Source organism: Malus sylvestris, chromosome 9 (genome assembly GCF_916048215.2).
Source record: "Malus sylvestris chromosome 9, drMalSylv7.2, whole genome shotgun sequence".
NCBI lineage: Eukaryota > Viridiplantae > Streptophyta > Magnoliopsida > Rosales > Rosaceae > Malus > Malus sylvestris.
Window position 1 is genome coordinate 11,807,298 of NC_062268.1, and position 143,361 is coordinate 11,950,658.

General features: G+C 38.6%; 9 protein-coding genes and 5 long non-coding RNA genes across 19 annotated transcripts; 7 read left to right on the forward strand and 7 right to left on the reverse strand.

Moving 5' to 3' along the window:
* Positions 1-4,175: 4,175 nt before the first annotated feature.
* On the reverse strand, positions 4,176-6,750 carry LOC126582459 (glycerol-3-phosphate acyltransferase 1-like). Its single transcript, XM_050246616.1, has 2 exons — positions 5,919-6,750; positions 4,176-5,294 (listed from the first exon to the last, which is right to left on the reverse strand). The coding sequence occupies exons 1-2, from the start codon at positions 6,651-6,653 to the stop codon at positions 4,404-4,406; spliced, it is 1,626 nt and encodes a 541-aa protein (XP_050102573.1). The 5' UTR covers positions 6,654-6,750; the 3' UTR covers positions 4,176-4,403.
* Positions 6,751-16,294: 9,544 nt separating this feature from the next.
* Positions 16,295-17,412, reverse strand: LOC126582475 (uncharacterized). Its single transcript, XR_007609540.1, has 2 exons — positions 16,919-17,412; positions 16,295-16,812 (listed from the first exon to the last, which is right to left on the reverse strand). It is a non-coding gene; the product is annotated as an uncharacterized LOC126582475 (long non-coding RNA).
* Positions 17,413-25,468: 8,056 nt separating this feature from the next.
* On the reverse strand, positions 25,469-26,342 carry LOC126582474 (uncharacterized). The gene is made up of 2 exons (XR_007609539.1): positions 26,066-26,342; positions 25,469-25,959 (listed from the first exon to the last, which is right to left on the reverse strand). It is a non-coding gene; the product is annotated as an uncharacterized LOC126582474 (long non-coding RNA).
* A 13,199-nt stretch (positions 26,343-39,541) lies between these two features.
* On the forward strand, positions 39,542-42,269 carry LOC126582465 (ribose-phosphate pyrophosphokinase 4). Its single transcript, XM_050246624.1, has 7 exons — positions 39,542-39,733; positions 40,259-40,574; positions 40,857-40,952; positions 41,094-41,162; positions 41,253-41,381; positions 41,722-41,818; positions 41,909-42,269. The coding sequence occupies exons 1-7, from the start codon at positions 39,618-39,620 to the stop codon at positions 42,040-42,042; spliced, it is 957 nt and encodes a 318-aa protein (XP_050102581.1). The 5' UTR covers positions 39,542-39,617; the 3' UTR covers positions 42,043-42,269.
* A 358-nt stretch (positions 42,270-42,627) lies between these two features.
* On the reverse strand, positions 42,628-49,676 carry LOC126582456 (protein MEI2-like 2). Of its 2 annotated transcripts, none has more exons than XM_050246610.1 (13): positions 49,218-49,676; positions 47,950-48,003; positions 47,721-47,813; positions 47,162-47,631; positions 46,427-46,585; positions 46,215-46,331; positions 45,940-46,091; positions 45,258-45,349; positions 44,189-45,131; positions 43,988-44,072; positions 43,830-43,898; positions 43,481-43,660; positions 42,628-43,339 (listed from the first exon to the last, which is right to left on the reverse strand). In XM_050246610.1, the coding sequence occupies exons 2-13, from the start codon at positions 47,990-47,992 to the stop codon at positions 43,223-43,225; spliced, it is 2,520 nt and encodes an 839-aa protein (XP_050102567.1). In that variant the 5' UTR covers positions 47,993-48,003; positions 49,218-49,676; the 3' UTR covers positions 42,628-43,222. The 2 variants fall into 2 exon arrangements, with proteins under 2 accessions (XP_050102567.1, XP_050102568.1); XM_050246611.1 differs by having other exon boundaries at positions 49,159-49,676.
* Positions 49,677-52,450: 2,774 nt separating this feature from the next.
* LOC126582473 (uncharacterized) lies at positions 52,451-54,327 on the reverse strand. Its single transcript, XR_007609538.1, has 3 exons — positions 53,994-54,327; positions 53,831-53,881; positions 52,451-53,432 (listed from the first exon to the last, which is right to left on the reverse strand). It is a non-coding gene; the product is annotated as an uncharacterized LOC126582473 (long non-coding RNA).
* Positions 54,328-62,769: 8,442 nt separating this feature from the next.
* Positions 62,770-68,847, forward strand: LOC126582458 (mitogen-activated protein kinase 10). Of its 2 annotated transcripts, XM_050246614.1 has the most exons (10): positions 62,787-63,457; positions 64,570-64,978; positions 65,248-65,375; positions 65,501-65,560; positions 65,882-66,031; positions 66,717-66,872; positions 67,050-67,261; positions 67,366-67,467; positions 67,844-68,010; positions 68,102-68,847. In XM_050246614.1, the coding sequence occupies exons 1-10, from the start codon at positions 63,434-63,436 to the stop codon at positions 68,548-68,550; spliced, it is 1,857 nt and encodes a 618-aa protein (XP_050102571.1). In that variant the 5' UTR covers positions 62,787-63,433; the 3' UTR covers positions 68,551-68,847. The 2 variants fall into 2 exon arrangements, with proteins under 2 accessions (XP_050102572.1, XP_050102571.1); XM_050246615.1 differs by lacking the exon at positions 68,102-68,847 and having other exon boundaries at positions 62,770-63,457; positions 67,558-67,890.
* A 7,098-nt stretch (positions 68,848-75,945) lies between these two features.
* On the forward strand, positions 75,946-76,866 carry LOC126582471 (transcription factor PAR2-like). Its single transcript, XM_050246635.1, has one exon. The coding sequence runs from the start codon at positions 76,146-76,148 to the stop codon at positions 76,578-76,580; it is 435 nt and encodes a 144-aa protein (XP_050102592.1). The 5' UTR covers positions 75,946-76,145; the 3' UTR covers positions 76,581-76,866.
* Positions 76,867-81,268: 4,402 nt separating this feature from the next.
* LOC126582467 (peroxisomal and mitochondrial division factor 2-like) lies at positions 81,269-82,943 on the forward strand. The gene is made up of 2 exons (XM_050246625.1): positions 81,269-81,433; positions 81,635-82,943. The coding sequence occupies exon 2, from the start codon at positions 81,643-81,645 to the stop codon at positions 82,597-82,599; it is 957 nt and encodes a 318-aa protein (XP_050102582.1). The 5' UTR covers positions 81,269-81,433; positions 81,635-81,642; the 3' UTR covers positions 82,600-82,943.
* A 246-nt stretch (positions 82,944-83,189) lies between these two features.
* LOC126582472 (uncharacterized) lies at positions 83,190-85,440 on the forward strand. The gene is made up of 2 exons (XR_007609536.1): positions 83,190-84,660; positions 85,064-85,440. It is a non-coding gene; the product is annotated as an uncharacterized LOC126582472 (long non-coding RNA).
* A 35-nt stretch (positions 85,441-85,475) lies between these two features.
* LOC126582464 (uncharacterized) lies at positions 85,476-88,292 on the reverse strand. Of its 4 annotated transcripts, none has more exons than XM_050246623.1 (4): positions 88,172-88,292; positions 86,863-87,785; positions 86,670-86,774; positions 85,476-85,818 (listed from the first exon to the last, which is right to left on the reverse strand). In XM_050246623.1, the coding sequence occupies exons 1-3, from the start codon at positions 88,275-88,277 to the stop codon at positions 86,676-86,678; spliced, it is 1,128 nt and encodes a 375-aa protein (XP_050102580.1). In that variant the 5' UTR covers positions 88,278-88,292; the 3' UTR covers positions 85,476-85,818; positions 86,670-86,675. The 4 variants fall into 4 exon arrangements, with proteins under 4 accessions (XP_050102580.1, XP_050102578.1, XP_050102577.1 ...); XM_050246621.1 differs by lacking the exon at positions 88,172-88,292 and adding an exon at positions 87,959-87,995 and having other exon boundaries at positions 86,670-86,771; positions 86,863-87,779; XM_050246620.1 differs by lacking the exon at positions 88,172-88,292 and adding an exon at positions 87,959-87,995 and having other exon boundaries at positions 86,863-87,779.
* Positions 88,293-91,839: 3,547 nt separating this feature from the next.
* LOC126583429 (uncharacterized) lies at positions 91,840-93,822 on the forward strand. The gene is made up of 2 exons (XM_050247775.1): positions 91,840-93,176; positions 93,327-93,822. The coding sequence occupies exons 1-2, from the start codon at positions 91,960-91,962 to the stop codon at positions 93,535-93,537; spliced, it is 1,428 nt and encodes a 475-aa protein (XP_050103732.1). The 5' UTR covers positions 91,840-91,959; the 3' UTR covers positions 93,538-93,822.
* A 1,142-nt stretch (positions 93,823-94,964) lies between these two features.
* LOC126634291 (uncharacterized) lies at positions 94,965-97,454 on the forward strand. The gene is made up of 2 exons (XR_007627270.1): positions 94,965-95,299; positions 97,146-97,454. It is a non-coding gene; the product is annotated as an uncharacterized LOC126634291 (long non-coding RNA).
* Positions 97,455-139,664: 42,210 nt separating this feature from the next.
* On the reverse strand, positions 139,665-141,655 carry LOC126583855 (xyloglucan endotransglucosylase protein 1-like). The gene is made up of 3 exons (XM_050248389.1): positions 140,959-141,655; positions 140,642-140,835; positions 139,665-140,360 (listed from the first exon to the last, which is right to left on the reverse strand). Exons 1-3 carry the CDS (start codon positions 141,235-141,237, stop codon positions 139,946-139,948), a joined length of 888 nt encoding a protein of 295 aa, XP_050104346.1. The 5' UTR covers positions 141,238-141,655; the 3' UTR covers positions 139,665-139,945.
* Between the last annotated feature and the right edge of the window lie 1,706 nt (positions 141,656-143,361).

Consider the following 143,361-nt stretch of genomic DNA (forward strand, 5'->3'; position numbering starts at 1 on the left):
TCTGTGCAGGCTTGCAGCAACAGATCAGATTATGGGTTGGAGTACAGGCGGTGGGACGACACAAGACAAGCAGATGATGAGGCAGGATCAGACCAAGCAGATCCCGAAGGATTGAATCTACTCTGATACAAGTTGAATATCAGAGTGCGCAACAAACAAGACTAACAAAATAATAAGAATATTATTAAACTAACTGAGAATGGCGGAACGGCTACAAAACCTTAAAAGATTACATTGTGAATAACTTATATTCTACGAGCTACAAAACACCATATATATAGAGGACTAACATAACCCTAATAAGTAAGAAAACGAAACCCTAATACTAATGCGCTAAGCCCAAATTCAAATAATAAAATAAAGGAAAAATTAGTATCCGGTCCCTAGTTTTTACTGTTCATTGACTAACACCTTATTAGTTCTCAAATTTTGATTCAAGTCCCTAGCATTAATGTGATAATGAATTTACATGTTTATTATATAATTTTTTTAATATAAAAATTAGTAATTAATTTAGGGTTTAATACTCACACCTCTATTAAACTTCTAATTAATTTTCAATTCAAACATTTCCAAAATAATAAAAAATTAAATTAAATTAAGTTTGTACCTATTAGTTTTTTTTTATATATAAAAAGATTCTCAATTTTTTAATCTTAAATGTACCCATTCATATAATTTTTCAATTTTTTTAATCTTAAATGTACCCATTCTCAAATATATCAATTTGTTATATGTAAAATGTACCATTTTTTAATATAAAATCCATTCAAATTTTTTAATCCATGTTTAAACTTATATGGGTACATTCTTTTTCGTTGATTTGAGAATGTATCCATGTTTTGGTACAATAACTTTTTTTGTTAATTTTGGTTAATGTACCCATACATATATGTACACACACACACAATATATAGAGAGAATAATTTATATTTTATTATTTTTAATCCCATAATTATGGGTTTTATTTAAAATCTCATTAATATAAACAATTACAAATTTCAATTTTTAATTTTTAATTAAAAAAATATAGTAACTTACATTATTACATTAATATCAGGGACCTCAATCAAAAACTAAAAACTAACAAGGTTTCAATCAAAGGATATTGATAGCTAGGGACCGCATCCAAAGTGTCCCTAAAATAAATAACTATTTTCCAACAGTATCCTCATTCGTTTTCTCTCGTTGGACCACTCGCAGTCTATACAAACCACGAAGCATCCAAAGGGTTTGACATAAGCAACGTAAACGATGCCGAAGACTCTGTCGCTTGCCGACGCTTCGACCTCCTCTACATCTCCAACGACAAAGCCTCATTATCCTCGACGCTAGCAATTTCGTCGAACACCTTTTTTACTCTAACGATGATCATCATGATCATCATCCCATGAAGCACGTAAACTAAGTCGTTTTGAGGATTTCTAGCATGAGCTCGCCTTTCTCTAACATTGGTGAATAACTTATATAGCACATGTACACCGATATTAGAGTGATTGTCCACTTCTTGCCCAACAAAGAAGTTGGCCATTTTTTCCTTCAATAAGGCCTTCAATCATGGAACATGCCGAACATGCATTGGACTTGGCCATCCTACGTGGCATGACGCGTGTCTGGATATGGGACGGCGAGGCCCGCGCTCCACCGGATCTTATAGACGGCATGGTGGAGTACGCAAGGATGGTGGCTGAACGCTCATTTGGTCACATGAAAAGTTACGGCACAGTCACTGGCACCAAACAGCCAGAGTGTGACAAATTCTGGTGGAAGGGCAAGGACCCTGAAGTGGTGGCGCAATTTTATCCAACGGCTGAACGGGGCTGTGAAGGACAAGTGGCACGATCGGATGGTGGCTGATGCATTAGGCATGCATTGCAATATTTTTGTGGATCATATAAATTTTCTAATTACAGCTTTTGAGAGTCGGTGGATTTAAATTTCAGTGGGTGTTTTGTTTTCTGTTCTTCTTGGTGTTATATATAGTGGAATCCGGATACCCGGCAGTTGCAAGGATCCTAGAAATACGTAAATTATATCTGTTTATCGTACATTGTACGATAAAAAATTATTTTAAAAATTTTTATTTAAAATTAAATACAAGCAGTACTTGACAAAAACTAATCACACGATATACGATAAATATATACGATTTATGAATCCCTAGGATTCTCACCAAAATAATCCGAAGAAGATCCTGTTGAATATATAATGTAGCATGATTTATAGTTGAGCTGTCACATTATTATTGATCCATGCATGATGCAAACAGATAAAACATTAGTGGATTGAAACACGTGGACACCTTTGTTTCCATCTCTCCCATTGTGTGGTCAATTGCTTGTCCATAATTTGGTTTGGCCAGTTGCCAGTTGGGACCTAATTGGATAAACAATTTTTCTCTCTTTGTATATAAGGATTAAGTTTTGTAATTAGAATAGCTAGTTATATATTTAGGGGAATTTTCTTATTGAAATGACTTCCCATACTATTTTTTCCTTGTATACCTCCTTATTTTTTAGGGAATTTTAACGAAAAGCACCTAGTACTGTTCACTTTAACGAAAAACCACATTTTTACACTAAAAAGTCAATCCTGATACTATTCACTTTACCATTTATTTTGTTCTTATCATTAAAACTCAAAATTTTCAAGCCATTTTCATTAATTTTCCTTATTTTTTACTTAGAGGGGCGACCAACCTACTTTGGTTTGTTTGGGTCCATTGGTTTTTGGGTTCATCTTTTGTATCTTCCCTGGACATTTGACCCGATTTATTGCCTTGACGTTCTTTGACCAGTCCAACTACGACTTTCGTATCACTATTTACTATTTCGCTCGTCATTTTATAATTGACTATCATTTATTAAATTCATTTGGTGCCCTTCCCATATTCTAGAGTTTAACATGATTTTTTCTAAAGTATCGAATTGATACGAAATTCTTGATTAATAATAAGATAAGAAATTTTTGGAGGAACTTTATAGAATCGATTTATTGCATCGGTTATTAAAATAGTTTTCTTCAAAATGTAATATAATCAAGAGAATTGTTATTAGCATTCTAAAAATGTAATTCTATACTCTTCACAAATGTATTTTTTTTTCTAATTATAGAAAATTTAGAATGCAAAATGAAATGTTTGGTGTGACAATAACAATTTCAATTCGATACTTTTTTTTTTTTTTTTTTTTTAAACTTTTTATTTTGTTATCTCATCTCCTTCATTTCTTGTTTAAGTTGTAATGCAATCAAAGAATAGAAGGATAATATGGTTAGCAGATAGAGTAGCTCAAGTTGTTCAATTGTTCGTCAACTACGAAAACATAAATAGCAGCTCGAACACCATCTCAAATTGTCAAACGTTTCCAGTCTAACCTAATTCAACTGCAAAAAGAAAACGTGTGAGAACCTTGTGTCGACCAATGTGCATGCGTACCATCTGTTTTCTTTAGATCTTCGTCCCCAAGATTAATGATTACTATGATAAGCCCTCTGCAATTTTATGACTGTTGCGTTTATAATCTCATTCATTGCAAGCACAGAACATTCCTCAATACCAATGCAGACAGGAAAACTTAAATCTTAAGAAAAAGTCAAATAAATCCGCCCTTGTATTTTATTTAGAGTAATGCTATTCATACCATATTTTTATACTACATTTTTATACCATTTTAGGTGGTATCTGATGTAGAAAACCATATCATTTGAAAAATTTGCAAAACCCAAGAAAATGAAGGAGAAAGACTCCTCATATACCATAATCATCATTTAATCAACTAGTTTTTCTTAATTATTAGTTTATTAAATAATGAACTAAATTTAAAAATCTGATTAATTCAAATGATATGGATGTCCACATCAAATGTCACCTAAGTTGGTATGAAAATATGATATAAAAACATGGTATGAATAACGTACATTAATCAAGTGCATGGCCATGTAAAACAAAATGAATTGTGGTACTCTGCATGAATTGTATTAATTTGCGTCTTTTTTAAGAAATATATCTCTACGTGATAATAGAGATAGAATCAACCAATACAGGTAGATCTCATTTTTATTAGAGATGAGATTTACAAAATGTAAACTCTCTGACATTTCTCTTTACCATTACTTCGATACATGATTATATTAGTTAATTTCACATAATCCTTACTCGAGAAAAGGACGTGAAAGATAGGAATATGTATATCATTAGGTTAAAACAACAGTAATAAGAAAAGAAGAAATTGAATTCAAATAAAGAAATAACAATCTGCCAGTACTAGTGGTATCTAGCAAAAAATTACCATATACAACATCAAAGAAAATGGTTTCCTAACCACCTTAACAAAGAAGAAACTAAATAAATATAATCAAATCCGTCCATTAATTTTTACAAAAAAAATTTAATTATATGAAAATTAAGGCTTCTTTCTCTTATTAACAGGGACAATTCCTTCATTCCCAGCCAGCATTAAATACTTATCCCTCCTTGTAAGAGAGGTGCACTCAAAACCCAAAGCATCAGCCAATTTCCTCTGGATGTAATTAGCCACTTCATTGCTAGACTTCCCCCCAGCACAAGTAAGCTCTTTTGGGAGCTTCCCAAGAACCTCAACGTAATATGCAGGCCTAGGGTTCATCAGGAAGAAAATTGGGTCCAAGCATTTTAATCCACTGGCTGTTGTGCCATAAAACATGCTCACATTTGTGTTGATAGCCACTGGCACAATCTCATCAGCCAGTTCTGCAAAGAGTGAGCTGAATCTAAGCAAATATGGCTCTCGACACGTTGTTCCTTCAGGGCAAACGACCAAATCTCCTTCACTAAGTAGCCTCTCCATGGTTTCACCGTCTTGTTTTCGGTCTCTGGTTAACCGGACAGTCTTGATCGGCGCTAAGATTTCGGACATTTTGCTCAGGCTGTATGTGACAGCAGTTAAAGGCTTGCGTAAGGCTGTACTGAGGAAAACTGGGTCCAGTAGGGTTCTGTGCGTGCAAACATAGAGGACTCCCGTTTTTTGTGGATTTGAAGAAGTGGAGTTTATGCAGCCTTTGACTGAGAGATTGACACCTGTCCAGCAGGCCAAAAATAGGGCAATTTCGTAGGGGAGGATGATGCCAACTGAGATCCTGAATATGGCTAGGATTATTCCAATAGGGAGCCACAAAAGCATGGCTAGGGTTGCAGATGGAGTAGGCAAGAATGCTAGCCTTCCATCATGAAATATTACTGGCTTTGGGAGCTTGTGCCTAGCCATTGCTGATTTTGCACCACTCTTGCTGTCTTCCTTGTTCACTACATAGGCTTCCTGTTGCAATTATGTGGGTTAATAACACCAAATGGCCGTGTGATCATGCCTTCACATTTTAAAATTTCTCATAATGTTCTAATTAACTTTTCATAAATGTACATAGTAGACTCAAATACAAATGCATGGTAATACATACATGTACCGTATCTAGGCCAAAATAATATTATGCTTGCAAACAAGGAAATTAAATTAATTTGTGCAACATCTCCCATTAATTAAAGGAATGAAGGGGGGATGCTTCTTGGGTTATTTTAGATAAAAATTACATGATGGAAATTGGAAAGTGGGAAAAGGATGTAATTTGTGAAAATGATTTTCTAATGCATCAATGTGACTTATTAGTAGTAGTGATCCCAAAACCTTCTGAAGTACCCTAAACCAGAAATTTGATACATAGGATCATAATACCTAACTAGTTATGGGTTAGGTGTAAGATTATGCCTAAAAATACTGAGGTATATATTAAGCATTAGTGGGAAAAAATACATGACAATTTTTATTAGATATAATTTCTTTTATACAAGCAATATTAGGATCAAACTGAAACTTCAGGTGCAAGGAGAAATCAAACTTGAGAGTGCATGGATAAATAGGAAACAATTTGAAAGTAGTATTACATACCTTGCAGAGGGATGTAAAGAGTTGATCTTGGAGGCTTGAAGAACCAATTCCAATATCTGGTTTTTTGTCTCCAAAATGTTTCTTGAGAGCTTTGTGCTTCACAAGAAAACCAGACTTGGATAACAAACCAGTGAAGTAATGCCCGATGGTGTGCAACTCAGTCCCCAAAACATCACCAACTTCCAAATAATCCTTGAGAAAATGTTCAACCATGACTCTAGGGACACTTGTGAGGACAACCCTAGATCCCGCTGAGGCCAAAACCTCATACACCTGAAGGTTGAGATTTTCCAGATAAAACTTGGGCAAAACAGCCCTTCCAACACTCTCCATATCTTTTTTTCTGAGACCACAAAAAGTTATGAAAATCATGACCCTTAATCTGTGCTCGTTGTTGAAAACCAGCAAGATCGGGTACGATAGAAGCAAGAGAAGGGCTCTCAAAATGCTGCCACCTTCAAAGGCAACAAGCATGAAGTAAGGGAAGACAGATGGGGATTTCAAAAGGGATCCAAAAATGTCACATGCAATTTTGTCATACTCTCTGCCCTCTAAATTACACTTTGTGACACTGGGAAATGAAAAGGGTTGTTTTTGCGGTGATGTGAGAGGAGGAGAATTGCCTACGAGGGAACCATAGTTTCTCACTTTTCTTGCAGCTCTTTGGCATGAGTTTGCTAGCAGCTGGTACAAAACCCAGTCTGTGAGTTTGAGAAGAACCATTAGGAGGACCATGGTTTCTTGATAAACCCTAGAACTATTTCAGAGATGGTAAGAGAAGTTTTGATAGATATGACAAAGAAAGATAGAAGAACGAGAGAAGAGAGATACAGAAACAGAGGAGGTTGTGGAGAAGAGGAAGGGTTTGCTGTGTATTTATAGGAACACGATTAAGGCCCCGTTTGGGATTGAGGTGATTTTAAAAAAAGTCACTGTGAAAAAAAGCTGAGGGTCATTTTTGTGTTTGGTAAACTGAAAAAAAAGGGCTTATTTTGGAAGCTGCTGTGAGAATAAGCTGAAAATCAAAGGAAAAGCTGAAGCTGCTATTTGTTGCTTTGAAAAAAAGCCAGTTTTTTCAAAGCACACGGAGCTACAGTGCTCCTTTAATGAAAAGACACACTATCATCCTACTTTTTTTTCCAAAAGCACTTTCACAAAAAAGTTTACCAAACACTCTACTGGCTTTATTTCAGCCGCTTATTCTCACAGCACAGCCGCTTATTCTCACAGCAGCTTTTTTTCAAAGCACAGCAATACCAAACCAGCCCTAAAGAGTGAGAAGGATGGTTGACCAAAAGCATTTGGTTAGCCACACCGTTGGCATTAATTCAAACCTCAAAATTTTGTGTTTCTCCTATTATTTTCAATTTTTTTTCCTTCTTGTCATCTTTACAAGGGCATTAAGAAGGGAACATTTTAGGTGGAGTGTCATATACTCGTCATCTATAATATATTTCTTAATAATAAAAGATGAAACTGTTAGTATTTTAATTTAAATAACTGTAATCGCTTAAATTACACTCTGGCGATATTTTAATTAAAACTTCCTTAAACGTTTATGCAAATTGAGCTTGTCAACATGCTATGCCAGGCCGCCCCTTTTTTCTGCTTTCTGGATGGCAACAAACAGTAGGTTGGATTGTTGGTGACCGCCTTAATTTGCAATCGCTCACTCTAGACTATATACTATTGCAAGGGCATTGGAATGCGTGTACAGTATTAAGTATCCAAATTGGTGGACTCTTCTATTCGGAACAAGGAACGATATGTTTTATGTTATTATATAATTGAAGAGATATTTAGAAAAAAATTATTTTCAATTGTATGATGATATGATATATTGCACCGTGCTTCGGACTCATTGTAAAGTTTTTTGTCTCCACGGCATGGAGAGAAAAATAGGGAGATGGCTTCAGCTATGAAATTACATTCAAACCTATTTTAGTCCAGATGGACCAATCCATGAGTTAGATCACCCATATACCATCCGATTTATTGACTCTTTTTTTTGTCATATAGATGTTTGCAGATAGTCAGGTAATATCATCAGTAATTTGCACTATTGTCCTTTGACTTTCTATAGTAAATAACAGCTTCTAATTTTTGGTTTTCCCAAAACACCAACAGTACCATGCATTGGAACTTTGGAATCCCTCAAAGCATCGTATCATTTGATCAACTTTATGATAAAGTAGTCGAAATATAGTATTTATGGTGAAGTTTGTTACAAATTAAGCTTAAAATTAAAAATTTCATCAACTCTTAATTTATAACTTGAATGTGAGCTTTACAAAATAATAAAAGATTAAAAATCAACATGCATCGTTAATGTACAAAATAATTTTCATTTAAATAAATCGACATGGGAAGCTGGCCGCCATGCATATTGAAGCTAGCTAGCCATACAAAATAATTTCCAAAAGAAAAACAGATTTATATGAAATACTAGTCAGAGATTCAATATGCATGATTCGGGCACAAAATCTATGAAACTCTCAAATGATTTTATTTTTATTTTGGTTTGTTTTTGCACGGCAGTTAAGATCATGCAGTTCTGATTAGCAAGGTTGGTGAACACTTAATCATTTGATATGGATGTTTGATAACCATGCATATTGTTTGCGTGGAAGATGGAACAATAGAAGATTCAAAAGCATCTAAACGTGAGTTTACTGTTTTTTCTTCTTTATTTATTTTTATATATTTTTGCTGACTAATGAAATATGAATCACTCAGTATGGGTGTTGGTAGCTAGCTAGCACATGACAATGACGACAAGCTTTTCAAGTAGTTAGATTTCTGTTTTCTATTCTTATTAAGCTACACCTAATAAGATGGAGATGTGAATTGGCTCAAAGCAATGACAGGTGACCCACCTTAAATATGATGAATATTGACCTACAAAAATTAGCTTTTGTGGAACAAGGTGATTTCGACACCTAGTTCTTTTGCCAAAGAAAAAAGAAATCCTATAAAAGTGACGAAATTTCCCAATCTTGAATCTAACAATTTTTAATTTTTAAAAGTAAATGAAGTTCAAATTAAAAAAAAAAAAAAAAGCAATCTCACAAAAATATCATGAATTATGAAATGTTTTAGTATTGTAGTTCAACGTTTGATATAAATACTAATTATTTTTTTTAGTCATAAATCTCCTTTGATCAAACCAGTCTTTGAGTACACGTGATGGATTGCCTTGATAAATATAATCCATATTGAAGTTGAATCACCATTTAGTAGTGCTACAAAGCTTGGTTCTTCTCTCTTGGGTGAGGCATCAAGCACATATATCTTTACCAATTATTCAATTCCTATACGTTGCGTATTTTCTAAAGAGATTTCGCTTCCTCGTGCATTCATCTTTAGTCAGAGTCTTTTGGCTCAATTTTATCCTAATTTTGGTGAAGGTGCCAAGCCCATTTTTCACCTTGAATTTTCAAAATATACAAAATCTCTTATGTTTCATGGAGGATTATATCCCGTAAGTCAGACATCTATGGTTGATCGATTTTGCACATTATCATTTAGCTATTGCAATTCTTTTCTTGATAGGTTTAAACCTTGCTTCATTTCCCCTTAGTCTACAGCAGCAATATTATTTGTACTCTCTCACAATCTTTAAGTAATTTTATATCGATTAATTAAGTTTAAACAATTATTTGATATCACGATCGAGCATTACTCTTTTGTCCAAGTACTATTCATTGTTCTAATAAACTTTTCTTTCTAGTTTGAACAAATTGGGAATGGCGTGTTAGTTTAACCTATCTTCAATACCTGCCAATTAATGAGATGTTACATAAAATCTCTCCCCTTAAAAACGAAGCACTACCAAATTTTGAAGATGGATTAAGAGTGCAGTATATATCTTATCTAATTATGTCTGTATATAGGTAATGGTGAGATGCATGCAGACTTTCAATTCTTATTAGAGGTAAGAAAGATGCAGCCTAAACTTAGCTTTGTGATTGTGTTTTTCTTTCTTGACCATCATCGTATCTAATTATATCTGAGCAATAATTACGGTTTGCTATCCACCTATTAGAGGGGAGAGTGTGCCCTACTAACCCGAGGGTTCGGGCGTGCTTTAATGTGACCTCAACATTAAGCTGATAATGAAATTTTCACTTCCTTGACTTAATTATCTATACAATTCCCCGCTAAGTTATAAGCCCACACTACAAGACTCCACATCATATATATAAACGGTCAAAAGAGCTTCTTGAAATAAAAAAAAATAGAGGTCAAAAGAGCTTCTATCCATCTTTTTATTCACTTCACCCATAACACGATAAAATATGAAATCATACGACATGCAACACTCCTGATTTAATAAAATACCCTCAAACTCTAACCCTACTTTGATCTGTTAGATTGCACACTACGTTTGAATAATTCTTGAAATAAGGTAATCACAATACGATACGTCTCATATAATTAAAGTGAGGCGGAGATCCGTTCATGATTGCATCCCCATCTCACTTTACGTGAGCGAAGGTGACATTCTAAACTGATTACGAATGAGTGCTTCTTCCACACTCTAAAGAATTCTCTCCTACACAATGCGGTCACCACTCACAGATGCGTGTGGGGAATGCTGTGAGTGATCGCGGCACTATGTCAGCTGTATGGATCAAGAATTTTGGTAAGCTTGATTGAACGCTGTCATTGCCGCACAACACTGGTTTGGTGAGTCTTAAACCTAACCTTTTCCACATACTTGGTTGTCACCCAAATGTTGATATATGTAGAACCTTTATCCAAAGAGGCCGGGTCTCTCTATTTTTCAGTAAAAATGGGAACTAGTTGTGGAACTCACTATACATCGAACTTCAACAATCCAAATCGTTTATTTTTCAAGTCTTAATTCATAGATTATTCTTGCAAAAAATCAATTCATTCCGAAAACATTTACTTATTTGATTGTCATGATGAAATTTCAATGTTTTTTAGAACATGGTGTTCATCGATTTCTTTGAACTTAATTAGATGTCTCAAACATTTCTGATTTGGCTAATATTTTGTAAGAATAATCTATAAAATGCAAGTTAAAAAATAAACGGTTCAAGTCATTGAAATTCGATGTGAAATTAGCCCGATAACTAGTCTCTATTTTTACTAATAATGGAGATCCCTTTCCAAAATCCTCTATTATAATAAGGGAACTATTATTAGCACTTCAAAAATCTCATTTTATATTCCTCACAAATGTATTTTTCTTTCTAATTATAGAAAATTTGACGTACCAAATAAGATTTTTGGAGTGTTAAGAACAATTTCCTATAATAATTATACATACATCAATGAGGTGCACTTTATACTAAAGCCATCAAGAAGGTGGGGATGTCAACCAAAGTTTGACTATACATCAATGAGGTGCACTTTATACTAAAGCCATCAAGAAGGTGGGGATGTGAACCAAAGTTTGGCAATATGTATGTATATATGCTATTATTCCAGGCACCTTTTTACATAAATTGGGGGACTAAGGATGGGTAGGAATAAATTCTCTGTGCATGGACACCACATACATTCTGACCATCTGCATCTGAGCAACGTCTGTAAATGGACTTATGTCAACGTACAGAGATGATTTTATACGCGGCATGCACTGATGCACACTGGAATTAGATAGTCAACACCATTTACTCTCTGTTGATGTTGGGAATTTGAGAGTTTTTGACACACCCATCCATCACAAGAACATTGAATAAGTATTGACTCATTTACATGCAATAAACTACTGCAGATAAATCAGAATTTCACATGTTTAAATAAATAAATAAATTTTGTTTTAATGATATATGTCCATATGTGTCAAATTGTATTTAAATGTAAGTAAAAGTAGCATTCATTAGAAGACAAAAGTTTATCTACCACGATGGATGTTCGTGGTAGATTGAAATCCACCACGAATGCTTTGTCCGTTAAAAATACATACAGGATCAAAAAGGATGATGCCAATATCAATTACACGTGAAATTCTGATAATGGTCGAGAGGCAAAAAATCACTCACTAACAGGGGCGGATCCATTACAAGACATGGGTGGTCCCAGGACCCTCCGGAAGATCAGAGAAGCATCTGTGAAGATTGTTAAGGACCACCCGACTGTCTGGCCCTGTGCTGGTTTTGGAACTCCATGAATTTGCAGTGCAGCACCCAACAAAATTTAGCGAAGAAGAAGGTTTAATATTGTTTTTAATGACCTGGCCTAGACGATCCCGTTTTGAGCCAGGCCATTCAAGAAATTAAAACTCTTTTTCGTCTAAAAACATGAGGCCCAACTACTTCTCATGCAATTCCCTCTTTTAATTAGCACAAAGCTCCAAATCCACCCATCCAATACAAATCTTACCCCGGAACGCCACCACAATTATTCCACCTCTATCTTTCCATCATCACCTCATTACAATATTGAATATCAAATAAATTTTATGATTTTGGTCTTATGTGTATTAGATGAAAATATTCATATGATTATTGTGATGTAGTTTATGATTTTTTTTATAACAATTTGATCATTGTTGTTAATTTATAGAGAATTTTTATCTATACTTTAAAAATCACATTTTGCACTATTCGTAAGTGTAGATTTCTTTCTCATTTTAGAAAGTTTGAAATACAAGTGATATTTTTAGAGTCCAAATAAAAATTTCTTATATGTATATATATTATGTCTTTGTTAGTCCATATGATTTTTTATTTTGATTAGATCAAGCAATCTAATCTTGGAATGTTTCTCTCTAACATCAAATTGTAATTTATTGTAAAAAATTTCAATGTTATTTTCGTTTATGTTTTTTTGAAACTTTTACAATTAGGACCACCCAATATTGAAATCTTGGATCCGCCACTGCTCACTAATGGCGTGTTTGGAAAGTGCTTTTGAAAAACCGAAAGCATTTTTAAAGAAAATATTTTTAAATTTCCAAATTAAATTGACTCCTGCAACAAGTACCAGTTGTGTGCTTCTTATAAGAAGCACTTCAAGTGCTTTCATAGGATTAACTTGCATTTTATTAAATATTAGTTCCAAACACATTTTCTCTAAAAATGCCTTTAATCATTTAAAAGAACTTTTCAAATGAACCTTAAATTGTTTTTAATATACATTTTTATGTGTGTCAAATTGCTATTTGCAGTTAAAGAAGAAATACCTCTTGGTATGCAAGAGCGAAGTAGTGTTCCACAAGAATACAAGATCGAATAGGATAAATGCCAATATCATATTACTATGTTTGGTTTGTCCTCTGCATAAGTTCTGATGGTGAAATTTTGCTATACATATTATATATATATATATATATATATATATATATTGGAAGAAACAATGGCATTTATAAAAAAAAAATTAATAAATTTCCAAAAACAGTACAAAATACAAATTTTAAAATAATTATAAAAACAATTTTAAAAGATAAACTAACAACTAAAAAAATCTATAACACCAAAATCAAGCATAACCCACATCCGAGCCCACATAAACCAAAATAACTAAAACCGTAAATGAATTAATAACCCTAAATCATATAACTATCACCACGAATAGAATTATAGAAGTCGCACTGCGGCACTGCGGCACTGCGATAGAACCCAACCTATCTAGCCATGAAGAACTAGTAGAACAAAGAAAATATATGAGGAAGAGTCAATCTCCAATGATCCAAATGCACATAATACCAGAAAGGAGTGACAAATAGTGACTAGGAGTCATCATAAAACAAATTTGGCCAAAATAAATGGGTAAATCACACAAAAATCCAAATCAGCAGTAGAAATAAATTTAGAGAAAACATAAAAGGGAATTTAGAAAATGCATTGGGGAAGGATTGGAATGATGGATGAGCAAAATAGAGGTGATTGGGTACTGAAAGCGGAACATAGCTCAGTTTTATGCCACCCCAATGGACTTATTATTTGCTACTACAAAAACTAAGGGTGTAACTAGGGCGGGTTGGATGATTAGCACAACCCTAAACTAACTTTCACAAATCGGATTTGGGTTAGGTTCAAGTTTTAATTGGGTTCAGGCTTGTTCGGATTGGGTTCAGGTTTGACAAACTCTGTCAAATGCAATCTTGTAACATCTTATTTTGCAAGATTTTTAAAATTTGTAACAAATAACATCAATACTAGTTAAAATTTCATTTTACACATGGCCTCCACACAAAAGTTAAACCAAATAGCAAGGAGACTTTAAACCATGCAAAGTTGAAATTAAAATATTAAACAATATCATTCATTATCCACATGAAAATCATTAACAAACTCAAGTATAGTCATCACAAAACTTATATATAGCTTATATAATATGCAGTGAGATTAGTACTATATGCATTAGTGAATACGAACTAGAATCATGTTGAGTTTGGGTTGACATGGGCAGACAAGGTATTGCCTGAACACAACCCAATAAAAGATCAAATTAGGTTTGGGTGGGTTCTTAGTTCATCTAACTCACCTGGTTGGGTTTAAAGTCGGTTGGGAATGGGCGGATTCAAGTTGGCCAGTTCATTCTAACTCAGCCTATTAGGTTTGAAATCGGTTAGACATGGAGAGATTCAAGTTGGCCCAACCGAAGTTGTACCTTTAACAAAAATTATAAATGATGAGAGGGATAAGGGGGAGATTGAGGCTTTGGTTTTTTCTCTTGAGGCTAGGTAGGTTTTTGTTGTACACATTATATAGGTTTGTTTTAATACAAAAAAAAAAGGCAAATTACATTCCACCCTCTCAGGTTTCGGTGCAATTGCAACCTTATCCAGCATCTTTAAAACATTTCAATTTCATACATTTACTATTATTTTATTTCAATTTCATACAACCATTACAAAGTCTGTTAAATTAACCATTAAGTGATAATATGGCAAATATGAGGTCCTCATTTGTGTTGACGTGACTGCCACAATTGTGCCACATGGCTAAACACTTAATAAAAATGTTAAAATATTACAATAATTAATTAAAGAAAAAAAAAACAAAAATCCCTTTCGTCTTCCCCACCCGAGCCCACCGCAATCTCCCATCCCCCATCCCCATTAATTATGCACCTCCATCTAACCCAAAATTCCAAATTCCTCACTAGGGTTCTCGTGGACGCCTTTGTCGACAAGAACCAGGACCTCGACGAGACTCGGACGAATGAATGTGCACTGGTCAAACGAACCGGAACCCTGACAAAAGCGTTGCTATGCACAAAACTCTTGGCTACCTTCAAGAATTTGATGGAGGTGGAGCGCAAAAGTCTCGCACCGACATCACGGTAGAACCTCGATGTTGCCATTGCCTGATTTAGACCCACTAGCCCGACTCACAACTCAAATAACTCAAATTTGAACCCAGTTCCACCTAGATCTAAACCCGCTGCTAACCCATGCATGACTTGAAGAAAGTCTTCATTGTGTGAGTAATTTGTTGCAAATTTTGGGTTTGAGGAGTTCATAATTAATGGGGGGATGGGGTGGGTATGGGGTTTTGGGTTTGAGGAGTTCATAATTAATGGGGGGGGGGGGAGAATGGGGTGGGCTCGGGTAGGGAAGACGAAGGGGAATTTGGAATTTTGGGATGGAGGTGTAGAATTAATGGGGGAACGGGTTGGTGAGAGAAGGGGGTGGGCTTGGGTGGGGAAGACGAAGGGGATTTTTGATTTTTTTTTAATTACTTTTCTTTAATTAATTATTTTAATATTCTAAATTTTTTATTAAGTGTTTAGCCACGTGATACAAATGTGGCAGCCAATCAGCACAAATGAGGATCCTATATTTGTCATGTCATCACTTAACGGTTAATTTAACAGACTTTGTAATGGTTGTATGAAATTGAAATAAAATAATAGTAAATGTATGAAATTGAAATGTTTTAAAGATATTGTATGAGGTTGCAATTGTACCGAAACCTTAGGGGGTAAAATATAATTTACCTAAAAAATCATAAAGATTTCATTTCAATTGGAATTTGGTTATTCACCATGTACGAGGATCCCCGCTAAGCATCCATGGCTGAATAGTTAAAACGCCCAACTCATAATTGGTGAATACGTAACCTACATTCCACGAAATTGTGCACCACAAATAGGAGCTAATAAAAAGACATGTGATCCCATAGAAAGACATCAATCACTATACCTTGTGGAAAAAAAATTAAAAAAAAAAAACTATATGTGGAATTGTAAGACAAAATGTGGAATATTTTTCTATAAAAAATGTGATCTTATTAGCACTTCAAGAAAGTTATTATGCACTCTAATAAGTGTATTTTTTTAATTAAAATATTTAAAGTGCAAAATTACTTTTTTAAAGTGCTAATAAAAATTATTAAATTTCTTTTTTAAAAAGCTATTAAATATGTTTTTAATTATTGTTGTAGACATCGAAATTTCGGTAAATAAATGTTGACCGATAAATCAAAGTGTCAACGCTCATGTATTACATAAATTTTACACGTAGCGTGTGACTCAACGAAAATTGAAATGAGTTGGAAAAGTCATCAAATAGGACACGTGTCAACACCTGGCAGAAACGACTTATTTCATCTGGAATATTATATTCAAAATTAGGCCTTGGAAATTTCTATAAATACAAGCCCATTTCATTCATTTGGGGAACCAATTCATAATACACCTTGAAGCCCTGAAGCTCTGAAACTCCGAAGCTCTCAAGCATCCAGGTTCCCGAAGAATCAAGAAAGCGTTCTTCGTTCATCGTTCATCCTAAGATCAAGCCCCAACGGCCCTTTGGATCAACAATCATCCACCAATTCAAGATCAAGCCCCAACGGCCCTTGAAGAACTTCCACCAATTCAAGATCAAGCCCCGACGGCCCTTGAAGAAAGCACCATCGTTCATCATCCGTTCATCCAAGATCAAGCCCCAACGGCCCTTTGGATCAACAATCTTCCACCAATTCAAGATCAAGCCCCGACGGCCCTTGAAGAAAGCACCATCGTTCATCATCTGTTCATCCAAGATCAAGCCCCAACGGCCCTTTGGATCAACAAACATCGACAAATCCACACACATCCAACCGTTCTTCAAGATTAAGCCCAAAAGCCCTTGAAGATCCGTTCATCACTGTTCTTCAAGATCAAGCCCAAAACCCCTTGAAGATCCGTTCATCACTGTTCTTCAAGATCAAGCCCCAACGGCTCCTTGAAGATCCGCTCAAATCCACCTTCAAAGATCAAGCCCACGGCCCTTTGAAGAAACTTCCAACAGTTCATCCAAGATCAAGCATCAACGGCCCTTGGATCAACGAAACATCCACAAATCAACACCTTACGGAGATCAAATCAGAGGATCAAAATAGAGAGAGATTGTAACCCAAAACCATCAAAAACACAAATATTTGTTTGTGCACGTTGTTCTTGTCTCTTTCGTTTCAGGAATTTTCCGTGTTCACAAATTGGCACGCCCAGTGGGACAATCTCTGCCTCTCATCTCTTTCTCCATTCAAGAAATTCAAGCGCACTTCCAAAATTAATGGCATCAAGGAAGGCTCAAATTGTTCCCGCAACCGGTGCAAAGAACAAAAGCGTCCTCGTCGCAACTGGTGTCACTTTGGGCGTCACGACTCGAAGCATGGCAAGAGCTACTTCTGCCGCCTCTTTCACCTCTGCATCAACTCTGCCAAGGGAACAAAAGCACCCAAGGCACGAGCCTTTGATCACCTTAGCCTCACTAAGGGCACCAAGGGGGGAAAGCCCAAGGAAATACACCGAATCCATGCTCTCCGATGCCGATTCAAGCGACAGTTCAGCCATGCAAGTCATGACTATTGGAGCAACTTCAATCGATGAGCAGCTGGCTCAAATGAATGAAGCAATCGCAAGGCTAACCCGAACTGTGGAAGAAAAAGACTTGCAAATTACAGCACTAGTCAACCGACTGGAGGCGCAGGACGGCGATAAACCCGACCCAGAGGATGATCCACTAAAGGGAGGAGCTGGCGGAGACGAAGAACCCCCGGTGAAGAAAATCGATGGGAAGCCGGAGCCAGACCAAGCAGCGGCACTCATGGGATCTCTTTCTATCCAGCAGCTGCAAGAGATGATCACCAACACCATCAAGGCACAGTACGAAGGGAGCTCACATACCTCCTTGTTCTACTCGAAGCCCTATTCCAAGAAAATTGATGCCCTAAGGATGCCAAGGGGTTATCAACCACCAAAGTTCATGCAGTTTGATGGAAAAGGAAACCCAAAGCAGCACGTTGCACATTTCGTCGAAACTTGCAACAACGCGGGGACGGAGGGAGACTACCTCGCCAAGCAGTTTGTGCGCTCGCTGAAAGGAAATGCCTTTGAGTGGTACACGGACCTAGAGCCTGAGTCCATCAACAGTTAGGAGCAATTAGAGCGGGAATTCCTCAACCGTTTCTACAGCACCCGCCGCACTGTGAGCATGCTAGAGCTAACGAGCACAAAGCAGTGGAAGGACGAGCCAGTCATTGACTACATCAACAGATGGCGCACTCTAAGCCTCGACTGTAAAGACAGGCTCTCGGAAACCTCTTCAATCGAGATGTGCATCCAAGGCATGCAATGGGGTTTGCAATACATCCTTCAAGGCATTAAACCGCGGACCTTCGAGGAATTGGCCACTCGCGCCCATGACATGGAGTTGAGCATCGCCCATCATGGGAAGAAAGAACCGATCGCCGACTACAAGAACGACAAAGTTCTTGGGACAAAGGTGGAAAAGGCTGCTTGGAAACCCACCAAGGAAGCGATGATGATCAACACATCTCCTGTCAAAATATCCACACGAGGCAAGGCGATTCAAACCGAAGCTTTTCGTGATCAAGAGACGCGTAGACGCACTTTGAAGGAGCTTGAGGAAAAGACTTATCCATTCCCCGACTCTGATGTGGTTGCCATGCTAGATGACCTGTTGGACAAGAAGGTGATCAGTTTGCCTGAGTGCAGACGGCCGGAAGAGATGAATCGCACTGACAGTCCAAGGTACTGTAAATTCCACCGCTTCATCAGTCATCCGACAGAAAAATGCTTCGTACTGAAAGATCTAATCCTGAAGCTAGCACAACAAGGGAAAATTGAGCTTGACCTCGAAGACACGGTTGTGGTACACACTACTACTATCGTGTTTGAATCACTCGATCATGTGCCTCTCCGAAGCATGCATGACCATTCCCGTCAATGTTCAAGTCACACAACACTTCCTACACCGGGGGCAAGCAACCAAGATGCATCTACCGGTAATAAGGAACGGTGGACATCGGCGACCTACAAAAAAACAAGGAAGCCAAGACCACAAGCGACAAGGCCAAAAGAGGAGCCTAAACCCGCCCCTCGAACTTTAGTCTTCGACAGGCTGAATCATTCAAAACCTAGAATTTCGGCACTTGATCGCATCAGTGGTCGAGACCGAACTTCAGTCTTCAAAAGGCTTAAGACGCCAACACCGCAAATATCTGTCTTTGAAAGGTTATCAAAACCCAAGAAACAAAGCGGCAAAGCTAGATCTCCCCTACAACAGTCGGCTGCGGACAGACTTGAAGAAACTAAGAAGTCTTCTAGAAACAGGAAGACAACACCAAAGGGAGAAAAACTCGACAGTCTAGCAGGAAAAGACGATGTTCAAAGCTTGATTCCTTCAAGGATGAAGCGCCAAGCAACTTTGGAAGTCGACACAAAAGGACCACTGAAGGTAAGGAGGCGCACCATCATCTACACCGGCCAATCTTCACGCCAACAAATCCAAGAGGATCGCACTGAAGAAAAGGCCCAAGAAGACAAAGAAGACAAAATCCCTGAAGAATACCTCACTTCCGGCTCTGTCAACTCAAAATCTTCACCTCAATCGCTGGGGGGCATGCTCCAAAACCATGCCAGTCAAGCCAAGCGAAGTTGAATGATGGATTCATGTCACTCCGAAGAAACTGCACAAGAAGCATATGTCTTCTCCACAAGTGCACCAATCAGAAAGGAGGCAAAACAGCTTTCATCAACCTCCAGAACAATGTGAAAGTGTTGGAGATAATGAAACTTTGACACAAAGATCATCCATCCCCATCACGATGCGTGACATCTTCCCAGAAGACTTCTTCAACTACTCAGTCAAGGCTCCTTGCTATGAAGATTGCAAGGAACGACTCTCTCAGATCGCTTGAGGAACCAATGCTCCTTGTTCGCACGAGCCTAAAACTGCACGAACCAAAGCTCCTGGTCTGCAAGAGCCTAAACTGCAAGACACAAGGCTCCTCGCCTGCACGAGCCTAAACTGCATGGCACAACGCTCCTGGTCTGCACGAGCATAAAAGGCAACACCAACGCTCCTTGCCTGCACGAGCTAAAACTGCAAGACGGCACCAAATGCTCCTTGTTCGCACGAGCCTAAACTGCACACCAATACTCCTTGTTCGCACGAGCCTAAACTGCATGGCACAACGCTCCTGGTCTGCACGAGCATAAAAGGCAACACCAACTGCTCCTTGCCTGCACGAGCTGAAACTGCAACACGGCACCAAATGCTCCTTGTCTGCACGAGTTGAAACTGCAAACGACACCAAAAGAAAATACCAAAAAAAAAAAATGTATTTGAACTACGTTTTGACTTGATCTCTTTCTTTGGAAGGGTACGTAGGCAGCTCGAGCATTCGATTTCGAGTTCAAAAAAAAAAAAAAAAAAAAAGGATTTGATTAAAGTCTCATTGGTGAAGGTCAATTTTATTACAAAATTACTTGCAGTTTTCTTTGTACAAAATTAAATTACAGTTTCTTCGGAAAAAAAAAATAATAATAAAATAGAATAGAATACATATGTTTTATGTATTTAAAAAGAAAAAAAAAGTTCTTTTACATACATATACATATATATATATATATATGTATGTATGTATATCCATCAGCAGCAAGCCTCTCAAAAGAAGGCCATCCAGGCTCAAGTGGCAGCCTCCAAGCCCAATCCACAGTCAAATCCAATGCCTGAAGTCGCCTGCTCAGACTTCAGTTACAAATCAAGGCCCATCTCCCATTTCTTGCATTGCTCAAAGCAGCCCATCCAAAATGAAGCCCAAGTACTGTTGAATCTGCCCCAACCCGGAGTGCAACACTTCGGTGCTTTGCTGGCCCAGCTGAGTTTTATGTCTTGGGCTATGAACCCATCACCATCAGCAGCTTACATGCTCGTCGACCAGGAGGTTCATACCATAGAGTTGGAAGGAATGCACATTCATTGCTATCAAGCCAGATGGAGTTCAAAGAGGACTGATTGCAGAAATCATATCTCGATTTGAGCGGAAAGGTTTTAAACTTGTAGGCATTAAAGAGGTTGTTCCTACAAAGGATTTTGGCGCAAAAGCATTATCATGATCTGAAGGAGAGGCCATTCTTTAGCGGCCTCTATGACTTCCTTAGTTCCGGCCCTGTTATTGCAATGGTTTGGGAAGGAGAGGATGGATCAGATGGTGCCCACGACCCTGCTTTCTGTGACGCTCAGCAAGCCGGCGAACTCGCCAAAGCCCAACACTGCCAAATTCGCTGCTCTCAAGTCTTCACCACCAGTCCACCTTCATCACTGCAGGATCGTCCCCAAGCAGAAGCTGGCCCCGGTGAGGTCTCGCAAATGACGGCAAGCAGCCCCGAAGAGATTCCGCCACTGCTGAGCTCGGGTCTGGTCGACCTAACGCTCTTCAACATGAGTATCCAAAAGGAGCCTGTCATGCCTCCTCCAATCCTCTGCCGGCGCCATTAATATCCCAAACCATCGTCTCCCTCGGCGTCCGCTCCGACTTTCTTTCCTCTCTCAAGTTACAGCAAGTCAGATCCAAATCAAGACCACCCGCCACAGCGCCTGTCCACCATAAGAACCAGCGATAGCGACGGATCTCTCGGGAAGACCCGGCTCAGCAACGCCGAGTGCAAGGATGCCGTCGTCGCAGGAAACGCGCCCCAAGCAACGTGACGCCAGGATCTCCACCAAGCTCCTCAACGCCACCTTTTCTGCTCTACAGGTAGCGGTCGTGGTCCCTGGACGACGAAGCGTGGAACCACCGCGGGAGAATCAATGGCAGATCGGACCTCATCCTCACCATCACCATCTTCAACTTCAGTTTCAACCTCAGGATCTCCACCGCCGTTCTACCGCCTGCTCACGAGGATGGGTGCAGCGTCATCACCGACGAGGTTGCGGAGCCAAGAAAAACGCACGGCAAGGAGCGAGGATCAAGGCAGGCGTCGGAGATGTCGAGTACATGGACGGAAGAGGGGTCAACACCGGCGTTTTGAAGCTGGTAGTCGAGGATCTTCCCTCTCGGCGCCCGCTCCTCCTTCTTCCTCCTCCTCCGTGCTCCTCCTTCTTCCTCCTCCAAACTCCAAAGCCCTCTATCCCTATATATATATAAAAATAATAAAAAAATAATAATAATAATAAATAAATAAAGAATAAAAAAAAAAGTGGGGGTTAAAGCTAATGGAATGGTGCATGGGCACCAACTAAAGAAACAAAAAATAATACAAAAAATAAAAAAGGGGTATGGTGCATCAGGCACTGAAAAAGAAAAAAAAAAATATATATATATATATAAAAACATAAAGAAAAAATTTGGGGATGGTTGTACAGCGCCAAAAGAAAAAGAAATAATATATATAGATATATATATATATATATATATATATATATATGTGTGTGTGTGTGTGTGTGTGTGTGTGTGTACATAATATATATATAGCAAAAAAAAATAAAAAATTGCATTGAGAGAAATAAAGTCCATTTTATTTATTTTTCTGGAAATTTTGCATAAATTTGCATTATACATACCTTAAGAAAAAAAAAATCAAATCAAATTAAATTTACAAGAGGGGATCTTCAAGGACGATCAAGTGCCGCCTCACCACTCGGCAGAGCTCCAGAAATGAGAGGCGCTGGAGGTTGACTGTTTGAAGCCTCACCACTCGGCGGAACTCCAGGAAGTAGAGGAGCCAAAGGTTGATCATTCGGAGCTTCACTATGCGGTATAGCCCCAGAAGACGAAGGCAAATGTTGTTGGAACAAACCCACAAACCTCCGATGATCAAGTAAAATCTGACCATCAGATTCCTGCATCTGGTCAATTTTCCTCTTCATGTTTGTGGCATAGTTGTGTGCGAGCTTGTGCAACTGTTTATTCTCATGCTTGAGCCCCCTAATCTCCTGTTTGAGACTCATCACTTCAGCCGCCAACGATTCAACTTGACGGGTTCGAGCAAATAGGCGTTGGGCCATGTTGGACACAGAACCCGCACACTGCACACTAAGAGCCAAAGACTCCTTAACAGCCAACTCATCAGACCGCCTGGAAAGTAGTCTATTATCTTTGGGGGTGACGAGGTTCCGGGCCACCACCGCAGCGGTCATATCATTCTTCATCACCGAATCCCCAACGGTAAGAGGACCAGTAGGGGATATGAAGGATGGGCGCCATATGTTGTCTGGAGAAGGCGGGACCGCCTCTTCACCAAGATTCAAGTCAAAACGACGATCGGAGGGTCCTGACATTTTCAAAGTGTTGAAGAAAGAAGAGGTCGGACGAATCAAGATCTTAGAAGTGCAAGAAAGGACTTTTCACAAGTAAAATTCAAGTGTGCTTTGAAACGAACAGCGTGCCTCTATAAAAAATCAGCACTCGACGGGATTTCAGAGATCGAAGAGGCGAGCTCAGAATTCAAAGAGGCCATTCAAAAATCGAAGAGGCAAGCTCAGAAATCGGAGAAGCATCTTGCTTTTCCAGACGCGTCGGCACCCATCACACGCAAACTCAGCTTTGCAAAAATCACGGGCAATTTGTCGAAGCGCCGATCCTAGATATCAAAGAGGCGCCAGTCTTTTTCAGCCACGTCAGCACCCATCACACGCAAACTCAGCTTTGCGGAAATCACGGGTAATTTGTCGAAGCGCCGATCCCAGTTATCGAAGAGGCACCAGTCTTTTTCAGCCGCGTCATCACCTGTCATATGCACACTCAACTTTGCGCAAATCACGGGCAATTTGTCGAAGATTTTCGGTGAAGGAGAAAGCACGTGAAAGTTTACTGTTCAATCACGCGTTAGTTGCCGACACAAGTGAAAGAATAATACCTCTACAGGTATTAAGGGACCTCCTATAACTGTCCACCTTCACCTTCCATAGCAAGGCAGACACACAGAGCCTCTCTTCATCTCAAAAAAAAAATGTTTTCCCAACGAAACCTCTCGAGTCATTCAGTGTTCCTTATTCCTTGGAGTACCTCTGCAAGCCAATGACTCCAAAGCAAAAGTATCTCATATCACCAGGGTAGAAAGCAAGAGTATCTCATATCATGCACTCTCCCTGTCCTTTCCTTTGTCCTTGTTCCTACCTACAAAGACAAGGATAAAGAAAACAATATGCCGGAACTTCCACTCAAACTCGGGTAAGGAACCGACTGCTTGGAACCCTTCCCTGATTGCCTACCTAGCACTGCTCTCGAGTACTCGCCTTCCACTGCTGCTGTACTTTCAAAGAAGCTGTCACATCTGCTTGGGGGACAGATAAGGCAAGTGAAAATGATACCTTGCAGCATGTAGAGACAAGGTACAGAAGGAACAAGCAGAGAAGAATGCGGTCTGCACAGTCAACTCAGCAGAAGAAGTCCGAACTGAGGAACTCAAGAAGCTGCCATATCTGCCTGAAGAAACAAGCAGAGAAGAATGCAGCATGCACAGTCAACTCGGCAGAAAGAGTCTGAGATGAAGAACTCGTTTTGACCTTCAAATTCTTGGGTCGACTTACTAGGCGTTGTGGGCTGCATGTGCCGTTTCACCACCCTTGAATCAAATCCTTAAAGATCAAGTCCCCAACTGGAAGAAGAGTTCATCAATCTTGAAGATCATACCGTTGACCAAACTGCTCAGGTGTGAATTAGAAAGATTGAACAGAGCAACAAGTCGTCACCTTCACCTCGTGCCTGCTTGTCATGTGTTCGAATCAACCTTCAAGAATCAAGCCTCAACGACCCTTGAAGAAGCTTCCAACCAAATTCAAGATCAAGCCTCGACGGCCCTTGATGAAATCACAAGTCCGATTCAAGATTAAGTGTCTACCACCCTTGAATCAAAACCTAGTTCAAGAATAAGCTGTGGAAAATCAACAATTGGAGGAAACCAGAAAATCCTCCAACCCAGTTCAAGATCAAAGCTATGGAAAGTCAACAAGCGCAACAAAATACGTGCCGATTCATCCATTACCAAAGCCAAAGATCATCTACCACATGAAGCTCCTTGTGGCCCAATTTCAACCTTCAAGATCAAGCCTCGACGGCCCTTGAAGAAATTTCAAACAAAAGTTCAAGAACAAGCCTCAACGGCCCTTGAAGAAATCTCAAGCCCAATTCAAGATCAAGCCTCAACGGCCCTTGAAGAAATCTCCAGCCCAATTCAAGATCAAGCCTCGACGGCCCTTGGATCGACATCTACAGTAAGGGACTTCAAAACGCATCTCATACACGCGACAAGCACATGTACACGACGCGACTTGAAGTGGGGGCATTTGTAGACATCGAAATTTCGATAAATAAATGTTGACCGATAAATCAAAGTGTCAACGCTCATGTATTACATAAATTTTACACGTAGCGTGTGACTCAACGAAAATTGAAATGAGTTGGAAAAGTCATCAAATAGGACACGTGTCAACACCTGGCAGAAACGACTTATTTCATCTGGAATATTATATTCAAAATTAGGCCTTGGAAATTTCTATAAATACAAGCCCATTTCATTCATTTGGGGAACCAATTCATATTACACCTTGAAGCCCTGAAGCTCTGAAACTCCGAAGCTCTCAAGCATCCAGGTTCCCGAAGAATCAAGAAAGCGTTCTTCGTTCATCGTTCATCGTTCATCCTAAGATCAAGCCCCAACGGCCCTTTGGATCAACAATCATCCACCAATTCAAGATCAAGCCCCAACAGCCCTTGAAGAACTTCCACCAATTCAAGATCAAGCCCCGACGGCCCTTGAAGAAAGCACCATCGTTCATCATCCGTTCATCCAAGATCAAGCCCCAACGGCCCTTTGGATCAACAATCTTCCACCAATTCAAGATCAAGCCCCGACGGCCCTTGAAGAAAGCACCATCGTTCATCATCCGTTCATCCAAGATCAAGCCCCAACGGCCCTTTGGATCAACAAACATCGACAAATCCACACACATCCAACCGTTCTTCAAGATTAAGCCCAAAAGCCCTTGAAGATCCGTTCATCACTGTTCTTCAAGATCAAGCCCAAAACCCCTTGAAGATCCGTTCATCACTGTTCTTCAAGATCAAGCCCCAACGGCTCCTTGAAGATCCGCTCAAATCCACCTTCAAAGATCAAGCCCACGGCCCTTTGAAGAAACTTCCAACAGTTCATCCAAGATCAAGCATCAACGGCCCTTGGATCAACGAAACATCCACAAATCAACACCTTACGGAGATCGAATCAAAGGATCAAAATAGAGAGAGATTGTAACCCAAAACCATCAAAAACACAAATATTTGTTTGTGCACATTGTTCTTGTCTCTTTCGTTTCAGGAATTTTCCGTGTTCACAATTGTAATTAACTTTTTCTTTGGTGGAAGGAATGTGGGGAAATAGCGGTTTGACTGATCATTAATGGGGATAGGGCATTAACAACTGGCAAAATTGGCTTTTAAAGTTGGACCAAAAATTAAATAAAATTGAAAAAAAAGGGCAATTTCTACTTTTCTACGCTCAAATTTTACCAAAATTGCACTTTACTACACTTAATTGTTTTCTTCTCACTTTCACACTTAAAGTTTGATTTTCTACCAATTTGATACTTCTGTTTCCCTAGTCATTAACTTTCTGTTAACTGATGAAGATGACATGGCAGGACCCCAGCCCACTAATCCTCACTTTACTTCTCTCAAGTATCATGAAATTCGCACTTTGCTACCCTTAGTTATTTTTTTTTATCTCACTTTCATACCTAAAGTTACGTTTTGCTCTTAGATTCATATTTTTGTTAGTATGGTCATGCGGAGCTATATAAAAGTGTGACGTGATGCTTGACTGAACGATATTTGTACAAAAACGTAGCATTGTGGCCCCACATGGACATATGAAACAATTAAAAAATTTGCAAGAATTGGGTTTTTGTCCACGTGGCAGCATATGCAACTCTCAAGTTTTTGAGAAAATTTAATTTGGTAGGAACTTATTTTAAAATCTTCGCTTGAAACATCTTGTATACCTTGCGGAGCTCACAGTACTACGATTTTGTACAATCATCGTCCAGTCAAAGCGAGACGTTGCGCTTGGTCTACAGTGCCACATTTTTGCACAGTCATCGTCTATTCAATCGCCACGTCACGCTTTCCCTTGACGCCCATGCTAACGAAAATATAAATCTGTGAGCAAAACGTAACTTTAAGTATGTTTGTACCATACTTGACCAATCCCGAAACTACCGAGCACCAGTCAACGTTATACCGTCAAGGACACAGAAGAGTTTCCCTCCAACCAGGAGGCTAATCACAACACGACACGTGTCAACATCAGAAGTCAATCGTAACGTGACACGTGTCAACATCGGAAACCAATCACAACTCGACACGTGTCAATGTCAGGACAAAACTAGAAACTCTCTTCTATAAAAGGAGATCATTCTCCCACAATATTTCCTAATGTCATTTGTACTAAATCATTCACTAGCACTCACTAAATGAGAGATTGAACCTTTGTACTTGTGTAAACCCTTCACAATTAATAAGAACTCATCTACTTCGTGGACATAGCCAATATGGGTGAACCATGTACATCTTGTGTTTGCTTCTCTTTCTCTATCCATTTACATACTTATCCACACTAGTGACCGGAGCAATCTAACGATGGTCACAAACTTGACACTTTCTGTTGTACCAAAGTCCTCACTGATTTTGTGCATCAACATTTGGCGCTGTCTGTGGGAACGACACGTATTCCCACTCTCTTCAGCTTTATTAAGCTGGTTTTCACCATTCGTACACTTTCTTTTGACTAGGCATCCCTTTCCAACATGGGGAGCGAAGGAAGCCACAGCACACAGAATGACACCCCTCTTGCACCTGGTGCGAAGCAACGAAAAAGTGAACAAAAGAAGTTTGCTCTTCAGGTTAAAATCGATGAGCTGGAGGCTCAGAACAACAAGATAGCGATGAAGAATGAGATCATCTAAGAGGAGTATGAGAAGGTCTTCGAGATGCTTCACGAGGCTAAATATACTAAAACACACGAGCTCATCACCTCTGTGGAAGTCAACCATCAACTGGGTGCCCCCCAACACGGAGGGTCATTTGCCCTCGACATGGGTATTCCTGTTGAGGAGCGAGCTACTCATTGAAATGGCGACCAACATGAAACTTCTCTCAACTCAGTTGCTTCGACCCGAAACAGAATGAGTAAAGAAATGCACCTCCTTTCAGAAGGAGTGGAAGGATCGAAAACCGTCTTTTGCGATTGTTGAGACTATAAAGCAACGTCGAGACAATCCCATCCATGTAAGCTCGAAGATCAATAACCCAAAGGTCTCTGAAAGACTCGGTCCCCTCCCATGTCCCAGGCCGGCTACCAATTTGGGGAAGGGGCAACAAGTCTTAGAGAAACACGAAGGTATAGAGGACTCAAAGAATTTTCGACAGACATACCTTGGAAGTCAGTATGGCGAGTCTAAGGAAAAATCACATGCTTTTGATCAAACATTCCTACTTCCAAGAGGAGATGGAAATTTACGAAAAAAAGCTCCAGTGGTACATGACTCCACTCAGGACCCTCTTGTTGTCCAGCTCCTTAAGGAAGTAAACAAGTTGAAGGCCGAACGACAAGCTGAGATACCTGATTGGAACCAACCTAGGCCTGGCCCTCTTACAAGAAGGATCATCGACACCCCTCTCCAAGAAAAGACAAAGCAGAAGCTTGGCTTGCAACTCTATACTGGAAATGAGGACTAAATTGTACACATTAACCTTTTTGAGTCCACCATGGCATACCAGATGCACACCGACGAAGAGTGATGTCTTCTATTCCTCTCCATCCTTTCTGGCGGAGCTCTAAACTGGTATTGCCGTCTTCTACCTGAGACGATAGACTCATTTGAGGAATTGAGGAAACTGTTTGTTTCTCAACACATTTTCCAGACCGATCGCTTGCACTCTGCGGATGACTTGTACACTATTCGCCAAAAGCCAGACGAGTCATTACGTATGAATACTGGCCGATTCAGCCATAAGTATTCCCGTTATGCCAAGGCAGATGACAAGACTGCCCTCAAAGCCTACACGGCAGGCCTACGTGACTGTTTCTTTAAGTACATGATCAATGCCAACACGTGGAAGTCTTACCTTGAGGTGATGGCGCAGGCTTATAACCATGTATCTGTCGAGGCAATGACATACCAAAAGAAACCTTCAACAACCATCCCCTATCAGCAAGTGGGAAATAGATGCCAGACCCACCCAAATGAGAATACCTCAACCTTCCAAACGGCAGCGGTGCCTCCCCTTGCCTTACTTAATACTTTGCCAAGTCAACAGACATATCAATCTCAAGGCAAAAGGAAATAGTTCCATCATTACCAGTCTCATTTTAGTAAAAGGACTAAGGGACACTACCGTAATAACCAAGGGTATCGCCGTGATAATCCCCGACCCCAGGCAGTACAGTGGGTCAAGCACGTACCAAGACAAGCCCTACCCCGAAGTATGAGGCATACACACCTTTGAACACCACATGCGTGGCCATTTACCCCAGCATAGCACACCTGATACCGAAGTCAAAGCCAAAGCACTCGAATTACAAGCCCACGAAGAACACGGTCACGTTTTGCTACTACCACAAGCATAACGACCATGACGGTGAGAAGTGTATTACCCTTCATGATCATATTGAAGCTTTGGCACGTGAAGGAAAAATTAATCAATTCCTCTTTCACCCTCCAAGGGGTAACCGTAACCAACGCCAGGTGAATGTGATATATTCCATAAGTGGTGGCACACCCATAACTAAATCTTCCAACAGGGCCATGAAAAATAGTGAACGAGTTTTAAGGTCTGGCTACCAAGTGTTTCACGTGGAAGACATCAATGGAGGCAAGTATTAAAAGCCTAACTAGAATCCAATATGTTTCTACCCTGAGGAAGAAAGAGGTATCATCTACCCTCACAACAACCCACTGATCATGAAAGCTTACATAGCCAACTTTGAAGTACGACGAATCTTAGTAGACACGAGGGCTTCGGTCAATATCATGTTTACTGAAGCTTTCAGGGCACTTAATGTAGCTGAACACTTACTCGATCGCTCGATTTCTCCTCTGATACGCTTCTCCGGTGATATCGTGCAACCTTTGGGGAGCATACACTTACCTTTCACCATTGGTACATGCCCTTACACAGCTACCATTACCATTAACTTCCTGGTGGTTGATTGCCCAACGACATACAATGTCATCTTCGGACGCACATGCATCAATGATCTCAAGGCTATGGTATCCACACATATGTTGTTGATGAAATTTCCAACCCCCTATGGCAATGGTTACATCAGAGGAAATCAACTTAGTGCACGATCATGTTACAACACTTTAGTCAAGCAACAGCACATGCATGTGCCTATGGAAACCCTTTCTATACATGACCAAGTCATAAAGACCAGCCCAGAAGAAGCCGACTCGGATCTTCACAGTGGCAACAGTCAACCCAACGATCCTTGAGATGACTCTTTCACCCAACAAGCACAACCCGCTAAAGAGTTGGAGAATGTCTCTATCTCAAAAGATTATTCGGATCGCATGGTGAATATTGTCACCACCAATTCGGTTGGCATTGATCTCTTTTTTACAAGAGAACACTGAAGTCTTCGCCTGGTCATACGAGGACATGCCAGGCATCTCTCCCGATATCATCTGTCATCACTTAAGTATTGACCCCAAGACCAACCCAGTGAGACAGAAGCGAAGATCTTATGACGCTGAATGGTACGAGGCAATGAAGGCAGAAGTTGAAAAACTCAAAGGCAAAGGCTTCGTCCGCGAAGTCAATTATCCAACGTAGGTAGCAAATGTTGTCCTTGTTAAGAAGAATCCGACCAAGAAAAGTCTCCTGCTCCAAAAGGTCTTATGGAGAATGTGTGTCGATTACACTGACCTAAACAAATGATGCCCGAATGATAGTTTTCCTCTTCCTCTCATAGACAGACTTATAGACTCTACGGCAGGGTGTGAACTCATAAGCTTCATGGATGCTTACTCAGGATACAACCAAATCCTGATGAACCACCCGGACCAAGAAAACACAGCCTTCACTACTGACAGAGGACTATATTGCTATAAAGCCATACTCTTCGGCCTAAAGAATGCAGGAACAACTTATCAGAGACTGGTCAATTCAATGTTCGTCAAACAGATTGGGAAGAGCATGGAAGTTTACGTTGATGATATGCTAGTTAAGAGCAAACATGTTGACCAACATATCACCAACCTATCTGAAACTTTCACCATTCTGAAGAGGTATCGAATGAGGTTAAACCCCAACAAATGTGACTTCAGCATAGGCTCAGGCAAATTCTTAGGCTTCATGATAAGCCAACGAGGCATTGAGGCTAATCCCGAGAAAATCAAAGCAATCCTCGACATAAAGGAACCGGTAACTTCAAAAGACATCCAGAGCCTTACTGGCAAGATGGCAGCCTTAACTAGGTTCATCTCTAAGGCCACAGACAGATGTGTTTATTTCTTCAAAACACTTAAGGGAAGTAAGAAGTACATTACATGGACTGATAAATGTGCCGAGGCATTCAAGAACCTCAAAGACTACATGAGTAAAGCCTATCCGCTCTCCAAGCCTAAGGTTGGTGACACTTTCATTATCTATCTGTCGGTATCGGTTTCAGCAGTAAGTTCCGTTCTCATTCGAAATGATGGTAATGTCGAACGGCCTGTCTACTACACTAGCAAAGCCTTACAAGATGCGGAGACACGATACTCCAACATTGAGAAATTAGCTCTAGCATTAGTCATGTCTGCTCGAAAACTTCGCCCTTACTTCCAAGCACACTCCATCATCGTGCTTACTAATCATCCTCTTCGACAGATACTCCAAAATCCTGACACTTCTGGGTGAATGATCAAATGGGCAATAGCATTGGGTGAGTTTGACATCTCCAACCAACCAAAGCCAGCTGAGAAGGGCCAAGTAGTAGCAGACTTCATCACCGACTTCATATATCATGTTAACATTGTTTCTATGCCTAAAGAAATGGTTTCATTACCCTCGGAAGCTCAGAAAATAGAACCAACAACCCAAGCATGGAGTCTATATGTTGATGGCTCGTCCAACCAACAGCGTTGTGGAGCAAGACTAGTCCTTACGACCTCTGACAAAGTAGCGATGGAGTATGCTCTTCGTTTCAAATTCAAAGTGTCGAATAATGAGGCCGAATATGAAGCCCTCCTAGCAGGCTTACGTTTGGCCAAACACCTTAGGGTTAAACAAATTGATATCTTCAGTGACTCTCAATTAGTGGTTAACCAGGTCACCAACAACTTTGACTCTAAAGATAGCTCCAGGGCAGCATATATGGCACAAACATAATTGTTGCTCAAGCACTTCCACTACCAGATCACCCAAATTCCTCAAGCGGCAAACAGTCATGCAGATGTTTTGGCTCGTCTCGCTTCAATGGTGGAAGACAAGATTGGGAGAAAAATTCAGGTCGAATTGTTGGCAGCACCAAGCACCATGGTTGCGGAAGTGTGCAACTTACAACAGGGGGATAGTTGGATTACCCCGATTTATAGATTCCTTGCTCATGGCACCTTTCCAAATGACAAAGTCCAAGCTAAGCAGATTCGATACAAGGCTACTCGTTACTTGATCATTAATGACCAACTCTACAAGTGGGGTTTTAACCTACTATACCTAAGATGCCTTACGCCCGCAGAGGCAGAAATTATCCTTTGGGAAATACATGAAGGAGTCTGCGGAGAACATGCTGGATCTCGATCCCTAGCAAACAAGGCTTTTCACTAAGGATATTACTGGCCAACACTCCACCAAGATGCCATCAGAATATCCCGCTCATGTGATAAGTGTCAACACTACGCAACTATTTTTCACTCCCCTCCCGAGCCGCTCACTCCTATGATCAGCCCGGGCCCTTCGCCCAATAGGAACTTGATTTTATCGGCTCAATGCCTGTAGAGAAGGGTAAGGTCCGCTATGCAATCGTTGCAGTTAACTACTTCACAAAGTGGGCCAAAGTAGAACCCTTGAAAACCATTACTGAGGCAAAAAAAGAAGACTTCGTATGAAAGAACATCCCTTGCAGATTAGGCATTCCAAATGTAATAGTCACTGACAACGGGCAACAGTTCGACAATAATAAGTTCAGGGTGTTATGCTCTAAGTTCAACATCAACTTATGTTTTGCCTCCCTAGCTTATCCCCAGTCCAATGGACAAGTTTAAGCCATCAACAAAATAATCAAGCGAACTTTGAAAACCAGCTTGGACAAAGCTAAAGGTTTTTAGCCATAATTTGTACCCTAAGTTCTTTGGTCATACCGCACTTCATATCGGACATCAACAGGAGAAACCCTATTCTCACTTGCCTTTGGTACAGATGCAGTTATCCCAATTGAGCTTGAGCAAGCAACGATCCGAGTCCAAAACTACGTGCAAAGCAAAAATGACAAACAACTTACCCTCAACTTAAATCTAGTCGAGGAACACAAAAACCAGGCTCACTTGAGGAATGTCACCTACAAGCAGCGTATCTCCAACTATTATGACTCAAGGGTCAAACCTTGTTCATTCAAAATGGGGTACTGGATATTGAAGAAAAGATTACTCTGCGATAGAGTCCCGAGTGAAAGAACACTTAGTCCAAACTGGGATGGACCGTTTGAAGTTGTTGGCATCAGTCGCCCTGGCTCCTACAAGCTTAGAAGCTCCAATGGCAAGACCCTTGGCCATCCATGGAACGCTGATCACTTGAAGTACTATTACAAGTAAACTTATATTGTACAAGTGTTAAGCTTCAGTCGCTCGACATCCTATATAACAAAGACTATTTGGCATGAATTCAATAAAAAGGTGATTTAGACAACTCGGTCATAATCCTCTTACATTCCTAGCAATGAAACACTTGGGTTCAAAGCTTCAACATGAATGCTTCCAACATGAAACAAAGTCTAAGTATATGTCAACAAGACTATACAAATAAATGAACAGTTTCACAGTATATTTGTTCAATCGTACATTCCAACATATTCATACATAAGCCAACTGTGCTTCGAAAGGGTTCAACATACTTTGTGTCGTTCGACACTTGCTACAATGTGCCTCGACACCTTGCCCTTATTCTCACCAACCAAGTGATGAAATGTGAAGAAGAAACACATCTTCATGCCACCAACCAGGTGATGAAATGTATAACCAGTACTCTCTTTCATACCACCAACCAGGTGATGAAATGTACAACCCGTACTCTTCTTTATGCCACCAACCAAGTGATGAAATGTACAACTTATACTCTAATATCATTTGGTAACTTGCCACTCATGCCACCAACCAGGTGAAAAATGAACTCATCTTCATGCCACCAACCAGGTGATGAAATGTACAACCTATACTCTCCTTCATGCCACCAACCAGATGATGAAATGTACAACTCGTACTCTAATATCATTTGGCAACTTGCCATTCATGCCACCAAGCAGGTGAGGAAGGAACTCATCTTCGTGCCACCAACCAGGTGATGAAATATGATGAAAGGTGATGAAGGAACTCACTTTCGTACCACCAACCAAGTGATGAAAGCAACTCACCATTCATTCCACCTACCAGAATACTGGTAGTACAACTTATACATGTGAACTCCTAGCATTCACAAATAATCAAAAACCCTCAAGCTTGACAACTCAACTAGGGGAGCACTTATGCCCAACAAAAGTTATAATCACCAACAAAGTCTTATTGCAAGCCAACAACAACTTTAGTGCATGGCATACGAAGATCTAGCTATTCAGCCATCTTTCATCTGCTTTAGACATTTCTCCTCTGTAACAAGCAAACACTACAACTCGTAGAAAGCTTCACACACTCTTGATCAAGACAGTGTGAAGCAAAACCAATTTGTGGTGCCAACAAGAGCTTCATCAATGATGGGCAACCACAATTCTCAAAAGCTTCACACACTTTTAATCAAGACAGTGTGAAGCAAAATCAATTTATGGTGCCAACAAGAGCTTCATCAATGGAGGGCAACCACAATTCTCAAAAGCTTCACACACTCTTGATCAAGATAATGTGAAGCAAAACCAATTTATGGTGCCAACAAAAACTTCATCAACGGAGGGCAACCACAATTCTCAAAAGCTTCACACATTCTTGATCAAGATAGTGTGAAGCAAAACCAATTTATGGTGCCAACAAGAGCCTCATCAAAGGAGTTCAACCACAATTCTCAAAAGCTTCACACTATCTTAATCAAGATAGTGTGAAGAAAAATCAATTCATGGTACCCAACAAAACTTCAACCTCAAAGCTTCACCTACAAAACTTCAACACCAAAGCTTAAAAAAAAAAAAAATATATATATATATATATATATATTTCAGAAATTCGAAAAGAAAAAAAAATTGCCTAGGCTTCCTCTTCTTTGGGCCTAACAACTTTCATAACAAATATATATGAAGGAGGAGTTTTGGACTACCACTTAGAAAGGAAATACCTCATTCGTCAACTCCATCGACCGGAGACTTAGGGGACTCCTACCATATGCTACTGCGCCTTGATACTCGGAAGTCTTACGACCACTCAGTGACTTGGATTTTTCAAGTCTCAAACCGAGAAGTTTTCCTCACTCGGGAAATTAAGGGAACACTACCTCAACATACATACTTCACTCACAAAGCTTCAACATACAAGCTTCAACAAAAGAAAAAATTCAAAGAACTTAGTGAAGAAGGTTTTGGTGTATTTAATACAATACGTTGAAATGAAGCAAAACTTATTTATTGATATCTCCGATAAGTTACAAATATGTACATATACATGAATCAAAATAAACAAACAAGAGGGAGCCTTCACAAAAGTTGCTCAGGAGAAGTCTCAGCAGCCGGCAGAGCCCCAGAAAGAGAAGGTACCAGAGGGTGATCATTTGGAGCCTCAGTACTGGACAGAACCCCAGAAGGAGGAGGCATCGGAGGTTGATCATTTGGAGCTTCATTACGCGGTACAACCCTAGAAGACGAAGGCAATAAATGTCTTTGGAACAAACCCACAAACCTCTGATGATCAAGTAAAATCTGACCATCAGATTCCTGCATCTGGTCAAGCTTCCTCTTCATGTTTGTAGCATAGTCATGTGCGAGCCTGTGCAACTGTTTATTCTCATGCTTGAGCCCTCTAATCTCTTGTTTGAGACTTATCACTTCAGCCCCTAATGATTCAATTTGACGGGTTTGAGCAAATAGGCGTTGGGTCATATTAGACACAGAACTTGCTCACTGAACACTGAGAGCTAAAGAATCCTTAACAGCCAACTCATCAGACCTTTTGGAAAGTAGTATGTTATCTTTGGGAGTGAGAAGGTTTCTAGCCACCACCGCATAGGTCATATCATTCTTCATCACAGAGTCCCCAACGGTAAGAGAACCAGCAGGGAATAAGAAGGATGGGCGCCATATGTTGTCTTGAGGAGGCATGGCTGCCTCTTCACCAAAGTTCAAGTCGAAACAACGGTTGGATGAGCCAGACATTTTCAGAAATGATGAAGGAGAAATAAGGTCCAATAAATATCTGAAGTACGAAAATAAGGGGAAATTTCCTACAAGCAATAACTCTCTAAAAGTACTTATTGCACACAATTGGTGCCCCTATAAAAGAAATGGTAGCATGGTCGTTTGTTCAAAAATCGAAGAGGCACCACTCTCCGGATTTCGAGAAGCAGATTTTCCTGAGTAAAATATGTCGACAATCCACACACATAACATCAGCTCCTCGGGTACCACAGATAATTTTACTAAAGATCTCTGACAAAGTTTAGACATATAAATTTTAAAGGTCCAATTACCCTACTATTACCCACAAGGGTAAAGGAACAGCACCACTGCTTGATAACTGAAAAGTCCCTATGTGTGTCAACCTCCGTGCTCCATGGCAAGGCAGACTGGCAAAAATGTCCAACCTTTACTCACATCGAGAAAACACTCCCAACAAGATTACTTTCTCAATAGGATTGCTCAACGATTTCCGAATCTCGAAAGCTAGATCCCCAACAAGATTGGATTGCTTGTTCGAAAACCGAAGAGGCATCACTCTCCGAACTTCGAGAGCCAGATTTCCTTGAATAAAATTTGTCTGCAATCTTCACATGCAACATCAGCTTTCCAGATACCACAGACCACTTTTTCAAAGTGCTCTAACAAAGTTAAAACACGTGAAGCTTGCAGCTCCCACTACATTGCTATGACCAAGAAGGGTAAAGGAATAGCATTACTACTTGTTGTTGGGATAATTCCTATATATGTCGACTTTCATCCTCCACAGCTAGGCAGACCTGCAAATAAAAAAAATGCTTAACTTTTCTTCACATCCGAGAGGGCACTCTCAGCAGAGTCTCTCGAAATACTCAGCTTCTTTTCCCCCTGATAATACCTCTGCAAACAAGCAACACCAGAGCAAGATTATCTCATATCATCAGGGTTAAAAGCAAGAGTATCCCATATCATGTTTTTTCCCTGTCTTTTCCTTTGACCTTGTTCTCACCTGCAAGACAATGAGAAAGAGAGCAATCAGTCAGCACTTGGAATCAAGCTTTCAATCAGGAACTGACTGCCTGGAACTCCTTGCCTTATTACTTACCTGACATTGCTCTCGAGTACTCATTTTCAACATCTTATGCTTCTAGAAAAGATACCACATCTACCTGAGGAACAGATAGGGCAAGTGAGAAAGATACAGGGAAGCATGTGGAGACAAGCACAATAGAACATGTGCCGATTCATCTATTACTTTGTCAACAGCAAAAGTATCCTATATCATCAAGGTCGAACGCACTCTTGATTTGATGAACTTGTTTTAACCCTCAAATTCTTGAGTCGGCCTTATACTCTGGAGGAAACCAGAAAACCCTCTATCCCAGTTCAAGAATAAGCATGTGGAAAGTTACTTCTTCAAAAGCAAAAGTATCTCATATCATCTCTTCTCCTTTTTCTTTTCTTTATCCTTCATGCTGCCTGCAAGATAGGGAGAATGAGAACAATCTGCCGGAACTCGAAATCAAACTTCTGATCTGGGACTGATTGATTGGAGCTCTGATTGCTTACATTGTATGTCACCTCTTTCGGCAGATCTCCTAGCTCGGCGACTTGGGTGACTCCTACTACATGGTTTGTATCGCACTTGACCAAGCCTGAAACTACAAGTAAGCTTCAAGTGAAATTGATACATTACCTTGTGCATCTCCACCGGTTAAAGATACTACTCCTAGATGGAGGAAGAGTACTTCTAGAGAAGATGCCACATCTACCTATGAAACAGATAAGGCAAGTGAAGACGATACCACACTTTAGTACTTAGAAGTTTTGTGATTACTCAGCGGCTTGGATCTTGCAAGTCCCCAACCGAGGAGCTTCCCTCACTCGGGAACTTAGGGGAGCACTGTTTGTACCATACTTGACCAATCCTGAAACTACCGAGCACCGGTCAACGTTATACAGTTAAGGACCCAGAAAAGTTTCCCTCCAACCAAGAGGCTAATCACAGCGCGACACGTGTCGACATCAGAAGCTAATCATAACGCGACATGTGTCAACATCGGAAGTCAATCACAACACGACACGTGTCAATGTCAGAACAAAGCTAGAAACTCTCTTCTATAAAAGGAGATCATTCTCCTACAATATTTCCTAATGTCATTTGTACTAAATCATTCACTAGTACTCACTAAAGGAGAGTTTGAACATATGTACTTGTGTAAACCCTTCACAATTAATGAGAACTCCTCTACTCCGTGGACGTAGCCAATCTGAGTTAACCACGTACATCTTGTGTTTGCTTCCCTATCTCTATCCATTTACATACTTATCCACACTAATGACCGGAGCAATCTAGCGAAAGTCACAAACTTGACACTTTCTGTTGTACCAAAGTCCTCATTAATTTTGTACATCAACAAAGTATAAAAGTGAGACGAAAAATCTAAGGATAGCAAGTATGAATTTACGATACTTAGAGTAGTAACAAATTAGTGGACCAAAGATCCTGTCACGTCATCAATTAATAGAAAAGTTAACAGCTAGGCTAACAGAAGTATAAAAGTGGAAGAAAAATTAAATTTTAAGTATGAAAGATCTAATGATATTCCTCTTCACTTGTAAGTAAAGTCTTATATTCAATTTTCGTCAAAGACGAATTTGAACCATATTATTGTTAGCTCATTGTGAGGCTAAATTCACCTCCTCCTCTTTAATGTAGATAATATCGTTTGTTAAAATATATATATGAAAGTGAGACGAAAAAAAAGCAAGTTTAGTAAAAGTGTGATTTTGGCAAAATCTGGAGATGGTAAAGTGGAAATTACCATTGAGTAGCCAAACAAAGTCTTTGCAACTCTCACAATCTCCCTTAAAACCCTCTGTCTATGTCTCAGTAGAGTTTGTGGGTTCTGTAACTTCTGTTTCTTTTGAAGATAGGCGGCCATGGACAAGTCACAGCAGAAGCAGCTCTACCTCTTCTACTGCGCCGAGTGCGAAGACCTTGCTCGCCAGGTCGCTTCTCAGTCCGACCACATCATCCTCCAGACCATCAAATGGAGGTCCTCTCTCTCTTTCTCTCTAACACGTTTTCTCATGCTATTTTTTTATTCTGCTTGATAGCTTGCTTGACTACCCATGTTATTAAATCTGATTCATTTTGTTTATTAATGATGAATTTGAGATGGGTACTCGTTATTTCAGCTAATTTAATGAAAACAAAAGTTGGATAATTTTCTTCTGCATCTGTTTAGTTTTCTGAAGGTAGTTGTGGTACAATTAATGTTAACAGAATAAAACCAAAAGAACCAAGCTTTTGTTCTTCTGTAACGCTTCTGCATATAAGAGTTTGGGAAAGTGGATAACTTGAATGCTGGGTAAATTGGATGGTGAAGGGTATTGAAAATATAGAATCTTTGAAACCAGAATAAGGGGAATAGAGAAAAAATGTGTATCTGGGATGTCGTTTAGTATTTATCAGAAATTGAATTACCCGATTGAGTTATGCTTGTACAGATGGCATGTGTAATACACAAATAAATTGTGTAAGGTGAGTGGGAATACTGATTGTGATCGTATTTATCCAGGAATTTTGATGATGGATTTCCAAACATTTTTATAAACAATGCACAAGATCTTCGAGGCCAACATGTTGCCTTTCTGGCATCCTTCAGCTCCCAAGGAGTTATATTTGAGCAGCTTTCTGTAATATATGCACTGCCCCGGCTGTTTGTTGCGTCCTTCACATTAGTATTGCCTTTCTTTCCTACTGGTTCCTTTGAAAGAATGGAAGAAGAAGGGGACGTAGCAACTGCGTTTACCATGGCGAGAATGTTGTCAAATATTCCCATATCCAGGGGTGGCCCAACCAGTTTAGTCATCTATGACATCCATGCTTTACAGGTTTGTTTAGTTATGCTGGTTGTTTCTTTTTCCCCTTGTCCTCATGCACGAGCTTTTTAATTTTTAATATAATTAAACTGGTCACTCTTTTAAAAATTTCTGGCATAAATTCTTCTATCAAGTTACTTTGTACATATATATTTAATAACTTGTACATATGGTTCAGTCTAATCTCCTTTTCATTAAGGTGTAATGTAGTGAGGTGGAACTGTAAATTATCGCTTGTCATTAATTTTTCGGCTGAATATTTGTGTTAATTACTTCAGTTTAACTTTTATGCAGGAAAGGTTTTATTTTGGTGATCATGTTTTGCCTTTGTTTGAGACTGGAATTCCACTGTTAAAGCAGCGTCTCCACCAGCTTTCTGACTCCGATAAGGTGAGTGTGCTGCATAATCTTCCATGCGTCTCACAACGGTGTCTTGCAGTAACTTTTTTTGGTTTCCATGCGTTGTCTAGGAATGCTGGCTACCTGGCTGTATTTTTTTTTTTTTCCATTCTAATTGTGGTCCCTTTCCAGATAGTTGTTGCATTTCCCGATGATGGAGCATGGAAGCGATTCCACAAGCAGTTGGATCATTTTCCCATGGTTAGTCTGAGCTTTTCTCTGAAGTGAGATTATTTTCTATAATTTTATTTCAAATGTCACCTTTGTGAATCAGATGATGTTTAATTGCAGGTGGTGTGCAATAAGGTTCGTGAAGGTGACAAGAGGATAGTTCGGATAAAAGAGGGAAATCCTGCTGGTTGTCATGTAGTCATCGTCGATGACTTAGTGCAATCTGGCAGCACCCTAATTGAGTGCCAGGTAATTTTTTTCAAGGGGTGACCCCTACTCATAAACATTTTTCTTCCCTGCAGTTTATGTACTTTTGAATATGTTGCTTCCAAATTTTGACAAGTTTAAGTTCTTTCACATTGCAATTCTCAGTTACCAGAATATGGCAAGCTTTACTTTGTCGAGCTTGAACTAGATTGTGTACCTTGCACATTGCTTTGTTATTTCTAAATTATTTGTGATCACATCTCGTACCTTTGTATCTGTTATTGTCATGTAAACATCAGAAACATTTCAAGCGTTTATGTAATGCTTTCGCAACTTCAAATTTGCCTTAATCATTCCCTTTGCGCCTTCTGCATTCTGGCAGAAAGTTTTGGCAGCTCATGGTGCAGCCAAGGTTAGCTCTTATGTAACCCATGGTGTATTTCCTAAACGCTCGTGGGAGAGGTTCACTCACAAGGATGGTAAGCACCACCTCCATGCTGTTGTATATGCTGTCTTTGTAATTTCCGCAGTCCTCATTTCCTTATTTGCCATTTTGATTTGATTTTCAGATGGCTTGGAGAAGGCATTTGCGTACTTTTGGATCACGGATTCCTGCCCGCTTACTGTCAAAGCCATAGCTAATAAAGCTCCCTTCGAGGTGTTAAGTCTTGCAGGTTCCATTGCTGATGCTCTACAGACTTGAAGAGAGTAAAATGGTTAGATAACTTGAATAATTTATGACAGCATTGTTCTACCGGCCAAGCTCTGCGATATAAGAAGGCGAGTTTACCTTTTATTCTGCTAATGAGTCATGACACATGACCGACATTCAGTGTTTGGTATCTGAGATTTCTGGTATGACATTACAACTTCTCCTGTTGTAATTCAGCTTTAAAATATGTTCACAAACACACCAATTACCTCCCTCTACACGCCCTTGTTTATTTTTGGCCTTCGGATTGAAGCTAGTTAAGTTTGTCTCCCTCGTGTTGGTATGACACAATAAGCATGTCATGTCACACGAATATGATGCATTGTTCGATTTAAATGTATTATTGTGCTCGGGCCACAAAACATGCATTTTCTGCTCCAAATGAATCGTGCTCAGAGTCAGTGCCATGTTTTGTGGCAGTTCAACCTCTTTTACACCTACTTTCACCAGCACTCTCTATGAGAATCACACCCGGCACGGGGTTTCCGGTCAAATGTTTAGTCAAGAATCCAACGATCAAGATCTCGGTGCATAAAATTAACCGAGTATACCAGAATTTTCGAGCAGGCACATAAATTTGTACAAGCAAATGAGAGATATATAAACATCTGTGCAGCCATGAATTTATTTAATCCGATACAAATTTTGTCGAGTACATAACAAGACCAGCACATATGAACAAGATGATTCTGTTTGACCTCCCTCTATACAAAATACACAGCTCCTGAAGCCCTAAACCCAACAAGGCATTTCGCCATATAAACACGTAAATCATATTTGCAAATGGGATTTGAAAGAGTCAGGAGATTACCCCAAAAAAAAAAAAAAGAGGGGAAAAACCGAAGGGAGAGATTCTGCACAAACTGGTTGAGTAACGCATGTGGCTGCAGAGCGACTTCACAATTCAGCGATATGCTTCACCTTATTCGACTCCTTGGTTGAATAACAATTTCCACAGCTACAAACTAACAAAATGCTCTCCGCCGCTTTCGCTTCAATAAGTTCCTCAGTAAATTCAGAGGTATCCAGCACTCGAAAGCGGACACTAGCCATAATTTAGTTATCATACGCCCCATAGCTTGACTTCCGTCTCTACACTGTACACTTAACTATGCACAAGTTAGCAGCCCTACCCCCTGCTGCTCAGGCGAGTAAGAAATAACAATAACTGTTAACTGTTATCTGGCTTCTCATCCAGATCCCCCCTTGGGCTGTCCAATGAGTCGCCTGAGTAAGAGCCATCTGGCTGCCGGATACATATGTTCAAATTTCTGGAAAGGTAATTTTCCTGTAGGATTGACAAACATACAGAAATCATCAGAAAACAATACACGGTATCTGAATGACTTAGCACAGGTCAACGTTAGGGGAGGAAATGGCCAGTAGCATCATAAACGCACGACGGAGACAGATAAATCAAACATATAACCTGGTCGGTAGTCTCTTGGCCCTCTGAGTGGAAGAGAATGGGCCGGCAACGCTTGTCCTCATTCATTAGGCTTGAATTCTGAAAATGAGTCACAAGCGCAGCTTTGCCCTGGATTCGTGCATATGCCAATGAAGCAACTTTTTCACTGTTAAATTTCTCCCACTTCTTCCCATTTAATGCCTGCACCAATTTTAATGATATAAGTACTCATAAATATTAAATGCGTTCCAAACCGTTTTAACTCCAACTGATGAATTTATAAAGCATTCTTGTATTGCCAGTCAAATATTAGGATAAAGTTCTTGGGATTGACCAGCAACAAACAAACGGATTAAAATGACCAAACTACCTCATAGAAGGCTATAATGTGGGTAGGAGACACCATATTGATGAAGGCATAACCCACATTGCACTTATTCTGCAAAAAGGAGAAGCGTGTTCCATTAGCATTATATCAACTTGCGAAAATTATAGAGAACTCACATCAGCATTTGTGCAAAGAATTACCTTAAAGTCAATTGGCAGGTAGAGAAAGTCGTATGTACCACGGTGGTTTTCATCGATAGCAGCCAGCAGCATTTTGGAAGTGTACCTAATATGAGAAAGACAATATAGAGCAGAATGATAAAGGTATTCAAAACCATAACCCAACAAAAAATAAAAGTTGCACATATCCACTTCCTAGGCTGATTACAACTTTTTTCTTACTTATTCGGGATGTTTTTTATCATTAAAGTAGTCCTAGTATCCTCCCCACTGATAATTTTATCTATATCAAGTTGATACTGCTTTTTACTATCCATCTGATTCCCAGGATTCTCTATTCGCCGACTTCTACCATGATCAGCCAACATCTCACTGATGGTTGCTGCCGGTCCAGTATATGAACCATTCCCAAGGTACACAGGACCATGCTTTGGCATTGACATCATTCTGAAATTAGGTGAGCCATTTTCAGTAACGTTTCCTGGAAGACCAACACCAACACTCAAAGTTGCACGACCACCCATGTTCATCATGTAATTCCCACTGTTGCGACTTAAACCCATGCCCCCAAACACTGGATTCATGAAGGATGTTTCTGGTGACTCTGGGAAAAAGCCAAAATGCCTCTCTAGAGGAACACCACCGGTTGGAGCAGATCCCACATGATGGTTGTGTGAACTGAGCAAAGAGCCATGCCGGCTGGTCGATGAAAAGCCTTGCCCCTGTCCACTAGATGAAAATGGATGCCCCGCAGACAAGGTTGGCCAGGCAGAAGAACTAGGGTCAGCATAAGGAGATGGAGATGGACTGCCCCAGAGAAACTGAGGACCTGACAATGTTCCAATCCCTGATGAAGTTGAATTTGACTCGCCCAATGAGATGGGACCTGGACTTGCACTTAATTTCTGCTCTGGATAGGAATGAGAATGCTGATACGCTGCTCCTTGTGTTGATGGAGAGTTGCTATACATCGGATTTATATGGTTTGCCCTTCCTTGGTCCTTACCAATAGGTGCAATCTTAGGAGAGTTAGACAAATGAACTGGGAGAATTGAAGCTAACCCAGGCAAATGGTTGCTGTCTGGACTGAGGCTTCCCAGACCCGGGGATTTACTAAAAGCATACTGGTTATGCTCAATGGGGCTTCCAATATGCGCCCAGGTACCTGTCATGGTAGCCAATGTTTTAGCTCAGAGCAGGATGTTGATTCCCAAAAAGTACCAAACCACCAATACAGGAATCGATGAGCACAAGCACATGCATAATTGAGTTTCAGATCTGAGAGACCTACCTGGAGGAGAGTTGGTCACAGGTGAACCCACTTGATGTCGGAAACTCCAAGTTTCATCTTGTTCAAGCTCTTGAGTAAGTTGTTGCATCAAGCTTCACAAAAAAAGAAAGTGCAATGAATTAATTATTTACCTAGCTTAACAATTTAACGACAACATCAACATTAAATCTGTAGCATGGATTCAGAAAGGTTAAATGTATAACACGAAGGGAGTCAAAACATATCCAAAGACAAGCCGCATCTAGAGAGTCTACATATAGCTCAAGACCTATGTAATAAATAAGCTACATATAGCAAAGGACCTATGTATTGAATAAGTAATCAAAAAGACCTTTGACAGTATATCCCTGGCTATGATTCCCTTAGATGTAAGGAAGTTCTCATAAACACTTCAGATTAAATTTCACCACAAAACTTGTATTCAAAGTGAACCTGATTCCATACAGTAATTGACAGTGCTTGAAGACACGTAAACAGCCATCTACCAAAGAAAACATATATTCCCTTGGATATAATGTTGTCTTTGGAAATAAGAATAGTTAATCACAATTGATCCAAGAAAACCCTTATACCTCACTATTTGCACCTTAGGAAATTACTAAGATGATAAATTCAGGGCAATGCAACTGAGCTCAAATTGTCAAATTGTTGCAGAACCCGCAGTAAGTAAATTCATACTCACTTTCTACGTGCTCCACCAGGGCGGCTGGGTTCGAGCTTTATGCGTTTCCCAGCTATGTCACTCCTATTTAATGCCCTTAAAGCTGCCTCTGCAGCTCTAACATCATAGAACTCTATGAATTTATGGTGTCTCTTGTGTGGGGTTTCCCGGATCTGCATTTTACTCATGGAAATTCAGAATTTATACAACCAATGATGATAGTGAAAAGGTGCACAACTGCACATGCAATTCTAGGACGATAAGAAAAAGTAAACATTTTCACACAAAAGTTTTACCTCTTTGACTTCCCCATAAGCCCCAAATATCTGTCGAAGGTCATCATTTGACACTGATGCATCCAAGTTGAACACCACAAGAGTTCCTTGGTTGATATCCTTTTCTGACGGGTTGTCCTGAATTTCAGCACGGAAAAGGACTGATGCATTATGAATATTATGATTGAATCACTAGTGCCTGAACAAATATAAGAGAAGATATTTATTCAAACCTTGGGAATAGAAAAATGAATGTCGAGTTTTCTCCGTCTCAAGGGCTTGTTCTGTAACGCACGCATTGCAGTGCGAGCGGCTCGGATGTCGTAGTAAGATATCATCACAAAGCCCCTGTGCTTGCATGCAGTGTATAAAGTTCTGATATCCCCAAATTGCTAGGGAAAAAATGAGAGTTCTTTGAATGAGTGAAAAGTTGTATATACATTTACAAGAACTTTTATTTTTAAAGGGCAACAAAAAATCAGAAAAACACTACCAATACCAAATTAGAGACCTTCTGTTTCCCATACACCAAGAGCAAACTCTCCGAAAGAAAAAAGATAAATGATTGCAAGGGCAGGATGACTAGTGTACCAAATTCATAATCTAACAAAAGACTGCAGCGAAGAACTTCCCACCGACAAGAACAATGTTGACACAGGCTTAAAATTATCTCTAATGAATAATGGGAGTACATTACTCCGAATTGTAGCAGAATGAGGTCACTAACATTAACAAGATTGTTGTTAATCACTAAACCCGAAACCTATATTATTCGGTGAGTTTGTCAGTGCAAGTTACAACAATATAGACTTGACAAAGAGAGCCAAAACGAAACTCCAATGCAACCCGTAACTCAACCACCCAAAAGAAAACTAGTCAATGTTGAACCAACACATAGAAAACCAGGATATAAAACAAAATATACCAGGCAAAGATCCCATAGAAAACTGACTACCACAGTAGCATACCTCAAATAGAGTTCTCAATTCAGAGTCCTCGACGTTACTGTTGATATTTCTAACAAACAAGGTTCTAGATGGATGCTCTCCATACGGGTGCTCCCCAGCCACAGCTCCAACACCATTTGGAAGAGCATAATGACCAATCCCATTTGGAACAACCCCATCAGATATGCCTAGTTTTGACATGCCAATACCGAGGCTATCCTGGGATTCAAAATCCAACTCCATACCACCTCCACTTCCAAACAGATCATACTCTTCCATCTCCTCCAGCTGATTAGGCAATCGACTTAGATCAAAATCATCTGTTATGCCTGCTAAGAGATCATCTTCATCATCAGGAAGCATGACCCCGAATGCCTTTGATTCATCTCTTTCAAGTGAATCCTTAGTCTCATTTTCTTGTTCAACATTGTTTAATTTGGGTAAACTATCATCAACAGACTGACCAAAATGCTCCGAAACAGGAAATTTCACTGCATATTCAGAAAATCAAGACTCAACTCTCAACGGCCATTCTACAGATAGGGATAACATTTTCATCACAAAAATAACTTGCACGTACACTTTCCATGTGGAAGGACAGGTAATGAGCTCAAAAACAAGCTAGTATCACTTGATGCATGGTGATTATTAGCAGATGGAATCTTGAAGGCCCCTACACAATTGGTTATAAATGACTATCAAGAGAAACATCAAACATACATAAGGAAATATATGTAATATGTATATAGCATATGTACGTGGCTATGCGCCTGCACAATGCTTCCATCAGTAAAGAAAAGAGAGGGAACCTTCAGAACGACCAAATAGTATATCCCCTAAATGTTTCTCCATTGAATCACTTTCTGCAAAACAAGGAGAGTAAATATATAACGTTCAGTTATCAACAAACTGTCAAAATGTATTTTGCTAGTTCAGAAAACATGCGTGTGTACATGCAGATGCATCACATGCATCCAAAAATATTAACAAACAAATAATACATACAGAAGTCCATATGGTGCAAAAAAATAAAAACAAAGAAACCAGTGAAGTTTATCCTGAGTTCAAGTGCGTGGTTAAAATAGTCGTTTGGGTGACTAAAACAAGGTAAAGGTAGTCCTGAATCCCAATCATGTTGCTCCGTATATTCCATTGACGTTCTCTGTATGTTCATTAGGATTTTAACATAATTTATTGCTAACTTCACAACTCCAAAAGCAAAGACTTCAGCTAAGTTCCACAGCGTTTCTCTATTTGTTGAATCAACAGAGCAATCAACATAATGTGACTCAGCACAACAGAAATTGGAAAGCATCAATAATTAATCTTCATTTTAACCAAGAAAAACCAGAAGAACATCAAAATATAAACACATATATGTCAGAACTATCAAACTTGAAGAGGTAAATAATACATTTGCTCTCTTTAGTACTTACAAATTGATGAATAAAAAATCTACGAAAAAATATACCGACAAATTTAGATACATGCAGAGAAGAATATAATCAAAGGACTAAGTATCCAGCAGCACTAAAATCAAACATCCACCGGAATTACCGACGATCAGATTGACTGATATAACTACAGATTTCTCCACCAATATCAAAAGGGTCTATCAAAAACCATGCAAGTTTTCGAATTGATGGGGTAAAAATATTACCAGCTTGACAGATTACCCCAAAAACAAAATGATAAGTCAAACATGATCAGATTGTTTGCAAATTAAGACGAAGAAACTGCTGAAGTAGCTCAAAAATCCAACTGGGTAACAAGTAAACGAAGTCCCAAACTCAAATCTAGCATGCAAATTCAACAAATGGACTTAAATGTTGAAATTTTTTCTACACCTACCTACTTCAGAACCCCCAAAATTAGCTTCAAATTAACCAACTATCCCTCAATAGCAAAATTAATTTGACAAAAATAGAAAAACCCACATGCAATATCATCAACCAATCACATCAAAGATCCCAAAACTTCAAAAATCGCAAGAAAAAAAAACCCCAAACTTGAATTACCTCAATCAATTCACGAAACGGTGAAGTAGAGAAATAGAAAGAGCCTAGAGAGAGAGTACCTTATACAGAGAGAGAGAGAGAGAGAGAGAGAGAGAGAGAGAGTAGAGACAAAAGCAGCAGTTAGAGAGAGTCCATTGGAGTTGGGTTATCTGGCAATACTGATTTCAGAGCTCTTTGTCATGATCACCATGGAATTCTAGAGAAAGAAAGAGAGTATGTGTGTACGTGCGCGTGAGAGTTTCGTAGAAGCAGAGATATATGTTTCTTCTACTCCTCCACTTCCTCCTCGCTCGCCGAGAAACCAGACAGAAAATGTAAGAAAATTGCCCCTCAGCACAATCGCAAAATTGTAATAACAGGAACTCCAAAATTATAAAAACATTAAAATTGGGGGAAAAAATAGAGTCAAATGATTGGAGGCAAGCACCAGTGCCTTCAGCAGTATTACGAAAAAATATTATTTTTTATTTTTTCAAACACTCACTCACAAACCTTCACAAAACACGGAAACCTCTCTCTCTCTCTCCATCTCCATAAATCATTGATATAGCATGAATATACCGTTATCGTAACATTTCGTGTCTATACAACAACCATATTGTACATTTTTGTTAATATTTCGTTGTTTTATTATCATCCACATAGTAATCTACATGTGACATGTAAGGAGTCTTTAAAATGTCTTCAATACAGTCGATAATAAATAAAAATATTAAAAAAATAAAAAAAATTATAGAAATGGGAGGTGAAACTTCACCGCATATCGAAGAAACTCTTATGTTTAGGCTGAAATCGACATGTATCGTCGATATTTCTGACATATCGGTTAGATATCGAATAAACTCTTAAATTTCGTCTAAATTAATGTTTGACAATCCTTAAAGTTTCGATTTAATTTTTCATTATTTTCATCCAAAGCAACATAAATTGATATCTATATTCGATATATCTGAATATATTCCACAAATTTACACATCGATACTCCCATCAATACCAATATTTTAATAACTACAAGTCAGTTATCCCCCTCTTTCTCTCTCTTGAGCTAGAAATTCGGCTGCATTTGAATCTCATTTGGCGTCCGTTGACACAAAGCATACGTTTAACACACCACAGTCCAAACTCTATACAAATTTCAGATAATTTCGCGGGGGTCTTTGACCCCAGTGCTTGCAAAATTTACGCAACTGCCATGCTTCCTTCGCTTTCGCTGCTACGTGGGAGCTTCTGATTCGATGAAGCAAGGGATTGGACCAATGGGGTGGGGACTGAAGGGAGGTTCCGTTGGGAGTGGGTGCAGGAGATTATTGTATTACTTTATGGTGGTGGGGCAGCTGACGCGTTGTTGCGTCGATGACAGGGTTGGGTTCCACTACTTTTCTACGATATGACATGAGGAATTTACCGACCCAATAAACAGGGGCCACGTGTTTTTGTAGTTGGGCCGACTTTGACCGAGCCTTTTAGGTTTGGGCCCAACGGGTTGCAGTTAGGGGCTGGACCTTTTTCCGGGGTACAAATTGGGGCTGGGCTTTAAGTAGCTTTAGTTCATTTGAGTAATATAAATATATATGCAACAACAAAAAATATGGAAGTGTGTTTATGTTGTTCTTTTTTGTGTTGCATTGCATATATATACTCATTAGACATTTTTCAATTGATTTTTTATATTGGAAGAAATATAAATACTAGACAAACAGATGTACTCGAAGTCTTGATTTCAATTTTCTTTGCTGATATCGCTTGTATAAAAATTTGATAAACTATGACCTTATTTTTCGTAATGATTGAGAAACGGAAGGGTCGAGTGTGCCAAAGTTGTGTCAGCAAAACAAACGATATACAACAAAGTTCGTGTGGGCTAAGATGGTTATGTAGTTATTTGTTTCTTACTATTAAACAAATTAGAGGATCAAAATTTAAAAACTTTTTTTTTTACCCACGTAATAGCCGGAAGGAACAATCTAACTCTGAACCTTAAGTGCAAAGATAAATGATCTTTAAAACTTTAGTAGGGAAGATAAAACACAAGGGGTGTTGGAAACAGGAATGGATACATAGCATATCAGGGTGGGTGATTCAATCCTATCCATCTTCTTTGTCCAGAAGGTGTGGGTATTGGGCAAAGAGTTCAAATAGGAATCAGTTCAAAATTAGCCCACAATAGGTATAAGGAGAAAAGGGGCTTTGCATGAAGGGTAATGCTAGGAATATTAAGTTTGTATATAAAATTTGCAAACTAAATAATGTGTTAACAATAAGAATGAGTATGTTTATCAATGTTTAGGTAATAATCTGATCATCAACTTTCATGTTATTTAGTTTATTAAATTTTGTTTATAAATTTAGTATCCCTAAGATTATTCTGGCACGAAATATCAAATAAGGAAACGTGTTGACAACTAATCCATGTTTTACTTGGAATCTTCTGAAAATATGTAAGAGAAATGCTAAGAAGAGTCTCGTAATGTGTAACTCTTCATGGATTTTCTGTCACCTTACAGTTTAACGTCAATTCTCATACTAATTTTATAAAACATTGTGCAAAAAACATGATATAGCAGAAAGTCATAAAAAATCTCATTTTTCAAATAGTGTCCTTAGTATTTCTTAATATGTAATTCATTCACACATGCAAAACGAGTTATGCAAATATTTATTAATTATCAGCTTTCTGTTCCTACTTGTGTTGACTTCAACAACAGTCCGATACACAGGTGTCTGAATTGGTTCAATAGCAAGGTCAAAGCAGTTTATGATCAAGGTTTGACAATCCTTCCTCCCAAACCAACTCGATCGCACCGAGTAGGTCGGTCGTCTTTTACAATTCTTAGGCTTCTGTTCGTTACATGTTTACTAGGTGGGATTGTCTTGAGGGAGACAACAGTCTCATGTTTAGTGCAAGTAGGAATAATGAAAATAAGACTAGTTCGGACTAGCTTGGAACTCGAGTCAATCACTAGTGAATATCATCATACACGACAACAACTTGCAATCAAGATTCAATTCACCCTATTTTACAATTTTTGACTTTATAGCTAGAATACATGGTTGTCCATCTTTTGTGTGTAACTACGGAAATTTTACAAAGGGATATTCTATGTTGTTATTAGTCGTGTGTTGATACAGTCAATTATGCTTATGGGACATAAATCCATGCACACGTGCAAGATGATGATCTTAAGTGTCATGTCCTGATCCCAATATAAGCCAAAGATCGACACGTGACGGCAAAAATAGCTATAAAAATGCATAGAGTAAGTTAGGAATTATATATAATACATATCATATAACCAGCAGAAATGAAATTACAATATAAGTAACCAACTCTACTCTCAAGTGCACTACACACACTAGCTACACTGTTGGAATATGGCGCACCAGTCAATGCAAAAACCCGGATAAGCAATAAAGCTCATTTGAGTTACAGTAATACGACATATACGATATATATACACACACACGTAAGGCAAATACCTTTTTTTTTTTTAAATGGTCTCTCTTTTTTTTTTTAATGGAGATTAGTCGTGGGGCACACACCACATCGAATTTCAATGACCTGAACCGTCTGTTTTTAAGTTGCACCTCATAGATCATCCTTGCAAAATATTAGCCAAATTAGAAATATTTGAGATATCTAATTGAGTTCAAAGAAATTGATGAATACTTTGTTCTATAAGAAACAATAAAATTTTGTCGTGATAATTAAATAGGCAAATGATTTCGAATTGAATTGAATTTTTTTAAATGATGATCTATGAATCGAGACTTACAAAATAGATGGTTCGGATCGTTGAAGTTCGATATGGAGTTGGCCTCACAGCTAATCCATATTTTTTGTACAATGGAGATCCCTTCCCTTAAAGGGCATGTGTGTGTATATATAATAGATACAATATCTACCTCAAGCATACTCATGGCTGGCAGTAATAATAAAAATAATATTTGTCTCATTTATACTCATGCTTGCAGTAACCAAGGTCTAAAATATCGGTATTATCGGCGATATTTCGCCGATAATATCTTTTTTTTTTAGAGGACGATATTTTCACACTTATCCACTTAATTATCGTCAATATATCAATATTTTTGTCGATATTATCGCGATAATATCAAAAACGATATTTTCAGCATTTTAATGCATTATTTGGGCAATATATCGCGAAATTATCGATAATATCGCAAGATGAAACCCAAAAATACTTGAAAATTGCTTAAAAGTCTCAATCTTGCGCATAGAGGGATTTGAACCCCTCCCTTTGTCAACCACGCACCTGGGGTAGGAAAACTAAAATCAAATAAGTTACTCAATGCATCAACAAATATAGTAAATCTAATTATCCATGAGTTCCAAAAAAACTAAAGCCTATAATAATGTTGAAAACCATACTATCTATTTAATCAGATCACAAACAATCCCATGATATCTCACAATATCATGAGGGCATAAACACATACAATTATCAAGAAGAACACATAACTATTAACCCATTCCTCCACCGCTTAACCCCTTTGATCAGCAAAACCAAACAAAAATTTTCAACCAAAAAGAACTAATTTAACAAAGCAAATACATTATACAAAAACAGATATTCAATTTAGCTTCATTTAGATTACAGGAAGTCCACTCAAACAACCAAAAGGATTTAAATAAAAATATTCAAGAACCAACCTTCTTCAAAGATCACTGGTTCCGGCGTTCAAACACAAAAACTAAAGACAACTCCTGAATTAAATGAAAATGAAATATAATTAATTTACTCTAAACCATGGTTTTTTTCAAGAATAAAAAAAATCTAAAAATATCCCAAAATTTGGAACTTCTTTAAGCCAACGTACCATGAAATTACAGTCGCTTGAGAAATATTCTTCAAATCAGGCCGGATCAGGCATCGTAGACTACGTTTCTTGGAAATCACTAAAAAATTGGAATCAGCGCAAAAGCTCCAGGGATTACGGTGGTGGTTCTCGGTTTTACCGAGAGGGAGAAAGAGAGTTGCAGATGGGGTACAGATGGGAGAGGCAGAGAGTAGTGAGGAATGAGAGAGAGTGACAATGTTGAGAGTTGGGGGAGTCTGAGTGGGGGTAGAGATAAGTGAACAGAGGGTTGAGTGAATTAGTGAGGGTGTACTGGTGGGAAGAGTCAGTTGGATTGGATGTGTGATAGAAACCAAAGGAAAATTCTAAAGATCCAGTTGGAGGGCATGCAAGACCGAAGCAAAAGGAAAGCCGGATAGAGGGTGGGTCAATGTTTGACACGTGGAAATGTTAAGTAAAAACGATGCGGTCGAGGCAGAGAAAGAAACAATGAAAGGCCCGTGTCTGGGAAGAGCAAAATAGACTTTTAACTGTAGAAAACGTAAAACAGTATCTTATCCAAAGAATAAATTGAGGGCATTTCGGTCAAACTGCTGTTAATGAACAATGTTTTTATGTTGGGTTTTAGTATATGTATAATTTCTATATTTAAAAAAACACCAAGAATTGGTGTCATAGGGAAAGACTATACTCGTAGAGAAAGAGGCAAGGGGATTTTGTCAAGTCAAGAAGATGATTCGTTATCTATAACTTCAGACTCTGTTGGAGTGGGAAGTAGTAACTATGGTTATATTCATAACCAACCATTTCCCTACCCTTCATATCTCATTCCTGCTGGGATGGAATCGAGCGACTCATGGAAAGAATCCGAGACTCAATCTTCAAATGATTTTGCTTATGGACAACGTCAACCAATCTCGGATCCATATGGGTGGCATGTTAACAATTATATGCAAAACTATTTTGGGGATTTATCATTTGATGACTACTATTCACAATACACTTACTCTACGATGAAGATAGTGAAAATTTTGAACCTCATATGAACTCTATATGGTACTAAGTTACTCATGTATCTTACCATGCAATGTATAAACTGTAAAATATTGTACTAATTCATTATATATAAATGATTATTGTGTGTTTAAACTTCTTTCATTAATTACTACATATTTTATACACTCACAATGTTTGACAGCTCGCTATATAATCAACTTAAATTAGTTAAATCCATCATGTAATGCATTTCCTTCCAATTTTTTTGTGATAAACTAATAGATAATTAACTGAATAAACATCCTGCAAAGTTTCAATAAAAATTTCCAAGTTTTTCTTACAATTTCCGGGGTTTTTATTCAATTTTTATCGATATCGACAATATCCCGATATTTCCATCGAAATTTCCGTGTTTTTGGACTACCGATATTTCCGATATCATCGATATTTTAGAACTTGGCAGTAATGATAAAAGAATATCTGCCTCATAAATACTCATAATTTAACTCACCCTATTTTGTTGTTCTAATTATACTAATACTGAAAAAGTTAATATTACTTTTACAATAAACAAAGGGAATTGTTATTGACACTCCAAAAATCTCATTTTGTACTCCAAATTTTCTATAATTAAAAAAATAAAAATACACTTGTAAGGAGTATAGAATTAAATTTTTGAAGTGCTAACAATTTCCTAAACAAAATAGTTTCAATTATTCATCGTGTTTTTACTAATTCAACACTTTCTCTTCCGACTAACACCAGTAATCCCTAAAATCAATAGATGAGCATTATTTGATGGCTATTGCTTTTTCTTCTACTATTTAGTGTACACATACAAAAATCTAATTGAGAGATCAGATTATTCAAGCTTGAAAGACTCATAAATTATGAACCACAAGATAAATTCATGCACGCTTGCAAGAAGAGACGATCACTCACACAAATCTCACAATTGTATCAAAAGCATTTTATAATCGGACACCTAAACCCCAACTCCCCCAACAAAGGAGATCAAATCTTCTGCATTGATTTTTTTCGTAGTTTTTGTGTAACATCTATCATTGGTTGACACATATTAATAAACTCAACTCTTCTTAACTTCTTTATCATAACTTATCTTGAATTATTTAACGATAAAGACCACAAAAAGACTACATACAAAATAAGTGCAAAAAATTTGATCTTTCGGCAAAATAATTAGAAAGAGTAATGCATATTGCATGCTGAGCTTGTCTCTCTTTTTCTCAAAAGACAGACAAAACTTAGAAGTGAAAACGGAAGTGGAAGGGTCACAAGTGTGGAACTCCAAGCACCCACATATAAGTGCTTTTGGCTTTTCCGGTGCTGGAGTTGGAAGCACTTTGGCATCAAGCATTTGTCCTTGAGCGTTGATCAACAGTAGTTGAACTTGAGGCCCTCATCAACTGTCGTTGTCTGGCTTGATGAACATGTCAATCATGCGCAGCGCTATGCAATTTGCGGACCGACGGTTGTGGGATCCACTCATCACACCACATGAAGAAGGTTGCGGGGTCCACCTACTTTCTCCCAGACGGTCACAGCTTGCTCAGGGAAAGTTCATGTGGCCAGGTGGGGCACTTGCAGGACAACGACACGACAGGATATACGTGCGATGGAGGTTAAGCATATCCTTTTCATTTTTCTTTTCCTTCTTCCCCAACTACGTATACAAACAATAAAAATTATACAAATACGTATGTGCAGCGATGTATTCTGTACGTATCTGTATGAGTTTTTAATGGTACGTATTTGGTGCACGTCCGTTTTGATTTTTTTTTGGGACTTCGGATACGTACAAACAAGATTGCTCAGATTACTCAGATTAGGGTTTGGTTTGCTGAGTGTGGGTTGACGTGTTGGATTTTTATTGGTGGGCATTTGCTTTGATATTGGACTTGGCTTGCTGGAAAGGGAATCCAATCTTTCTTATCAAACAATCCGGACTTTTGAAATTTGATCCAACAACTAAAAATACGGGTTTACTTTAAAAGTTATAATAATTTTAGCCGTTGGATCAATTTTCAAGGGTCTAGATTATTTGATGAGGAGGATTAGATGTAAGGGATCCAGAGATGATCCCTTTCCTGGTTTGCTTTGCCTGCATTGTATGAGCAATGCTACACATGTATCATTTTTTTAATAAAGGTAGGTCATGTAAACTCATGTGAGTCTCATCTCTATTAAAAATATAATCTAAATAATGATACAAAAGGTGGCAAAAATAGTATATGATAGCCAAATTAAAGAGATGGTCTTAATATTGCATTGCATATGGGTTGGATGCCAAGTCCACTTCGTCCATCAAATGTGGCTCATAATTTAAAATTTAGCTAAAAACACTTAAATATATTTAATATAATTTTCATATTATATGATAGCCAAATTGGTGTGATACAAATTAGAAATGCATGCTATATTCAATAGTAAAAGTAACATGTTATGGAGATATTATCGACATTATTAATACAAATATTGGCATTATCAATACATAAACCTATTGAGTTAGTAAGTAGTTAAGTTGATGATTAACGTTTTCTGCCTACGTTGGCCTTATCTAAGATCAATAATCTCTTCTATACCTTTGATTTTAGTATGACTGAAGACAAACTATTGTCTATATATTGGATATTTTATTTTATTTTATGTTTTCATTGAACAAGTTTAAAATATGTATAAATATGTAAATATATGAGTTAGAATTCAGGAACAAACGTTTTCACACACATTTTGACATATGTTTTTGTAAGGTTCATTATGTAATGTATTTCAACGATTCAACTATTTATCTGTTATGTCTTATCTCAAAGATCATGTCTACTAAAAAACACCAAAATTCGAAAACCATATGAATGTTTTAATGAGTTTGGATTTGTTTAAGTTTTTGCAAGGATGATCTATTAATGATGTAGAAAAATACAGATGGTTAATTGTCACATCCCCGCTCGGGCCCCCACCACATCCTGGGCTCGATTCCGTCGTAGAACAATATTGTCCGCTTTGGGCCCCGACCACGCCCTCACGGTTTTGTTTCTGGGAACTCACACGAGAACTTCTCAGTGGGTCATCCATCATGGGATTGCTCTCGTGCGAACTCACTTAACTTCGGAGTTCCGATGGAAACCGAAGCTAGTGAGCTTCCAAAAGACCTCGTGCTAGGTAGATGTGAGAATATATATACAAGGTTTACAAGATCCACACCCCTGGACAATGTGGGATCTTACAGTTTATATCATTGAACTACATTACAAAATGAACCCCACAAAACATGTCTCAAAAATATGTATTAAAAACGTGTATTTCTAAATTCTAACCCTACATATACAGCTGGGAATGCATCCGACCATGCTGTCCACTAGTCCAGATACGCACAAGTATGACCTATTCTTCGTAAATACATATAAGATTATAAGAGGAAGCTTATCGGCAAATATTGTAATCAACAACCAATTACTAGCTAGCTTTTGTAGGCTTGGACCATAAACAAAATGATTGAATGAAATGGACATTATTTTGGTGAGCAAGATTCGGCCCTCCATCGACTTCCTCGTTTTCATGCGTGGACATTATTTTGGTGAGCAAGATTCGGCCCTCCATCGACTTCCTCTTTTTCATGCGTGATTGTGAAAGCAAAGCAATTAGTAAATCTACTTCCTAATTAATCCTTAATTTAACATTCATGGCAAATCATCTTCATTCTAATCAGTATCCCCTGGAGTTTCAGGGCAAGATATTGGAGAAAGTGATATCTTCTACATATATAATTTTTAGCACAATATCATAATATATGTTTGTCTTTTGCTATGACGCACAGGGTAATATATAATTGAATGTTGATAGGTACAACCAAACACCCGTGAAAAGAAAGGAAAAAAAAAATATAAAGTGTCTTGTTTATTTTTGTTACGCATCTGTGTAATAGAAAAATGTATTCAGTTGTCTTATTTGTATTTATAAATAAAAATTCTCATAAGTAACGTTCTTTTATATCATATTGATTATTTAAATTTTTTACAGAAGATATAATAATTTCTATTCCTTCATCATAAAAAATTTATTTTCTTTAAAGTGGTTAATATTTTTTTCAAGGAATGATTAGACAAAAAACTTTTCTTTTTCTTTTACAAAGATAAAAAAAGTTTAAATTCGATAATTAATATGATTAGTGGATGCTTACATGTCCCGCATCCACACGTTAATAAAAAAGGTATGCAGCTATTGTGCCCCCCAACTTTTGTGGTCGGCCTCCACTTCTCCAAACTTCAAACTTCAAACTTCAAATTTCAAACTGATTCGAAATGATCGAGATCGTTTTGGATCGCGCAGTAGTTCTCCATATATTTTTCTGTGTAAGCTTTTTCTTTGAAAATTTGAGTCTGAGATCACATTTTTGTCCTCTTTTTCTACAATTTTAATCTCTTCTTCTGTGCCTTTTTTTGTACACATGTGGATGATATAACTCTCTCCTCAATTTTAATGCATTTTTATAAAACCGTCATGCAATGTAATGTTATTTTTCCTAACAAACTAAATAAAATACTTATATATGTTATTTTTTATAATATCTTAAAAGTGTGACAAACTATGTCACTCACTTATATTATAACATGTAAAATGCATGATACACTAGGTATTAATGTTTTGTGTACATAAAAAATTTGCTGACTGATTGAATTCTACATAGTTATGTAACAAGCATGTACACTTAAAATCTAGCTAATATGTAAGTAACTTGAAATAATGCAATATCTATACTTAAAACCTAGTGTATATGTACATAGATCTGCCCGTAAAATGTCCTATCAATAGACAAGAGATATACGATCAAATTTGATAATTTGAGAGTTAATTTCTTCCTTGAGATACAAGATAAAGTCAAAGGCTTTAAAGAGATATCTATAGTATATAGGAAATCTTAAGTTCAGTTTTGATAAATGGATTATGTTGTTTAGTTTTTTGGCTTTTTAGCCGAAACAATTTTTGAGATTAACATAACTCTTCCATTTGCTCCCTGACAATGAAAATTCATTGAACCGATCTTAAGTTTGTGCACATGAAAAATCTTATCTCATTAACCATTTTGACTAAAAAGCTTTACTTTTTTTTTTGTTTAAATTCTTTCTTTTCTCTCCTTTTGGTTTTGTTTTTTATAATGCCTTCATAAGTGAAAAACAAATGTGGCTCACCAATAAGAAGAAAAACTCAGGATTCAAGTTTTAGTCAGTTCCAAAATCGTCGTCTCTGGTTTAATTTGTTAGCCTGTATATGGGAACACAATATTTTATAACAAGTCAATATACCGATTTTTATATTCATACATGTAATTGTTTATTTATATAAATAAAAATATACAATATCAACCCAAAAAATAAAAAACAATATACTTGAGATTTGGCACTTTTCTTCCAAAGTCTATTGAGGTTGGATAAAACGTCCATGTTGGAAGGTGTGGTGCATCCTTTCAAGTTTCCAAGTTAACCAGAAAACAAAAACAATTCAGTACCAAACGGATAAAATAATATCTCAAGTTCTTGTCTTCTATACGTGTATAATACAATGATGTATTGGACTGTAAGTCAAATTACTGGTCTTTCGATAAATTTCAACCAAATACTTGCATATACATTGTTTCCAGAGGCGGATGCACATTGGAACCTAGATGGTTTTAGGATCACCCGGAGTTCAAAAAATATAGGAATGAAGATCTTTCGAGGACCATCCAATTGTTTTGTATAGGTTCTTTTGTACCTACTAAGTGTTTGATGTGATTCCTTCTAGATGTATCTCGAAAGGTGCGAGACAACACTCGCTACTCTCGATATCATTCATCAAGTGTTCGACAAAATGACTCAGTGAAAAATGAAATTTTTGTGCACGCTCCGCATCATGTTCCTATCTAAAAAAACTTAGACATTTTAACAATGAGACCACCCAAAATTCGAATTTGGATCCACCAGTGATTGTATCCAAAGAAAAACAAATATACTTACTTAAAAAAGGTATATATTATATATTATCACATTCGCATGCATATTCTTAAAAATAGTTACATGCATATATATATGTGTGTATGTATAACAAATACATGTATGTAAATCTGATGTTGGAATTGAAACAAGTAAACATGATAAATACCACAAGAGCAGTACGAATACCTTATATTTGGTTGCTTATATATATATGCTACGTACGTACGTATGAGCATGATCAACTCTTTTGTTTTTTAAGACTTAAAAAGTCATTAATCATTTAAGACGAAGAAAATCATAGATAAAGAATACAATTCAACGATCACAAACGTAATTGAAGGAAAATATAAAATTCAGCCACATAATCAAAACCGAGAAGATAACGCTCAACTATTTTTTCGTGGTTGCTTCTATCAAAATACATGAAATTTACTGGTTTAGTATATTTTTCTTCACTTGTAAGTGAAAAGTTTTAAATTCAATTATCGCTAAAATGAATTCGAACCAAATTTACTGTCTAGCTTATTGTGAGGTTTAACTCATTCTCTCACTCCTTAGTGTATTTAAAATCATGTATATTAAAAAATAAATTATATAAAACCTTCGACCATTCATGTATTGCCATGTGAAACTATATTTAATGTTAAGTCACTGATTGATACAGACTAATTCATCAATAAGGTAGATACCTAATTAAAGGTTGAAAACTACCCATCTTTAAAGCATTGCGTCTTGATTAACATGTGTGATGCATGATTAAATTTGTCATGAGGTATCATTATTTGATTACTAAACTACATATTATGACATGTTCTGATTTGTTTTGAGGTATGTTTGATTTTCAGTTTCCAATTAGTGATCATAGGTTAGCTTTCACTCAGCCGATGTAGTAACAATGTAATGTGACTTGTAGATTAGCTAATTTTGTTGATGAGAAGCAAATTAGCCAAATGTTTTATATCAAATATTTATTAATTATATTGAGTGGTTTCACGTCTATCTAATTTAACTTGGGCAATTTTAATTCATTACAGTCGCGTTTTACATATTATAACAATCACATTTAAGTTTTGTACCTTGTTTTATTTTATAAAAAATTTAATATTATTTCTAATATTTGTTTGGGGAGACTAATTTAGTAGGAGACGTTCACGTTAATTGAAGACGAAATATACAAAATCTCTGTATTTGGTTTTCCAAACTTCCTTATGTGGTGGCTTGAAAGTTTTGTTTGACTGTAATGTTGCAGGAATCCCAAGGAGATTCAAGCTGTACTTTATTTCGTTTCATAAAAATAATATTTGTCAAATTTTTTTTCATCAAAAAATCAAATATTTATCAAATCATGATTAGTGGCGTCTCATGATAATTATCATAAACCAAACCACCTCCTCATGTGGCACCCTTTTTTGACCTCCCACCAATTTCCACCAACCTCCCTTTAACCCAATTAAAATTCGCCACGTGTCCAGCACCCCTCGCCACCTAACTCTGTGATTGGTGAATCAGCAAGAAAAGCAAGTGCAAATTGGGTAATTAGAATATTAACAGTTTGAAACCATACATGAATCTGTTGATCTGTCACCTCACTAACGAGAGATTTTGTAAGTATGGTCTGTTTACGCGGTGCTCTACGTGTTATATACAAGTGAAAAAACGATATATTTTTTTGCGTCTTTTTATTTATTTTAAGCTGTCGTATGAGTACTCGCTTGAATACCGACAATTTAGAAATTTTCTTATTACTCACCCTCAAAAACCACATTAGCCGAAACAACCTTTACATTTCCTCGCAGTTGCATATACACCGCCTGTCTGTACATCTCCATTTATATATCTTTTATTTCCGTATCCATACGTTCTGCATACGATCACGATAGCATACCACATTACCACCCCATCTACTTGCCCGCCCCGCCCCCCCCCCCCTAGATTTTCTCCTTATATCTTGCTCTGTGAGTCCTCTCACCCCTTTTGTCGGTGTCATCAGATCTTGCAAAATACAAGCTCTGTGGCGCTCCAACTGTTGCTCTTTCTTCATCTTTCTTTCCATTCTCCTTCGAAACCGAGTTAAAATACAAAAGGGTATAATTTATTTTGCGGGTTTTGCATTTGAATTGGAAAATGTTAAAGCTTTATGTGTTTGGTGCTTTATGGTGGTAGTTGGTGGGCTGCCTTGTTGGTATTGTTGTTCAGTGAGTAAGGTTTTGGGAGGATTGCAATCGGAATTGGAGGAGTGCATGAGGGATTTGGTCTTGTGGGTTCTATGCTGGGTGAAGTTGGGATTGAGAATAAGGTGGGATTGTGGGCTTGTGATAAGGAGCAGGGGAAGGTGGGGCAAATGTGGCTGAGTCCTTGTGGGATTTGAGGACCTGGGTTCTTTCTATTTTTGCTTGATCTCAGCTGGATAAGAGCTTTTTGGCTCACTTTTTCGAGTTTTCGAGATTTCGAGTTCAGGGTTTGACACAGAAATGCAGCAGGATCACACCAAGAAGGTGACTTTCAATTGGTTTCTGTTACTTAATCTCTTAATTTCCAATTCTTTGATTTGTTAAAGTAATTGTGCATCCATAATTGCAATTGTGTTTTAATTATTGAAACTTGATTTGATTCATCATGTTTGTGCTATTTGATGCAATCATATTGTATTTTCTTATTGGTTTATCATGAAAGTTGAGATCTTTGTGCAAATTGAGATTTGAAATGGAGTTTTGTTTCAAATGTCTGCTGATTGAGTGGGACATGTGTTAGCTAAAATTGCAACATAATTATTGGTTTAGATCTTACTGATCTATAATTAACAGCTGTTAGATTTTGTTTTTGTTTTTTAACAGTCATATTGGATAACGGCATTAGTTAATGCGAATAATCTTTGATAAATATGTTTCCATTCTTATTCTGGTACTTTACCAATTCAAGTTAATGCTTATGCTTCTCTTTTGAGATCATTATATGCCAATTTCATGGCTCCCTGCCTCTCTTTTTCTGGACTAGATTCCTCTCGAATAAAATTATATTTCTCTCCGCGGGGCATTTTATATATCTCGTCTCGTTTGCCCGCATCAGTTTTTATATCTGTCAATTTTCGTTGCCGCATCCTTTACTTCTAAAACTGCTGGAATAGTTACAGGAGTTTGAGGTATTGGTTGTGCTTCTTTTTGGTTTTTGGCCTTTTTTTTTTAGTTTGATTGGAGTTGACAGTTAGGACTTTTAGATGTTGTCCATAAAAGGTATGTGATTGGAAAATGTTCAGAAACCACAAGGGGGATTAGTAAGTTCTTTCATCATGGTTACTGTAAATTATCATATAATCTGGAAGTTGGAACACATTAGAAATATTGTAGTGATTGCATGGTATGTTATGATCTTTTTATAACTTTATTATTAAGAATGACGATGTATTATGTAGATATATATGTATGTATATCAATATTTCTGTACTGTTCTTGTACCTTTCTGATGTCTTTGTGCTCAGACTTGTTATATAGTCGTACATAAAACACCTATGCTCATTTTCATTTAGATTTGTATGCTCATTTTCATTTAGATTTCTGTACTATTCTTGTACCTTTCTGTATTCTGATCTGAACTGGATTCAATGCAACAGAATCAAACTGAGATGGACTTCTTCTCGGATTATGGTGATGCCAATCGGTACAAAATTCAGGAAGTTATTGGGAAGGGAAGCTATGGTGTTGTTTGCTCAGCAATAGACACACATACAGGTGAAAAAGTGGCAATAAAAAAAATACACGACATTTTTGAGCATATATCTGATGCCGCTCGTATTCTTCGTGAGATAAAGCTTCTCAGACTTCTACGACATCCCGACATTGTTGAAATTAAGCACATTATGCTGCCACCGTCTCGAAGAGACTTTAAAGATATCTATGTTGTTTTTGAGCTCATGGAATCAGATCTTCATCAAGTTATCAAAGCCAATGATGACCTGACACGAGAACACTATCAGTTCTTTCTTTACCAGCTGCTTCGCGCATTGAAGTATATTCACACAGGTACTTCTTGCTCTTTAATCGATTTGTGCGTGTCTGCACATGCTTTCATGTGTTCCATGGTGTTTCTAGTGGTTGATGGTCCTGTTCTGTTTTCAGTTTTGTTTTGATTGCTCTTATGATTGGGATTCTCTTTTATTGTCTTGTTTTCTCTCCCTCCCCTCCTCCTTCATGTCCTTTTCCTTTTGGTTGGGGGAGGAGGGTTGGGGGGGGGGGGTGGTGGAGGATGTTGGGATATTGTGGACATATCTGATACTCTAATTTGACTGCAGCAAATGTCTACCATCGAGATTTAAAACCGAAGAACATATTGGCAAATGCGAATTGTAAGCTTAAAATTTGCGATTTTGGGTTAGCGAGAGTTGCATTCAATGATACACCTACGACAATATTTTGGACAGTACGTAATTTTGTGATATGTAGTTTATCAATGCTAGAGTGATTTTCAGAGCATATGATAATGTTTCCAACATTATGTTTTAAATATAGCACTAATACTTCATATTTATTGGGGGACATCTGCAGGACTATGTTGCAACGAGATGGTATAGAGCTCCAGAGCTTTGCGGATCCTTTTTCTCTAAGGTAGAGCTTCTCATAGGTTTTCATAAACAGTTTAAATTGAGTACAGTTTAATCAGGCGAGTTTACAAATCGGTTGATCTGAGTTTAGTAACTCAGTGCAGCTTCTATACTGTCGTTTGGCTAAGATAGTGCATCTAAATGCAACACACATATCATTCCCCCCTGTGTATTTCAGCCGCATACTTATGATCATTATTTCGAACTTAGAGGAGATGTGGCATGCCTGTCGTTCGTGTAAATTTTTCTCTACTAAGATTCTAGTTCTTGAGCAGGTACTTTTTTAATTTCCTACCTATTAATTTGTGAAAACATGTGAATGCAGTATACCCCTGCGATTGATATATGGAGTATAGGCTGCATCTTTGCTGAGGTATTAACAGGGAAGCCACTTTTTCCTGGAAAGAATGTTGTTCACCAGCTGGATTTGATGACTGATCTTCTTGGGACACCATCATTAGATACCATATCCCGGGTAACCCGTCTTTTCTGATGCAATGCATTCTGTTACTTATTTATTATTATTATTATTATTATTATTATTTATTGAGTAATGTGCCGATTTGGTTCCTAAATTATTACTTGACTGAAAATTAAGTCCATAGACTATTTTTTTCAGAAAAATAAGTCCTTAATAAGACTTGCCAATTCCATTCCTGCTGTAGGATTCAAAGCTATTCTATTGAATCTTCTGTCAATTTAAATCACGCAACTTGCATGTGATACGGTTTGGAGAGTAGATTAGCAGTTTTTAATGAGTTTAACGACATTATTATGAAAAAATAATATATGGAGCTAACTTTGGACGATAAATTGGCAGTTAGATTTGCAACCTATATGCAACGTTAAGGGCTTACGGGTGAGAAAATTATGGGTTCACCTTCTCTAGTTTCATGTGCAAGTCATGTGACTAATCAACAGAAAATTGGATATAAGCTTCGAATCTAATAGTAGGGATGAAATTGGCAATTGCAATGACTTTAACTCCTTTTTTCTTCCAAAAAAAAAAAAAAGTTTATAGACTTGATTTTCACTAGGATAATAATTTAGGGACCAAATCGGCAGTTTACTCTTTATGTATTTAAGCTTGTGCCAATTTCACAATAAGCTTGTGGCTATGCTCGCTTAAAATAATAACCTTGTGTGTTGTTTGAATGCAGGTTCGAAATGAAAAGGCAAGGAGATACTTAACCAGTATGAGGAAAAAACAACCTGTGTGCTTTGCACAAAAATTTCCAAATGCTGATCCTTTAGCACTACGACTTCTGGAAAGATTGCTTGCCTTTGATCCCAAGGACCGGCCAACTGCCGAACAGGTTTGTCATATCATATTAGGCCATCTGCTTTCTTTGTATTCCTCTGTGTGTGTGCCAGTGCATATATCCAGCTTTTTTTCTGCAACTAGAACATCGCATCTGAAAAATTTAGTTAGTGCATATGTCCAGCTACTTTATGGAAAATGTGTTAAACTCGGCCTCTTATGTTTTCACCAGGCACTTGCTGATCCTTATTTTAAGGGACTGTCAAGAATTGAGAGGGAACCTTTGTGCCAACCAATTACAAAGATGGAATTTGAATTTGAAAGGCGAAGAGTCACAAAGGAAGACATACGGGAGCTAATTTTTCGGGAGATATTGGAGTACCATCCTCAGTTGCTAAAAGACTACATAAATGGAACTGAGAGAACTAATTTTCTCTATCCAAGGTTCAAACAGCTATAGTTGCTTTCCGTATTCACATATTGTTGCATAGATTGGTCAAGGTCCTTTATGTTATTAGCCATAATTTTTTGTTTGTATGTGTATGCAGTGCTGTGGATCAATTTAGAAAGCAGTTTGCGCACCTTGAGGAGAATGGCGGTAAAAGTGGTCCAGTTATTCCACTTGAACGAAAGCACACGTCGCTTCCTAGGTAAAATGTAATTTCCTTCTGTTTATTTTTTACAAGCTGCTATAGAAATGATGCATGCCAAGTGCTGATGCACTGTCATCACCTTGATAGGACGAGGTTGGATCTACTGTTAGGCAAGTTGGTCATCTTCTAAGTGCTCTATTATGAAATGTCCTGCTACTTCCTGGCCTATGAAGCGGTCCCTTTTTAGGACATTTCCTTGTTATTAGGGCCATTGATCACTCAGTTGAGCCTATTGTTCTATCCCTTTTTATAGTGCTAGGATACCTTCAGCTTATGACCTGCACTGTTCTTCTATTCCTGGCAAAGCTTCGGGTATGATTTTTATCTGATTGTCCATGGTTATGATAATGGTGAATGTGTTAAATATTTACAGGTCCACAATTGTACATTCAAATACGGTCCCTCCCAAAGAGCAACAAAATTATGCATTTTTGAAAGATCAGAAAAATGCCGAAGAGGCATACAGGAATTCAAGGGATTCGGAAGCAATTCACGTAAATCTATCAAGAACCATGCAAACACCACAAAGAATTTCTTTGGGTACTCTCGATAACTTTGTAGAATTTGTAGCAATTCCATTCATTTCTTATTTTTCCATTTAGTTTTAACTGGCTTTTGGGCACTTATCCAGCCAAACCAGGAAGAGTTGTTGGACCTGTTGCACAATACGATAATAGAAACATGATGAAAGATGCCTATGACCGGAGGACACTAGTTGGAGGTTCGGTACTTCTCCCTCAGGCTGCCCCTCCTGCTTATTGTTTCCGCAAGCCCAGTGCTGGAAATCAGGAAAGATCTGTGGTGGAAGTTGATAGGGACATGTCCTCACAAGCCAAGCAAGCTGCACATTGTGGCATGGCAGCGAAAGTAGCACCAGATGTAGCTATCACCATTGACTCGAACCCATTTTTTATGACTCGGGTTGGCATCCCTAAAGTGGAAAATGATGATCGAATCGCTATCGACACCAACTACCTGCAGACAAAGGCTCCATATGGTGGGATCGGCGCTGCTGCTGCCACTGCGGCAGCCCACCGTAAGGTTGGAACTGTTCAGTTTGGCATGTCAAGGATGTATTAGGTAAGCATAATTACGATACTTGGGTCGTGGAAGTGATGCCGGATGGAGAAAGAAGTTCATACAGAAGAGGAAGACGGAGCAGAGTTCATGCGTGGGAGGAAGGCTCCGTCTTCAAAGGGATCGAATAGAACTCCAAGGGAGGTTGTGATGAAAGCCACTAAGCGAGGCGGGTGCTTTCCTTAAAAGAGCCAGCTTTCTCTGGTTATGTTTAGAGACGAGTACATTTATCTTTCGTTGAAGAAACTATGTCAGCAAAAATTATACAATCAAATTCAAAAACGAAACTTTCTTTGCCCATTTACCTGATGCTGAATGAAACAATTGTACATGTAGTTTTTATTTCACTACTCATGATACATGGGCATGGCTCGTAACGTGCTATGGAGAAACTTACATGCAATTAGGACGTCATGTTAGCAGTATGTCGAGTATGCTGCCGCCATCCCTTAGTGTTGCGCCTAAGTTCTTTCTCCAAGTTTTGGGAGCCCTTGTGGAGTGCGGAGTGCTGGCAGTAAAAGATGGCCAGTTCTCTTGTACTGGTTGCAGAAAAGCTGCAATAGCACAAAAGGAGTTGAGTAATCAAGTTGTGGGAATCTGTTCACGATTCTCATTTCTCATAGAAGCTATAGTGTTTACGACTACGCAAGATTCTTTCATCATACTTGGGCAATATAAATTCTTGTCCAAGGCTTTTTTGGGTTTAGTCTACCGGATTAACTTGGACTGGACTGTTCCAATAGAGTTGGACAAGTCTTGCTCGGTGTTTGGTTGGCCTAAATGCGTTTCGGATTAGGTCACGAATCTTTGACAGAAGCCAAAAACAGGAGAGAGAGAGAGAGAGAGAGAGAGAGAGAGAGAGAGACTAACAAACTTAGACGCGGAGAACGGACATTTCTTGAAATTCAATCCTACCCTAGTCGGCCAGTTTGATACCAAAGCTCACTCTCAAAGTCGTCTGAGACTAAACAAGACTAGTCCCGACCGGTGTTTGAGGGGCCCTAAATGCACTTCGAATTGGAACATGAATCTTAAACCCAACCTTAGAATCTACTCACAACGGACATTTGTCAACATTTCATCGTATCCCAATTGACCAATTCGATACCAAAGCTCAACCTCAATAGCGTCTAACCCAACCCCCCAAATGAGAGATTGGGCCACAAGAGTTAGGCCCCAATTGAAAGAACAGTCAAAAGTGAGTGGGTATGGTTATTAAATAACTACTATTGTTAAAAAGTGGTTGATCAAACTCGTTTGAAAATGTTTTTAAAATGACTGAAAGTGCTTTTAATAAATTGATTTTGGGTTCCAAAAACATTTTAAGAACTTTTTAAAAGAAGCATCAGATATGTACTTTTTGCAAAAAACACTTAAAGTGTTTTTCCATAATCTACTTGAATTTTTACTAATGATTGATTTTAAAAATACTTCAGTTATTTTAAAAGCATTTCCATACGACAGTTGGCAGCCATGGCCATCCAGTAACAAACAAGAAGGCATCAGTCAGTTTCTGACTCAGATAACACAAAACAAATGCACATCTCACATGCATGAAATGATGCATCAAATGCACACCTTCTCTCTCTCCCTACTTTTATGCTGCTGCTGCTGCAGCTGCTGCGCCATATGGATTATGGACCCCCTTTGCACGTATGCCTTGTCCCCATGAGCACCATCACATGGACCCAGCCTTTACCCTTGCACATGCATCCTTCATCCTCCTCCCCTTCTTGCTTACCTACTTATTAGGACTTGTAGGATAAATTGCATACAACTTTAACGAAAAGTTCTCGATATTATTCATTTTAACGAAAAATCATATTTATACTTAAAAATTAATCATGGTACTATTCATTTTACCCTTTATTTTGTCATTTTCATTAAACTCAAAGTTTTCTAACCCTTTTCATTAGTTTTTTCATTAATTGTGATTTCATTTGAATTCAATCTTAATTCCTCGTGTCATTCAGTGGTACCGATTTTCTGTAAGATTTACTCGTTGTAAAGATTCATTAATTGTTGCACAAAAAAAGAACGAGAAACATGAACTAACATGTGGGAGACATTCGAGTTTAGGTAAGTTTTTCTCCGCAGTAGTAACGATTGAGTCACTGACTCTAACAAGATGATTACCAACCTGATCACCTGAGGAAGTACGTACTTGATTTGAGTACGGAATAAAGAAATGGACGATTCGGATTATGTGATTTGATTCTGATTGTGATCCAAGAAATATTATTTATTTGGGTAGAATAATAAAGTATAATATAATCACAAGAGGATGCAGTGTGGGAATGCGACAGCAACAATCGAAGGAAGTGAGGAAGGGCCATATGCCCAACACTACCAAATCTCTATCACAATCCCAATGAACCAAACCACCCGCTGGTTTCCTCCTCGGAAACACCGCCACTCCTTCGGCATAACACCTTACTCACTCACCAATAAAACCGTCCCGTTTAACGGGTTTGGTTTAGGTGATCTTTAGCTTAACAAATCCAGTCAAAATCAATACTCACTCACCAATAAAATTGTACCGTTTAACGAGTTGGGTTTAGATGATTATTAGCTTAACGGGTCTAGTCGAAATCAACTCAAATTAGATAAAATCGATGCTTTTACAGGTTTACATAGCACCTTACTCACTTACGATTTTATAAAAAAATATTAGAAATCTTATATTTTTTCGAAGTATTCTATATTTTTAATTAATAAATTTTGATTTTATATTTTTGGCCAATAGCCAAGTAGCTAAAAAGATACCCATGTATCACCACATAAAATCTCTAAAAGTATTGGATGGTGTTGAAGTACTGTCATGTGATATAATCAACATGTATATATTAATAAATGAAAGTTATTGACATTTCTAAAAAGTTATTCTGCACTTTTTACTAATGTTATTTTTCTCTTAAATTTCTTCATGAGAAGAGTACACGTGGACTAGCGTGGAGTATCAATAACAACACCTATACTCATATTACAACATCAATATATCAACAACTTATAACAAGTAATCGTAGTCCAGTATCATAGAGCAACTACTTCCAGTTCACCACCTCTAGTCTTTGAACTATTTGGCCGCTGCAAATTCAGTAGTAGCTCCTGCTTTACCTAATTATAAGTAAGTAAACACGTGTCTTATTTATGTTTAAAATTAATTTATGTTTAAAATTTTAATTATTTGAATACATGTCCATCTGTGAGTGAATAGAAGTAGAAGTTGTTGCTAAATTTACAGCAGCCAAATAGTGTTATTATACTAAAGGATAATTAGATTAATTGAAGCTTTAAGATAAGGGATTTTTGTGGGGCTCAAGAGTGGGTCCGGAGAGAAATGCCACTTGGCAACCATGCCAAGCTAGTGATGTAGATTACAGGAGGGAAGGAGAGAGGAGGTGTGGGGAGGAGGTACTGAGGCACATGGGTGGTGTTAGGTTCAAGAACATCATGTGATCACATGTGATATCTTTTTCCTTTGGTTTTGTACAGTGGGACCTCCACCCCCCCTCTACTCTGCGCTACTGTGAACCCATCCGCACCTGATTGCGTGGAAGTTTTCATGAACTCTCCTAATCCTCCCTCCGGCGCGTTTGGGTCTCTAGTCTTCTCTATGTAATTTTTTTTTTGATGAACTTGATTGCAAGACCTTTTTTTTTGGTTCAAGAATGAATTTTCTATTGATGATGCTAATAATAGATCCATAATATGTCGAAATGTTTTGTTATTGACATATCATTAACTAATAGCATCGATACCTTATTGATACTATATCAAACTTTCTAAACAATTGACGTTTTGTTTAAGGAAAGAGCAGTAGCATACCAATTTGGTAACTAAAACATTGTTTGATATCTACGATTGAATTTGAATGGATAAGCTTCTAAATTCAAAGTATATTGAAGGTACAATAGAATAATTGTTCATTTCAACAAAATTAGAGGGACATTAGACATTAAAGTACTTCTTCTTTCAAATTTAAGCATTTTTTAGAGGATTAAAATGGATAAACTTTCAGCTAAAAAATATTTAGGGAATTGTTATTGGCGTTCTAAAAATCTCTTGTTGCACTCTAAAGTTTTTATAATTAAAAAAAAATACACTTATGATATTGTAGAATGCAATTTTTTTAGTGCTAGTAATAATTCCTAATATTTATTGTTCATAATTTTCTAGTCATTGAACCTAGCCATTTTATGTATTCCTTTTCTAGCCATTGTACCTAGCCCATTGTATGTTCCTTTGTAGTTTCCAATGAGTCTTTATACGAAGAATATATTGTACTTTTTACACACAAATAAAAGCAAGAAATTTCTTTTCTACATGGTATTAGCTTTCTTAGATCCTAGAGTTTCGGTGTTCTTACCTGTGATTGCGTCATTCTTCTTCTTCTTCTGTCTATCTTCTGTTTGTCATGGTCTCTTCCTCCTTGTCCTCCATTCCGAATCCCAGCATTACAAACTTTGTTAAATTATCTTATTCTAACTATATCATATGACTCCGTCAAATTATCTCTTTTCTTTACGAAGATTAGAAGAAATTAGACATTTAAGTAACTTCTTCTTTCTAATTTTACCATTTTTTGAGAGGATTAAAATGGATAAACATTATGTTAAATTATATTTACTGTTCATAATTTTCTAGTCATTGACCCTAGCCATTTTATATATTTCTTTTCTAACCATTGTATCTAGCCCATTGTATATTCATTTGTAGTTTCCAATGAGTCTTTATCCATACAAAGAATATATTGTACTCTTTACACACAAATGAAATCAAGGAAATTCATTTCTACATGGTATCAGCTTTCTTAGATCCTAGAGTTTCAGTTTTCTTACCTGTGATGTGTCATTCTTCTTCTTCTTCTTTTGTCTATCTTCAGTCTCTTCCTCCTTGTCCTCCATTCCGAATCCCAGTATTACAAACTTCGTTAAATTATCTTATTCTAACTATCCCATATGGCTTCGTCAAATTATCTCTTTTCTTCATGAAGATTAGAAGAAATTAGACATTTAAGTAACTTCTTCTTTCTAATTTTACCATTTTTTTGAGGAATAAAATGGATAAACATTATGTTAAATAATATTTGATGCTCATAATTTTCTAGTCATTGAACCTAGCCATTTTATATATTCCTTTTCTAACCATTGTACTTAGTTGTTGACCCTAAAAACTACCAAGAATATGTGGCACGCAGGCCGAGCAACGAATAAGCTAACTACGTCATTCGGTTGTGTGCGGGGCGTGCCAACTCGTTGACCGAGTTTGGCCGGGGAGTAAAGTATGTTGATGTCACGTTGGGCGCACTACTGACTTCTTGATCTTCCGATTGCGGCCGAGGAAGGAACACGCCTCAACCTTTGAGTTCTAGAGCTTGAAGACAAGACTGCTAGTTTCTTCGAAGTTCACGAATCGTTGGCGCCGGGTTCGGTCTCGGTAATTATATTCGTGAGAGTATAAGTACGTTGAACTGGTACCAAACTGTATGAACACAAATACTTGAAAGAAATAAATGTCTTGATTGTAAATGTGGTTAGGCCATCGGAATGCCGAACTCTAAAATGTACTTGCAAATATCCAATCATAAAATAATACTTGACTTTCAATGTGCCGAGCCTAGTAACCTGTAACACCTCACTTCGCCAAGAAGGCTGATGACATGACCTCTACTAACAAAGAATCGAAAATCCTTGTTGATCGAGACTTGGATATATAACCAGTCGGTCTCGAAGCAGATTAGCAATGTTGTTTATCCAAACTAAAGATGCTCCTTAGTTGGCTGATTTTACTGCTCTAATGCTGTTTATTCAAACTGAAGATGCCGTCGGTTGCCTTCACAATGCTGTTTATCCAAACTAAAGATGTGTTGGCGAGAAGAAAGGGGAAGAGAAAAAAATCTCAAGGTTGTTGAGAAGCTTTGTGCAGAACAATTTGTGTGTTGATTTGAAGGGGCATTGAATGATACACTCCCTTCTCTATTTATAACAGCAAACTTCCTTCATGGTCGAACTAGAAATGTACTCGAATTAGAACTCCTTAACCCAATCTGATCAGGTTTCAACCAATCCTAACCCTTATAGGATTTTGAACCAAGCTCCTTAACAAACCAGATTCATCCCCTAATTCTAAGCATCTTCAGCTTTAAGACTCCTTGTTGCACTAAGGTTCGACTACCTCACATTTATCTAAACCAATCATTCTAGCAACATAATTTGGCCGATTTTGACTAGACAACCCATGACAAGATTCTAGATGAATGTTATTGGGCCGAGAACAACTCTACACTCGGCCCAAAATATTATTTTGGGCCCAAACACTAGCCCATTGTATATTCCTTTGTAGTTTCCAATGAGTCTCTATCCATACGAAGAATATATTGTACTCTTTGCACACAAATGAAATCAAGGGAATTCATTTCTACATGGTATCAGCTTTCTTAGATCCTAGAGTTTCGGTTTTCTTACTTGTGATTGTGTCATTATTCTTCTTCTTCTTTTGCCTATCTTCTGTTTGTCATGGCCTCTTCCTCATTGTCCTCCATTCTGAATCCCAGCATTACAAACTTCGTTAAATTATCTTATTCTAACTATCTCATATGGCTCCGTCAAATTATCTCTTTTCTTCATGAAGATTAGAAGAAATTAGACATTTAAGTAACTTCTTCTTTCTAATTTTACCATTTTTTAGAGGATTAAAATGGATAAACATTATGTTAAATAATATTAAATGTTCATAAGTTTCTAGTCATTGAACCTAGCCATTGTATATATTCCTTTTCTAACCATTCTACCTAGCCTATTGTATATTCCTTTGTAGTTTCCAATGAATCTCTATCCATACAAAGAATATATTGTACTCTTTACACACAAATGACATCAAGGAAATTCATTTGTACATGCTATTAGCTTTTTTAGACTCTAGGGTTTCGGTTTTCTTACCTGTGATCATGTCATTCTTCTTCATATGTCCATCTTCTGTTTGTCATGGCCTCTTTCTCCTCGTCCTCTATTCCAAATCCCACCATCACAAACTTCGTCAAACTATCTCATTCTAACTATCTCAAATGGCTCCGTCAAATTACCTCTTTTCTTCATGGACATGATTTGTGGTCTCATATTGATGGTCCGTCTTCCACACCATCCATCCCCACACCCAATGCTAGCCCCACAACCTTCAAGTAAGTAATTTATTCATTTCTTCCTTCAGCTTATCTTGAAAATAGTAATCCATTTCAATCCAATCCATTGTATCAAACATTGCCTAAAAGTCAATAAAAGAGTTAAAAAATTTGACCCTAGTACCATGAACTTATATAAATTACATAGCATTTGTCTTGATACCTTAATAACCAAGCCAACGCGCTCGTTAGAGTCGTGAAGAGTGAAGCACTAGACTCCAATGTCCAAAACAAGAGCTAGGGCTTGGGAAGCCAAAAACTCTGTGGGCCTAAAGCTTCGTTGGCTTTGACATTTCTAGCAGCTCAACAATAATTTAACGCCAACTCCTCCTTCACAAAGTCATCAGTTAAACACACACCCCCCTCTCTCTCTCTCTCTCTCTCTCTCTCTAAAACTCTTCTCTGTGTTTCTTCATCAATGGAGGAAGCTCAAACTCAAACCCGAACACAAACCCAGCCACCCAAATCCACATTCAAGAGGAAACACAGAAAAAACCAGCTAAAACCCCGCATGGGAAATGCGGTGCATGAATCTTTATCCAGCATAAACTTCCTGCAGAGAGCTGTGGAGTCGACTCACGGAAGAAGCAGAAACCAGAGCATGAAGAGTGATATGGTCAACGATGTAAAGACTGCAAGTCGAGAGGAGGAGGACGGTGAGAAGGAGGAGGTGGAGAGGAAGATTGAGGCATTGCAGAGGATTGTTCCCGGCTGTGAGTCGCGCGGGGTGGACGAGCTTTTTGAAGAGACTGCTGGGTACATAATGGCGTTGCAGGGTCAGCTCAAAGCCATGAAAGAACTTGCCAGCTTTGTTGAAGGTTTGGAGAAGGAAAAGAGGAAGTTTGGTGGTTGATTTGATTAATTAGTTTTTAATTAATTAAATTATGGGATCTCTTTGCTGATTGGGAGTTTGGAAGGTTATTAATTTGGTTCCATGACAGACCAATGAAATCCTTTTTTTTCCTTAAAATTTTCGGTTTTATTTGCTGGGTTACTTGGGTAGCTTTTTTTTTTTCTTCTTGTTCTTTTTAACCTTTTCTTTCTTCTTTATAATGTTAATTTTTTGATATTTTTGTAATGGATAGGAAAAGATCAAGGTTCTCTAGTACTAAAGAAATGATATATAATGCCCTTTTCTACATGAATGTTGGAATTTTATTTTTGCGGAGCGATCAAGCGCTAACCAGTTGGTAATGCAATATGACTCGATCATACTTTGCAGGAATTTCATGAGTGCTGCAACTGCAGAAACGTGAGTGTATTTGGGAGGGCAAGGAGTTTGTGATTAGATAATGATATAATTTTGTATCTGGTATGCTTGCATGTCCCTTGGTGTCTCATATTTGCTTGGTCTCTTTTGTTTTATTTGGTTTGTTTGTTTACTGAGAAAACTAGTGGCAATTAGTGTCCTAAATACAGTAATTAGAAGATGGTTAGCATGTGGTTAGTGAGCTACTCCAAATGACTAAACTTTAAGGCTACATATGGATTTTGGCATCTCCTCCTATACATATGAAACATTAAAAAAATGAGGTCCAAATGGTGTTTTGACTTTAATTAATTTGAACTAATGTTAATCAATTATTGTAACTAGCCTCCTTAAAATATATATCAAGTGCAACGCAAAGGACAATGATTTAAGTTTTGAAATTAAAGTAATCTAGGTCATGATAAGTAATCTCTTCATGTTGTATTACCACATGAGTTATAGTAGAAAGTGAGAAAGTGAATATTTTGCAATAAATACATAACTAATTATGGAATGTCATGTATTTTGCAGCGAAAGAGTCAAATTAGAGAACAACGATCGACAAGAGTGAATTAATAATGAGATTGTACACCTCATCCGAAAAGAGCCAAATTAGAGAGGAATCTAATGAGAAGAGACAATTTATAATGAGATTGTTACCTTAGTCGAAAAGAGCCAAATTAGAGAAGCGTAAACCTAAATTGTATAGAGAGCCAAGTTATAATGAAGAGCATCAAAAACCTATGCTTGAATGGTATTTCTTGAGGTGACATACAATCTGTTTATATCTATATTATTAGAAATTAAGTCACTATGCAAAACTCTAATATGCGTGCGAGTACAACTAATTTAATTTATTTTGTGGAGCAGTGTCTCCAATTTTACTCATTAATAACATTATCAAGTTAGTGATTTGGATTAATTTTGAGATTTTTCGGTGACAAGATCATGCTTGTCACCCACGACGTCGACTAATCTGATTCTTCTTTGAATTAATTTTGAGATTTTTCGGTGATAAGTTAGTGATTTGGATTAATTTTGGATTAATACAACTTGGTGATGTCATTGCTTGTGACTTTGTGCACCTTTCAAGTTTCAAATGTTGACTTTGGACTTCATAAATCTAATTAGACTTGTTGTCAAACCACGTAAGTGGATTTGCCACTTTTTTTACATTCGAGATTTGGCAACTTACGATCAAAATTAAACAGTTAGTTCTCATTAGTTTTTTAATATGTGATTGATATTTGATCGTTACGTCATGGATATTTAATTTTAATCAGTTTAGTAATTAAAAATTTAATATTTGATCATTTTAGTCAATTTTTCAACTAAGCCACTCTATGGAAAGAGAGGTTATAAGCTTGATTATGATATAAGTAATATGTATGGAAAATTCTACTTATTGTGTATAACTTGGAAATTTTTCCTCACGACGCCACAAGAATCATTTATGAGTATCCTGAACGCACTTTTAAACCATTTTAGAAGTATTATTAAAGAAAGTGAGATAATCGTGTACGCGTTGAAATACGAGTCAAATATTGGAGACATATATACAGATCCATTGGACGTAGATCGAACACATCATCTACATATGGTGGCCATGGTTTTCCAATTTCGTATTGCGCCAAACAAGCAAAAGCAAAGTTGAGACTTTGAGACGCAAAACTTTATGGGTGCAGTTGGAAACCGCCATCCATTTGCAAGGGGTGCATGCATGTATACATGCAGAGTTATGGAGCGTTAGTTTGCTTGCACTAAGAGTGATAAATTAAGAAAGATAAGAAGAAACAAAGGAAAAGTGGTAGTGGAGGTGTTTGTCTTATAAGATATAAGGAAAAACGAAAGAGCTCTCTCTCTGTCTGTCTGCAAATTGCAGGTGGTCCTCTCGTGGAACATTCATGGTTTATTAAACAACCTGCATGCGAAAGGAACAGCCCGCTCAGACATATATGTTGGACTTTGGACAACCTGTATCGATCTCTGTCTGTATCGCTGTAAATTTAACTTGTTTGTTGCCATTATTTTTCTTTAGGTTTACGGCAAACCAAATAAATACTGCAGGCTTTGCCCATTCTCTTGTGTTCGTCTTCTGCCTCCCCTCCGTCTCCACGCTCTGTTTGATTCCAAAGTTGCCAACCAACACATGATTGGGCTTGGTTTTGGTGGTTTTGTGTTTCAGCATGAATTACAATGGGCCTCTACGAAATGTAAGCCCTATTTAGATTGTAATGAATAGAGTTGTTTTACACGAAAATGATTTTCATACCCAATTCTCTCATCCCACACACATTTCTTTATTTTCTAGCCGTTAGACTGAACAATGTGCGTTTATGAAATGTTAGCTCTTATTACTCTATTAGAGCATGTCCACCAGTTCAGAGCTGTTCACCAGCTCTCTCACTTCCCCACCCACGTGGCTCGTTGTGAGCCTTTGATTTCAATTTTTTTTTTAATTCAACAACTAAGATTGAGACCTCTAAACATTTAAAAATCATAAAAAAAATACCAAAAAAAAAAACTTACAAAGTTCGCACTTTAAAAATCTTTTAAAGTTCAACAGACTTGCAAATTAAACGTTACAATTACCCGAAAATCTACGGTGATAATGATTTGTGAGGATAAGACGAAGAAAACATAAAAAAGGAAAAAGTTTTGTGAATAGTAATCACCTTCGTCCTTGCCCTTGCCCTTCCTCCTTCCAAACTAGTAGACTTGCACAAAGCAATTACTGTTTAAAGTGAAAATTAAGGGCAATTTTATAGCCTTTGCCCTCGAATTGCCATTGCCCTCCACCACTCACTAGCCCCCCACCAACTCGTGGAGATGCTCTTAGTAGAAACATTGGTAGGTAGGGGATTGCCTTAACATTTCCCCTCCGACTAGCCCGTTGTGCACCTCTACCAAGAAAAAACACATTCCCACAACCACTGTTGACCCATTGCATTGTTAATTTTTATGTATACAAGTCATTTAACACTACATTTTAGTAATAAAATATTTAGGCCAATTTTTTTGTGTGGTCTCTGTGGTGACACACCACTTTCAATGTCACCCTTATGGTGAAAAAGCTATTAATTAAACTCCCTTGGTGAACCCTGTTAGTAATTGAGGTAAATCCAAACTTCTGTTAGTCTTTCGTTAAATAAACTCATGCGACTATCACATGGATCTATCAAATACATCATTTCAATCCAAATTACATCCTATTCCATGGACATCTAGTATGACTTAGGTATACGCTTGTTCTTTCTGGATGAGTTATGACATACACTTGTTTTTCTTGTGAGTTAAAAAGTTGGTATATGATTCCAGTGCACAAAGCAAATTGAAACAAGTGAAAATGAGAGATAATTTACAAGAATAACTTAAAGAATTAAAGACAACGGGTGAACGACATTGCAATTTATGCATTCAGACGAGGGAAAGGCATTGCAAAATTAAAGGATTAAAGACAATGGGTGAAAGGCAGTGTAGAAAATTCAATTTTCACGTCTGCCCTCCGCATATGAACTTCAAGAGCGTAAGAAACTTAAATAATTAAAATTCAAAGAAGATTAAGAAAAAAATTGAAAGGTTGTGTACTGGCCAACTACGATGTGCATCAAACTACACTACCAATTAAAGACAAAATTGAAAGGCATATATGCATTCGAACTGGTACAAATTGATACAAGAATGAAAATTCAAGTAAGATTAAGACTCTAACTCATGATCAAAGAAATGTTGGCATTGAAAAATTAATGGTTTATTAGAAGTATTATGATTTCAATACGAAATTAAATCATACCTAAGAAATTATACATGACTTCACTTTCACCTCTTCTCCTAGCCATTGACTTGGTTTTACAGGTTTAGTTTCACTCTTTACATTCAAGTTTTTTTCTATGAAATCTAATTTATGTTAAACCCTAACTCATACTAGATGTCCATAGAATAGGATGTAATTTGAATTGAAATGATGAATTTGACCCTCTATGTGATAGTCATGTGATTTTATTTAACGGAAGACTAATGAAAGTTTGGATTTGGACCTTAATTGCTAATAAAGCTCATCACAAGAGTTTAATTAAAAGCCTTTTCACTACAAAAATTGCATTGAAAATGCCGTGTCAGCACAAGAATCACGAAAAAAATTTAGCCAAATATGTAATATACGTTGCAACTTGCAAGTTAGAAAGTGGAAATTGTGAAGCATCATATTTTGTCCCCACGCCTTTTAACACGTGCACCGAACCATCGACGACTCTCAGCCGTCCGTTTCGTCATCAGAGATAATTAGATTCGATGCCTAATTAGTTGTACAGAAAAAGAAGTAACGGAAAGTTGTCAGCAGCAGAAGAAGAAACCCTAAAACTCTATCGCCCCCTGTTTACTTGGAACATTCTCATCCCACGCAGACGCGCACGCACGCAGATCACTCAACCGCCATTGCTGATTGCTTTCGGTTTTGGGTTTGTTTTCTCTTCTCTCTCTCTCTCTCACTGTCACTCTCGCTTTCGTTTTCTGAGAATATCAAAAACTGCAAGAAAATTGATTGGAGAAACTTGGTTGTGATTTTCTCGGTAGCCAAACAGGTATTCTGAAAGTTTGCAGTTACGATTTCCAGATTGTGATTGGTTTTTGTTGTTTGTTTGTTTGTTTGTGTGTTTTAGGGTTAGAAATGGCAGAGAAGACGGTTGAAATAGTGGACGATCAGGCTGAGAATTTCTTCGATGCCGATCAGGCGGCGGAGTTGGGCCGCAAGGTCGAGGGTTTTGAGCGGGAGAAGCTCGAGCTCCAGCGCGAGAACAAGGATACGAAAGAGAAAATTCAGGAACTGACGGCGGAGATCGAGAAATTAAAGAGCAGCGAGAAGGAGACGAAGGAAAGGCTCAGGGAGATGGAGTTAGAGATTGAACGGACCGAGGAGGGGAAAGATGTGCTGGAATCGGTTGCGAATAGAGCGATGGAGCTTGAGACTGAGGTAGCGAGGCTCCAACACGATCTGATCTCCGCCATGGCAGAAGGGGAGGATGCAAATAACGAAGTGGCGGAGCTGAAGCGTGTGTTGGGCGAGAGGGGGGAGAAAATTGATAGCTTGGAGAAGGAGCTCGAGAGCCTGAAGAAGGCGAAGGCTGATAGTGAGAAGAGGATTAGGGAATTGGAGAGGAAGATTGGGGTTTTGGAAGTGAAGGAGACTGAGGAGAAGAGCAAGAAAATTAGGGTTGAGGAGGAGATGAGAGAGAGACTTGATGAGAAAGAGAGTGAGCTTAGCTTGTTCAAGAAGAAAGTGGAGGATTTGGAGTCGGTGATTGTGAAGAACAATGCTGAATTGGGGAAGAGAGTGAGTGAGAAGCTCAATGTCGAGGCGGCGCTGAGGGAATCAGAGGATAAGTGCAGAGGCATGGAAATGAAGTTGGGAAAATTGCAGAAGGACGTGCTGGATGCTGAAAAGGTTATTAATGGATTGAAGGAGAGGACTGTTGGGGAAATTAATGGGACTGTGAATGAATTGAAGGAGATTTCTAGAGAGACAGAGTCGAAAGGATTGAGCTTGCCAGTTGTGGCAGGGTCCACTGGAGTCGTTGTTGCCACAGCAGCTGCTGTTGTCTATGTGTTGTATGTAAGGCAGAGGTGATTGGAACGCAATGCGGCATAGAGGAAAAAAATCCAGGCAGGCTTAAAACTAGAGGTTAGGGTTTATTTGGTTAAGAGCATATGTCGCAGTTTTGATAGAATTACTGAATGCTTTTTTGTTGGCTTTTGGTTTTTTGCGAGCCTATCTTGCTAGCTCTATCAGTTTGGGATGCTGTTTTGTTTAGCTTTTGCTTGCTTGGTTGGAAAAAATAAAAAACTCCATATATGTAGTTTCGAAGGATTTATCATACTTTGGTTATAACTATTTTGTATTCGTACACTGTGTGCTCCAAGCCATATTTAATTGCTGGAATAAACAAATACTGCATGACGGTTTTTTGCTAATTATTTGATGGTTTGTAAGCACATTGTTAATCTGATATCTCGAACACGTAGCACTTTGACTGAATTTGTTCAATTGCCTTGTTGGTGCTTTCCTTAAAGTTCCATTTAGTAGTTTTTGAAGAAAAGCTGTCGTTTAATTAGAGTTGAATTAGTCATAAACCTTGTAGGTTGGGTTTGGTATGGTAACATCTTGCTCCCCCCTTTTTTCCCCCACCGGGGGGGGGGGGGGGGGGGGGGTGGGGGTTGTGCTAGGGCTACTGAATTCTACTATTTATGTTTGCATTCAATTTTGGTTAATTGTAGTATACTCTCTTTCGAGGATCAGTAAATAGGCGAACATTCATGAAATCTTGTTTGTTCATGCTCATATTTTAATGCAAATTTGAACCCTTTTTCTGAGAAGTTAGTCTTCTGTTTAGGTATAGACTCAAAGCTGAGCAGTAATTCTTTGATTTTAATCGCTTATCAAGTCGTATCCATCTTAGTGCCTCATATTGTTTTGTTCTTTATGGTGGTTAAATACGAAATGCGCATCTTTGTTAGCCTTTGATGGTTTTCTTGAATATCCACCTCCCCCGTGCAGACTTCTCCCACGAATTTAAATGGTTTCTGTGTACATATATATATATATATATATATATATATATATATATATATATATATATATATATATATATATATATGATCCTCCTTGCCTGTTCCTCGACTTGCTATTGCTATCAAATCGTTGATTCTTCTGTTCTAGTAATCTACGAAAATTCTAGACTTCTAGTTAGAGTTTTTGATTGCCATCGTGATTTTGGATACGGTGCATCTGAAACAGCTCTCGATCTTACAGTTATGATCTGGTCCTTTGTAAGATTGGCTTCAGTCCTCTGATCCAAGTTTCTCTCTTCCTTCAGTCCTTCAGTCCTTCAGTCCTTCAGTCCTTCAGTCCTTCAGTCCTTCAGCCCTTACTAACCAACTCATAAACTTGTGCAGAAAGCAAGTAGAACTTTATTATCCTTCGTTTTGTGTCGCTTGCAGTTTGTTTCAAGCGTTTCATTCACTTCAATATAGCAAAAGAAACGCGTTTGAACACTCTATTTTTTGCCTCCTTCTAACGGTTTTTTTAAGGCTTATTTTTTCAATGTCCCCGGCAACTCAGACTTCAATTTCATTTTGTCCCTTTAAACAAAAATTTCTCCATTCGTACATAGGAACTCAATATTCGCTTCACTTTGCCATCAATTCGGTTAAATTGGTGTGTCGAATGTGCTGACGTGCAAGGGTAATATAGTAATTACAGCTTAGTTGGCACTGTTGGACCTTTAAATTATCCAGGGCAGCCAATCAGAAACTGATTTGTAGTTTTCTTTCCACGTCATTAATACCCACGCGTCTCTGGGCGACTCTGAAATCCGGCGAATTGGAGTAAGCTCTTCCTCTCGCCGTTGTTAGTCCTCTTTCGGTGCTCGACCAACCAAACGATCGATTTGGCGATCGGCGCAGATGAAATAGACCCAAATTTCGATGCGGTGAATTGGCGTGGCGGAGCTCAACTCAGGGAGAATATGATGGAGGCGGCGTCCGATAAGTTTGTGGTGGTGGGGATAAGACGTAACTGGTTGCTGGTCTCGGAGGAAGCGGTGCCGTGCTCAAGATCCCATGTCTACAGGCTACAGCTAAGAAGGCAAGCGGCCCAGTTATCTCCGCTGTCAGACATTCAAACAATCAGGTTTGTAAAATTCTTAACTATTTAAAAGTTCGTTTGGATTTGCTTTTAAAATAACTAAAAAACGCTTTTAGTGGAAATATTTTTGAAACCAATTCTTAATAAAAATGTAAGTAAATTATGAAAAAGCACTTAAAAGTGTTTCATGGAAAAGGCACATAATTGGTGCTTCTTGCAAAAAACATATCAAGTGCTTTTGAAATTCAAAAACATTTTCTCTAAAAACACTTTCAATCATTTTAAAAGCACATTCAAACGAACGAGCCCAGTCTTTGTTTCTTAATCTTAATTTCCTTCATTGATGATTGCTTTTGATTTTTTTAATTTGCGTAATATTTTGATCAGAAGAACATGAAGATCTGAATCCAATCACAAAAACCCTGAATTTCAAATATTTTTGGTGCAGCTTCCGGCACCGAAGAGAGGTGCGATTGCTATGGAAAGCCTTCACTTGACAATTTGACCAAATTACCCATTTCGCAAACTGCCACTTGGAGGCCACCTATGCACTTTTCAAGCCACGTCATAAATTTTGACGGAATTGACAGAATTATCCAAAGCGGAGCTAATATTGAGTTTCATGGTGTAGTTGTGAAATTTTAATTTCAAGGAGAAAAGTGAGATTGAAGTTGAGGGCATTGCAAATATAAGCCACCAAGACCGGATGGTGTAACCTTGGGCGATTGAGGTTCGGTTTACATGCACCACCATCCGGCGGACTTTGTGAATCTGTTGTGACTAATCTCGTGATGAGTAAGAAAGTGTACAACCTGTTGCAAGTAAGTTATTGTCGGATCATGGGCATTAACAAATAAAAATTAACACTCAAGCATAAACCTTTCTTTAGCATTAACCATCAATGTATGGATGATATACGTTCGGTAACAAATTCTTTAGTTCTACATTTACCAAATCAAAAATTAAAAAATGAAATACTTAGTACATACAAGTCACTGAAAGGAACATAAAAGAACCGTTCTTCAGTAAATCCGAAAAATACACCAGATAATGAAATTCACTCCACACAAAATCACGAATAACCAATCTCAAATCATCAGCTGCTAACACAAAGTGAAGCTCTAAATCTGAAAACACTATATAGATTTAGGTATAGCTGTGCGATCTTCATGGCTCAGTTGCACCAGATGAAATGTTGTGTTTCTGAAGAATAGAGATCGAAAAAGAAGATACAGTTAGCCCAGAGTTTTTTGACAAATGATATAATATTCTAGTCTAAAATCATCTAAATTACGGGAATGAGGATTTAAACTTGGGGGTGCAGAAGGAGAGATACATTGTTATAGTCAACTTGACTAAGCTCAGGTCCGTAGTCAACCCAGAGTTTAAGAAACAGAGAGTTTAGCATGAGAAATGCAGTTGGCAATCAAGAAGATGTGCGTGGATGACTATCAGCCGTTGGTGGGTAAAACCGCTTCTATCAACGGCTGACAGTTGCTCCCACGCATGGCCGACTATCTCTAAGACAACTCATGTGTGCGTATGTGTGACCTTCTGATAGACCCATGCATTATAGGCCACCCACTAACTGTAAAGCCATGTTTATGATGCAACATTCCAATATACAAAAGTTTATATGCCAACACATGACAGCATATCCCAAAGCTTTATTAGGTCAGTTCACCTAAAAATACATAAAACACTTTAAAGCAAAAAATAGCAGGAAAATTGATCAATTTCTTGATCCGTATAGATTTTGGTTCCTTCAGATTGAGAAAAATGTACAACCTTGTATAACATATAGCAGCAGGACAAGTTTTTTTATTTTTTTGGTAGACCAGCAGGACAAGTTTTGACTGAAGAAAAAAAGCAGCAGGACAACTAACTTGAAACCGAACAGGTAGAACAACAAAGTACAGATAAACCCTAGCGAGTAGTAACTTAGCTACAAAGTATCCTCGGATCGAAACGAAACGAAACAAATCAAGAGCATAGTTGAACTTGTAATGCAACAACTAACTATTTTCGGAAGAGTATTATCTTCAATTAATTACCTTAAATTATCTGTCAGATCTTCGGTGCAGAATTTCGAAAAGTCCACAGCAACTCCTCCATGAAGTCGGATGCAGGGGGCGTCCGGCACCGGAGACAGTAAACTGCTAACAGATAAACAAAGAAGTAGTCATTGATTTGAAAAGAATTTTATGTAAGCTACACGAGTTAGAACAACTTAAGCAAATCGGTTACCGGATTTCCTGAGCTTTCAGGGATCACGGCCTTGCCATAATCTTGTCCGGCATCAGCTGATTCGACTACTGGAACCTCTTCCTTGTAAGCAGTACCTGATGACTCCCCAGTTTGCTCTTCGGAAACTGGTTTTTTTATTTCCTCGGTTCCCTTTGACACAACATCTGCAACAGCAGCAGGAACCGGTTTCGACTCCACATATGCTTCTTCAGTTCCTTTCGACTCCACAAATGTTATGACTGGAGCACAATCCTCTTTCTTGCCCAACGGCAATGTTGATTCTTCAACCTCCTCGGACACCAAACCGGTTTCGACTGGAGAAAGCCCATTACTCTCTTCCACATATGACAATATTTTTTCCTCAACCTGCTTCGACACCTCCTCCGTGATGGCCGGAGAAGATTCATCAGTCTCATCCAAAGACGCCACCACCTTCTCCTCCTCCACCACCTCCTCCGCTTTGGTTTCCTCAACAACACCACCTTGATCCAAATGATTGGACACAGATTTAACCGTCTCAGCAACCGAGATATCAACTTCTTCGGTCTTCTCCTCTACCACTTTCCCTGAATCATCCGCCACTTGAGCACTTTCCGCCTCTTCATCCGAACTACTACTACTGAAACTCGAACTCGAACCCGAACCCGAACCATCAGCATCATCTTCACGGGTTTCCTTTGCCGGCTCGGAACCATCATAGATAGCGACATCCCGCACGGATTCAACCACAGGTTTTGAGTCCCCAACATCGCCTGGTTGAACATTTTCATCCCCCTCAAGCTTCCCATTTGCAGAATCCGCCATTTCGTTAAGATTTGCAGAAACTTTTTGCCTCTCCTCCTTCTTCGAATATTGATCACCGGCAGAATGATTTTGACAAGTTGCAGAAGCAGTATGGCAACTCCTTAATTCTTTGTCTACCACAAAATATAGTCAGGTCAGAAACATTTCATATGTATTAGTTTAACAAAGTAGAAAGAGACAGAAAAAATTACAGAGGTGTGAACGGGAAACAATTAGTCAACCTAATTGGAAACCAATAGCCAATTAAACAAATAATGATAAAAGGGTGTGCTATCTAACAACTCATTTTTACTTCTTACACATCTGTTGTTCATTTATATAATTTGATCTTCTTTCTTCCTTAGATCCAACGATAGAAAATTAAGAGAGTGTGTGGGAAATAAAGAGGGACGTGTAGGTAGCACACCCCATAATAAAATGGAACCAGAGAGAGAGAGAGAGAGAGAGAGAGAGAGAGAGAGAGAGAGAGAGAGAGAGAGAGAGAGAGAGAGAGAGAGAACCTTGGAGTGGGGTTGTTGGAGTTGAAGGGTGGGTGGAGATTGACGGATTCTGCTTTTGGTTTTCTTCTTGGCAAGTAGTTTTGGTTTGATTTTCTTAGGACGTGGAGGCATGGTTTAGTGTTTGACTGGTTGCTAAGAATTTAGAGAGAGAGAGAGAGAGAGAGAGAGAGAGAGAGAGAGAGAGAGAGAGAGAGAGAGAGAGAGAGAGAGAGAGAGAGAGAGAGAGGATATAGGGGTGGTTTGGGAGTGAGATGCTTAAAAAAAAACACCCATGAAAAAAAGCTGTGAGGGTTTTAGGTGTTTGGTAAACTGAAAAAAAATGGCTTCTTTTGGAAGCTGTTATGAGAATAAGCTGAAATCAAAGGAAAAAGCTGAAGCTGCTATTTGTAGCTTTGGAAAATTGGCTTTTTTTCAAAGCACACGGAGCTACAGTGCTCCTTTAATGAAAAGACTCACTATCAGACTGTTTTTTTTTTTTCAAAAGCACTTTTACAAAAAAGTTTACCAAATACTCTGCTGATTTTTTCCACAGCCGCTTATTCTCATAGCACAACCGCTTATTTTCACAGCAGTTTTTTTTTTCAAACCACAGCAATACCAAACCAACCCATAGAATGTCGGGTACGTAAGTTAAGGATGGTGAAAGGGTCAAGGAGGGAACTACGACGTTGATGGTGCCCTTCCCTTTGAAACTTTGCTGGCAGAGAATGGGGCCATTGAGATGATATGACCAAGACTCATGCCACCCAGCACCACCGGTGTAACATTACTTTGGCATTAAGAGTGCTTTGTGTAACAATTTATTATTATGATTTAATGGTATTTTTTTTTACTTGTAAGTGAAAGATCTTAGATTCGATTATTGTCAAAGATAAATTTGAACCACATTATTATGGCTAGTCCTGTGTGAAGCTTAGACCACTCTATCATCTTCATAGTATAAATAATATAGTTTATTAAAGGAAAAAAAAGAAGAGTGCTTTGTCTGTGTGCAATGTTCGCGTGAGATACATAAAGTATAAATAATTCTTTTGGAATAAATAATTGCTAGCTTTGAGTCAGTGGTTTGCTCCTTTGTGGTGATTTTAATATTATTCTGGATGCTGCTTTTTAATTTAAATGAGGATTGTAATAGGATTCATGCAGCATCATTGTTTTGTGGATTTTTTACGTTGTTTTGAAATATTTGATATTTTAAGTTTTTAATTATTATTTTGGTCAAAAACACAAAGACGAGGATTGTAATGGGGTTCATGCAGCATCTTTGTTTTCTTTACTTGTAAGTGAGAGGTTTTAGGTTCGATTCTCGTCAAAGGTGAATTTGAATTACATTATTATGGCTAGCTCTATGTGAGGTTTAGGCCACTCCCTCATCTTCTTAGTATAAATAATATAGTTTATTAAGAAAGAAAAAAGTGATTTGTCAATTGCTAGCTTTGAGTCAGTGGTTTGCTCCTTTGTGGTGATTTTGATATTATTCTAGATGCTGCTTTTTAATTTAAATGAGGATTGTAATGGGGTTCATGAAGCATCGTTGTTTTGTGGATTTTTTTTACACTGTTTTGAAATATCTGAGATTCTAAGTTTTTAATTATTATTTTAGTCAAAAATACAAAGACGAGGATTGTAATGGGGTTCATGCAGCATCGTTGTTTTGTGAAATTTTTACGATGTTCTGAAATATCTGATATTATAAGTTTTTAACTATTATTTTGATCAAAAAACACAAAGATTTAACTATTAAAAAATCGAAAGTATTTTTTATTCCAAAGTAACATAGAATTTGTTATGCATAGGCCATGTTTTAAGTTTGGGGGTGTGATATCCACACGCTCATTTTTACTTCTTACACACCGTTTTAATTTTCGGCCGTCGGATCGGATAAATTGAAGAAGATCAAAGGACAAAAATCAACAAAGGGTGTGTGAGAAGCAAAAATGAGTGTGTGAGAAGTAAAAATAAGTTTATTGTTTTCTTTCTTGGTAACAAAGGAACAATAGCCAAGCGCCGTGTCTCGCCTTGATTGAACGATGACCGAGTAGAATTGCAGTACTGCGGCCCTCACAAAGATGTACAAGATATTTCAAGCGGAGATTTTGAAATAAGGTCTCACTAAATTAAGTTTTTCTGATACATAAGTAATTTTATTTATTTTTTATTTTTATTTTGCAAAAAAAAAAATTATTAATTGTTTCATATGTCCACGTGGGGCCTCAATGCTACGTTTTTTTGCATAGTTATCGTTCAGTTAAGCGCAACGTCATACTTTAACAGAGCTCCTGACGCCAGTCTAATAGAAGTATGAATCTATGAGCAAAATATAATTTTAGTTATGAAAGTAATACGAAAAAAGTTAAGGGTAGCAAAGTGCGAATTTCACAATACATGAGAGTAGTAAAATGAGAATTAGTGGGCCGGGATCCTGCCACATCATCAGTTAACGGTTAGGCTAACATGAGTATCAAAATGGTAGAAAAATCACACTTTACGTATAAAAGTGAGACAAAAAAAGTTTGTGCAATAAAATCAGATTTTGACGAAACTTGAGAGCAATAAAGTTAGAATTATCCATTTTTTAATTTATGAAGAGTGAAATTTAAACTTATGTGCGAGGGAGTAAGCACACTATCTTAATCAACTAATCAAACAAGTTTTTCTTTCCTTTTCTAATGGAAACTTGTATTAATTTTATTTTTCTTTTCGAATATTACCGAACGAAAAAGGAGAATTGAATTTGAGAACTCAGTGTGAGTGTTCGATTGACATACAAAGATATTATGAGAGTAATCAACTTGTAAACATTGAGGGGGGTTGGTGGTTATAACTTGTATGTCAAAACAATCGACATTGAGGGTGTCAAAACAATCGACATTGAGGGGTCATCTCAAGATAGATACTTGTGTCAATTACGAGGGACCAAGTCCCAAATGTTAATGGAAACCTACCACCTCCAAAGCTTTTTTTTTTTAATTTAATTTTTTTATTTTTATACAATGATATATATGTGATCGAAAGGTCACATGTTTGAATTGTGGAAACAATCTCTTTGAAAAAGTAAGAATAAAGCTGCATACGATAGACATTCCTACCGATTCTCGCAAAAGTGGGAGTTTTGTTGGCTTAAGGTTGCCTTTTATACAATGATATATTTACACTAACTCACTAAGGAGTGGAGAAAATAATTATAAACAAATTTGTCACTCCAAACTTAAGATGTCTCCAACTAGTAGAGATGAATATCACTAAACCGTATTATTAAGTGATGCTCCAAAACTGTCTTAGCTTCTTTTACTCCAGAACCCAACAGGATCATCTCCAGATACTCTTTGTGAGGATTTCGTGGATATGTGAATTGTGTTCATTCATCGTTTATCGTGCAGTCAGTTTTCGACAGATACTATTTTTGTTCAATTAAAAAAAATTAAATAACTTATGACCGCACAATATAAGATGAACGGACACGATTCATGCATCAAAGAGAATCCGAATTCGTCCGGAACTATCATGATTGCTTTCTGTGTTGAAGCCAAACAAGGCCTAAACTTAACCACTTATTTTCCCAGTCCAATTACAATGTGAGCCCAAGAATAACAGTCAAAACTAAAACCCTATCGAGCCCAATTTTTGAGCCCAAATCATCACTACAATTCTCAATCCCTACTCTCTCCAAAAACCCTAAACCCCCAAAAGGTCGTATCTTTCCTGAATTTTGATTCCCTCGCCTTAAAACCCTAGCAAAACATCGTTACTTCCTCTCTTCCTTCTCCTCTGCTCATTCTCTTCCTCCGCCTCCATGGCCGCCACCACTCCAGCGCCTCCACCTTCCACCACAAAACCCACCAAATCGATCACCAAGACGGTGAGGAAAGCCGTAAACGCCCTCATCAAATGGCGGAACGACAAGCTGCAGACCCAGAACCCCGATCTCTTGGAATCCGACGAGTTCGCCTACCTGGTTCTCACCCTCAAGAAAACCCCCCCAAAGGGTCGCGTCAACGCCTACAAAATTCCCCTCCCAAATCCCCTGCATTCCCAACTCTCCGAGCTCTGCCTCATATACGACGACGGACCCAAGTCCAACCTCACGAAGGACTTCATCGAGAAGAAAATCAAGGCCGAAAACATAACCGTGTCGAAAATCTTGAAGCTTTCGAAGCTCAAGAGCGATTACGTGCCCTTTGAGGCCAAGAGGAAACTGATGTATTCGTATGATATGTTTCTGGCTGATAAGCGGATTGTGCCGTTGCTGCCAAAGTTTTTGGGGAAGCATTTCTTTAAGAAAAAGAAGATTCCGGTGCCGGTGGACTTGGAGCACAAGAATTGGAAGGAGCAGGTGGATAAGATTTGTGGGTCGGCTTTGTTGTACTTGAGTACAGGGACGTGTAGCGTGGTGAGGGTAGCGAAGGTTTCGATGAGCGTTGATGAGATTGTGGCGAATGTGGTTGCGGCGATTGATGGGATTGTGGAGATTGTGCCTAAGAACTGGGGAGGTGTGAGGTCTTTTCATTTGAAGTTGTTGGAATCGCTTGCATTGCCAGTTTATCAGGCGGTTCCGGATGTGACATTGAAGATTGAGGAAGAGAAGGTGGTTGAGGAAGGTGCAGAGGAGGTGAAGGAGGTTGTTAAGAATGAGAGCAAGGATTTGAAGAGTGAGAAGAAGAGTAAGAAGAAGGGTAGGATTCATGAAGTGAGGTATTTGGATAGCAATGTCGGCGAGGTGCTTGATGATGATGAATTGGGTATTGTTGGTGATGTGCATATTGGCGAAGGGAAGCAAAGCGAGAATGATGAACCGGGCAGTGGCGAATTGGGGAAGAAGAAGAGGAAGAAGGAAAAGGTTGGTGGTGAGTCTAAGGGTGAGAAAAGGTTGAAGAAGTCGGCTAAGGCGAAAGATGATGCTGAGTTAAATGGGGAAAAGGTTCTTGGTGAGAAAAACAGTGAGAAGAAGTTGAAAGGGTCGGTAAAGGCAGAAGAAGAGGACGGTGCCATTGTCAAGAATGAGAAGGATGGGTTGTCTTCAAAAGAGAAGAAAAAATATGCTACAAATAAGAAAGCAGATGATTTGTCGGCCAAAGGCGAAGAGTCTGCTGGAAAGAAGGAGAAGAGGAAGAGTGAAGAGTCTGCTGGAAAGAAGGAGAAGGAGAAGAGTGAAGATGAAAGGTTGTCTTCGAAAGAGAAGAAAAAAGATGCTACAAAGAAGAAAGCAGATGATTTGTCGGCCAAAGGCGAAGAGTCTGTTGGAAAGAAGGAGAAGAGGAAGAGTGAAGAGTCTGCTGGAAAGAAGGAGAAGCGGAAGAGTGAAGATGAAAAGTTGAAGGGCACAGAAGCAAAGCTGAAGAAGTCTAAGAGAAGTAAGAAAGCAGCAGAGTAATTCGGGATAGCAAGCTGCAGGCGAATGACAGGCTTTGCGGTGGGATTCAATACATCCAGGAGTATGCCTGTCCATATGGAGTCGTCTGGCAGAATTTTTGCTTGTTTTGTATTTTACTCTGGTATTGAAGTTATGATCATTTTTGTTAGTTTTTGAATTGACATTGCCTATTGAGTTTATATAGAAAATGTTTAGTATTCCATCGTGGTTTTGCTGTATTCGATTAACTCTGAATTTGAACTGAGATTGCGTCACTGAATGCATGACTTAAAACTTGCATCGCCATCTCCGATTATAAATGTCCAGCCACCTTGCAACTTCAAGCAGGAGGGAACAGCCACCTTGTCCGGTTTCAGCATTTCAGGGATTCTCTGTCTTGGTTATGGACGCGTTGAACTGACGCTTTCATTTTCGTCAAAAAATCAGCACGGATTGTTTTCCATTGAAATGCCTGGATTGAATTCCAAAGAAACTGCATGATGAATGAGATGTATGCATCTAGATTTAACTATATTCTACAGCTTCCAAAGATCCACATATTTCCGTAGAGGTGGAAGACCTTAATAGCTCAGCCAACAAGAAGCAGTAAGGATTCAGATGCATAAACCAAATTTCGAATTGCATATGCTACTATGCTAGGGCATATGGATAGAAAGCATATTAGTGCTCTATTCACTAATCGAACGAGATTTTCATACCCCAAACAAAATAGGTGTCAAATTTCAATTACAAATTCCGGTGGTTCCAGTGCAAGATTCCAATTCCAATGATAGCATAGAACTTCCAACAAACTAACAGAAAATCCAAAGTTCTCTAATAGCTAGAGTTGTTATCAGTCCAAGCACTTGGGTGATCGTCACATAAAACTCCAAAACAGGCAAACAATCCGTGTGGCTTAAAAAACTCCAAACCATTGCAAATATCATCCCTAACTTATTCACTTATTATGTGTGGAGTTGTATTGTCACATCCCGGCCCGGGGCGGATCACTTCCCGGGCCCGTTCCACCACCGTAGCACGATATTGTCCGCTTTGGGCTTACCATTCTCTTACAGTTTTGTTTATGGGATGTCACATGTATAGTGATATTATGCGTCGAATCTTCCAATAAGTTGTATATCATTTTGTTATATTTTCGATATAAAACTCTGTTATCTAAAACTCACCGTCAGCCTGATATATAGAGGTCATGCTGACGTCAGTCATATTGCCTCTGGGCTGAAGCTCGTGCAAGATGAGGCTGGGCTCCTGCCTCGGGCCCAATGATCCTCTTTGTAATGTTAGTACAGTTTATTGATGTAAAAATTATTTTAATTTAAAAAAAACAAAAGAAGTGAATGGGTTGGAGTGAAGTAACTGTAGATTGGACTGGACTAGTCCGAAGACCATCCGACAAGAAAATTTGGCGGGAGGGGGAGGCAGGCAAAGTTAAGAGAGGGAGAGGGGCACAGTTAAAGTTTAGGGTCTTATCGTGATTCGTGCAAATCCTAAAACCCTCCTTAAACCCCCAGAACGCACCACTCACATCGCACAAACACAAAACACCTTGGTCCAATAAAAATACTCTCTCTCTCTCTCTCTCTCTCTCTCTCTCTCAAATACTTTAGAGGGAGAGAGAGGAATCAAATCAAGGGAAAAAAAGACAAAAGGACGCAATGATGGTAGTTGCTGCTGCAGCTCCAACCCAAGCGGCTCCTCATGGCTCTTGTCCCTCGTGCCGGAGGCACATCTCATCGGAGATTCGTTTCCACTCCTTAACGAGGTAAACTGTTTTTTGGGTTTCTGTTTTTGAGTTATTGCATATGTGTATATATATGTATGTATGTACGTATATTCCGCCGTTTTGGGTTGCATTGAATCACCCGAGAGGCAAAGTTTCAAACTTTAATTCGGCGACATTGGTGCTGGTGGGTTGAATTGAGTATAGGGTTTTACTATCTGGTCCCAAATGATGATTTGTTTTGTTTCCCTTTTTCTTATCGAATCTTCTCATTTTATGAAAGAAAAGAATGAAAGATTGGATCTTTTGCTATTAGAAATTTTCATTTCAAGAAAGCTTCTCTCTTGTTCCATGTGTTGATTTGGGTGCTTAGGCGGAAAATGATTTCCGCACTCCCTTTTCCTCCCGTTGGATTGAAATCAAATGAAAATTAAGTGACAAAAGCAAGTGCAGAAGGAGAAAACGGGAGTGCGGAGGTTATTTCCAAATCCTTGAATGCTGAGTAAGTGTTGCATTTTCTGAAATTCTTGGTGTTTGATACTTTTATTTGCAGCACCATTCCAAGTATTACAAATCGTTGTTGTATGAGTTGGGGGTTTATTTGGCGTTACGGTTGTTAATTTTTGTTTCATCTCTATTAACGTAAGAGTCGATCCTTCATTGTTGGTCTCTGAATGGTTTGAGAGAGATAAGTTATACAGTTTGTAAGGTACAAAAACATGTATTGTTTAGGGAAGATAGAACCCTTTGCTTTCAATTCAAAACTCTACGACAACTATACTTACGAAGAACTTTAGGAAAGAGAGAAACTTTGCCTCTAGTGAGTGTCCGAGTGATTTTCAAACACGGCGGGAAGGAGCAATGGAAATTAGTATTTGCACCGAGGACATTTGATGATACAAATAGTTCTGAAACATTAGGGAAGAGAAAATCACTTGTAAGACTAGAATTAATTGCCTTGGTAAATGCGTCCTTGCAAACAGTCTTGAATTTTATGTGATGGACTGTGGTGTGGTAGATAAATAATTGCAAGAAGTGCTGTTGTTTAGTCTGTTTCCCGGACGCGGTTCTTGGTACTGGGAAAATGGCACAGGATCAGAAATTTAATCTTGGACTAAAAGGTCTGTCAGGGTTCAAGAGAAACAGAAGGTTGTGGCTGGCAATAAAGGATCGTTTCTGTGATGAGGTCTTTGATTAATCTTGACAAAGTTTGTCAGGCTTCAGTAATTGCTTCTCTGTTGGGACTACTATTTTACTATTCCGGATGCCCCAACACAGAAGCAGTTTTGCTCCATTTATGTTTTTGAAGTTATCCATAGGCTGATAGAAATGAAGGAAAGGAAGATGAGGTTAAGTTTACAAGGGCCACACTTGAATTTCGAAAAGTTGGAGTGGGAATTTTAAAGTCTTTGTTCTTATGCCAGTCTCACTTCCTCTGTTCTCATTGCGTGATTATGTAGTTTGTAGGGGAATGTGAAATGTTAGGCCTTAAGTCACGACTATTGAAACTTACGAAGAATTAAAAACAATGTTCCTCCAAGGTTACTTTTTTTGAATACTGAGTTGTGAGTAAGAAACTAGACCGCCACAAATCTGAGATATGGATGTTTCAAACCTTAGAGTAATTTCGTGAAACATGTGGTAGTTATGTTTTAAGGGAATAGTGCTTTGTGACCCTCTGTGCTTTTGGTTTAGAATTTCAAATTATCTGCAAGGGATCATCGTTCCCCTCTTAAGTCTAGATGAAAAATTGGTTTTAAGGCATTTGCATATTCAACCGTTGAAGGGGCTGCAGATTGTGGTTTTGTTAAATTTGAGTAGTTACTACTATTTTGTTGATGGTAACTGAAATTTTACTCTTATTGAATCCTTTTGTCTTCAATGGCAGAGGGAGCAGTGATGCTTGTTTGAGGGACTTCGCACTGTTCAAGTTTCACGCAGGAGTGAAATCGCCGTTCTGCACATTGCTGCTGGAGTACATTAACCGTTAAGCAGTGTGTGGAGTAGGGAATGAAGCTGTTGGTCCGTTGAGCATTTAAAAAAATGTTACAACTTGATATCTCTTGCTCAAGAATTCGCAGATCTTGACATGTATTTTGGATTGTCGTCATTGTACTAGAACTCCATGGTCATTCTTTATGCTGATTCTGCAATTGCATCTGCTACGATTAATCTAATCTTTAATTTAATTTTCTCATTAAGAGTTGTCATTTGCTAAGTTGGAATGTACCAACCTGTTAATTTCAGTGATGGCCAAGAAAGTTTTGCTTTGATTTCGTTTTGCGATGAGATGTCTTGTAAATCATGAAATAGGATTGTTGAACCCGGTTTATTTATTTTTATTTTTTTCCGGAAATGAAAAACCTGGGAGATGCCAAATCTAAAGTCGAAGACATGAGAAAGTCTAGCAGATTAAGATGAAACAGATGGGTAGAAGCAGGAGAAAGCAGAAAATATAGACTGGTAACTGGCATTTATGTTAATGCTTATGTAAAGTCTGGTAGTGGAACAGTTAATCGTCTGAATGCAGAAGCAAAAGCACATATATGGTCAAAGGATGACATGTTTTTGTTTTCGTTACATAAATGAGCTTACAGACAGATTGAGTGTAGAAGTTGAAGTTTGGAGCCTTTTTATGCAAAAGCAGAAGCCCCTTGGGAAATTTAGTCGTTGACTGTGCAGGTTTGCTGCTGGTGTATGTGGTCCTCTCTCTGCTGCTTGCACTGGAAACTCGTGAGTTTACTCAGAACTAGCCTGGTTTGGTCCTTAGGTATCCGACTCCCCACAAATAGGTATCGGGTATTGCACTCCTTACAAATATGCATTGCACTCGTGGATCAGTGAGTCGAATCTAAGACCCCCAATCACGTGGATACATCTAACTACATCGTTTGTGGATCATAAATGTCATTGAATGCATGGAAAAGATACTGTGAAGTTTCAATGTCTATTTCTAAATTTTCACTAAAGTTTCAAATAAAGAATAGAAAAACAATGGAGAAGGAAGAAAATAAGAATTAATTTGATGTTAGAGAGATTACATAGTTAGCAAGCTGACATGAATTCATGATTATACCCATTTAGGTATGAAGAAGTTGGCTATTTATCCAACATCATGCCTGCTTGCTTATGTTCGAGTTCGAAGCAGGTTGAATTCTTTTCAAGTGAGAATCTGATGTAAGACAAGATGGGGTAAAATATGGGGGAGAAAATTTAGAAAAAAAATAAATAAAGATTTGTTCGTTAACGTTTTGCAAAACAGTTTTTGGTTTTGTAGATACAAAAATGGTGAAAAATAGATTACTGTTTTGTGAAAATAGATTACTATTTTGTGAAAATAAACTAATAAAACGAAAAATGTAGAAACCAATATTTAGCTTAAATTCTGTAGAACATTGCCACTGTCACCACCATCGCCACATTCTCCACCCTATAACCCTCACAATCGCCACCGCAACCACCATCATCCCCACCTCCCACCATCCCCACCACCATTTTACAGAGTTAGAATTTTGTGATATACTAGTATGATTACCCAATTTAATATATAGAAATATGTTTAATATAAAAACAATGAACAAAATATATCCAAAACTAGCAACAAAATATAAAAGTTGATAACAAATTACATAATTTGAGTAAATAAATTGGAAGTTTTTGGAAGTTTTTTTTTTTTTTTTTTATATTCAGAATAAGTTCGGAACACTTGGAAAAAATTTGGATTGAAAGTTTGGGACTGCTAAATGCATTCCAATTTCTGTTCAAATTATTCGAAAAATATTTGGAACTATTATTAGTATTCCAAAAATTTCATTTTCACCTTCCTCATTGTTAGGAATGTCGGTACTACAAGATAGAGAATGCTCAAAGTAAAGTAGAAAATGGACACCAAGAATTTATGTGGTTCGACAATTTATGCCTACGTCCACAAGACAAGGATCAATCTTCACTATATGAAAAAGATGAGTACAACAAGAGTAGTCTTACCAAGCCAAAGACAAGGCTTGATGGATACAAGAAAATATGACACACACTTTCTATCACTCTAAACTTCACTCACAATGTGTAGTAGAACACTCTCACTCTCACTCTTGGAGTGGAACTCTAGCTTTGGACTTGATCCTTTGCTACTCACACTTAGTTCCTAATTGGTTACATCACACCCATATTTATAGGTGAGGGCTTGGCATTCTACTAGTTTCTAGTTCCTTCTTCAAACCTCTAGTATAGAAAATTCTAGACTAGGCACATAATTGTAGCTTCTAGATCTTTCCATTTGCAACCAAGGAAGCTAGTACTCTCTAGCTTCTTCCATCAACTTAATAACATGCTAGAATTGTCTAGCATGCTCCAGCCACCTTTCTTGCTTACTAGAATAATCTAGAACATTGATCATGGGCTGGACCATATACCAACAATCTCCCCCTCCAGTCCATGAGGGAGGAATTCCGATCATGACTCCAAGTTACCTGGAGTCCATCCCAGCAGCCTTAATGCAGAATTCCAACTTTGATTTTGTGACTACCTTTGTCAACATGTCTGAAGAATTATTATCCGTATGAATCTTCTTCAGCTGTAGCAACTTGTTCTCGATAGCATCTCTAATCCAGTGATAACGAATATCAATGTGCTTAGTGCATGAATGATATGTAGTGTTCTTGCTCAAGTCCAGAACACTCTGACTATCACAATAAACGCCATAATCACTTTGCTTCAAACCCAACTCTTGGAGAAACCGTTTCAGCCACAACAACTCCTTGCATGCTTCTGTAGCGGCTATGTATTCAGCCTCGGTTGTGGACAAAGCAACACACTTTTGCAACTTGGATTGCCAAGACACGGCTCCCCCTGCAAAAGTAAACAAGTACCCAGATGTAGTTTTTCTGCCATCCAGGTCACCTCCCATGTCAGCATCTGTAAATCCTTCCAAGATTGGTTTGGAACCACCAAAGCACAAGCACATCTTAGAAGTCCCCTTCAAATATATGAGAATCCACTTAACAGCTTCCCAGTGGTCATTCCCTGGATTAGAGAGAAACCTGCTCACCACACCTACTGCATGAGCAATATCTGGCCGTGTGCACACCATTGCATACATGATACTTCCTACTGTTGAAGAGTAGGGAACAACTGCCATTTTCTCCTTTTCTTCATATGTCTTTGGACACGACTCTTTGCTCAACTTGATATGATTGGCTAAAGGTGAGCTTACCGATTTGGCTGCTTTCATGTTGAACCTTTCAAGCACCCGTTCAACATACTTTTTTTGTGACAGCCACAACTTCTTGGATTTTCTATCACAAATTATCTCGATGCCCAAAATCTGCTTGGCTGGCCCTAAGTCCTTCATGTCAAAGGACTTAGATAACTCTTCTTTGAGCTTTTTAATCATAGAAGCATGTTAACCGACAATCAACATGTCATCAACATAAAGCAATAAAATGATGAATTTACCTCCAGAAAATTGTTTGATATAGACACAAGAGTCAGCATGAGTTCTCTTGTACCCATTACTCACCATGAATGAGTTGAACTTCTTATTCCATTGTCTCGGAGCCTGCTTAAGACCATATAAGCTTTTCTTGAGCTTGCACACCAAAGTTTCTTTACCTTTCACTTCAAAGCCTTTGGGTTGCTCTATATATATCTCCTCTTCTAAGTTGCCATGGAGAAATGCAGTTTTAACGTCCAACTGCTCGAGCTCAAGATCCATGCTTGCTGCCATACGAAGGATAACTCGAATGGAAGTCATCTTCACCACCGGTGAGAAAATCTCATCAAAGTCAACTCCTTTCTTTTGACCAAAACCTTTGACAACCAAACGAGCCTTGTACCTTTGTCATGTTGTCGCCTCTTTTCAATTTGAATACCCATTTGTTTTTCAATGCTTTTCTGCCATTTGGAAGCTCCACCAGCTCATAGGTATCATTCTTTAATAAGGAATCCATCTCTGACTCCATTACCTTCATCCATTTATCACTGTCATTATGAGCTCTGGCCTCCTCATAAGTTTTGGGCTCTCCATAATTAGTCAACATGATATACTCTAATGAAGAATACTTGGTAGATGGTCTTCGACTTCTGCTGGATCTTCTGACCTGATCTTCATTCTCTTGTAGGGCTGAAGGCTCCATCTGATTGGGTTCTCCTTGAATCCGCTCTTCTTGACTAGGCTCCCCCTGATCAGCAATCTCATAGTCTGGCACATCTTGATCAGGCTCCCCCTGATCAGCATTATCTGGTTCTGCAGGCACTTCATTGGCAGTTGGTTCAGGGATATCATCGTGACTTTTTTCATCTGAAGCTAATGGATTAACTCATTTGACTGCACCATCTGGTTGTGCCTCTTTATCCGAATCCCCAATTGTTTGATCTTTATAAAAGACCATGTCTCTACTTCGGATAAACTTCTTCTGGTATGGGTCCCATAATCTGTAACCAAAATCTTCACCTCCATAACCAAGAAAGATGCACGATGTAGCTTTGTAGTCTAACTTCGATCTCTGCTCTTTGGGCACATGCACAAAAGCTTTGCAGCCAAACACTTTCAGATGAGAGTAAGACACATCATTACCAGTCTATACTCTCTCCGGAATATCAAGACCTAATAGTACTGATAGAGATCGATTGATCAAATAGCAGGCTGTCCTTACAGCTTCACCCTAGAACTGCTTAGATAACTTTGCAGTCCTCAGCATACACCTGACTTTCTCCATGATGGTTCAGTTCATTCTTTCAGCAACACCATTAGTTGTGGAGTTCCAGGAACTGTCTTCTCATGACGTATGCCATGTTTCACACAATACTCTTTAAACTGGTGAGATGTGTACTCGCCGCCGTTGTCGCTACAAAGGCACTTGAGAGGTTTCCCAATTTCCCTATCCACCATGGCATGGAACTCCTGGAATGTCTGAAACACCTGGTCTTTGGATTTCGACAAATACACCCAAACCTTTCGTGAATCATCATCAATATAAGTAACAAAATATTTATTTCTTTCGAGTGACTCGACTTCCATGGGACCACACACATCTGAATAAACAAGATTTAACAAATTTCCTTTCTTTGTAGATGGAACAGAAAAACTAACTTTTCTTTGTTTTCCGAATAAACAATGCTCACAAGAGTTTAACGACGTACCTTTGGCAAAGGGAATGTGAGACTTCTTTGCCAAAACTTGTAGGCCTTTCTCGCTCATGTGGCCTAGCCTCTTATGCCACAAGTCTAGAGATGAGTCCTCCACAGCATTCAACTCACCTTTCAAAACTTTGGCATTTGACTGGTACAACGTACAACAAAGTTGTGCTCTTGCTACCACCATTAAGCCTTTAGTAAGCTTCAATTTTCCTTCGCCAATATGGTGATAATAACCTTGTCGATCAAGGGTACCGATAGATATCAGATTGAGACGTATATCAGGAATATGTCTCACATCTTTCAACATCAACTGGCAGCCGAGATTAGTTCTTAGGCAAATATCACCAATTCCAAGTATTTTGGAATAGCTTTCATTCCCCATCTTCACTATGCCAAAGTCACCTTTTTTGTATGTACTAAAGAACTCCCGTTTGGACGTAGCATAGAAGGAAGCTCCATTGTCAAAGATCCATTCAATGTCTCTGTCAGAGTTGCCCATATGCAGACATTCACCAACAGACAATATTTCTGGTACATCACCACATATGACAGCAGTGGTATTGTCAGAGTTGCCCATATGCAGACATTCACCAACAGACAATAGTTCTGGTACATCACCACATATGACAGCAGTGGTATTGCTAGTATCATATTTCTTCTGATTGTTTCCTTCATTTTGCTCTCTCTTCCAAACTCGACAATTTTTCTTCATATGGCCTTCTTTGCCACAATGGTGGCATGCACCCCTGAACCTTGACTTGGATCGGCTAGGACTCCTGCCATGACCTCTAGGCCCTCTACTCTTGCTTCTTCCGCGGTTATCTGTGACAAATACTTGGCTGCTATCTGTGCCAGAAGTCTTTCTCCTTGTTTCTTCATTGAGCAAGCTATTTTTAACATTATCAAGAGTAAGAACACCATTAGAAGCAGAGTTACTTATACTCACCACAAAGGTCTCCCAACTGTCTGGCAAGAATCCAAGTAACAAGAGCACTTGTAGCTCGTCCTCAATCGCCATTTTCATAGTAGCCAACTAGTTGATGATATTTTGGAAATTGTTTAAGTGTTCGGCTACATTTAAACCATCCTTGTACTTCACATTGATGAGCTCTTTGATCAAGAAGGCTTTCTTGGCTGGGGTCTTCTTCTCGAACAAGGACTCAAGCTTCGTCCAAAACTCGTGGGCATTGGTTTCATTAGACACATGGTGAAAAACACTATCATCCACCCATTGTCTAATTGTGCCAATAGCTTTGCGATTTATCTTCTTCCACTCGGCATCGAACATGCTCTCGGGCTTAGCGGCATCTCCTTCAATTAGCTCATGCAGATCATTGCAATAGAGAATGTCCTCCATCCTTAGCTTCCACGTTACCCAATTGGAGTTGGTGAGTTTGGTCATAGTGCCACTTCCTTCCATCTCGTAGTACGAGCCAACCGGGCTCTGATACCACTTGTTAGGAATGTCGGTACTACAAGATAGAGAATGCTCAAAGTAAAGTAGAAAATGGACACCAAGAATTTATGTGGTTCGGCAATTTATGCCTACGTCCACAAGACAAGGATCAATATTCACTATATGAAAAAGATGAGTACAACAAGAGTAGTCTTACCAAGCCAAAGACAAGGCTTGATGGATACAAGAAAGTATGACACACACTTTCTATCATTCTAAACTTCACTCACAATGTGTAGTAGAACACTCTCACTCTCACTCTTGGAGTGGAACTCTAGCTTTGGACTTGATCCTTTGCTACTCACACTTAGTTCTTAATTGGTTACATCACACCCATATTTATAGGTGAGGGCTTGGCATTCTACTAGTTTCTAGTTCCTTCTTCAAACCTCTAGTATAGAAAACTCTAGACTAGCCACATAATTGTAGCTTCTCTTTCCATTTGCAACCAAGGAAGCTAGTACTCTCTAGCTTCTTCCATCAACTTAATAACATGCTAGAATTGTCTAGCATGCTCCAGCCACCTTTCTTGCTTACTAGAATAATCTAGAACATTGATCATGGGCTAGACCATATACCAACACTCATGACTGATAGGAGCATATTTATGCGATTGAGTTAGCTTGTTCTCATGCATTTATGTTGTTATTTCTTAGTTAATTATGTATTTTAAGCTATTTTCGTGTGTTTGTAGGTCCATAGGCCTTATAAAGCAATAAGGTGCATTTTGGAGCAGTTTTGGGCTTGGAATGGATAGCACATGCGTGGAGCAAGGTGGATGGACGAAATTGAAGATTAAAGAGGCTTGGAATGTGTTAAAAAGAAAGAAGAATTAATGTAAAAATGACAAAGAGCTCAGCAACCAAAGAAGAAACATGAGTCAAGATTACCTTATCATCATCCATGATCCCTCCTTGCACTTAATTGCTACACCATTCCTTGTTCCCTCCATCATTTCAGATTTCATGCATCATTACATTGAATCATTGCACTCAATTGCTACACCATTCCTTGTTCCCTCCATCATTTCAGATTTCATGCATCATTACTTTGAATCATTTCAACACCACTCCATTTTACCCATGCTTTGCATCATTACTTCACTTTCACCTTTGAATCATTTCAACAACACTCCATTTTACCCATGCTTTGCATCATTACTCCACTTTCACCTTTGAATCATTTCAACACCACTCCATTTTACCCATGCTTTGCATCATTACTTCACTTTCACCTTTGAATCATTTCAACACCACTCCATTTTACCCATGCTTTGCATCATTACTCCACTTTCACCTTTGAATCATTTCAACACTACTCCATTTTACCCATGCTTTGCCTTGCACTTCCTCTATAAAAGGAAGTGTATGTAACATAAATGGAGTTCATATTTTTTTAGATCATTCACTCCCATTTCAATACAACCTTCATCCAAACACATCCATTCATCTTCACATCCATTCCTCCATACAAACAAACCTTCAAACACTCACCAACACCTTGTGCCGTAGCAAAGGAAGGAAAGGAAAGTGCTTGGACGTGCGTGCTGTCAACTTGGATCGTTGGAGCGTTTAGGTGTTTTCTTTCTTTTGTTTCTAATGTTAAATTTATTTTCTGATTTTGTTGCAATTATGAGTGGCTAAACCCCCATTTAGTTAGGGGGAAGTTTGAAGCCATGAACATGCTTGAGATATGAATTGATTTCTTCCAATTGTGATTAGATAAGTTGTGATTGTAATTCAATTATCTATTTTATTTATAACTGATTCTTGTATGTTTATTAAGGATGCATACTTAATTTTCATGCATGAATTAGATGCTAGAATATAAATGAGTTTCACCTAATCGTTACAAGTTTATATTCATGAGTAGTGAAGGTTGTTTATCACAATCGCGTTAATTGAATTCTTGGCAATTGTATCAAGCATTCATAGTTATAATTGCCTCGTCAACACTTATGATTTTCATTGAACGTAATGATCTCTGATTGTATCTCTATTATGCATTCATATAGGGGACTTTTAGAGAATGATTTGGGTTGTCGCATGCATTCATCCAATTCAATGAGTAAAGGAAAATCTGAGGGTTAATTTGTGCATCACGGTTAATTTGGGGTGTTGAGCATAATAGTTTATTGAAAAGCAATTGGAAATCGATTCATGTACAAGTGTGTCATGTGTGAAGAATGGACCTCTAACTAATCCATCCATCATCGTATTCCTCAAATTTGTCTTACAATCTGCCTAGTTTTATAACTTGTTTGTTTGTTTCAAATTCATCAAAACCAAAATCCCCATTTTACTTTCTTGTTTCAAAGTGTTAAATTTCGGTTTTGTTTGTGTTTTTGAGTGTTTTGATTTAAACCAAAACACTAAATTTGTCCAAAATTGTGTTAGAGTCAAATCTACCCTGTTTGTGGTTTTTTTAGGTAGTTTTGAGTCTTTAGAATCTGTTTTGAGTCCCTTGAGTCTATTCAAACGTTTTTAACTTTGTTTTTATGTTTTTGAGTAAGTTTAGTGGTTTTAGCAAGCCCTCCTAATCCTCGCTTTAGAACGATCCCTACTTGCATTTATACTACAATTTGACAACAAGAGGGTTTAATTTGAGTGCTTAACTTTCATCGCATCAAATTTTGGCGCCGTTGCCGGGGATTAGCAACTTTGCTAATCCCTCGTTGTTTCTTTTTATTTATTTTCGTGTGTTTTTATTTTAGTTTGCTGATTGGGTTTATTTCTTATTTTCAGGTACTAGTTTATGACTTGTAGTTCTCAACATATTAGTGCAAACATCTCGGAGTTCGACGGCGATTTTGAAAAAACTTTGAGAAGAAAGAGGAGGCATCCAGAACCTAGTGAACCTAGTTCAAGTTCAGAGGCCGAATCTAAATTTGAAGAAAAAGAAGAAGAAGTCATGGCAGCGGAAAATGCCAAGTTGAGGCAATTAAACAAGTCCTGAAATATGCCAAATTTCTCAAAGAGTTATGCACAACCAAGAGAAGAATGTCGAACAAAGAGGTAGTTAAGGTAAGTGAAAATGTTTCAGCCGTATTGCAACGTAAATTGCCCACTAAATGTAAAGACCCCGGAAGTTTTACGATTCCCTGTGTGATTGGCAATACTTGATTTGAAAATGCAATGCTAGATTTAGGTGCATCTATAAATGTCATGCCTTACTCTATATATGCATCTATGAACTTGGGTGAATTGAAAAAGGATGGTGTGATTATATAATTGGCTGATCGTTTTAACGTATACCCAAAAGGTGTTTTGGAGGATGTTTTAGTACAGGTGAACCATTTGATCTTTCCAGCTTATTTTTACGTTTTAGACATGGAAGATTCAGTCCATTCCACCTCTTTGCCGATTCTTCTTGGTAGGCCATTCATGAAGACAGCCCGTACAAAGATTGATGTATACAAGGGAACTTTGATGGTGGAATTCGATGGGGAAGTTATCAATTTTAATATTTATGAAACTATGAGATATCCCGTTGATGATCACTCTTGCTTTTCTATTGATGTTATTGATTCTTTGGCGCATGAGTATCTTGAGGAATTGAACGAGGATGCCCTTGAAATAGCCATTACGAAGGGCATAGAACTAAAAAACCAAGAACTTGGGGCAATGCAAACCCACGGCCAAATTGGGGAGCCCAATGTCGTGCCCTTTAATGAGGAAGTTGTGGAGGTTGTGGCTGCCCTTGAGTTGCTTCCACGACAATATGGTAAGGTTCCGCTCTCAATTTCAAGTTCAGTTTCTACTGAGATGTTACCTTCTGTTGATCAGGCACCTACTCTTGAACTTAAGCCGTTGCCGGACCATTTGAAATATGTGTTTTTGGGAGATGATGAGACATTGCCCGTCATTGTTTCTTCAAGTCTCACGACACATGAGGAAGAAAAGCTTGTGAGGGTGCTACGAGAGCACAAAACAGCCATGGGGTGGACCTTGGCCGACATTAGGGGAATTAGCCCCACCACTTGCATGCACCGCATACTTCTTGAGGAGGGGACTAAACCATCCCGAGAGGCTCAACGCCATCTCAACCCTCCTATGATGGAAGTTGTGAAGAAGGAAATAATCAAGCTCTTAGATTGTGGCGTGATCTATCCTATCTCCGATAGCCATTGGGTTTCACCAGTTTAAGTCGTTCCCAAGAAGTCTGGAGTTACCGTTGTCAAGAATGATGAGAACGAGTTGGTACCTACACGAATTCAAACCGGATGGCATGTTTATATTGACTATAGGAAGCTAAACGATACAACGAGGAAATATCACTTTCCTTTGCCATTTATCGACCAAATGCTTGAAAGGTTAGCCGGTCGTGCTTTTTATTGTTTTCTTGATGGATATTCTGGATATAACCAAATTGTGATAGCACCGGATGACCAAGAGAAGACCACATTCACATGTCCCTTTGGAACTTTTGCCTATCGTTGCATGCCATTCGGCCTATGCAACGCACCTGCCACTTTCCAAAGGTGTATGGTAAGTATATTCTCCAATTATGTTGAGAAGATAACTGAGGTATTTATGGATGATTTCAGTGTATTGGGGAGTCTTTTGATAATTGTTTGGATAATCTAACCTTGATCTTGAAACGATGTGTTAAAACTAACCTTGTGTTGAATTGGGAAAAATGCCACTTTATGGTTAAACAAGGTATAGTTTTAGGCCATATTGTTTCAGAAAAGGAATTGAAGTAGATAAATAAAAAATAGACCTTGTACGTCACTTACCCTCCCATACTTCGGTTAGAGAGGTTCGTTCGTTTCTTAGCCATGCAGGGTTCTACAGGCGTTTCATTAAGGATTTTTCCAAAATATCCAACCCCCTTTGCCGATTGCTTCAAAAAGATGTGCCCTTCCAGTTTGATGAAGAGTGTGAATCAGCATTCAAGTAGCTCAAAAAGAAGCTCACTTCGGCCCCTATCATTGTTCCTCCCGATTGGAGCCTTCCTTTCGAGCTTATGTGCGATGCATCCGACTATGCATTAGGCGTTGTTTTGGGGCAAAGAAAAGACAAGCAGCCGCATGTTATATACTATGCCTCTCGGACTCTCAATGATGCCCAATTGAACTACTCCACAACGGAAAAAGAACTTCTAGCTGTTGTCTTTGCTTTAGATAAATTTCGATCTTACTTAATTGGAACTAAAGTGATTGTTTATACTGATCATTCAACTTTAAAGTACTTACTAACGAAGAAGGAAGCAAAACCGAGGCTCATTCGTTGGATGCTTCTTCTTCAAGAGTTTGACATCGAAATCCGAGACAAGAAAGGAAGCGAGAATGTGGTGGTTGACCACTTAAGCCGAATGGTCCATGAGGAGCATGAGCATAACGTGCCTATCCCTGAAACTTTCTCCGATGAACAGCTGCTGTCCATTGAGGTAAGTGAACCATGGTATGCCGATCTAGTGAATTACTAATAGGAGCATATTTATGCGCCTTAGTTAGTTAGTTCTTATGCATTTATGTTGTGTTTTCTTAGTTAAGTTAGTCTTTTAAGCTATTTTCATGTGTTTTCAGGTTTTAGAGACAAAGTGAGCAAAAGGATGCAATTTGGAGCATTTTGGAGCAAAATTGGGCTAAAATGGAGTTCATGCACATGAAGCACAAGGGATGGACGAATTTGAGGAATTGGTGAAGCTAGGAAGGCGTTTCAAAGTTGAAGAATTGAAGATACAAAGTTTCTTAGTTGAAGAAGGAAATGACTTGAATGAAGGATTCCTAAATGAATTGGGATTCCTAATCACTAAAGGAGTCATAATTGAAGATGGATTCCTAGATATATGAAGTTTCCTACTCAAGCAAGGTTTCCTACATGAAGAAGAAGAATTAAAGCCAAAGAATCAGCTCAAGATAAGGAGTATTATCCAAAACCTCATCCATAACCTTATCTTAGCTTATCTTATCCAATCAAACCTTATCCTATCCTATCTTATCCTTATCCTAAACTATCCACATTCCAGCCACTTAGGAGGGTTTCTAATTAGATTAGGATGCTTAAAATGGGATTTCTAGATGACCTTATCTTATCCTATCAAGATGACACCTAAGAACCTTTCTAGAAGCCTAAAAATCTGCCTTGCATTATCCTTCTAGAACCCTAGATCATTGCCGCACCTAATTCCTATTTCCCTTGGGATTTTTGGTTTCTAGAAGCCTTATCTTTTCACACTCTTTCTGCTGCACATTATCTCCCAATCCCTTTGGGTTTTTGACTTGTTTTCCTTATAGGATTGGATGTTATTATCCTATGCAATTTAGGCCTTTAAAACCTTGTCCTTTGCTACCTAGGAATGTGAATTTTCAGCCTATAAATACAAGGCCTTGCCGCACCTATTCATTCACCACCCTCTACCAGATTTTCACTACACCATTCACCATTCATACCTCTTGTGCCGTGAGTTTGCAAGGAGAAGAAGGAAGACAACTTGGAGCCGTGCATGCCATTCAAGGAGCTTGGATTGTGGAGCGTTTCTAGGTGTTTTCTATCTTTATGTCAATGTTTAAATTTATTTGTCTTTGTGTATTTGCGAACATGAGGAACTAATTTCTTTATAGTTAGAGGGGAATTCAAAGCCATGATCATATGTTTTATATGACTTGATTTCTTCCAATTATGATTTCATGAATCGTGAATGTGGTTTACTTATCTATTTGATTGATAACATGTTTATGTATGTTGATTGAGGGTCGACACTTAGTTTGCATGCATGAATTTGATGCTAGAGTATAAGGGAATTTCACCTAATCGTTATTAACTTATATTCATAAGTAGTAAAAGTCGCTAGTCACGATTGTGTTAAGTAAATCCTAGGCAAGAGTAACATGCGTATCCCATAGTTATGAATGCCTTGTCAATGCTTACGATTTCCATTGAACTTAATGATCTTTGATATGTGTCTCTATCATGCGTATTCCATAGTTAGGGTCCTTGATAAGAATAATTTGGTTGTAATGCGTATCCCATTCAATTCAATGAATCTAGGGAAATCTGAGAATTAATTGGTCAATCTAGTTAATTTGGGGCATTGTCATTCATGGTTTGTTGAAAGAGTAATTGGAGATCGAGTCGTATGCATATGTTTCATGTGTGGAGAAGGAACCCTCTAGCTAGCCTTTCCCCATTCTATTTCATCAAAATCGTTTTCATTAAAGTTTGTTTTTAAAGTTTTTGTTTTAAAAGTTAAATTCGTCCGAAATCAATCCCCATTTACTTAGTTGAGTCATAGTAGTTAGAAATCACTTTAGTTTATGTTTTTAAGTGTCTTAGGTCAAGATAAAACCAATTTTCGTCCAAGATTGAGTCTAGTGTTCAAAACTGCCCAGATTGTGGTTTTAAGGCAGTTTTGAGTGTTTTTGGGCTGTTTTGAGTCTTTTGGTTTGTTTTGGTGTTTTAAAGTTTAGTTTTGCATTCTTTGAGTTTAGTTTAGTGTTTTAAACTTGTTTTTACGTATTTGAGTCTGTTTACAAGTGATTTTGCAATCCCTCCTAATCCCCGGTTTAGAACGATCCCTACTTACATACTTTGCTACAATTGATAAAAAGAGGGTTAATTTGAGTGTCAACATAATTGTCACATCAAATTTTGGCGCCGTTGCCGGGGATTGGCAAAGTTGCTAATCCCTTGGATTGTTTTATTTCAATTTGTTTTAATTGAGTCCAGATTTTTACTTTGTTTTTGTTTCTTGTTTTTAGGTACTAGTTTATGACTCGGAGCTCTCATCCGGTTCGTGAACACATCTTGGACTTTGACGACGATTTTGAACGAGAGTTGAGACGAAAGAGGAAGAATCCAGAACCTAGTGAATCAAGTTCAAATTCGGAAGCCGAAGTTGAGATTGAGGAAGAGGAACCCACGGCTCAAGTGGGTGAAGTTGAGACAGTCATGGCACAAGACAATCGTACAATCAAGGAGCTTTCGGCTTCGGGATTGGACAATGCCGCACCTCTATGTATTCAATATCCGGCGGCTGCCCAAGGAAAGACCGAGGAATTCGAGTTAAAGTCGAGTTTGCTCCACCATATTCCGAAGTACCATGGGTTGTCCATGGAGGATCCTAACAAGCACTTGAAAGAATTCGAGGTGGTGTGTTCAAGCATGACTCCAATCAATGTCGACGGGAGTATATTGAAGATGAAGGCCTTTCCCTTTTCTCTTATGGATAAGGCGAAAGATTGGTTATATGAATTAGCTCCCGGAACGGTCACATCTTGGGAGAGCATGAAGCGAGCTTTCTTGGAGAAGTTTTTCCCAACTTCTCGAGTCATCCTCCTACGAAAAAGGATAAGTGGAATTCAACAAGAAGAAGGTGAGTCTTTTCCTACATATTATGAACGTTTTAAATCTCTTGTTGCTTCTTGTCCACAGCATCAAATGAAGGAGGAGCTTCTTCTACAATACTTCTATGAGGGACTTCTACCAATCGAACGACAAATGCTAGATGCTTCGGCGGGAGGAGCCTTGGTGGACAAGACCCCCACGGCAGCAAAGACTTTGATTGCTAATCGAGCGTTGAACGCTCAACAATACGAAGGTGTTGGACAAAGAGGCACCCCACGGCAACACCAAGTGAATGAGGTAAGTGCCATAACCGAACTTCAAAATCAAATGGCTAACCTTACTACTTTGCTTTCTCAGGTTGTGGAAGGGCCAAAAGTTCAAAATGTAAGTGCATGTGGCGTATGTTCCATGCAAGGACATCCTACGGACAAGTGCCCACAATTGATTGAGAATGGAGGGTGGGAGACCCTCAATGCCGTGGGCTTTGGGCAACAATACCAACAAAGGAATGATCCATTTTCTAACACCTACAATCCCGGTTGGCGTGATCATCCGAATTTCAAATGGCGAGAACCCCAACAAGGCCAACAACAAAGCACGTTTAGGCAACAACCCCCGGGTTTCTATCAAAAGCCGTTTGCACCAAATCAAACCCAAGCACAACCCGCCCAAAAATCAGGTTCTTCTATTGATAATGATCAAATTTTTAATTTACTAACTTCTATGGCGCAGGGCATGCAGACTAGGGACAAGAAGGTGGACGAGTTGGAGAAGCAAGTGGGGCAAATTGCCGAGTTTATGGGACAGTTTCGAGACCAAGGAAGACTCCCTAGTTCAACCGTTGCAAATCCAAAAGGGGGATTCGAAACCGCCAAAGCAATTACATTGAGAAGTGGCAAACAAGTTGGAACTGAACCCCAAGCATCCAAAACAAGTCATGAAGAGGATGAAAAGTTGCAGTTTGAAGAGAACACACAAGCAACACCCACGGCAAGGAGGGAACCACCTTTGCCGCAGCCATCTTGCACTTCCAATCCATATAATTCGGCCAAGGTAAGTTCAATTCCAACTTCTCCTAGTTCTATTCCACTAAACGTGCCTTTTCCTGGCAGGTTGAAGCAATCCAAGAAGGAGGAGAATGAGAAAGACATTTTGGAGACGTTTCGGAAAGTGCAAGTCAATATACCTCTTCTTGACGCAATTAAGCAAGTACCTAGGTACTCCAAGTTTTTGAAGGAACTATGCACAACAAGAAGGAGAATTTCGAACAAAGAAGTGGTCCAGGTAAGTGAGAATGTTTCCGCTGTTTTGTAAAGAAAACTACCTCCTAAATGCAAAGATCCAGGTAGTTTTACAATTCCATGTGTTATAGGCAATACTAAATTTGAACATGCTATGTTAGATCTAGGAGCTTCAATTAACGTCATGCCATACTCAATTTATGCATCCATGAACTTAGGAGAACTTAAAAACGATGGTGTTATAATTCAATTAGCCGATCGTTCTAATGCATATCCGAAAGGAGTTTTGGAAGATGTGTTGGTGCAGGTGGATAACTTGATATTTCCAGCGGATTTCTATGTCTTAGAGATGGAGGACTCACCAAATGTCACCCCATTGCCGATTCTACTTAGGAGGCCTTTCATGAAAACAGCACGCACCAAGATCGATGTGTTCAAAGGGACGTTGACAATGGAATTTGATGGGGAGATTATTAACTTTAACATTTCTGAAGCTATGAAATTTCCTATAGATGATCATTCTTGTTTTTCTATTGATATATTGGATGAATTGGCGCAGGATTATCTTGATATGTTGGAAGACGATCCCCTTGAAACAACGATTGCACAAGGACTTGGCATGAAGCCCAATCTGGCCGTACCTAAGGAGGAGCATGCCGAGCTTGTGGCTGCCTTGGAATCATTGCCCCAACATCGTGGTAAGCCTTCTAACCCAATTCCAATTCCCGTTTCCACTAATACGTTGTTACCTTCTGTGATTCAGGCCCCCATTCTTGAGCTTAAACCGTTGCCGGATCATTTAAAGTATGTATTCTTGGGAGATGAAGAGACGTTGCCCGTCATTGTCTCTTCATCACTCACGGCATTAGAGGAAGAAAAGTTGATTCGGGTGTTGAAAGAGCACAAAACAGCCATTGGATGGACATTGGCCGATATTAAGGGAATTAGCCCTACAACATGCATGCATCGCATATTTCTAGAGGAGGGGGCTAAACCAACTCGAGAGGCTCAACGCCGGCTCAACCCTCCGATGATGGAAGTCGTGAAAAAGGAGATTATAAAGCTTCTCGATTGTGGAGTGATTTATCCAATTTCGGATAGCCGTTGGGTCTCACCGGTTCAAGTTGTCCCGAAGAAGTCCGGAGTTACTGTGGTGAAGAATGCCGAGGATGAGCTTGTGCCAACCCGTATTCAAACAGGTTGGAGAGTGTGCATTGACTATAGGAAGCTCAACAACACCACAAGGAAGGATCATTTTCCACTACCATTCATCGATCAAATGTTAGAAAGGTTAGCCGGTCATTCTTTTTATTGTTTTCTTGACGGTTATTCGGGATACAATCAAATTGTCATAGCTCCGGACGACCAAGAAAAGACCACCTTCACGTGCCCATTTGGTACTTTTGCTTACCGGCGCATGCCATTCGGATTATGCAATGCACCGGCCACGTTCCAAAGATGCATGGTAAGTATCTTTTCCGATTTTATTGAGAAGATTATTGAGGTATTCATGGATGATTTTAGTGTCTTTGGCGATTCGTTTGATGGTTGCTTGGAAAATCTCACATTAATCTTAAAACGATGCGTGGAAACGAACCTTGTTTTAAATTGGGAAAAGTGTCACTTTATGGTAAAACAAGGCATCGTTTTAGGGCACATCGTTTCTGAAAGGGGAATTGAAGTTGATAAATCGAAAATAGATCTTGTACGCTACTTACCCTCTCCAACTTCGGTTAGAGAGGTACGTTCTTTTCTTGGCCACGCAGGATTTTATAGGCGATTCATCAAGGACTTTTCAAAGATTTCCACACCCCTATGCCGACTTCTCCAAAAGGATGTGTCCTTCGAATTCAACGAGGAGTGTGAAAAGGCGTTCAAACACCTCAAAGAGATGCTAACTTCGGCCCCCATCATTCGGCCACCAGATTGGAGCATTCCCTTCGAGCTTATGTGCGATGCGTCCGATTATGCTCTAGGCGCTGTTTTAGGACAAAGGAAGGACAAACAGCCACACGTCATATATTATGCCTCTCGGACCTTGAACGATGCTCAATTGAACTATTCCACAACGGAAAAAGAACTTCTTGCCGTTGTTTTTGCTTTAGATAAGTTTCGTTCTTATTTACTTGGCACTAAAGTAATAATTTACACTGATCATGCAGCGTTGAAGTACTTGCTCACGAAGAAGGAGGCTAAACCAAGGCTTATTCGATGGATGCTTCTCCTTCAAGAGTTCGATATCAAAATCCGAGACAAGAAAGGAAGTGAGAACGTTGTGGCTGATCACCTGAGCCGTTTGGTGCATGAAGAGGAGGTTGTGCCGATCCCAGAGACATTCCCGGACGAGCAATTGATGTCCATTGAGGTTAATATGCCATGGTATGCGGATTTAGTTAATTATTTAGCATCTAAAGTCATTCCAAGTGAGTTCAATAAAAACCAACGTGATAAACTTAAGTATGATGCACGAAATTATGTGTGGGATGATCCTTATTTATGGAAATATTGCTCTGATCAAATCATTCGTAGGTGTGTGCATGATTCTGAAATTCAGTCTATTTTAAACTTTTGTCACACTTATGCATGTGGAGGTCACTTTGGCACTCAAAGGACTGCACGTAAAGTACTTGAATGTGGTTTTTATTGGCCTACTATTTTTAAGGATGCTAGAACTTTTTGCATTGCATGTGATCGTTGTCAACGAACTGGAAATATAGGACCAAAAGACCAAATGCCGCAAAGTCCCATCTTTAATGTTGAAATTTTTGATGTGTGGGGCATAGATTTCATGGGTCCCTTTCCTTCATCTCATGGTTTTGTTTATATTCTACTTGCGGTTGATTATGTGTCGAAATGGGTGGAAGCAAGAGCCACCCGTACTAATGATTCTAAAGTGGTTGCAGATTTTGTTAAGACTAACATTTTTGCAAGGTTTGGAATGCCGCGGGTACTTATAAGTGATGGGGGCTCTCATTTCTGCAATCGCACCATTGAAGCACTACTCAAGAAATATGGTGTCACGCATAAGGTGGCAACACCTTATCATCCTCAAACAAGTGGGCAAGCGGAGGTGTCAAATAGGGAAATCAAGCAGATTTTGGAGAAGACCGTAGGGCCAAACCGGAAAGATTGGAGCTTGCGCTTGAATGATGCATTATGGGCGTATCGCACGGCCTACAAAACACCAATTGGAATGTCCCCATTTCGGCTCATTTATGGGAAACCATGCCATCTTCCGGTTGAATTGGAGCATAAAGCACATTGGGCCATCAAAACCTTTAATATGGACATTGATGCCGCAGGTCTTCATAGGAAACTTCAATTGAACGAGCTTGAGGAAGTTAGGAATGAAGCTTACGAGAACTCTCGTATTTACAAGGAGAAAACGAAGGCCTTCCATGACAGGATGATTCGGAGCAAGACGTTCTCTATCGGGCAGAAAGTGCTACTTTTCAATTCTCGCCTTCGGTTATTTCCAGTTCAAATTCAAAGTTTGAAGACGCAACAAGAGTTCAAAGTCAATGGACATCGTTTGAAGCCATATTTCACACCTTTTGAGGAGGAGACCGTGGAGGAAGTCAACCTCCAACCCGTGGGCCCTATTCAAGCTTGATTGGAAGCATCGTCCGGCTGGAAGACGTTAAAGCAAGCGCTTCTTGGGAGGCAACCCATGCAAATAAAGAGGACCTAGGAAGCTCCGACATCACAACCAGATTTGCGTTCCTAAACCCTACTCTTTATTGCTTTTACTTTGCCATATTTGTCATGTTTGCTAGTTGTGTTATTTGCTTGTTTTTGTGTGAGTCTATGTTTGAAACATTGAGGACAATGTTTGGTTTAAGTGTGGGGGGGTAAACAAAGTGTTTTTGTCAAATTCGTAGGATTTTATCACCTAACATTTCAAAGGTTGTTTTTCATCGTTTTAAGTGTTTTTAGAAAGTTTTGATGTGCTTTTATGTGGCTTTACCAGAAAATCCGAAAATTCAAGAAAAAAAATAGAAAAAGTTTTGAAAAAAACCCAAAAAGAGTTGTTTTAAAGTTGTTTTTGTGTGTTTGTGTCGTAGAGTATCTTCCAACACAATGATGAGGATTTGGTTTTTAATTGCATGACCGTTAAAGAAAGTTACAAACATGGATGGAAGTTTGATATGCTCTTTTGTTTATGCTTGGTCATCGTTGTTGTTTACGAATTCAAATATAATCACAAAGAAAGAAAAAATCAGTTTTTGTAACATGCTTGAAGGAAGTAACTCAAACCAACGCTACAACCTTGTGAGACTTGAGCCTAAACGTTTATTTGGAGAGTTAATAATCTTTGAATTTGTTGTTTTCTAAAGTCGTTGCATGATCTCATCATTCTTTGCTTGGTTGCTACTTAGAAGGCGTGTCATCATTATAGATCCAAATATTAGAACTCATACCATTTCATTCAAAACTTAAAATTGAGTGCATAACATATAACAAGATGAAGTGTTTAGTAGTTATCACCAGAGCCAAAAAGCCTTCAACCCATGCATTTGTTTTTTGTAGGATTAACCCCTTTGAGCCTTATTTAGCCTATTTTTGTTGTTAGCCACATTATCCGTACCTAGCCTAGAGTAGGACTATCCATACCCTTGTTCTTGAAGGATAATAAAGCATGACTTAGAGGGAATTCCTTTTGATCAATGTGTGCAGAAAACTAAGTGTGGGGGAAGGGAAAGTTTGTGTGCCAAAAGAAGTAAGAAGGGCACGGGTTAGACAAAGAAAAACAAAAGAAAAGGAAAAAAAAAAAAGAAAGAAAATTCGTAGAAAAAGAAAGAAAAAAAGAAAAAAGTGTGAAGAGTATGAAAAGGAGTTGAAAGAGCATAAAATGAGCTCTAAGTTGTTGGTTGTTGAAGCAAGGGTCCAAAAAGTTGAATTAGACCCTAAGTGTTGCATGAATCTTCCCCTTGAGTTTAAACATTGATTTTCGCATGCAAAAGTGAATTCTAAGTATCAATTTCATTACTTTGCTTATTATTCTTTAAGAATGTTTGTTTATCCTTACCTTTCTTTGTTAGCCAATACCGTAGCCCCGTTACAACCCTTTGCTTCTATCTTGATTGTTATGTGTTTCAATATGTGGAGTTTGGAATTGGTATGAGCATATGATATCCCTGGATCTCGCATCTAAGTAGTAGCATTCCATTCATGAGATCGTATACATACATTCATAATTCCAGAAAATGCTTTTATTGTCATAACGTATGTGAGCATTAGTTTTCATATTTACATCAATCTTCTCACATATAACTAGTGTAGGGTGTGTAGTCAGAAAATCTAAGTGAAAAATGAGTGCATATCTAGTAAGAAATTGAGGGATTCTCTAAGGCATGTTATTACATTCAAAACATTGTTGTAATTGATTAAATGTGAGCTAGTAAGTGATGACTATGATTAAGTATGTGCTTAAGTGTAAAGATGGCTGAAATCTATGTGAGTAGTAATCTTTGGCGTGTCATGTACCATTGGGAATCCCTGAGGCGATTGTTGGAAGGTTTAGGTTATGTTTTGTTTCATTGTTTTGCTCGAGGACTAGCAAAAGCTTAGTGTGGGGGAATTTGATAGGAGCATATTTATGCGCCTTAGTTAGTTAGTTCTTATGCATTTATGTTGTGTTTTCTTAGTTAAGTTAGTCTTTTAAGCTATTTTCATGTGTTTTCAGGTTTTAGAGACAAAGTGAGCAAAAGGATGCAATTTGGAGCATTTTGGAGCAAAATTGGGCTAAAATGGAGTTCATGCACATGAAGCACAAGGGATGGACGAATTTGAGGAATTGGTGAAGCTAGGAAGGCGTTTCAAAGTTGAAGAATTGAAGATACAAAGTTTCTTAGTTGAAGAAGGAAATGACTTGAATGAAGGATTCCTAAATGAATTGGGATTCCTAATCACTAAAGGAGTCCTAATTGAAGATGGATTCCTAGATATATGAAGTTTCCTACTCAAGCAAGGTTTCCTACATGAAGAAGAAGAATTAAAGCCAAAGAATCAGCTCAAGATAAGGAGTATTATCCAAAACCTCATCCATAACCTTATCTTAGCTTATCTTATCCAATCAAACCTTATCCTATCCTATCTTATCCTTATCCTAAACTATCCACATTCCAGCCACTTAGGAGGGTTTCTAATTAGATTAGGATGCTTAAAATGGGATTTCTAGATGACCTTATCTTATCCTATCAAGATGACACCTAAGAACCTTTCTAGAAGCCTAAAAATCTGCCTTGCATTATCCTTCTAGAACCCTAGATCATTGCCGCACCTAATTCCTATTTCCCTTGGGATTTTTGGTTTCTAGAAGCCTTATCTTTTCACACTCTTTCTGCTGCACATTATCTCCCAATCCCTTTGGGTTTTTGACTTGTTTTCCTTATAGGATTGGATGTTATTATCCTATGCAATTTAGGCCTTTAAAACCTTGTCCTTTGCTACCTAGGAATGTGAATTTTCAGCCTATAAATACAAGGCCTTGCCGCACCTATTCATTCACCACCCTCTACCAGATTTTCACTACACCATTCACCATTCATACCTCTTGTGCCGTGAGTTTGCAAGGAGAAGAAGGAAGACAACTTGGAGCCGTGCATGCCATTCAAGGAGCTTGGATTGTGGAGCGTTTCTAGGTGTTTTCTATCTTTATGTCAATGTTTAAATTTATTTGTCTTTGTGTATTTGCGAACATGAGGAACTAATTTCTTTATAGTTAGAGGGGAATTCAAAGCCATGATCATATGTTTTATATGACTTGATTTCTTCCAATTATGATTTCATGAATCGTGAATGTGGTTTACTTATCTATTTGATTGATAACATGTTTATGTATGTTGATTGAGGGTCGACACTTAGTTTGCATGCATGAATTTGATGCTAGAGTATAAGGGAATTTCACCTAATCGTTATTAACTTATATTCATAAGTAGTAAAAGTCGCTAGTCACGATTGTGTTAAGTAAATCCTAGGCAAGAGTAACATGCGTATCCCATAGTTATGAATGCCTTGTCAATGCTTACGATTTCCATTGAACTTAATGATCTTTGATATGTGTCTCTATCATGCGTATTCCATAGTTAGGGTCCTTGATAAGAATAATTTGGTTGTAATGCGTATCCCATTCAATTCAATGAATCTAGGGAAATCTGAGAATTAATTGGTCAATCTAGTTAATTTGGGGCATTGTCATTCATGGTTTGTTGAAAGAGTAATTGGAGATCGAGTCGTATGCATATGTTTCATGTGTGGAGAAGGAACCCTCTAGCTAGCCTTTCCCCATTCTATTTCATCAAAATCGTTTTCATTAAAGTTTGTTTTTAAAGTTTTTGTTTTAAAAGTTAAATTCGTCCGAAATCAATCCCCATTTACTTAGTTGAGTCATAGTAGTTAGAAATCACTTTAGTTTATGTTTTTAAGTGTCTTAGGTCAAGATAAAACCAATTTTTGTCCAAGATTGAATCTAGTGTTCAAAACTGCCCAGATTGTGGTTTTAAGGCAGTTTTGAGTGTTTTTGGGCTGTTTTGAGTCTTTTGGTTTGTTTTGGTGTTTTAAAGTTTAGTTTTGCATTCTTTGAGTTTAGTTTAGTGTTTTAAACTTGTTTTTACGTATTTGAGTCTGTTTACAAGTGATTTTGCAATCCCTCCTAATCCCCGGTTTAGAACGATCCCTACTTACATACTTTGCTACAATTGATAAAAAGAGGGTTAATTTGAGTGTCAACATAATTGTCACATCAATTACTTAGTGTCTAAACAAGTTCCTAGCACTCTCACCAAGCACCAATGTGATAAACTTCGAAAAGATGCACGTTTCTATGTTTGGGATGATCCCTATTTTTGGAAGTATTGCTCTGATCAGATTTTAAGTAGATGTGTGCATGATTGTGAATTTCTTTCGATCCTAAGATTTTGTCATACTTATGCTTGTGGTGGACATTTTGGCACTCAAAGAACGGCATTAAAGGTTCTTGAATGTGGATTTTATTGGCCCACGTTGTTTAAAGATGCTAGAACTTATTGTGTAACGTGTGATCGGTGCCAAAGAATGGGAAACATAGGTACCAAGGATCAAATGCCGCAGCAACCCCTATCCTTTGTTGAAATTTTTGACGTTTGGGGTATTGATTTCATGGGTCCTTTCCCTTCATCTTATGGTTTCACTTATATCTTGCTAGCTGTTGATTACGTTTCAAAATGGGTGGAAGCAAAAGCCACTCGTACTAACGATTCTAAGGTTGTTGCAGATTTTGTGAAAACTAACATTTTTGCTACGTTTGGAATGCCTAGAGTTCTCATTAGTGATGAAGGCTCCACTTTTGTAATCGAACCATTGAGGCTTTGCTCAAAAAGTACAACGTTACACATAAGGTTTCAACACCTTATCATCCTCAGACCAATGGGCAAGCCAAGGTTTCAAACAGAGAGATCAAGTAAATCCTTGAGAAAACTGTGGGGTCAACAAGGAAGGATTGGAGCTTGCACTTAGACGATGCATTGTGGGCTTATCGTACGGCCTATAAAACTCCCCTTGGCATGTCCCCTTTTCGGCTCATCTATGGTAAGCCATGTCATTTGCCCGTCGAGTTAGAGCACAAAGCACATTGGGCTATGAAGACGTTCAACATGGTTATAGATGCCGTCGGGGTGCATAGAAAGCTCCAATTAAATTAACTCGAGGAGATTAAGCACGAGGCGTATGAGAATGCTCGGATTTACAAGGATAAGACCAAGGCGTATCATGACAAGATGCTTCGTACAAAGACATTCTCCAAGGGGCAGAAAGTGCTCCTCTTTGATTCTCGCCTTCAGTTATTCCCCGGTAAGTTACGCTCTAAGTGGATTGGACCTTTTGTTATTACTAATGTTTTTTCCCATGGTGCAGTCTAAGTCCAAAGCATGAAAACCGACCATGAATTTAAGGTGAATGGGCATCGTTTGAAGCCCTATTACGACCTGTTTGAGGAGCATATCATGGAGGAAATACCCCTCCATGCTGTGAGCTATAATGGAGCTTAAAAGGAGGTATCGTCCGGCTGCAAGACGTTAAAGAAAGCGCTTCTTGGGAGGCAACCCATGTATTCAATTAAGGAAGATCTATGAATCGCTCCACAATCAGTTTTGCGTTTCTAAAAACCTTCCCTTTTCTGTAGTTTTATTTTGCCATGATTGTCATTTTTATTTGTTGCTTGTTTAATTGTTTTTAGTGTGGGTTTATTTTTGAAACACTGAAATTTATGCAAGGTATTTTTACATTCATAAAAAAGAAAGGAACATTAAGCATATAAATACAAGAGAGAGCATTCACAAAGGCTGCTTAGGAGAAGTCTCAGTAGTCGGCGGAGCCTCAGCAGTCGGCGGAACCCCAGAAGGAGGAGGCATCAGAGGTTGATCATTTGGAGCTTTATTACGTGGTACAGCCCCAGAAGACGAAGGCAAATGCTGTTGGAACAAACCCATAAACCTCTGATGATCAAGTAAAATCTGACCATCAGATTCTCGCGTCCGGTCAATCTTCCTCTTCATGTTTGTAGCATAGTTATGTGCGAGCCTGTGCAACTGCTTATTCTCATGCTTAAGCCCTCTAATCTCCTGCTTGAGACTCATCACTTCAGACGCCAATGATTCAACTTGACGGGTTCGGGCAAATAGGCGTTGGGCCATATTAGACATGGAACCTGCGCACTGCACACTAAGAGCCAGATAATCCTTAACAGCCAACTCATCAGACCGTTTGGCAAGTAGTCTGTTATCTTCGGGAGTGACAAGGTTCCTGGCCACCACTGCAGCTGTCATATCATTTTTCATCACCGAATCCCCAACGGTAAGAGGACCAGTAGGGGATATGAAGGATGGGCGCTATATGTTGTCTGGAGAAGGCGGGATTGCCTCTTCACCAAGGTTCAAGTCAAAACGACGGTCGGATGGGCTATACATTTTCAGAGGTGTTAAAGAAGGAAGAGGTCTGACAAGTCAAGATCGTAGAAGTGCAAGAAGGGAGTTTTTACAGGCAGAAATTCAAGTGTGCTTTGAACGTCTTGCGTACCTCTATAAAAATCAGCACGCGATGAGATTTCAGAGATCGAAGAGGCGACCTCAGAAATTAAAGAGGCAAACTCAAAAATCAAAGAGGCACTAGCTTTCTCAAAAGCTGGGCTTACTCAGAAACCACGCCCAATCTTCTTTTCCAGATTTGTCTGCACTTGTCACATGCAACCTCTGCACTCGACGGGATTTCAGAGATCGAAGAGGCAATTCCAGATATCGGAGAGGCATCTGCTTTTCCAGACGTGTCAGCATCTGTCACATGCAGAGTAAACTTTGCAGAAGTCACGGGCAGTTTGTCGAAGTGCCGATTCTAAACATCTGTTTTTCCAGACGTGTCAACATCTGTCACATGCAGAGTCAGCTTTACGGAAATCACGGGCAGTTTGTCGAAGCGCCGATTCTAGATATCGAAGAGGAACTTACTTTTCCAGACGTGTCAGCGCCTGTCACATGCACAGTCAGCTTTGCGAAAATTATGGGCAATCTGTCGAAGATCTCTTGTGAAGTAGAAAGCACATGAAGTTTACTATTAAATCATCCAACGGTTGCTGACAAGAGTGAAAGAATAGTACCGGTTATTAATTCTTATAAATGTCACCCTTCACCCTCCATTGCAAGGCAGACATACTTAACCCTTCTTCTTCCCCGAGAATGCCTTTCCAACAAACCCTCTCAAGTCACTTAGTGTTCCTTATTCCTTGGGGTACCTTTGCAAATAACTCATCCAAAGCAAAAGTATTTCATATCATGAATGTTGAAAGAAAGAGTATCTCATATCATGCTTTCTCCCTGTCATTCTCCTTGTCGTTGTTTTGGGACAAGGAGAAAGAGAGCAATCAGCCAACACTTGGTATCAATCTTCCGATCTGGAACCGACTGCCTGGAACCCCTTCCTGATTGCTTACCTAGCCTTGCTCTCGAGTACTCATCTTCATCATTTTATGCTTCCTCTTCGTCTACCACATCTGCCTGGGGAACAGATAAGGGAAGTGAAAATGATACCTCGAAGCATGTGGAGACAAATTGCCAATTCATCCTCAGCTAGGGACAAGGAGAAAGAAAGCAAGAGGTGGGCACTTAGAAAGATTGAAGAAAGAAACATACCAACACCTTTACATCGTGCTTGCCTGCTATGCAGAAAAAACAAGCAGAGAGAATGCAGACTGTACAGTCAAATCAACCCAGCAGAAGAAGTCTGATTTGAAACCAAGGAACTCTGATATTCCTCGCTCAGGATTCCAAACCAGTTCGAGATCAAAGCTGTGGAAAGTTAACAAGATCATCTATCTCCAAAACCAGATTTGCGTTCTTAAACTCTACTCAGTTTGTTTTTTTTTTTATTTTGCTATACTTGTCATGCTTATTCGTTGTTTGTTTATTTGCTTGTTTTTGTGTGAGTTTATGCTTGAAACATTGAGGACAATGTTTGATTTAAGTGTCGGGGTGGGGGGTAACCATTATTTTGCATGAAATTCGTAGGAGTTTATCACCCATTACTTCTAGTGTTGTTCCTTACTGTTTTAAGTGTTTTTAATCTGTTTTGGAGTGTTTCAGTGTGTTTTGACATAAAAATCCGAAAATGTCATAAAAATTTGAAAAATTGTTTTGAAAAACCCAAAAAGAGTTGTTTTTGTATGTTTATTTGTGTCTTAGGGTACTGATAGGAGCATATTTATGCGACTTAATTGGCTTGTTCTCGTGCGTTTACGTTGTGTTTCTTTAGTTATTTTAGTGTTTAAAGTCACTTTTATGTGTTTTCAGGTTTTAAGGATAAAGTATGCATACATGTGCATTTTGGAGTCGTTTGGAGCAGTTTTTGTGCATCAAATGGATTGCATATGCTTGGAGCAAACACATGGCAAAGAAAAGAATGTTGCAGCACACACATGGGAGCACACGGCATGGCAGAAATTATGTGTGTTTGGTGGTTGAAATAATGAAGAGCATGTGTGTGTGCAAGTGTGACAGCTTGTACATGTGGAAATGATGACTAGATGGCAGCACACACACATGAGAATGCAAGGAAACACATGGCATGGGCAGCAGGAAATCAGAAAATGAAGAATGAAGATGTGGAAATGATGATTACATGGACATACACACACATGCAAAGAGGCCTTGAGCACCATCCTTCACACTTGTGCAGCAGCAGCCCTTCATCATTACTTAATATTTCTGCCACAAGAACATGGAGACAACATTATACAAGGCATGTGCAAAAGAGAAACATGGACAACCAACAAATTCGTCAAAACTGCCTATGCAGATTAGCTGACTTTGGAAGCATGTTACGAACAGCTCCAAATGAATGAGAGAATGAGCCTTATATGCTTGGAAAGCTACGAATGTCTACTTTCTGGAGCAATTTACAGATTGTGAATTCAATTTATTTATCTGTTCGTATAAAAACTGATTTGTGTATGTTGGTTGAGAGTACACGCTTAATTTTCATGCATGAATTTGACGCTAGAATATAAGAGAGTTTCACCTAATCGTTATAAACTTATATTCACAAGTAGTGAAGGTTGCTAGTCACAATCACGTTAAGTAAATTCTTGGCATAAGTTTCATGCAAATCATAGTAACGAGTGCCTCGTCAATGCTTATGTTTTTCATAGAACTTAATGATTCTTGCTTGTATCTCTATTATGCAATTCATGTAGGGAACTTGTAGGGAATGTTTTGGGTTGTCGTATGCAATCATCCAACCCAATAACTTGTGGAAAAACTGAGGGTTAATTAGTGCAATTCACGGTTAATTTGGGGCGTTGAGTATTCATAGCTTATCGAAAAGCAACTGGAAATCGTTTTGTATGCAAGTGTGACATGTGTGGAGAAGAACCTCCTAGCTAGCCTTCCATCCATAAGTTTCATTCAAATTCATTTACAATATGTTTTGTTTTACAAAGTTTGTTTTGTTTTCAAATTCGTCAAAACCAATTCCCCTTTTATTTTGAAGTGTTAGATTAATTAGAAATCAATTTAGTTTGTGTTTTTAAGTGTCTTGAGTCAAGTGGTAAACCAATTTCTTCCAAATTTGAGTGTTTAGGTGCTGTTTTGAGTCTTTTGGTTTGTTTTAGTGTTTTAAAGTATAGTTTTGCATTCTTTGAGTCTAGTTTAGTGTTTTAAACTTTGTTTTTACATTTTCAAGTCAGTTTCCAAGTGATTTAGCAATCCCTCCTAATCCCCAGCCTAGAACGATCCCTACTTACATACTTGCTACAATTGATAAAAAGAGGGTTTAATTTGTGTGCTTATATATTTCGCATCAAATTTTTAGCGCCGTTGCCGGGGATTAGCAATTTTGCTAATCCCTTGTTAGTTCTTTTTGTTTATTTTCATGTATTTTTGTTCCTAGTTGATGACTTGACTTGTTTTTTTTGTTTTAGGTGGTTTATGACTCAAAGTTCTCAACTTATTCATAAGCACATCCGTGACTTTGACGACGATTTTGAGAGAACTTTGAGATGAAGAAGGAACCAACAAGAGTCCAACCCACTTAGCCTGGAACCTAACCTTGAAGAACAAGTTCCAGAAGAGGAGGAGATACCCACGGCACAAGTGGGAGAAATAGTGCAAGACATGGCCATGGACAACCGAACACTCAAGGAGCTCGCCGCTTCGGGATTGGATAATGCTGCACCTTTGTGTATCCAATATCCCACGGCTGCGCAAGGTAAGACCGAAGAGTTCAAGTTAAAGTCAAGTTTGCTCCACCACATTCCAAAATACCATGGGCTGTCCATGGAGGATCCGAACAAGCATTTAAAAGAATTTGAAATGGTGTGTTCAAGCATGACTCCGGTTAACGTCGACGGAAGTATTTTGAAGATGAAGGCTTTTCCATTCTCTTTAATGGATAAAGCCAAAGATTGGTTGTACGAGTTAGCTCCCGGAACTGTCACAACTTGGGAGAGTATGAAGAAGGCGTTTTTGGAGAAGTTTTTCCCAACTTCTCGAATCATTCTCCTACGTAAAAAGATTAGTGGTATTCAGCAAGAGGAATGTGAGTCTTTTCCCACTTATTATGAACGTTTTAAATCACTTGTTGCTTCTTGTCCATAACATCAGATGAAGGAGGAGTTACTTCTACAATACTTTTATGAGGGGCTCCTACCACTTGAACGTCAAATGCTCGATGCCTCGGCGGGTGGAGCATTGGTGGACAAAACACCCTTGGCTGCCAAGATCTTGATCGCTAATCGAGCATTGAACGCTCAACAATACGAAGGCGTTGGCCAAAGAGGACCCCCACGACAACAAGTGCATGAGGTAAGTTCCACATCTGACATTCATTCACAATTAGCTAATCTTACTTCCATTGTGTCTCAGATGGCCGAAGGAATGAGGATGCAAGGGCCAATGGTGTGTGGCGTATGTTCTATCCAAGGACATGCCTCGGAAAAGTGCCCTCAACTCATTGAGAATGGTGGATGGGAGAGCGCTAACGCAATTGGATTTCAATGCCAAAACCAACCGAGGAACGATCCATATTCAAACACATATAATCCAGGTTGGAGAGACCATCCAAACTTCAAGTGGAGGGAGGCCCAACAACCCCAACGACAAGGAGGCTTTAGGCAACAACCCCTGGGGTTTTTCACCAAGCCATACGCACCCCCATATGTTCCACAACAATCTGCCCCAAATGCTTCAGGTACATCTCTAGACAATGATACACTCCTTAAGTTACTAACTAACTTGTCTCAGGGGCAAGAAAATCAAACCAAAGCTATGCAAAGCCAAGACAAAAGGGTGGATCAATTGGAGAAACAAATTGGGCAGATTGCAGACTTTGTGAGCAAATTTCGGGACCCAGGCCAACTCCCTAGTTCTACCATTCCAAATCTAAAAGGAGGTTTCGAAAGTGCAAAAGCCATATTGTTGAGAAGTGGAAAAGAAGTTGGGGCAGGTCCTAAACCATCTACATCAGGTCTCAAAGAAGATAAAAAACTACAATTTTAAGAGGAGGACACAAGCCCACCCACGGAAAAGGTGGACACACCTTTGCCGCAAGCTTCCATAGGCCCAAATCTGTCCAATTCGGCCAATCAAGGTAAGAATATGTTAAATTCAATTCCTACTAATGTTTTTCCTTCGAATGTCCCCTTTCCTAGCAGATTTTTGCAATCCAAGAACGAAGAGGAGGAAAAAGATGTTCTAGAGACGTTTAGAAAGGTACATGTCAACATTCCCCTCCTTGATGCCATAAAGCAAATCCCGAAGTATGCCAAGTGTTTAAAGAAGCTTTGTATAACAAAGAAACGTGTCCAGGAGAAAGAAGTGGTACATGTAAGCGAGAAAGTATCCGCCATCTTGCAACGCAAACTACCCCCCAAATGCAAAGATCCGGGTAGTTTTACAATTCCTTGTGTCATTGGAAACACTCGCTTTGAATCTGCCATGTTAGATTTAGGTGCTTCTATAAATGTTATGCCATACTCAATTTATGCATCTATGAATTTAGGAGTGTTGAAAAATGATGGTGTAATCATACAATTGGCCGATAGATCTAACGCCTATCCAAAGGGAGTTTTGGAAGATGTTCTTGTGCAGGTAAATCACTTAATCTTTCCGGCGGATTTCTATGTTCTCGAAATGGATGAATCGGACCATGCCCCTTCATTGCCCATCCTCCTTGGAAGGCCATTCATGAAAACGGCTGAAATGAAGATTGATGTGGCCAAAGGATTAGTAACTATGACATTTGGTGGTGACATGATTAGTTTTAAAATTTCTGAATCCATTGAGACTCCTAATGTTGTTCATTCTTGTTGTGCCATTGATAAAATAGAAAAGATAGGACTGGACCATTCAGCACTAGGCACAAAGGATGCATCAAGAACCATGCAAGACGAGGGAATTGGAGTGGAGCACAAGGACCATACGGCCACTGCCCTCAAAATGCTCAAATTGGCCGAACGCACCATGGGGAAGAATGTTCACATTGCTGCCACTTCATCATAACACATAGGTAAGCCACCTAATCCAAATCCAATTCCCATTAAAGTTGATAGGTGGTTCCCTTCTTTGGTGCAGGTACCCAAGCAAATCCCCGATGGTGGGCGTATGAACATGAACCTTAGGCAACACAACGCACCCATCAACAAACATCACTATCCATTTTCGTTCAAGGATGTAATGTATGAGAACTTTGTTGAGCATGTTGTGGAGGACATTCCTTTGCATGCCGTGGGCTCCAATGGGGAGTAATTGCGTTCTTCGTCCGGCTGCACGATGTTAAAGCAAGCGCTTCTTGGGAGGCAACCCATGTATTCAAATAAGGAAGATCTATGAATCGCTTCACAATCGGTTTTGCGTTTCTAAAAACCTTCCATTTACTACGTTTCTTTACCTTGTTTGTCATTTTTAGTTGTTGCTTGTTTGATTTCTTTTGGTGTGGATTTTTGGTAAACAAGATACTTTTTCATTGATTTTTGTAGAAAAGGAACATTTAAGCAGAAAATTACAATAGGGAGCCTTCACAAAGGCTGCTTAGGAGAAGCCTCAGCAGTCGGCGGAGCCCCAGAAGGAGAAGGCAGCGGAGGTTGATCATTTGGAGCTTCAGTACGCGGTACAGCCCCAGAAGACGAAGGCAAATGCTGTTAGAACAAACCCACAAACCTCTGATGATCAAGTAAGATCTGACCATCAGATTCCTGCATCTGGTCAATTTTCCTCTTCATGTTTGTGGCATAGTTGTGTGCGAGCTTGTGCAACTATTTATTCTCATGCTTGAGCCCTCTAATCTCCTGTTTCAGACTCATCACTTCAGCCGCCAACGATTCAACTTGACGGGTTCGAGCAAATAGGCGTTAGGCAATGTTGGACATAGAACCCGCACACTGCACACTAAGAGACAGAGACTCCTTAACAGCCAACTCATCAGACCGTCTGGAAAGCAGTCTGTTATCTTTAGGAGTGACAAGGTTCCGGGCCACCACCGCAGCGGTCATGTCATTCTTCATCACCGAATCCCCAACGGTAAGAGGACCAGTAGGGGATATAAAGGATGGGCGCCATATGGTGTCAGGCAAAGGCGGGACTACCTCTTCACCAAGGTTCAAGTCAAAACGACGGTCGGAGGGGCCAGACATTTTCAGAGGTGTTAAAGAAAGAAGAGGTCGGACAAGTCAAGATCGTAGAAGTGCAAGAAGGGAGTTTTTATAGGCAGAAATTCAAGTGTGCTTTGAACGTCCTGCGTACCTCTATAAAAAACAGCACGCGATGGGATTTCAGAGATCGAAGAGGCGAGCTCAAAAATCAAAGAGGCGCTAGCTTTCTCAAAAGCTGGGCTTGCTTAGAAACCACGGCCAATCTTCTTTTTCAGAGATCGAAGAGGCGCCAACTTTTCTCAAAAGTTGGGCTTGCTCACAAACCACCGATTCCAGATATCGAAGAGTGTCAGCTTTCTCAGCCTCGTCCGCACCCGTCACACGCAAACTCAGCTTTGCGGAAATCACGGGCAGTTTGTTGAAGCGCCGATTCCAACCATCTGTCTCTCTCAACCTCGTCAGCTTTGAGGAAATCACGGGCAATCTGTCGACAATTTCTGTTGAAGTAGAAAACACGTGAAGTTTACTGTTCAATCATCCAACGGTTGCCGACAGGTGTGAAAGAACAGTACCGGTTTTTATTTCCTATAAATGTCGACCTTCACCCTCCATGGCAAGGCAGATATACATAACCTTCCGTCATCTCTGAGAATGCCTTTCCAGCAAACCCTCTCGAGTCACTCAGTGTTCCTTATTCCTTGGGGTACCTCTGCAAACAACACATCCAAAGCAAAAGTATTTCATATCATGAAGGTTGAAAGCAAGAGTATCTTATATCATGCTTTCTCCCTGTCCTTCTCCTTGTCTTTGTTTTAGGACAAGGAGAAAGAGGGCAATCAGCCAGCACTTGGTATCAATCTTCCGATCTGGAACCGACTGCCTGGAACCCCTTCCTGATTGCTTACCTAGCCTTGCTCTATAGTACTCATCTTCATCATCTTATGCTTCCTCTTCGTCTACCACATCTGCCTGGAGAACAGATAAGGGAAGTGAAAATGATACCTCCAAGCATGTGGAGACAAATTGCCAATTCATCCTTAGCTAGGGACAAGGAGAAAGAAAGCAAGAGGCGGGCACTTGGAAAGATTGAAGAAAGAAACAGACCAACACCTCTACCTCGTGCCTGCCTGCCGTGCAGAAGAAACAAGCAAAGAAGAATGCAGACTGTGCAACTCTCGCTCAGAATTCCAAACCAGTTCGAGATCAAAGCTGTGGAAAGATAACAAGATCATCTATCTCCAAAACCAGATTTGCGTTCTTAAACTCTACTCTGTCTAATTTTTATTTTGCCATACTTGTCATGTTTATTCGTTGTTTGTTTGTGTGAGTTTATGCTTAAAACATTGAGGACAATGTTTGATTTAAGTGTGAGGGGGGGGGGTAACCATTGTTTTGCATGAAATTCTTTGCATGAAATTCGTAGGAATTTATCACCCATTACTTCTAGTGTTGTTCCTTGCTGTTTTAAGTGTTTTTAAGCTATTTTGGAGTGTTTTAGTGTGTTTTGGCATAAAAATCCGAAAATATCATAAAAATTTGAAAAATTATTTTGAAAAGCCTAAAAAGAGTGTTTTGAGTCGTTTTTGTGTGTTTGTGTCTTAGGGTACCTTCCAACACAATGATGAGGATTCGGTTTTTAATTACATGACTGTTAAAGAGAGTTATAAACATGGATGAACATTTGATTTACTCTTTGGTGTATGCTTGGTTGTGATTATAATTTATGAATTCACATGCAATCATAAAGGAAAAATTACATGGACATACACACACATGCAAAGAGGCCTTGAGCACCATCCTTCACACTTGTGCAGCAGCAACCCTTCATCATTACTTAATATTTCTGCCACAAGAACATGGAGACAACATTATACAAGGCATGTGCAAAAGAGAAACATGGACAGCCAACAAATTCGTCAAAACTGCCTGTGCAGATTAGCTGACTTTGGAAGCATGTTACGAACAGCTCCAAATGAATGAGAGAATGAGCCTTATATGCTTGGAAAGCTACGGATGTCTACTTTCTGGAGCAATTTACAGATTGTTAATATCATTTTTCTAGAAGAAGTTATGGGCATTGTAACACTGAAAGGTTCAGAAACGGGCTAAGCAGATTTGGCTAATAAAATGAGAAAGTAAAGGCACTTGTTTTGTGTTTTGCTTTGTCATCAACACTCAGCAGCAAATGGGGTTATGATTACACTCATTTGTCTTTGGAGCAAGTGGAAATACACAGCTAGAAGAGAAGGCACAACACATGCAAAGGAAAGGAGAAACATGGGCTGAAAATAGGTGGATTGGTGGTTGAAATGATGAAGCATGTGTGTGTAAATGTAAAGGAAAACATGGCAGAAAATGTGTGTGTTTTATGGTGGAAATGATGAAGCATGTGTGTGTAAATGTAAAGGGGAAACATGACAACACACACCCACACAAGCTACACATGCAAAGGAAATGGAGTGGTCCTCTCTCAAAGCTTATAAATACCACCTCCCATATTCATCAAGAAAACAGATTTTATCCTTGCCTTAGCCGCACCTCTCCATCACCATTCTCTCCAAATTCAGCCAAAAATCATCCCTAGCCACACCACCCATCAACCCTAAACCTTTCCATACCATTCCCCATCCATTCTACACCATAAAAACCACCCAAAACCTGTCCAAAACCTCTAGTGCCGCAGCTTGCAAGAAAGGAGAAAGAAGAAGAAACCTGGTGCCGTGCCTAAGCCCAAGCCTTGGGAGTGTTGGAGCGTTTCTAGGTGTTTTCTATCTTTGTTTTTAATGTCTAAATTTATGCATCTTTGCTTTGTGAGTATGAGGAACTAAACCCCTCTTAGTTAGGGGGGGATTCGAAACTATGTTCATGATTGCAATATGATTTGATTATATCCAGTTGTGATTCATAAGTTGTGAATTCAATTTACTTATCCGTTCGTATAAAAACTGATTTGTGTATGTTGGTTGAGAGTGCACGCTTAATTTTCATGCATGAATTTGACGCTAGAATATAAGGGAGTTTCACCTAATCGTTATGAACTTATATTCACAAGTAGTGAAGGTTGCTAGTCACAATCACGTTAAGTAAATTCTTGGCATAAGTTTCATGCAAATCATAGTAATGAGTGCCTCGTCAATGCTTATGTTTTTCATAGAACTTAATGATTCTTGCTTGTATCTCTATTATGCAATTCATGTAGGGAACTTGTAGGGAATGTTTTGGGTTGTCGTATGCAATCATCCAACCCAATAACTTGTGGAAAAACTGAGGGTTAATTAGTGCAATTCACGGTTAATTTGGGGCGTTGAGTATTCATAGCTTATTGAAAAGCAACTGGAAATCGTTTTGTATGCAAGTGTGACATGTGTGGAGAAGAACCTCCTAGCTAGCCTTCCATCCATAAGTTTCATTCAAATTCATTTACAATCTGTTTTGTTTTACAAAGTTTGTTTTGTTTTCAAATTCGTCAAAACCAATTCCCCCTTTATTTTGGAGTGTTAGATTAATTAGAAATCAATTTAGTTTGTGTTTTTAAGTGTCTTGAGTCAAGTGGTAAACCAATTTCTTCCAAATTTGAGTGTTTAGGTGCCGTTTTGAGTCTTTTGGTTTGTTTTAGTGTTTTAAAGTATAGTTTTGCATTCTTTGAGTCTAGTTTAGTGTTTTAAACTTTGTTTTTACATTTTCAAGTCAGTTTCCAAGTGATTTAGCAATCCCTCCTAATCCCCGGCCTAGAATGATCCCTACTTACATACTTGCTACAATTGATAAAAGAGGTTTAATTTGTGTGCTTATATATTTCGCATCAGGTACCTTCCAACACAATGATGAGGATTTGGTTTTTAATTACATGACTGTTAAAGAGAGTTATAAACATGGATGAAAATTTGATTTACTCTTTGGTGTATGCTTGGTTGTGGTTATAATTTATGAACACATGCAATCATAAGGAAAAATCAATTTTGTAACATGCTTGAAAGAAGGAACTCAAATGTACGCTACAACCTTGTGAGACTTGAGCCTAAACGTTTATTTGGAGGGTTAATAATCTGTGCATCATTGTTTTCTAAAGTCGTTGCATGATCTCATTATTCTTTGCTTGGTTGCTACTTAGAAGGCGTTTCATCATTTAGTTCCAAATGCTAGAACTCATGCCTATTTCATTCAAAGCATGCTATTGATTTGCATAATACATATTCAAGATGAAGTTGTGTAGTGACCACCACAACCAAATTGTTGTGCCCTATTTCATTATGTGTTTAAGTTTAATCCCGTTGAGCCTTGTGTAGCCTATGTTCTTTGTTAACCCACACTATCCTCACCTAGCTTAGATTAGGACCATCCATACCCTTGTTCTTGAAGTATAGTGGAGCACAACTTAGAAAGAATTCATTTTGATTAACATTATTGCATAAAACAAGTGTGGGGGAATTTAGATTTCAAAGTTGTGTTTTTTTTGTGTGTGCCAAAGAAATTGGGCACGGCAGAGAGAAAAATTCGTGGAAAAAAAGAAAAAGAAAAGAAAAATAAATGCATGAGTTGCATGAATTTTCCCTTGTGTTTAAAAGTAGATTTCTGCATTCTATGAGAATTCTAAGTACCTGAATCATTACTTTGCTCATTATTGCTTTAAGAACATTTGTTTACCCTTACCTTTCTTTGTTAGCCAACGCCCTTAACCCCGTTACAACCCTTGACTTCCATCTTGAGTGTTGTGTATTTCAATACGTGGAGTTTGAAATTGGTATAAGCATATGATATCACTGGTTCTCGCTTCTAAGTAATGGCAATCCGTTCATGAGATTATATATATACATGCATTAATAATTCCAGAAATTGTTTCTTTGTCGAAAAACATATGTGAGTACTAGTTTTCTTGTTTACATCAATCTTCTCACATATACCTAGTATAGGGAGTGTAGTCAGAAATTCTTGTGTGAAAATAAGAGTGTGTTTGGTAAGGAATTGAGGGAATTCTCTAAGGCATGTTACTACATTCAAAATGCTGTTTTAATTGATTAAATGTAAACTAGTGAATGGTGACTATGATCAAGTATGCTCGAGGGTAAGGATCACTTAAATCTATGTGAGTGGTGATCTTTGGCATGTCATGTTTCATTGAAAATCCCTGAGGCAAATGTTGGAAGGTATAAGTTATGTTTTGTCATTGTTTTGTTTTGCTCGAGGACTAGCAAAAGCTAAGTGTGGGGGAATTTGATAGGAGCATATTTATGCGATTGAGTTAGCTTGTTCTCATGCATTTATGTTGTTATTTCTTAGTTAATTATATATTTTAAGCTATTTTCGTGTGTTTGTAGGTCCATAGGCTTTATAAAGCAATAAGGTGTATTTTGGAGCAGTTTTGGGCTTGGAATGGATAGCACATGCATGGAGCAAGGTGGATGGACGAAATAGAAGACTAAAGAGGCTTGGAATGTGTTAAAAAGAAAGAAGAATTAATGTAAAAATGACAAAGAGCTCAACAACCAAAGAAGAAACATGAGTCAAGATTACCTTATCATCATCCATGTTCCCTCCTTGCACTTAATTGCTACACCATTCCTTGTTCCCTCCATCATTTCAGATTTCATGCATCATTACATTGAATCATTGCTCTCAATTGCTACACCATTCCTTGTTCCCTCAATCATTTCAGATTTCATGCATCATTACTTTGAATCATTTCAACACCACTCCATTTTACCCATGCTTTGCATCATTACTTTACTTTCACCTTTGAATCATTTCAACACCACTCCATTTTACCCACCACTCCATTTTACCCATGCTTTGCATCATTACTCCACTTTCACCTTTGAATCATTTCAACACTACTCCATTTTACCCATGCTTTGCCTTGCACTTCCTTTATAAAAGGAAGTGTGTGTAACATAAATGGAGTTCATATTTTTTTAGATCATTCACTCCCATTTCAATACAACCTTCATCCAAACACATCCATTCATCTTCACATCCATTCCTCCATACAAACAAACCTTCAAACACTCACCAACACCTTGTGCCGTAACAAAGGAAGGAAATGAAAGTGCTTGGACGTGCGTGCTGTCAACTTGGATCGTTGGAGCGTTTAGGTGTTTTCTTTCTTTTGTTTCTAATGTTAAATTCATTTTCTGGTTTTGTTGCAATTATGAGTGGCTAAACCCCCATTTAGTTAGGGGGAAGTTTGAAGCCATGAACATGCTTGAGATATGAATTGATTTCTTCCAATTGTGATTAGATAAGTTGTGATTGTAATTCAATTATCTATTTTATTCATAACTGATTCTTGTATGTTTCTTAAGGATGCATACTTAATTTTCATGCATGAATTAGATGCTAGAATATAAATGAGTTTCACCTAATCGTTACAAGTTTATATTCATGAGTAGTGAAGGTTGTTTATCACAATCGCGTTAATTGAATTCTTGTCAATTGTATCAAGCATTCATAGTTATAATTGCCTCGTCAACACTTATGATTTTCATTGAACGTAATGATCTCTGATTGTATCTCTATTATGCATTCATATAGGGGACTTTTAGAGAATGATTTGGGTTGTCGCATGCATTCATCCAATTCAATGAGTAAAGGAAAATATGAGGGTTAATTTGTGCATCACGGTTAATTTGGGGTGTTGAGCATAATAGTTTATTGAAAAGCAATTGGAAATCGATTCATGTACAAGTGTGTCATGTGTGAAGAATGGACCTCTAACTAATCCATCCATCATCGTATTCCTCAAATTTGTCTTACAATCTGCCTAGTTTTATAACTTGTTTGTTTGTTTCAAATTCATCAAAACCAAAATCCCCATTTTACTTTCTTGTTCCAAAGTGTTAAATTTCGGTTTTGTTTGTGTTTTTGAGTGTTTTGATTCAAACCAAAACACTAAATTCGTCCAAAATTGTGTTAGAGTCAAATCTGCCCAGTTTGTGTTTTTTTAGGCAGTTTTGAGTCTTTAGAATCTATTTTGAGTCCCTTGAGTCTATTCAAACGTTTTTAACTTTATTTTTATGTTTTTGAGTAAGTTTAGAGGTTTTAGCAAGCCCTCTTAATCCTTGGTTTAGAACGATCCCTACTTGCATTTATAATACAATTTGACAACAAGAGGGTTTAATTTGAGTGCTTAACTTTCATCGCATCAATGACCACGCCAGCCTTCGCTACATCACCATCGTCTTCCATGTCCATTTCTACGGGACTCCCTCATCAGCGTTTATTATCTATCAAGCCTTCAATGTTTCTCTCAGCAACTACCATCTTCCTCCCTGATCACTTATATACTCATTCCCATATCCACGACTACTCCAATCTGAACCCTAAGGTTCCCAACCCCAACTATAATATGTAGATATAACAAGGCCATGACTCGCTGCAAAAAGGGTGGGTTTAAGGCAGGGGATGTGTTTTGGAGTTTGGCAATTTGCCCACTGTAGAAATTAACTCACTTATAGCAGATTACATTGCATGTGCCACCATAACGAATAGGGCCGGCTACAACGATCTAGGTATTGAACTCATCACAATATGTATATATCTTACTTACGTTCTTGTTTGTCTCTAACCCATTGGAGACAAACTTGCTACCTCATTTGTGGATAATACTGTTGAAATATCTCACTCGACCGTATCAATAAGAAAGAAAGAGTTTAAATATCCTAACCCTACTCCAACTAAAACCGAGATTTTTTGTGATAAAACTCCACACCTGACGGATTTGTAAGTGGTAATTACCAAGTTGATGACAATATAGATGTTGTTGGAAGTGGGCCATTTGCCCTTCTCTTTGCCAATATTTAGAAGAAGATAAATTTCCTCTACCATGAAGATGAGAAAAAGGGAGGAAAAAAAGAGATATTTGGTGGTTGGGGCTTTCGAAAAGAGGTGTTAGTTTTAGTTGGGCTTTTGAAAAGAGGCGTTAGTTTCAGTTGGGCTTTCGAAAAGATTGGTTGGGGCTTCTGAAAAGAGGTGTTAGTTTTAGTTGGGCTTTTGAAAAGATTAGCGTTTGTTCCAACTGGATTTTCGAAAAGAGGCGTTGGTTCCAACATATCAAAAGATTTATTTATCGGGCTTTCGAAAAAAGATGTTAGTTCTAATTGGACTTTCGAAAATGGGATATTGGAAAATAGAAAGGAAAGTATTTTAGGATTTGATTTAAGAGTAAATTGTAGCAATGTTCCCTCAACTTTAATCAAATTGGAGCATTGGTCCCTCAACTAAAAATCTATTACCATTGGTTCCTGAACTCATCAAAATGTGTAATTATGGTCATTTTCGTCAACTTTGTCAGAATTTTGTCAAAATAAGTTATGTTGGAAGGACCATTGCTACAATTTGGGTCTCTCAACTAATCAAGATGTTTAGCTATGGTCATTTTCGTCAACTTCATCAAAATTTTGTCAAATGAGTTATATTGGAAGTACCATTGCTACAATTGGTTAAAGTTTGAGGGACCATTGCTCCAAATGAGCTAAAGTTGAGGGACAATTTCTCCAATTGGATTAAAGTTGAGAGACCAATGATAATGAATTTTTAATTAAGGGACCATAGATGCACGTTTTGATGCGTTGAGGGACCAACGGTAATGGATTTTTAGTTGAGGGACCATTGCTCCAATTGAGTTAAAAGTTAAGGGACCATTGCTACAATTTACTCTTGATTTAATTAGTGATTTTATATGATTTAATTAGGGTTTTGATATGATTTAATTTGTTCTAGGTTTTCTTGTCTTGTAGACAAAGGATTGTTTTGATTTATTTCCTAGTATTGCTCCTTTGTAATCTTATAAATACCTCCTTATGGAGAAGAATAAATTATTGAAGTAGTATTTTGAGAAAAAAAATGGTATTAAAGCCAGGCAGCGAGCTTGTACTGTACTGCCACGTGATGGGTGGGTCCCCTTGGCCCTGCGCGATGATGGTGGGTCCCTTGGTCCCGCGTGTAGGGTGAGCCCCCTTGACTCCACGTGGTTGTCGATGTGTGGATCTCCCATGTATAACCCACTAATTGGGTCCCATGTGAGGGGGCGTGTTGAAATGTCCCACATCGACCGTATCAATGAGAAAAGAAGAGTTTAAATATCCTAATTCCACACTAACACTGAGGCCTTTTGTGATAAAACCCCACACCTGACGGATTGTGCATATGATAATTATCAAGTTGAGAACAATATCGGTGTTGTTGGAAGTGGGCTTTTTGCCCGTCTCTTTGATAATTCTACAGATACATGTCAATGAATGCATGAGATAGCTATTTTCAAACTTCAAAGGCCAAAGCTTTCTTCATGCAACATTGTTACTATGTTGTCGTGACTATATTTTTGTAATCCCATGGGAATAATTAATTAGATGTTAGAGAGTTTTGTTTTTGTGGTCAAGTAGATATGTTAGAGAGATTAGATAAGTTGCACAAAGAAAGAAAGAACACGGAATGTGGGATCATTTGGCACTGCTTTCCCTAGAAGCCATAGATTCTTGAATGCTTGCATTCGCGAGGGAGACCTTTGTTGAACTTAATACGGTCAGTGCAGTAGTCATAGACCATGAACTTGCTCTGCACCCATCGAAGCCTGTTTCGCTCTGCAGCATTGAGCCCTTGGTTCTTCCATGAAGAGCCGACTGCTGATCTTTCCGTAGATGTGGACGCACAAGATGGTCCTTGTGACCCAAGGCAAGCGTTGATGTTGAAGTTTCTGTAAGAGGCAGTGAAAGGAGCTAGGCTCCAGTCAGTCTTCACACGCCCACCTTGTGTTGCCCAGTCATCGGCATTCCAAAAGGTTGCATAAATCCCCATGGATTGGTTTTTAGGGAATGGAAGACCAATTGATTCCAAGTTGTTGAACACTCTAATTTTACTGTCATCTACCAAGAATCTGCATGACAGTTACATATGAGTTCAAGGTGAGTGCAATAAAATTTTGGGTAAAGACCAATACCGAGTACCAACCTACAATACTTGGTAACTAGTCGATATTCGGTTAATATTTTGTATATAACCTCAAGTTTATAAACTATTGTAGGCTGGTATTTGGTACCACCAATTAAATTTTTTCTAAATTCTAGTAGAGATGGACTAATTCGGGCAGACCTTTGTCAGAGACGTGGTTTACAAATATGGTCAGGATTATGATATGTGTCGTTGAGTGGTACTTACATAATGCGCTTGGTGTTCCAAACAATGGAGTAGGTGTGGAAGTCCTGAGTGGGATCGAACCATAGATGGAATTGTTGTTCCTTGAGCCCTTGTCCTTGGGCGTAGACATTAGTATGGATAGTGTAGGGTTCCCCAGTTGAGTTCCCCAGAAACTCAAAGTCAATCTCATCATGATTTGCACCTGAAGAAGATAACTGCACATGCATGCATGCATATGTTTCAATAATTAGCAATGCACAAGCAATATTTATGAAAATACCTATCAAATAAAACTAGGACCAAATTTTTTTTTAGGGCTAGGGATTGAGAGTTGTTACGTAAAATGTTGTCACGGTACCAGCTGAGTTCCCAGGTTGCAACTTGAGTTGCATATCAAACCTTCCAAATAAGTACGCATTCTTTGATTTGAAACCTGCTCCAGAAGATTTGTCAAGGGCGAGTGTGATAATTTGTCCATTTTCGAGAACCTTAGCGTGTTGATCGCCGAACATAACCTCATAGTCTTGATAGAAATTACCGGCTGAGGCAACGACGGCCATCAGAGAAATTGTGATCGAACAAAGAAAAAACAACATCGAGACCTTAGAAGAAGACATTTTTATTTGAAGAATTTTGTATAGGACTCAAAACTCAAATTGACGTTGGTTAGGATAATTTGGAAAAACAAGACTTTGAAAACTATTCAGAAACAGAAATGATCAGAAAATGAGGAAATAATGTTGTTACAAAGTTTCTCTTCAATGGACAACAATTTCCTATCAGAGAAAAAGCAATTTTTAAAAGTAATCTAGATTTTCATTTAAAAAGTAAAACTAAGAATACAATCTAAATTAATCTTCAGATTGTATCTCAGTTCGTAAAAATTGTTTCCGAAACACAAAATGTTGCTTATAAATTGTAGGCAGAGTGGTATGCTGCGTTTGAATAGATCATGCTGTATTTAGAATATTGAGATTGAATGTCCAAATTAACGTGGTTTCCCATTGCAAATTGGGATTGTGGCCATGCGACAAACTAGCTACATATTTTTTGGATGATGCTGTTGTTATTAGTCTATCTGAATGAATGGGATTGTTATATCAAAAACTAAGACTTCCCCTGATCATCATAAATGTTGCCCTTGTGACTATATTTAGGATACTAATTAGTAACTGTTGGGATCTAGACGAGATAATGCAAACACTGTTGACCGATTAATCAAAGAGGTCGATATACAGTTGTTGATGCACAAAACCGGAGGGTCTTGGAACAACGTAAATCCAACCGTGAATCTGCAAGAAAGTAAAGAACACAAGATGTATCGTGGTTCACCCCAATGTTTGGGCTACGTCCACACTGATGTTGATTGTATTTCTTTGTAACTGTATGTATGGATTACAAGTGTGAGGGGAAGTCCCCCAGAGAAAGAAAGAGTTGGTGAGAGCCTCTATTTGGGGATGTTAGGCTTGAGGATTGTGAGGGTGATGAGGAGTCCCTTTTATAGACTAAGGGCTCCTCCCCTTTTACATAGATCATGGGCTCAATGTCTGGAAGCCCAAGTAACGAGGCCCAATATAATATGGTACTAATAGTAGTCCCCCAAGTCTTTAGTCAAGAAAGTCTTTTGGTTGGAGACTTGAAATTCAGTCCATGTGTGGACCGAAGTAACTAGATGTCGTATAAAATTGAATACTCGATATGAGGCGGTGCTCAATGTGAAATGATGCTCAACTAGAAGTAGCACATGTTGCGAGGCTGCTCGGCTTGTGGCTTATGTTGCCTTGGTTGGCTCGGCTTGTGGCGTTGAAGGTGAGAGAGTCCCTTTTATAGAATAAGGGCTCGCTCCTCAATACATAAATGATGGGTTAGAGTTGATGCTTGTGGCGAGGCGATTGCTCAGCAGGCGGCGATGCTCTCTAATGATGGTGAGGGAGTCCCTTTTATAGAATAAGGGCTTGCTCCTCAATACATAAGTGATGGGTTAGGAGTGATGCTCGCGGTGAGGCGGTTGCTCAGTTGGCGGCGATGCTCTCTAATGAAGGTGAGGGAGTCCCTTTTATAGAATAAGGGTTCGCTTCTCAATACATAAGTGATGGGCTAAGAGTCTCTCTCTAATGAAGATGAGGGAGTTCCTTTTATAAAATAAGGGTTTGCTCCTCAATACATGAATAGTGGGTGCTCTATAATGAAAGTGAGGGAGTCCCTTTTATAGAATAAGGGTTCGCTCCTCAGTACATAAATAATGGGCTGAGTCCCACAAGTATTTTTCATGAGGCCCAGTTGCGGAAACCCAATATATGGTACATAGTGCAGTCCCCCAAGTCTTCAGTCAATAGAGGCTGTTGGCTGGAGACTTCAAATTCAATCCATGTATGGGTTGAAGTGGCGGTTGTTCGGAGGCGGTCTTTGTATTCCCTGCACTGAAGCTTTGTAGGTGAAACTTTGCAAGTGAAGCTTTGAAGCTGGAGCTTTTGTAAATGAAGCTTTTGAAGCTGATTGACATGAGTAATGCTCATGAATGTTTATGTTGATTGACATGAGTGATGCTCATGGATGTTGACATGAGTGATGCTCATAAATGTTGACATGAATGATGGTCATGCATGTTTATGTATGATTGACATGAGTGATGCTCATGAATGTTTATGTATGATTGACATGAGTGATGCTCATGTATAATTTTGGAGTACTGAAGTACTTTTGATCACCTAGTGGGTGATAATAGCGGCAGGCTGCCGAAT

Coding starts and splice junctions, on each gene's coding strand:
- LOC126582459 (XM_050246616.1), bottom strand. CDS start 6,653: ATGGTCCTCCTAATGGTTCTTCTCAAACTCACAGACTGGGTTTTGTAC. Junction 5,295..5,918: donor TCTTTACATCCCTCTGCAAG/GTATGTAATACT, acceptor TAATTGCAACAG/GAAGCCTATGTAGTGAACAA.
- LOC126582465 (XM_050246624.1), top strand. CDS start 39,618: ATGGACAAGTCACAGCAGAAGCAGCTCTACCTCTTCTACTGCGCCGAG. Junction 40,575..40,856: donor ATGACATCCATGCTTTACAG/GTTTGTTTAGTT, acceptor ACTTTTATGCAG/GAAAGGTTTTATTTTGGTGA. Junction 41,163..41,252: donor AGTTGGATCATTTTCCCATG/GTTAGTCTGAGC, acceptor GTTTAATTGCAG/GTGGTGTGCAATAAGGTTCG.
- LOC126582456 (XM_050246610.1), bottom strand. CDS start 47,992: ATGGAGAAACATTTAGGGGATATACTATTTGGTCGTTCTGAAG. Junction 47,814..47,949: donor ACTATTTGGTCGTTCTGAAG/GTTCCCTCTCTT, acceptor CCAATTGTGTAG/GGGCCTTCAAGATTCCATCT. Junction 46,092..46,214: donor CTTATGGGGAAGTCAAAGAG/GTAAAACTTTTG, acceptor AGTAAAATGCAG/ATCCGGGAAACCCCACACAA.
- LOC126582458 (XM_050246614.1), top strand. CDS start 63,434: ATGCAGCAGGATCACACCAAGAAG. Junction 65,376..65,500: donor CTACGACAATATTTTGGACA/GTACGTAATTTT, acceptor GGACATCTGCAG/GACTATGTTGCAACGAGATG. Junction 68,011..68,101: donor ACCACAAAGAATTTCTTTGG/GTACTCTCGATA, acceptor GCACTTATCCAG/CCAAACCAGGAAGAGTTGTT.
- LOC126582471 (XM_050246635.1), top strand. CDS start 76,146: ATGGAGGAAGCTCAAACTCAAACCCGAACACAAACCCAGCCACCCAAA.
- LOC126582467 (XM_050246625.1), top strand. CDS start 81,643: ATGGCAGAGAAGACGGTTGAAATAGTGGACGATCAGGCTGAGAATTTC.
- LOC126582464 (XM_050246623.1), bottom strand. CDS start 88,277: ATGCCTCCACGTCCTAAGAAAATCAAACCAAAACTACTTGCCAAGAAG. Junction 87,786..88,171: donor TCAACTCCAACAACCCCACT/CCAAGGTTCTCT, acceptor GACTATATTTTG/TGGTAGACAAAGAATTAAGG. Junction 86,775..86,862: donor CTGAAAGCTCAGGAAATCCG/GTAACCGATTTG, acceptor TTTATCTGTTAG/CAGTTTACTGTCTCCGGTGC.
- LOC126583429 (XM_050247775.1), top strand. CDS start 91,960: ATGGCCGCCACCACTCCAGCGCCTCCACCTTCCACCACAAAACCCACC. Junction 93,177..93,326: donor GTCAAGAATGAGAAGGATGG/GTTGTCTTCAAA, acceptor TGAAGATGAAAG/GTTGTCTTCGAAAGAGAAGA.
- LOC126583855 (XM_050248389.1), bottom strand. CDS start 141,237: ATGTCTTCTTCTAAGGTCTCGATGTTGTTTTTTCTTTGTTCGATCACA. Junction 140,836..140,958: donor GTACCGTGACAACATTTTAC/GTAACAACTCTC, acceptor ATGCATGTGCAG/TTATCTTCTTCAGGTGCAAA. Junction 140,361..140,641: donor TGGAACACCAAGCGCATTAT/GTAAGTACCACT, acceptor ACTGTCATGCAG/ATTCTTGGTAGATGACAGTA.